The sequence below is a fragment of the Notolepis coatsorum genome (assembly GCF_963971535.1).
Source record: "Notolepis coatsorum genome assembly, chromosome: 5".
In the NCBI taxonomy this organism is placed as follows: domain Eukaryota; kingdom Metazoa; phylum Chordata; class Actinopteri; order Aulopiformes; family Paralepididae; genus Notolepis; species Notolepis coatsorum.
Genome location: NC_140169.1, coordinates 54,642,425 through 54,786,603, shown reverse-complemented (window position 1 = coordinate 54,786,603; position 144,179 = coordinate 54,642,425). Strand labels below are relative to the sequence as shown.

Genomic DNA, 144,179 nt, shown 5'->3' with positions numbered 1-144,179 from the left:
ATCAGGAACCCTTTAAACATTGGGAACCCTTTAAACAAAAAAAAATACACAAAAACAAAAACAAAAAAATGTTCAATGAGCCATTACTCTGCTTCCAGTAATAGTACCGTTTTGTGTATGGCTCTCTCTAAATAATGTGGCTGAGATGTGCGTGCGCCTTTGTTGTCTAGTGTTGTGTCACTGACTAACAACTTAACTCTTCTGACCCTATTGTCAGCAGCAGGGAAGACTTCTATTCAATGAGCCATTACTCTGCTTCCAGTAATAGTACCGTTTTGTGTATGGCTCTCTCTAAATAATGTGGCTGAGATGTGCGTGCGCCTTTGTTGTCTAGTGTTGTGTCACTGACTAACAACTTAACTCTTCTGACCCTATTGTCAGCAGCCGGGAAGACTTCTACTACCTTCGCTAACTTCCACTGATTTCTTGGCAAGTTCTCATCTTGCAGCAGGACAATGTCATTAACTTTGGCATTTCTTCTGTCCTTGGTCCATTTTCTTCTTTGTTGCAGATTAAGCAGGTACTCCTTTCTCCACCTAGTCCAGAACTCATTTGACAGGAACTGAACTCTCCTCCATCTTTTCTGAAGATAGAGGTCTTCTTTCACAAACTCTCCTGGAGGGGGCATGATGACTGAAGACTTCATCGTCAGTATATGGTTCGGAGTCAGGGGTTCTGGGCCTGATGGATCGTTGAGATGTACAGTGGATAACGGTCTACTATTCACAATAGCCATCACCTCATACAAGTACGTTCTCAGTGACGAGCTGTCTAGTCGGCTTGCAGATTGGTCAAGGATAGACATGAGGACACTCCTTACGGTACGGATCTGTCTCTCCCAGACACCGCCCATGTGACTGGCTGCAGGAGGATTCATGACGAAGCTGCATCCCAGGTCTTTCATGCGTTCTTCAGTTAGTCCTCTCATCAACTCTTGGAACTCGTTGCGCGCACCTACGAAGTTGGTGCCTTGATCGCTTTGGAGTTGTCTTACGTTGCCTCTCACGGCGATAAAGCAGCGCAACGCGTTCAGAAAGGCGTCAGTAGTAAGGTCGTCTAGTGCCTCGATGTGAATGGCTCTTGAGCACATGCAGGTAAATATGAGCCCATATTTCTTCAGCTCTTTCCTTCCTTCTTTGACATAAAATGGTCCGAAACAGTCCATGCCACTGTACGTAAATGGAGGCGTACTCTCCATCCTCTCTAGCGGCAGGTCGGCCATTTTTTGTTCCTGATTCGATTTTCTGTACTTCCTGCACTTGATGCATTTGAAGATGAGAGATGACACTTCGCTACTACATCCGAGAATCCAGATTCCATTGGCGCGTACTTCATTGATTGTCATTCCGCGACCCTGATGACACACCTTCTCGTGGTAGTGCTTGACTAGAAGACGAGAGACGTGATGTCCTTTTGGAAGAATGGCTGGGTGTCTGACATGTGGATGGAGTGCGGCTTGGGTCAATCTTCCTCCCACCCTCAGTGTACCAAGGCTGTCCACGAAGGGGCTTAATGTGTGCAGGTAGGTTGACTTGTTCTCAGGAACCTCTTTCTCTCGGCTTAGAGCCTTTATCTCTTCACTGAACGCTTCTCTTTGAACTACTTGGATTACGAATTGTTCAGCTTCTTGTCTTTCTTCAAGAGTGGTACTTTCAACCAATCTTGTCTTTAGACCACTTGCTTCTTTTGCACGACGCTTGAGTCTTGCTATGGCCTTTACTGCCCTTCTCCAATCTGAGAACTTCTCCAGGCGATCTGACAGCGATCTCTCCTCCGTAGCTCTGGTCGTAAGAACCTGTGCTCTTTTGAGTTCTGGATCTTCACTGTCGACGTCTTCAGCCTTAGTCTCTTCTTCCTTTGGGAGTTCTCTTTGCCATAAGAAACTGGGCCCCGTGAACCAGTTTGACTCCACAAGCCCTTTGGCAGGGAGCCCGCGAGACGCGTGGTCAGCTGGGTTATCTTCAGAGGCAACATATCGCCACTGTCTTGCTTCTGTACTTGCTTTGATCCGCTGGATCCGATTAGCTACAAATACATGGAACCGCCTTGCATCGTTATTAATGTACCCAAGGACGACCTTTGAGTCGGTCCAAAAATACTCCCGTACGTCTTCCAGTTCCATCTCTCGTTTGAGCAGATCGCTTGTCCTTGTGGCTACTACTGCGGCCGAAAGTTCCAATCTTGGGATTGTTGTTACTTTAATTGGTGCGACTCTCGCCTTTCCCATAACAAGAGTGCAGTGGACTTCTTCAGTCTTGGAAACAGTTCTGAGATAAGAACATTCTCCGTAGCCAGATGAACTAGCATCAGCGAAATGGTGGAGTTCATACTGCTGAACTTCTTTGGCTATAGATGGAGCATAGCACCGTGGTATTTCCACCGAAGACAGATTGTGGAGGTCTTGTAGCCAGGCTTCCCAATGTGGCTTGAGCTCATCAGGAGCTGGCTCGTCCCAACCTATTTTGTCTTGGCACATCCTTTGTAGGATCATCCTTCCTGTTAGGATGAAAGGTGCGAGGAATCCAAGGGGGTCGAAGATCGAGGCTACAGTAGACAGCACTCCTCTTCTGGTGAAAGGATTCATCTTGAGTGCAACTCGAAACTGGAACTTGTCTGAACTGATGCACCATTGGACCCCGAGAGCTCGTTCCATCTTGTGTTCTCCGAGCGCCATGTCCAGGTCGGTTACTCCTTCAGCACACTCTTCCTTTGGGATTGATTCGATCACCTTCTTGTTGTTACTTATGAACTTGTGTAAGCGGAGCTTCCCGGTTCTGCAGAGCTCTCTTGCTTCTTGGACAAGCTGGATCGCTTCGGTTTCACTGTCCACACTTGTCAGTCCATCATCGACGTAAAAGTTCCGTTGAATGAACTTCACTGTTGATTCGCTGAACTTTGTTCTTCCTTCTGCTGCCAGGTGCTTGAGTCCGAAGTTGGCGCATCCTGGCGAAGATGCAGCACCAAACAAGTGGACCTTCATGCGATACACCGATGGTGGATCTGTCATCTTGCCTTTGTCCCACCACAGGAATCGAAGGTAGTCTTGGTCTTGTGGTGCGACATGAAACTGGTGAAACATACGCTCCACATCACACATGATGGCCACCTGTCCCTTTCTGAAACGACACAAGACCCCAACGAGTGCATTTGTGAGGTCTGGTCCAGTCAGCAGGTGCTCGTTTAGCGACGTGTTGCGAAACTTGGCGGAGCAATCGAATACCACTCGAATCTTCCCGGGCTTTTGGGGGTGGTAAACCCCATGGTGAGGGATATACCATGCTATTTGACTTTCCATTTCAGTCTCTGTGACCCTTTCAGCGTCGCCTCTTGCAATTATGTCCTCCATGAAAGTCACATAATCCTTGCAGTATTTCTCATCCCTTTTTAGACGCTTCTCCAGGCATTTCAGTCGATGTTCTGCACATGCTCTGTTGTTTGGCAGACTTGGCCTTTCTTCCTTGAAAGGCAACGGCATCTCGTAGTGTCCGTCCGGCTTCTGCTTGATGCTTCCCTTCAGTTTTGCGAGGAACTGGAGGTCTTCTTGTGATATTGAAACTTCTTCACATGTCCTTTCAGCGAAGTCTAACTCGAACACCTTGATTATGTCTGATGGAGAGATCATTTCTTTCACTTGAGTTCGGTAGGCGAATTGGACTTCAGACTTGAGCTCTAAGTGAGCCATGGTGGTAGGTGTGACTTGTTTTGTGATGATGCGATGAGTGACACCTATTTCATCTTCGTAGTCAGTGGCAGGGCTGTTGTAGCCAACGATGCTCCAACCCAGTGCAGACTTGAGCGCGAAAGGCTGATCTTCGCTGCCATGGACAACATCTCTGGGAACAGTTATAGCCGATTAATAACCCTACCTCACAGTCGAGTATTGGGGACATCTCATCTGCAAGATGCTCCAAGTGTGGCCAGGACTTTGCCGTTTCTCTTGTGGGTATATGAGATCTGTTTGCTGGTATGTATTCCCTAGTGTAACTTACTGGGAGCTTGATCTTGATTTCAGACCCGATACCTCGCACTTGTAGACCTGTCACCTTTGCACTGGACACAACCTTTGTTCTTGATGTGATGGTAGATATCTTGAGCTTTACTGGATCTTGTGTGATGTTCAGTTTGTCAGCTACATCTTTCAGAATGAAAGTAGTGTCGCTCTGAGTGTCGAGCAGAGCATACACTAGTACTTCTTTGTCTGGTTCAGTCGGTGTGGAGATATAGACTGGAACGATTGGTGAGGTGTGGGTGCCACTCGTCTTGTACGATTCTAAGAGCGGTAGCTTCATCTGCCTCTTGTGTCGTCTCTGGTTTGGACCCCTTGTCTTTGTCTTTTCTTTTTGGCTGGTCTTCCTTCTCACGGGTTTGATGTAAGGATGTTGGGTGAGGTCTTTCACATGTGTCGCATTTGCTTCTAGATTTGCAGACCTTGGCTTGATGGCCAGTTTCAAGGCAGCCAAAACAGAGTCTCTCCTGGTGTACAAACGTGACTCTCTCTTCCATAGGTTTTTCGATGAACCTGTAACACTTATGGAGAGTGTGGTTTGCCTTCTTACAGAACAGACACTTGTTGTCTGTCTTTTCACTCGAGCTTGTAGTGAAGGTTTTGGCACCAATGTTGCGGTTTCGATATTCCTTAGAATTGTCTTGCTCGCTTGGCTTTGTTTTCTCTTCTTTTGGGTTCATAGCTTGCCATGAAGTGATAGGGTGACAGGCAATACGAGCCTCTTTTCTGAGAAATGACACGAAGACCTTGAAGTCAGGGAACGCCTTGGTTTCGTCCTGGATTGGTACGACTGTGCGGTTCCACCGTGAGCTGCACCAGTCAGGTAGTTTTACCGCTATCCTTTGGTTCTCGACACAGTCATTGAGAACTTGTAATCCTTGTACATAAGGCATAGCTCATTCAATGCTGCTGAGAAAGTCTGCAAATTCACGCAGATCTTGATTATCCTTGGGGCCAATTTTGCGCCATGCGTGGATCTTGTCCCTATATGCTTGACCGATTAGGAAGGGATCGCCAAATCTGTCTTCCAGCACATTCCAGGCGGAAAGGTAAGCGGATTCTGTTCCGGCCAGGAAATGCCCTTCAATAGCCTTCTTGACAGCACCGCCGACGTACTTGCGTAAGAAAAACAGCTTTTCTGGAACCGGCAGATTCTTCCTATCAATTAGAGTGGAGAACGAAAGCTTCCAATCATTATACTTTAGCGGATCTCCCATGTAGACCGCAGGCTCTGGGATTGGAATACGATTAGCTGTTATGGCTTCGGCTAAGGTTCTCACAAGATCATTCGAAATGTTGTGAGATGTGACTGTTTGTGGCACAGACACTGGGGTAAAGATAGGTGCAGGTGAGGTCGAGTTATTGGTAACTGTGGCCTGGTAGGGCTGTGAGGCTTGAGCTTGACTTGTCGGATTGGGGTTGGGTTGATACACTGGAGGCGCATGAGGACGTAGTTCTTCTTGTGGGGGGAGAGCTAGCGAATGTGCTGAAGGATAGTGTAGAAGAGGTACCCACAGATGATCTTCCTCATCGTCATTATGAACGCTTTCAGTGTAAACCTTTAGCTTTGCCTTAGCTGCGTTGAGTTTCTTGAGTTCCTCTAACCATCCCACTTCTCTCTTTTTTGCTTCTAGCTTTGTTTTCCTAGCAGCACTTTCCGTGCTGAATAGAACTCTTTTCTTGGCGTTCTCTGCATCGTTTTCAGCCGACAGCCTTTCATCTTCCTGCTCCAGTCTTCGGATTTCTTCTTCTTGCTCATTCTGTTCTTTCATAATTTTTAGTACCTCTGTAGTTGCGGCTGCTTCCGCTGCAGCTCGTCTTGCGTCGTGTGACACGTGTGAAGACTGTGTAGACCGTCTGGTCCTTGAGAAGGAGGGTTGGGAACTTGTAGATTCGAACACTGATTCAGCATCAGGCCAGGTTGAGAATTCGGAACCACCGTCGTTGAGGAACCGCTGGGCCTTTTTATTAGCAGTCCTGGTGATCGATTGACATGCATCATTCCTTCTACGGGTTTCTGAGTCTGGATGATCGGGATGTAAAGTGTCTCTAATTTTTAGATAAATACCATCAATCTCAATTTGGGCTGAATTTACTCTGGCTATGATCTCCCTTAGGTCAGAGTCGTCCTTATACTTGATGGATCTTTTCAGTTTATTTATGTTGAGTTTCCACCTCTCATATGCCCTTTTGAAATTCACCTTTAGATCCGTCACCTTATCGTCTACAAGAGCCTGTCCCTTTTCAGAACGTGTCCGAGTGCGTTAACTTTTCCTAGGCTGTGTAGAATCTGCCTTAGCTAGAGGAGGCAAGTCTGATGAGGTAAATACGACTGGCTCGCTGGAAGCGTCTAGCTGGTCTGACTCAATCTGAGATTCATTTGAGGTTGTGGTAGATACGTCGCCATCGTCTAGCTCGTCTGCCTCAACCTGTGCTTCAGTTACGGTAGTGGTAGATACGACAGGCTCACTATAGTCTAGTTCGTCTGCCTCAATCTGTGTTTCAGTTTGCTCTATTTCACCCCTTTGTGACATGTTTACTGTAAACGACCCTCTATGTAGCGTCATTCAGCTTGTGTGTGATAGGGAACCTTTATTTTGAAGCACCGCCAAACCGGAAGTAGCTAACCGGAAGCAGATACCGCGAGCATGAGCGCAGCTTGACGGTCCAAATGAACGTTATATTACGGCTACAAGGAAAGAGAGTTCTCCGTGAATATCTTCTTTATTCTTTTGTTATATGGAAATGGTCTACAAGGTAACTGCTGTGCACTTTCTATGGTTTTAATGTTGGTTTGAATTCACTTTTGTTTGTGTTTTGACAACTTAAAGTTATTCCTGCTACTGTAAAAATACGTTGTTTTCTAGCTAACTTGGTCATTGCAAATTGTTAGCTTGTCTACACATTTAATAAGGTCCAGAGTACCAGCATTTTAAGAGTTTTTGTTTGATTGTAGATCTGGAAAAGAAGACTTTCATGTGGGTTATGGTTAAGCCCCTGTTGGAGAGAGAGAGGACAAGGTACTGGGATGTCTATTTGTCCTACTTATTGATATGGGCTGTTTACTTTATATTTGTATTCATTTAATGTATTGGCTATGTCACTGTTATTGGAAGCCATTTGTGTCAAGTGTTATGTTAGCTTATGGAACAATGTGAATGTGGCACTAATGTATATAATGTATATATATCTGAGTATCTTTTCTTTGTCTTTCTCTGTCATTTCACTTCAGCTCTTAAGTTGTGAATTGAAATAAACATTCATGAAACACCAGTAAAGGAGTCCATCCATCACTCTCCCAGGGATGCTACAGTAAGAGCTTACTCTATGGTGAAGTGGAACATCGGATATTCGTCTCCCGGACCCTGCACTGAACTTCACCCTCACTTGAGTTGTTAAGAGAAGGAACCGTTTCATTACCTTACTATAGACCTGATAATTAATTACCTTTTTTGTTTTAAAAATGCACACTTCATGTAGAGCTTCCTTTGTTATTGTGTGTATTCTAGTCATTGCTTTGGCATGAACACTGATGTAAATGCCCTAGATAACACATTCAATGCTGGTTATTGGCCCTAATTTACCATTCAAAGTGTATGCTGTGCTATTTCTCTGTCCATGTCTATGCTGCTCTGTATGAAGGCGCAACCACATTCACTTTATTCTAACGTTGAAAGGTGCAATAATTAGCTCATCATGGCATCCTTAGAAGGGAAAGGAGGGTTATATAAGGAAACTAGCTCCCCAGATGAGGTCAAAGGCTTAGGAGAAGAGCATCATACAGAGGTAGGCCTAGGGTTGGAAGAGTCTGAAAACCCACAGAAGGAAGCTAGTGAAGAGGAAAAAGGTCCCACTGATATCCCTGAGGAAGAGGATGACCTAACTGAAGGTCTCCGACGCTCCCACCGTACACCGCGCCCAACAGAAAGGATGCGTGCGCGACATTTGCAAGGCAAGACACGAGATGAAGACATACATGTCAGAGGAGGAGCTCTGGACTCTCATCGACAAACTAAATATGTCTAAGACGGACGTTTGTATGATGTATGTCGAAATCAGAGGTCTCACCGCGCCCCCCAATGACATAAGACGACGAGTGGATACGTGCGAGACAGTAACCAGGGAATTAGTCAACATCGCTCATGATAGAACCATTTCACGATTTCAATGTCCAACGGGAAAGGAGCCGACTTCATGAACTGCGTCGCCATGACTACGCAAGGTCGGTCTATGGAGCTGCCTCTGACGTCTCTGCATTAACTCAGAGCAGCAGGTCTGTACAAGGCTCGTCTATAATAACAACGAAGCGTGTGGAGGCAGCGGCTGAACTAGCCGAAAAGGAAGCCACCTATCAGATGATGCAAGTAGAGGAAAAACAAAGGGAAGTTATACGCGAACTAGAGGAACAACAACGAAAGGCTCTGGAGGTACAACGGCGTGAGTTGGAGCGACTGCAGGCCAAGAAGGAAGTGTTCGCAGCCCAAGCCAAACTAAAGGTCTACGACGATCAGATCAGACATGAAGCTGCCGAACACATCAATGAAAGCAATGCAGAGATGAGGAACGCACCTGCTGCCACACTCTTTCCATCTCATGCTGCACCAACCTCTCATTCTGACATCACTGCTCTCGCACAGGTCTTCCATGACAGCATAGCCTTGAGTAGGCTTCCGGCACCAGAGCCATTCGTTTTCAATGGTGATCCTATACAGTTCATCGAATGGAAGACAACGTTTACCTCACTCATCGACCAAAGAGTAATAACCCCAGCTGAAAAACTCTACTACTTGAAGAAGTATGTTGGTGGCCCAGCACGCCAGGCTCTAGATGGCACGTTCTATCGTAACGACAAGGAAGCCTACAAAGACGCCTGGGATAAGCTGAATCATCGCTTTGGCCAGCCATTTGCCATTCAGAGATCATTCAGAGAGAAGCTATCCAACTGGCCGAGGATTCAGCCTAAGGATGCAGAGGGACTCAGGAGTTTCTCTGATTTTCTCAATGCCTGTCGGGATGCCATTCCTCATGTCAAGGGTCTTGACATACTCAACGACTGTGAGGAGAACCGAAAGCTTATTTACAAACTGCCAGACTGGGCAGCCGCTCAGTGGAACCGTCAAGTCACAAAACGCTTGAATGAACTTCAAGAATTTCCAACTTTCGAGGACTTCACAAGATTCATGTCAACTGAAGCGGAGATTGCCTGCAATCCAATCACGTCTTTCCAAGCTCTACACTCATCAGCCACTAGTGCCGATAAAGGAAATGTCAGAGACTCTAAGCGAAACAACACCAGCGTTCTTGCCACTCAAGCAGACACTGACAATGAGAACCGGAAGTTTAGGACTATGGCTCCATGCATTCAGTGTGAAGATGACGGACACCAGCTCCATGCATGTGAAAGATTCACAGAGATGTCACTGGATAAGCGACGCAACTTCATAAAGGAGAAGAGACTATGCTATGGATGTCTAAAGCCAGGACACAATGCAAAAGACTGTCGCCATCGTCACTCCTGTGACACCTGCAAGAGAAAACATCCTACAGCCCTCCATAATAACAACTATCAAAGAGAAGAAAGGCCTGCACCTGATACAGAATCAGATCAAGACCCTGAGGCAAGATCCCTCAGTGTAGCAGTTGGAGGCTCATCCAGCACTTCAATGATTCTACCAGTATGGGTTTCCTCCAAAGGTAACCCAACTATGGAGAGACTTGTCTACGCTCTTCTCGACACTCAAAGCGATACTACATTTATCGACCAAGAGGTGAGTGACGGTCTTAATGCAGACAAGCATCCAGTTAAACTGAAGCTGACAACCATGAGCGGAAAGGACACAATTCTCACAAGTGAGAGAGTCTGCGGCCTTCGTGTAAGAGGATATAGCTCTGCCACTCAAGTCGATCTTCCAGTGGCCTACACTAAGGACTGCATACCCGTAAACCGTGCACACATCCCCACTTGTAAGACGGCTAAGAAATGGAGTCATCTAGCAGGAATAGCAGACGAAATTCAAACACTAAAAGACTGCGAAGTGGGTCTTCTCATAGGTTATAATTGCTCGAGAGCCATGGCTCCAAGGCAAGTCATCCTCGGAGCAGATGAGGAACCATACGCTGTACGGACAGATCTAGGGTGGAGTATCGTGGGGCCCTCAGCTCAAAGCCAGGATTCGTTGAGCACCAGTCGCATGTGCCACAGAACCACAGTTAAAGAGCTACCCCCGGCCACACCGGCCGATGTTATCCGCATTCTAGAGTCAGACTTTAAGGACGGCAGTGAAGACGGAAAACCAGTGTCTCAAGATGACATCACGTTTCTGAAAGGGATGGATGAAGGAATACGGAAAACCAAACAAGGCCATTACGAAATGCCCCTGCCCTTCAAAAACAGACTCCCCAACAATAAGAACTCAGCCTTGATTCACCTTAAAAGGAAACTGCAGCGCGACGAAGGGTACAAGAAGAAATACGTCAAGTTCATGGAAGAGGTTATTGGAAAGGGGGGCGCAGAACCAGTCGAAGATGGTGGGAGAGAAGGCGAAAGGTGGTACATTCCCCATCACGGCGTCGTTCACGCAAAGAAACCCGACAAACTTCACATTGTGTTTGACTGCTCAGCAAGTTACAAAGGAACAAGCCTCAATGACCACCTCCTTTCTGGGCCCGACATGTTGAACAACTTGAGTGGAGTGCTCATCCGATTTCGCCAGCACCCAGTTGCTCTGATGTGCGACGTTGAAAAATGTCACGTTCAGGAAGCTGATCGAGACTACTTGCGCTTTCTCTGGTGGAAGCAAGGAGACCTGAACTCACCGCCCAGGGAGTTCCGCATGAAGGTGCATCTGTTCGGTGCGGCCTCCTCGCCAGGGTGTGCCAACTACAAACTAAAGCACTTAGCTAAGGAGAAGGCACACACCTACCCGCACAGATCACGATTCGTCATGAGAGACTTTTACGTGGACGACGGGGTCACAAGTGTTGAAAACACGAGTGCAATTCAGTTAGCCAAAGAAGCACGCAAACTCTGTGCCACAGGTGGCCTCCGTCTACATAAGTTTGTGTCAAACAACAGAGATGTCCTCGAGAGTATCCTGCTCTCTGAACGAGCAACCAACGTAAAGTGCATGCGCCTCACCTTTGATGAGCTGCCACTTGAAAGAGCTCTCGGGATTCAATGGGACACAGAGTCTGACAACTTCTGTCTCAACGTCAACCTTAAAGAACAGCCTCCTACACGCCGCGGCATCCTGTCAACAGTAGCCTCCCTGTACGACCCCCTCGGGTTTGTGGCACCGGTCCTGCTCAAAGAGGAATTTGGCTCTCCTGGTGCTGAGGAGTTCTTCTGGACTGATTCGAAAGTAGTCTTGGGATACATGAGGGAAGTCAGAAGTGCTTTGCACTTAGCACAATGACCAAGGAGCAAAGCACTATAGTTGATCACTTGTCTACGTTTTCTTCTTGGTCACTCGCTACTCGAGCTATCGCACGCATTCAGAGACGCGTCCACAAGAATAAATCTAACTCACTAACCTCTCGAATAATCAGAGATCATATAGAATTAGCGGCAGTGGCTAGTCCGTAATGAACTAGAATGGAGAAGTAAGATGACTCCTTCCATCCACTAGTCTGGGGGTCCACCTTGGGCAAGTGGTAGCACCCCCTAAGCCTCCCTACCTGGGGACACAGGCCAACTAGGTTATTCCTTATTATGGAATCAGTCGGATTTACAGTGTGATATAAATCACTCCTGATTGGTGGGAGTGTAAACGACCCTCTATGTAGCGTCATTCAGCTTGTGTGTGATAGGGAACCTTTATTTTGAAGCACCGCCAAACCGGAAGTAGCTAACCGGAAGCAGATACCGCGAGCATGAGCGCAGCTTGACGGTCCAAATGAACGTTATATTACGGCTACAAGGAAAGAGAGTTCTCCGTGAATATCTTCTTTATTCTTTTGTTATATGGAAATGGTCTACAAGGTAACTGCTGTGCACTTTCTATGGTTTTAATGTTGGTTTGAATTCACTTTTGTTTGTGTTTTGACAACTTAAAGTTATTCCTGCTACTGTAAAAATACGTTGTTTTCTAGCTAACTTGGTCATTGCAAATTGTTAGCTTGTCTACACATTTAATAAGGTCCAGAGTACCAGCATTTTAAGAGTTTTTGTTTGATTGTAGATCTGGAAAAGAAGACTTTCATGTGGGTTATGGTTAAGCCCCTGTTGGAGAGAGAGAGGACAAGGTACTGGGATGTCTATTTGTCCTACTTATTGATATGGGCTGTTTACTTTATATTTGTATTCATTTAATGTATTGGCTATGTCACTGTTATTGGAAGCCATTTGTGTCAAGTGTTATGTTAGCTTATGGAACAATGTGAATGTGGCACTAATGTATATAATGTATATATATCTGAGTATCTTTTCTTTGTCTTTCTCTGTCATTTCACTTCAGCTCTTAAGTTGTGAATTGAAATAAACATTCATGAAACACCAGTAAAGGAGTCCATCCATCACTCTCCCAGGGATGCTACATTTACTGTATAGTAATAATGTAGTAATAAAGTTGAAAATAAATCTACCTTTTCTTCAGTGTGTAAGTATGACTTGTTGTCACTGTGTGGAAAATAAATCAATTATGTATTCATTAAATATTTATGAACCATATCTTGGAATAAGAAATGATCTGTAAATAGAGGGGTAGGCTAATATGAATTCAGTCTATGAAATGTGTAAGCTTAATCATATAAAGTGTCAACAAAGGTCTTAAGTATTCAAAATAGAATGCTTAATTTAGTTGAAGAATGTAGGCTAATTCTAGCTTATAATGGTAGTGTCTGGTTAGGTGCGAGGGATAGTGGAGGTACTTCTCAAGGTGGGGTCCGGGAGGGGGGGGTTCGAGCTGAGCATATGTGTGTAGGTTTTTTAGATAACAGGTATTAGGGGTATATCTTATATAAGACAACTAACTAAAATGTGATCTCATTGGATGTGCCATGACAATTAATGCTTGTATATCTTATCGTGTGTTGTCATGTTTGTTTATATGTTTGTTTAAAAAATAATAAAAAATAAAATACAAAAAAAAATAATCTAGGCTAATTCAAAAACCTTTCTTCAATGTGAAATACAAATTACGAAAAATAAAAAATAAACCATAGGCCTAGGTTTATATTATAGTATCTTACTATACTGGGAAAACTGGTAAAATGTGTAGGCTAATTTGAAATTCAAAAAACGAAATGAAAAAGTAAGCCAAGTAGTGTGAGGTTCGCCTCTCCCTGGACCTTTAATTCCCTGTCTCCTCACTTCTCCAGCCCCCACCCTCGCGCTCGTTTAGCCTCGTCTGCTCTTCAGCAGCCCACACCCTTGGACTATCTGTCATTATCTGTTTGATTGGTTCGTGCCGAACACACTCTTCTAGTTCAAGTATCAATTACCTTCACGCACCTGATGTGTATTCTAATTAGCGCCCCTGTGGGCTTTAAGTACCTCGCTCTTCCCCTCTGTCCTGGTCGGGTCGTTCCGTATCATATCTCTATCACCAAACTCCTTCGGGAGGTTCTCTGTCTGTAGGCTCCTACGGGAGTTTCTGTTTCTGTCTGTATGCTGTTTTATCTCCGGCGTGAGACGAGGTGCAAGCTTTGGCCACCTGTCGCCATTTGCCTGGAGGGAGACATTGTACTGCGCTCTCTAATCCTCTACGGGAGGTATTCCAGTGTTCCACTCCAGACCTCCGCGCCAGATGCGCTCAAGCCTTCGCCACCTGTCGCCGTTTGCCTGGAGGGAGACACTGTACTGCGCTCTCTAATCCTCTACGGGAGGTATTCCAGTGTTCCACTCAGACCTCCGCGCAGCAGACGCGCACCACTCAGACCTCCGCGCCAGATGCGCTCTCCGTACCGGCGCGTACTCCAAGCAGACGCGCACCACTCAGACCTCCGCGCCAGATGCGCTCTCCGTACCGGCGCGTACTCCAAGCAGACGCGCACCACTCAGACCTCCGCGCCAGATGCGCTCTCCGTACCGGCGTGTACTCCAAGCAGACGCGCACCACTCAGACCTCCGCGCCAGATGCGCTCTCCGTACCGGCGCGTACTCCAAGCAGACGCGCACCACTCAGACCTCCGCGCCAGATGCGCTTTCCGTACCGGCGCGTACTCCAAGCAGACGCGCACCACTCAGACCTCCGCGCCAGATGCGCTCTCCAAGCCGGCGCGCTCTCCTCCAGACGTCTAGCCTGCGCGCGCCTACTCCATCCCTGTAAGCAGCTCTGACCCTCGCCCTGTTCCAAGGCCCGAACCCTGTTTTCTCTGTCCCTGTCCCCAGCCCGCCTCCGCGGGCCTCTGTCCCTGTTTCCCCTCTCGTCCTCCTAGTCCTCTCTGTCCAGTCCTTCTAGTCCTCCTAGTCCTCCCTGTCCAGTCCTTCTAGTCCTCCTAGTCCTCCCTGTCCCCAGCCCGCCTCCGCGGGCCTCTGTCCCTGTTTCCCCTCTCTAGTCCTCCTAGTCCTCCCTGTCCAGTCCTTCTAGTCCTCCTAGTCCTCCCTGTCCAGTCCTTCTAGTCCTCCTAGTCCTCCCTGTCCCCAGCCCGCCTCCGCGGGCCTCTGTCCCTGTTTCCCCTCTCTAGTCCTCCTAGTCCTCCCTGTCCAGTCCTTCTTGTCCTCCTAGTCCTCCCTGTCCAGTCCTCCTAGTCCTCCCTGTTCCTGCCCTGTTCCCTTGCCCTGGCCCTGTCCGTTAGCCTTTCCCTTAGCCTTCCCCTTAGCCAGCTCGCCTCTTAAAGGCACTGGCCTTTTTCCCAATTCTTGTTTTCCTGTGATTTGTGTTCTCCCTTAAAGGGACAGTGCCGTTTTCTGTTGTTTTCAATAAATGCCCAGTTCTTGGCTTACTCTCATACCTGTCTTGTGTTGTGCGATTGGGGTCGGTTACAAACCATAACAAGTAGGCTATTATGAAAATGCAAGTATTAAGTTCGAATATACCCTTTATGATTGGCCTTTTCTAAATTAACCTTATAAAGCTAGACTTCATGAATGAAATCAAACTATTCTTAAATGGCCAAAAAGTATTAAACTGTATATAAACAACCTTATACAGTCTCAAGAATGTGCGCACTTGCAATGCAATTGTACTTTGTAGCCTACAACAATACTTGGATGAGAAGTCAATACCTGAGAAGTGTAGTCAGTCAAACTTGGTGAATGGCATTTGCCTATATGCAGTCCAATGTAGGGAAACGTCTGCTGCGTTTAAGAAGGATGCCGTGAAGTCTTACTGTTACGTGGAAAGTTCGGTAGCAGAGTCCTGTACCCGCGCCGATCTCGAGCCGTCTTCTTCAACGAGCTCGCTTGATTAGCCGTGTGCACACTGCTGCAGCTCCTTCCCGCACAAAGGTTCACCAGACACAACGATACATCTTCAACTGCAGACAATCCTCTACCCGACGATACATCTTCAACTGCAGACAATCCTCTACCCGACGTGATTCACTTCTCATTTGGAGTCTTCAACTTCACAGTCCAGTGTTCTACTGTGCCGCCCATTGATACACGACGAGGACTCCGAGTTCTTTAATTACAGATGGCTGTTTATTGATGCATATTCTTGAATACAGGCTAGCTGGAGCTAGTTAGCATCATAGCATCGGGTTCATCACCACCGTAGAACTACAATGCAGAAAATAACAACAGTCAATACTCATACAATACAGTCAATAGAATTACAAAAACAAAACGACAAGAGTGAATAAGCTTTACTGACCACTTTGGCCTGCTTGCAGCTCAATGGGAGGGGGGTTAACTTCAAAGACTCTAGCACTTTAATCCTTTATCTTTGACAAATAAAGTGCACAATCTGCTGCGCTATCTTCTCCTACCAGTCTGGCACGTTCCCCCAGATCTGATCAAACTACCGCCCGTCAGAGCGTGAGACAGGACGTGATACGTCACATGAGATTAAATGAAATATAAAAATAAACATGCGCCCTCTATAGGCGACAGCTGCATTTACAGTAACGTTATTATGTTTCGCGTTTTTAACAACCAACTACCAGATTCACTTGTGTATAAACAAAGCCCATACAGTTATGAAATGCGCTGAACTAGAAAGCGTAACGTTATTATGTTTCGCGTTCCATTGATTAACGCCATTACCTGCTGTGCTGTAGGAAGCAGAGGTACAGTAAGTTACAGTAGGTGTAGGTTACATGTTTAATCAAAGCCCATACAATTTTTTAGATGAATGATTGTGGATATAATATAGAAAACACATCATTATGATATTGTCAGAGGGAGAGGCATGACTTCGCGACAGCCATATTAGACACTCACTGTACATCAGTGTGGAACTGTAACGTTATATGTTATTTCGCCCGTGGAGGCTGCTGAGCCTGAAGCGCCAGCGGGGCGACGCGGTGGTTTATCCCCGGCTTCCGTGCGCCGCCGCCGGCTTGATACAGCTTCAGCAGCAGCAGCGGCGGTGCTCTGTTGTAGGAAGCCCTTCAATGACAGCGGCGCGCTCTCATATTTTGCGAATGCATAAACTATATCTTAAATTATGGCTATGTGTCTAATATGGCTGTCGCTTATCAATGACTTCGCGACAGCCATATTAGACACATCGCCATAATTTAATATATAGTTTATGCATTCGCAAATATGAGAGCTCTGTCATTGAAGTGGGTGGTGGCAGCATTACTAACAGTAGCGATTTTTATTGTTTTGTCATGACCAAACATAATCCCAACATAGATAGGAGGTGTACTGTATGTCAAATGTCGGTCATGTGGTGGAAGAGTTTAGTACAGTCACACAACAGAACACCGCTGTAGTACAGTCACACAACAGAACACCGCTGGTTCGACCAGCGCTTCTGCCGCGCCGCAAGGGCGTGTGCTAGTGGATTGATTGATTGGCCGTGTGGCCAATCAGAGAAACGCTGAACGAAAAGCTGAACACAAGTTGGTTGCCTTTAATATTCACGCCACCCGCTGCCCCCTTATTCAATTCCCTAACCACCTCCTCCAATGTCAGACCTTCCATACCCAAATGTTGAACCGCTATCCTAACAATCATCTTTGTTCTATCGGTTCTACCCTCAATCTTTGCCGCGGTATTAATTACCCCTGCCACGAAGCCCACAATACTCAATTTCTCCTCCCACACCCTCTCTCTATCCTCCTGCCCTACCCCTTCTGCCAACAGCCCTTCTACAAACCCCTGCACCCTAACTTGACTTCCTTGTCCTACCCTCCTAGCCGCCTCTGCATACGATAACTTACCCTCCCTTCTAACACTCTGAACCACTACCTCAGCCCTCTTCATCACCAACCATCGGGTTCTTTTCAACCAGAGCCGTATAATTACGGCTTTGTTTTCAACCAAGGGAGCGTAGCGTGTGGCTGCAGCCCCAGATGCGTTAACAGTGTTTTCGCGACAGCGCCACCTACCGGACTGGATGACCAGGGGCCGCGTTACCATGGACGACAATCACAGTGTTTGAGTACCTGAATGTGAACTTGAAGTTTTATTTGTTTAACGTTAAAAACCATTCAAGTTTCAAGTTTCTTTAATAGTTGTCATAGTAAAATACAGAATACTTTTCCATGAAATGCTTTTTTCTGTATGAGCTCCTGAGAGTGTGCTAGATAAAAGATAAAAAGTATAAAATAGAAAAAGTCAAGAGTACGTAAACAAAGTGTTTAGTCAATCAATATACATATATTAGTGCTGTCAAGCGATTAAAATATTATCTGATTAATCGCATGATTGTCCATAGTTAACTCACGATTAATCGCAAATTAATCGCTTTTCTTTTCTAAATCTACCATAAACAGATATTTTTCAAGTTTTAATACTCTTATCAACATGAGTCAACACATGCTTGCTTTATGCAGCCATTTAACACAAAAGGATGACCCTCATGCATTGCAAATTTGCATCAAATTTAAAACAGTGATGCACAAAATAACTTAAGAAAATAATAATTTAATAAAGTGTGCAAGAAATAATAGGGAAAAGAAAACGTTAGGAACTTGTTACATTCACCCACACAAGGGCTGATGACTCACCCCCCCCCTCTCTCTCTCTCTCACACACTCTCCCAGCTCTCTCTCTCTTGCCCATTCTTCATCTCTCATCCCCCCTAAAGCGTCTCTCCCTCGGACGCCTTCAACGTATTACGTGCAGATCGAACGGCAGCCTCAGGAAAGAGCATCGGCGGCGGGGTCTGCATCCTCACGAACAATTCCTGGGTTAATCCCGAAGGGGTGCATGTTCTCTCGAGCTCGTGTTCCCCGGACATGGAACATCTTTCTATCCTGTGCCGTCCGTTCCATCTCCCCCGGGAGTTTACCGCGGTCATCATGACCGCCGTATATATTCCCCCACAGGCGAATACTGGCAAAGCGCTGGGAGAACTACATGATCACCTCAACAGACACCAGATCAAACATCCGGACGCGGCGATGATAGTGGTCGCCAAACCAGAAACCGTGGGTGGACAGTACTATTAGAGCAGCTCTGAACTCTTGCACCACCGCTTACAACCTGGGTAGAGAGTCAGGAAACATGGAGGAGTATAAGGCTTCAGTCTATACTCTGCGCAAGGCTGTTAAACTTGCTAAGAGGACATATGCTGACAAACTGGAGACACAAATGGCAAAAAACGACACAAGAGGATTATGGCAGGGACTGAAGACAATAACTGACTACAAAGTCAGCGCCCCCTCAATGGGGAGCGACGACGCCTCCCTCACGGACAAGCTCAACTCTTTCTACGCTCGGTTTTGTTGTAGACAGTGGCGCTGCTGGCTCGCCGGCTAGTGACGTCACTGGCGCGCCGGCTGTTGTGGAGGGGGGGGGGGGGCAACCGCGGGGGGGCGGGGACGCTCTCTCGTTGTCAGAACACAGTGTGAGAAGAGCATTTATGCAGGTGAACACCAGGAAGGCTGCTGGCCCAGATGGTATAACAGGACGCATACTTAAGTCCTGTGCCAACCAGCTGGCCCCGGTGTTCACCGCCATATTTAATAAATCCCTGGCGGAGTCAGTGGTCCCTGCCTGCTTCAAGATGTCTACCATCATCCCTGTACCGAAGAAACCCTCCCCAACATGTCCAAATGACTACAGACCGGTGGCACTCACCTCTGTGGTCATGAAATGTTTCGAGAGGCTGGTCAAGGACCACATTTGTGCCTCCCTCCCCAGTGATATGGACCCTATGCAATTTGCATACAGGACAAACAGGTCCACTGACGACGCGGTCTCCCAGGTACTGCACAGCACCCTCTCTCACCTTGACCGTCAGAAGGGGGGCTATGTGAGACTGTTGTTCATTGACTACAGCTCAGCGTTCAACACCATAGTCCCCACCAGACTGGTGGACAAGCTGATCGAGCTGGGTCTGAGCTCCGCCCTGAGCGCCTGGGTACTGGACTTTCTGAGTGAAAGACCCCAGGCGGTCAGGGTGGGGGGTCAGACCTCCAACACCATCACCCTGAGCATCGGGTCCCCCCAGGGCTGTGTTCTGAGCCCCCTACTGTACTCACTCTACACACATGATTGTGTGGCCAAGTTCAGCTCCAACTCCATAGTGAAGTTCGCAGACGACACGGTGGTGGTGGGGCTGATCTCGGACAACGACGAGAAGGCCTACCGGGAGGAGGTTGAGGTACTGGAACGCTGGTGCCAGGACAACAGCCTGCTCCTGAACATTGGTAAAACCAAGGAGCTGATCGTGGATTATAGGAGAGGACAGCAGGAGACGCACACACCACTGAGGATTAACGGTGCTACCGTGGACAGGGTGAGCAGCTTTAAGTACCTGGGGGTCCACATCTCAGAGGATCTGACATGGTCAACACACATAGACACAGTAGTAAAGAAGGCGAAACAGCGCCTCTACCACCTGAGACAGTTAAGGAAGTTCAGAGTATCGGGGAAGATACTCCAGTCCTTCTACTCAGGAGCTGTAGAGAGCATCTTGACCGGAAACATCACTGCCTGGTATGGAAACAGCACGGCACAGGACAAGAAGGCCCTACAGAGAGTGATGCGCTCAGCCGAGCGTACCACGGGTATTGCACTACCTCCCCTGCAGGTTCTATACAACAAGAGGTGCAAATCCAGAGCCTGCAGAATAATGAAAGACCCCCACCACCCCAATAACAGCCTGTTTCAGCTGCGGAGGTCAGGCAGACACCTGCGAACCCCAGCTACTAGGACAGAGAGGCTTAGGCTCAGCTTCTTCCCCCAGGCCATCAGAGTCTTGAACAATGAACATTGAGTACCACAGAACACTGAACTATCCACACATAAGCACACAGGCGCACACACACGACACACACGCTGTGCACGCTCACACACTAGCAGCCACTTTAACACTTTAACATGAGCGGGCACACACTCATGCCGCACACACCCACACTTATTGCCAAAAGGAAAGGCCACTTTAAATTAGTATTAGCAACAGTAACAGTGTATTGCACTACCAAAGCTACCTAGCATGTCCTATATGCCCTGTAAATAACTATGTACAGACAGGGCCGCCTGGGAGAAATGCGAGGCCCTGTCCAAGATTTAAACGCGAGGCCCCCCCCCCCAAAATGTAAAAAAAAAATATATATATATATATATATTTTTTTTCATACAGTCAACATATTCTTAAATAATAGCGCTGCCCGAGGCTGGGCATGATACAGTCAACATATAGCAAGAGAGAGAGCGAGAAAGAGCTCCCGTTCTACAGTCAATATACAGTGTACAGAGAGAGAGAGAGAGAGAGAGAGAGAGAGAGAGAGAGAGAGACACATTGGAAAGAAATTGAAATGCTATTTGGCCCTAAACAGAGAGTACACAGTGGCAGAATACCTGAGCACTGTGACTGAAGATCCTTGACTAGGTACAGACTCAGCGAGCACAGCCTAGCCATCGAGAAAGGCAGCCATAGGCAGACTGTGTGTGTTAGAAAGAGAGAGAGAGTGTTGTGAAGGGCCAGATTAAACCGAATATATATATTTATTTATATATATATATTTAATTGTATTTGTATATTCTCTAATATTCCCTGATATCCCTTGTATATTCCTTGTACAATATGCATTGAATATCCATTCTAGCCTACTGAACATCCCATAATAGTCTCCATTCTACTATTGGTCGAGACCTTGGTGCCAGGCTGCCATACCCCTCAGACCCAGTTCAAACGTACCGCTCGACATGTACGAACAAGTCCTAGTTCCGCGTAGGAATTTGGCTACCGCACCACTAATGGGACTATTTGTTCATAGTGCGTATATATACTGCGCTACTAAAGTAGGACTTTCTTTTCAGTCCAGTTTCTTACCCTCCAATAGAGTCACAGACGTAAAGCCTCCCCGCGATGCCACGTGTGGGAGTAAGGCCAAGTTCGCCTACCATCGGTATTGAGACATCGTGTATATTAATATTTGAATAGTCATATTTGGCACTATATTGTCGAGTTGGACGTAGTCTATTAAGCTAATAATAGTCTGTTAATATATAGTGCTTCGTGCGGTGAGAATACTACCGTAGTCAGTACCCCATCGTTTCGGGCAGAGAACTGGCTGCTTACCCAGGGTGGTTGACCCTATGTGAAGCTGCACCCGAGGAGCCCCAGAGCCGACGAGCGAGTGGACCTGTATACCGGATTATTCTACCGACGACAGCCCGCCTTCCCAGGCACGGATTATGCTTTGGATACTTTGATTATTCTATGGATAAAGACCCCCGACACTACCGTGTGTTGGAACCCCCCCCCCCTGGAGAGGACACAAGGTGAGGAGACGCTCTGCAAGACGAGGTCTCTCCACATCTCTCCCCCGTGGACCGGAGAGAGCCGGCCCACAAAGAGTCCACCTGCTTTCATCTGTGGTCCAAGGATCGCCGGCGCATTGAACGGCACTACAGTGGGTTCTCCTGGGATACCCTTGGCCGGACGAGGCAGCTGGATTCTACCCCCCCCCCCCCCCCCTCCTACTCCTGTCGGCTTACAAGCGACCGGATTAACCCCCTCTAGTGTATCCAGCCTATAATCATTAAAGTATCATTGCTGTTATTCCTTAACTATTCCAGGTCGTATATTTACCACCTGCGCCTTCAGAGATTGGACATTATCTATTGATATACCGACGAATACTCCTTGCCATAAAAGTGCATACTATTTCAATTCATAAATGTAATTAAGTGATTGAGTGCTTAGTCTACACACCATCGCTGTGTAGGCAATAAAGACCTGTTTCTAATTCGTACATTTGTGTTGGATCCGTTTCATCTACGTGAGAGTGTTCATGATAATATATTTATGCCGTGTACTGGGTGGCCGAATATTAAGTACAAAGGTAGTGGTAGTAAGTATCATATCTAGTAATACAGTCAGGGAATTGTACCCCTCAGTTACAGAGAGCATGTGTGTTTGTCGTGTGTGTGTGTTAGAGAGAGAGCATGTATGAGAGAGATAAGCAAAGATGAGCCCCTAAAAGGATATTCAACTTTTAATGGAAGAACAAAACAGAAGGAAAAGATAACTTCACAAAGGCAACATGAATATACATAGATCCAAAAGGACAAAGATCAACACTTAAATCCAAAGAGAAGAGGGTCTATACCAGAGAAAACAGCTAAACAGCATTCAGCTAAATAGGCTAGCCAGGTACTGACACCAGGCCACACACAGCTTTGGCCAACGGCCCAACGCTACCCAAGCTACACAAACGACCAAGACAATTCACACACAGCACATGTCGTATCTCCAAATGTTGTGAAGTAACATATGTTTTTCCTGGAAAAAAACATCGTTATTAACAAAACATTCGGGAGGGGAAGGAAGGAAGAGTGGGGTAATGTCATGACATCTTACCTGCACGAGGAACGCAGGGCGAAAGGCCGCAACACAGGTCTCCACGTTGACGAAAGGCCTCTCGCTGGCGGGACAAAAAGAAGCTATGGCCGGAGCCTTGTCATGTTGCAGGCCCAACTACATCTTCTGTCAAAGATGATGTCGTAGTCAGAGTGCCAGAACCCCCTGCTATTCTCACGGCTAATGTCAATGGTCGTAGCACAAGCTAACAGCTAACTCTAGGCTAACTGATAGCATCAAACTAACGTTCCCAGCCGAGCGCAGCCGGCAGCTAATGTTGTAGCTAAACAGCTAACTGGCTAACAGTTAGCTCAACCTGGCTATCGCTAACCATTAGCTAACGCAGAAGCAAGCTATGCGGCTACCACTGAAAAACTGTACAACATGAGAAAAGCAATAGAGGTGCTGACACCAGGCCACACACCGTTAGCTACTAGTACTACAACAGCTAGTCGGCCAGTTTGGCTCGAGAGAGAGAGAGAGATATCCACGGCGGGAATAGAACAGAGTGCATTAAAAACTCACCAAACGTCCAAGAGGATGGAGACAACCGCGTGGAGTTGACGAAGTTCATCTGCCGAACGACCATCCTCTTGGCATAACAATGCTGCACGCGCTGTCTCTAGGTTAGCTAACGCTAGTTAGCCTTTAGCTAAGCTAGCTACTAGCCGACATCATCATGGCTATATCCCGACTGAACCACACTTAATATTATAACGTAGCTAAAGCTAACTAGCTGTCCCTGTCTTTAGCCGGGATGGCTAGCCTGACTGAACTGTCTAACATGCAACAACTTTCATCTTCAGTCCATCTGCCGAACGATGTCCTCTTCATCTTGGCTGGCATAACCTAGGCTCCAATGCTGCACGTGCGAAATAGTCAGACGCTAGTGATGGGTCGGTCATGAGCGACTCGTTCATAAGAGCCGATTCATTGCCGTGAGCGTGAGTCGAATCGCTCACGTCTGGCAATGAGTCGGTTCACGCCCCCCCCCCCGGCACGCACACAGACACACACAATGAACTCAACAGACGCTACCTTACCTGGCTGTAACCCCTCCCCTCATTGAAACCAATTCTGCTGCCTGCAGAGCCTCAGAGCCAGGAACGTGTCTAATGTGAAATATATAAGCATATAAGCAAAACTAGATTTTAGGTCTGTGATGAAAAAGGGCCTCGCGGGAAGGGGGGCCTCGCAAAAAAAAAATAATAATAATAATAATAATAATAAATAATTTTTTTTTTATTTTTTTTTGTGCGAGGCCCCGTGCGACCGCACTGCTCGCACACCCCCTGAGGCGGCCCTGTGTACAGATACCGAGATGTCACACCATGTTACCTGTTATTGCACAATGTTTTTTGTATTGGATTCTATTATATGTTGTACCACTGTATTGCACATCGTTGCGGGCAAGACCACCCGCATTTCATTGTATACTCGTATGCCGTGACAAATAAAACTCTTGACTTGACTATCTCTCTCTCTCTCTCTCCCAGCTCTCTCTCTTGCCCCTTCCTCATCTCTCATCCCCCCCCCTCTCTCTCTCACACACTTTGAGTCAGAAACAAACATAGTATCAATGAGAGTATCAATAATACACCTGAGTGAAGTCTAGTTAAAAAAATAATTATTTATTTATTTTAAACGTTAACCATACGTTAAAAAAATAGTGGCGTTAACAGAATTGTGCGTTAACGCGTTAATGCAGCGTTAACTTTGACAGCCTTAACATATTGTGACGAACCTGATAGGATGCAGGTTCAAATACAAACAAAAGCGAAGGTCCACACAAGAGCAATATCAATCAATACGAATATTTATTGATTTAGGCAGTAATCCAGAGGGTTAAGCAGTAGAATAGTCGGGTTCCGTTCCGGGTCGATATACGAAATCAGGCTTGCCTACAGAAGGGGGGATTGTCCAGCACAATCGTCGTCCGGTCCAAACAAGGTCAGTACACAGGGGGGGTTCTTTAGCCGTTCCAGGGGTCGTCAACAAGGCACACCTATCACGCTATCTCCTCTCCTCTACTTCCTCTCACCGTCACAAACTCTGAACACTAATAACTCTCTCTCTCTCAACTCCAACACTCACACCAAACTCCGCTCAACTAATCTCTGTCCCTCCCCTGGTTCATGTACTGGGTGAGATGCTTGTAATCTGTCCCTCCCCTGGTTAATGTACTGGGTGAGATGCTTGTGATCTCTGTCCCTCCCCTGGTTCATGTACTGGGTGAGATGCTTGTGATCTCTGTCCCTCCCCTGGTTCATGTACTGGGTGAGATGCTTGTGAGGCACGTGGGGTGTGTCTCTACTAATTATGTGCAGGTGTATTATATCAGCGCCATCAGCTAGTGTGTGTGTGTGTGCATGTGTGTGTGTGCATGTGTGTTTGTGTGCAGCATGTGCCTAATGCTGTGCAGGTGCTACATCAGTCCTAACCCTCTCCCCACGTGACGGATAGATCTGCCTTCCCTCACATATCCCAAGGAGGGGAGAGTAGACCCGTTACAATATACAATACAGAGCAAAACAAGAGTAACAGTGAGGTACAATGCAGCAATGGGATCAGGTACAACTCAGGGTAAGGTGCAATGATGTATGAATTGTAGTGCAAATCTCTTTGCTAATAAATATAAAGTGTGTTAAAGTGTTTAAAGTGAGTATGAATTGAAAATGGGGGACACTGATGTAAACAAGACGAAAGTCTTTCTCTGGGCCCCGCACATGGGCTATGGCGTCCTCCGTGGACCTGTTGGGGTGATATGCAAATTGCAGGGGGTCCAGGTTGATGGGGAGGAACAGATGTAGCCCTTCACTAGCTTCTCAAAGCACTTCATGGCTATGGAGGTGAGAGCTACAGGGCGATAGTCGTTGAGGCAAGCGGGCGTGGATTTTCTGGGTACAGGGATAATGGTGGACTTCTTCAGACAGGTGGGGATGACAGCCTGTTCTAAGGACAGGTTGAATATGTCAGTGAATACCGGGGCCAGTTGGTCTGCACAGACTTTTAGGACGCGGCCGGGGATACCGTCCGGTCCTGCTGCCTTCCTGATATTCACTTTCTTAAAGGTCCTGCTCACCTCATGTTCTGTTATCCTGAACACTGAGTCTCCATCGGCAGTGGCTCTCCTTTCTATTTCAGTGGTCTGTAGGCTGATGTTGTTATTCACAGCCTCAATTCACAGTGTCCTTACCTTCTCAATGACTGTGTGGTACGGAAACACCACCATCCATGATAGGGGACATTTAGAACGAACTGTACGCACAGCGTCAAAAATCATCGGCTGTGAGCTCCCCTCTGTGGCCTCCATTTATGCCACACAAATCGGGCGGAAAGGGGAAAAGGTGATCAGGGACCCTTCTCACCCTGCTTACGCCCTCTTTAACCCCCTTCCCTCTGGCAGAAGACTCCAAAATCTCAGGTGCAGGACATCCCGTTTTAAAAACAGTACATATCCCGAGGCTGTCCGTCACCTGAACTCAAGTACAAATGTACAGGCACTTTGCACAACAAGGGCTAGCACCAGCCAACATGCACTTTAAGGCAATATGCACTTTAAACTGGAACACTGAGCAATTTATCTTAGGTACTGTAGCATTTTTTCTTTTAAATTGTTTGTGTAAAACTTTTTATTGTGGGGATTGTATTCTTGTGTTTTTATATTGTATGTTTTTAACATTGTCTGTACTGTATGTGACACCAAGACAAATCCCAATCAACAGTGTTGAAATGGCAATAAAGTTTCTATCTATCTATAAGGACAGTCAGGCTAGTAGGCAAGCATACAGGGGCTGGGCAACTGGACTACGATGTGACTTGCTAATGGTTATGGTCACAGACCTGATTTTGTAACAGCCATGATTTGAGTGTGTGTGAAGGACCTGAGTGTATTAGTACTGAAGATGTGTGATGGGATGGTGTTCCAGAACTCTGCAGCTCTGATCGAGAAGGCTGATTTGCTAAATGCGCTTTTTATCCCTGGGATGATACAATTTCCCTCTAGTACTGTTCTGGTGAACCTGATGCTTTCTGTTAAGAACTGTGAGAGAGGTGGTGGGGCAAGACCGTGTTGGACTTTATATATCAGGCTGGCATCTTTTAGTTTCAGCATGTTTTCCCAGCTTAGCAGGGCATATTTTTGAAGGATGGTGGCGAAAGAAGGGTTTATTGTCCAACACCTTCAAGGCCTGTTTATGAACTGAATGAATTGGTGTCAATGTGGTTTTGCAGGTTTGAGACCAGCTGGTTATGCAGTATGTCAGATGGGACATAATTACTGAATTGAAGTAGAGTTTGGCTGTTTCCATGTTGAGGCAGTCTCGGATGTATTTAAAGTTGGCTATGTTCAATTTTACGGCCTGTGTGACTTTTTTTTAAATTTAACTCAGGAGAACCAACAGGACTCTGCCCTTCTCACTCGTTGTATGAACCCCTCATTAATTATTGTAATGTCAACTTGTAAACTTGAAAGTTTACACAAAAAAAAAATACTACAAGTAGTGTCATGATTCGGGTTTAATACGCCCTCATGTCCTTTGTTCCATCGATTTGGTCTCCTGAGGCTTGCTGATTTGAATGTACACAAACGCATCAATTATGTATCAAGTTGTAAATAACATGAATCACAGACTGTCTGAGCTTGTCCCAGTCTGCAGTCCACTGCACATCAATAACACAAGAAATAGGCATCTTATCTTTGGCAAGAGAAAACTCAAATGTGCAGCCTAAGCATTGCATGCAGGGGCCCGTAGATCTGGAACGAGCTCGACGAGAGTCGGAAACTGTCAAAATCCATCTCAACCTTAAATCACTGAAAGAGGAATTGCTCAAAACATATCTAAATAGAATCCAAACTTAGGAATATAAATTTTCTGTATTTAGGAATATTAATTTTCTGTATTTATGAATCTATGTTGTATGTATGTTAGTAGGTAGGTGTGTAAGCCTAACCACGTATGTTTTTGTTTGTTTATATTTGTGATCAGGCTCCCTCCAAAAGCTTTAAATAATAATAATAATAATACATCTATTTTATATAGCGCTTTTCCAGGTGCTCAAAGACACTTAATATAAAATAGCTTCTTGGGAGACGTGGCACACGCAGACAATCTCGACGATGATGTTCTCACATGACGATATGTATGTGATATATCGTGTGTGTGAATAAATTCATTAATTCAAAGTAGTTTGTTTGTATTTAATATGATCATTGAGAGAAAGTTTGTTTGTATTTAATATGATCATTGAGTCGTTTGTGTATCTATTTAATGAATATTGAGATAAGTAGTTTGTATCTATTTAATATGACCATTGAGTTTGTATCCATTTTATGATCATTGAGTAGTTTGTATCTAATATGATCATTGAGAGGTAGTTTGTGTCTATTTAATATGATCATTGAGAGAAATAGTTTGTATCTATTTAATATGATCATTGAGAGAAATAGTTTGTATCTATTTTATACACAAGTATGTAAATGGTACATTTATATAGCACTTTTATCCAAAGCGCTTTACAATTTGTTCCTCACATTCACACCGACGGCGGAGGCGACCTGCACATCGGGAGCAATTAGGGTAAGTGTCTCGCTAAAGGAGGAGCGGGAATCGAACCGGGAACCTTCCAATGACCAGACAACCGCTCTACTTCCTGAGCCACTGTCTCAAGTATGTTGAGAAAGGAGGGTTGAATTTGCAGACTAAAGCACATATCAGTGTTGTTTATTTCAACGTGGTACAAACGGTTCATTAGCTATTACCCTAATGACCACTACAGATGAATGTGTAGTTGTTGACTCTTTGAGACTTGAAAGACTCCATACTCTCCCCAAGCCCAAAATGTTAATTAATTATGCCATAATAAGTATAAAGCTAGTCAACTTAATGTCCCTGATTACAGTTCCACTTTGGACCAATCCACCAGCTGCCAATCAGGCTGCGTGAGCAGAGAAGGAAGTTGTGAATCAATGCAGAATCATTTACATTTGATATACTAACTATTACTCTGTTGGCTTTAAAATGGCGCTCACCACCTACAAGGCTTTAAAGGGTGAAGGTCCAAGCTACATTAGTGAGCTCATCATGACCCCTACTGCCCCAGCAGGGCTCTCCGCTCCTCAGACCAAGGGGTGCTCGACTGCTCGTTGTCCCCCGGACCAAATTTAAGACCAAAGGTGACCGGGCTTTTTCAGCCGTAGCACCTAAACTGTGAAATCAGGTCTGCCGATAGTGTGGAGTCCTTTAAACGGAGTCTTAAAACCTTTCGATATAGTCAGGCCTATAATTGATCATGTATTTGGTGTAACATTTGTGTATGTGGTTGTTTTTAATTAAGTTATTGTAAAGTTTTTTTTTTTTTACAAGTTTTCAATTGATATTATATGTGATGTAACGTGTAACATAAATATTGTGGTTATGTTATTTTGATTAACCTTTTACTGCCTGTAAAGTGCTATACAAATGTACCTTACCGTTTGGAAATGGCATTACATTTGTAAAGAATGCATTAGGACTTGTTTAGGACTGGAAACCCAACGTTTCAGACTTGTGACTTGCTTGAGACTTGCCAGTCTTGACTCGGGACTTGAGTGTAAACACTTGGTCCCACCTCTGGTATGTATTCACATAAACTTCACATCCAGCTATGAGTAGGTAAACGTTATGTTCATTCTGTTATTTTAAACCTGTAATTATGGGAAACTATTCTAGCAATAAAGACAGATACTTGGGTGAAATATACCAAATAAAACAAAGGTTGAAAGAAAATATATTTTAATCAGTCAATCACAAATATCATGAACGCTCAGCTGAACAACAATAACTGGATTCTGTCAATACACTGTAAACATCTAATTTATTACATTTTCAAAAGATATAAGTAGTAAATCATTTTACATATGCACATCAATATTCTCACTTTCCTGTGTGTGTGGGGGGGGGGGGGGCACTGACACAGGAAGGTACTCTACCTAACACAGGAAGCTACTATATCTGACACAGGAAGCTACTCCATCTGACACAGGAAGCTACTCTGCCTAACACAGGAAGCTACTATATCTGACACAGGAAGCTACTATATCTGACACAGGAAGCTACTCTATCTGACACAGGAAGCTACTCTACCTACTCCATCTGACACAGGAAGCTACTCTACCTAACACAGGAAGCTACTATATCTGACACAGGAAGCTACCGGTACTCTACCTACTCTATCTGACACAGGAAGCTACTATATCTGACACAGGAAGCTACTCCATCTGACACAGGGTCACAGAGGAGCCTTCATCCGAAACCTGAAACACAGGGTAGAGGGGCTCAGTGAATGTGCAGAGGAAGGTGTGTAGGTGGGTCAGTGTGTCAGAGGAGACTGTGTAGAAGGACAGAGTGCCAACAGGACAGTCCAGATACACTCCTACTCTGGTGGAGCCAGAGGGGGGGGCAGGTATGTCAGTTCCTCCGTCATTGTGCCAGGCAGTGTATCTCTTATCATGACATTCCAGACACCAGGATTTATCATTAAATCCAAGAAAACAGTCAGCAGCCGCTCCTTTCCTTCCGATGCCTCGATATGTAACTCCTATACCAATCCTTCCTTTCCTGTCTACCTCCCAGTAACAGCGTCCAGTCAGACCCTCTCTACACAACACCTGTGGATAGAAGTTAAATCTCTCTGGGTGATCAGGATACGACTGATGCTGTTGTGCCCTTGTTACCGTTCTGTTCCTCTCAGACAGAGAGAGGCTGTTGTGTGCTGTGTTTGGGTCCAGTGTGAGTTCACAGGCATCTGATGGAGAGAACATGACACGATTTATCACACAATACATCATAATAATCTTCATTCACATTAGAATGTTTAAAGTTCCATCAACCGTTTCTGACACGAGGATTATGTAGAAGAAAGAACATTTGTATGTGGTTGAGTCTACATGGTCCTCGTTTCAAAAACAGTTAATGCATCAACTGAATAAACCTGTTCTATTTATTGTATAATTGATCAGCTGAGCTCTTCTGTTATTAATGAAATGCCTCCATATCCTGAAGGGAAGCTCAGTCTGTAAATGTGCAGAACAACAAGCTCAACTTACACTTCCTGAGCCCTGGTTTCAACCAACACTCTCCACCATGGTCAACACTGTAGGAGACATAGACACAAGAGACCTTGAGACACACAAAAACACACAGAACCATCCATTAACCCCTAAAGTACCACATCCTACCTGAGAGTCTCCAGTCTCCAGTGTGGATCCTCCAGACCAGCAGAGAGCAGCTTCACTCCTGAGTCTCCTGGGTGATTGTAGCTCAGATCCAGCTCTCTCAGGTGGGAGGGGTTGGAGCTCAGAGCTGAGACCAGAGAAGCACAGCCTTCCTCTGTGACCAGACAGCCAGACAGCCTACACACACACGTTCAGATACACAGGTAATAATATTTAACCAACACACCAAATGTACAAATTTCTTTTTATGTTTTTAAAATATGTTTGAACACATTCAGCGCCAAGGACGAGTTAACTCGTTTTTGGCCGACATGCGTTGAGCGCCAAGGACGAGTAAACTTGTTTTTGGAACCTTTATTCTTTTGTTAGATTTTTTTTATTCATTACAGGTTCATGGACCTCGGTGTTACCATAGGAAATCATTCTGAGATCACTAGAGTGCAATACCGGCCGCATCCTGCTAGGTGGCAGTATCACCCTCAAGTTCTCAAGTTTCTTTATTAGTTGTCATACAGAAGTACAGAATTATTTTATACAAAATGCTTCTTTCTGTTACGCTCCAGACTGTGCTAGACAAAAATAGATAAGTATAAAATTAAATTAAATAAGTATAGCAAGTATAAAATAGAAGTCACGTACGTAGGCACAAGTGTTCAGTATGTACATATGTACAATGTTCAATGCAGAGTAGAAGTAACTGAGTTACCATACAATATACTATACAATATACTAATATACAATATACTATATAATGCAAAGCAGAAATGGGATGAGGTACAATTTAGGTACAATTTACAGTAAGGTGTAATGAGGTACTGTACGGGTTGTAGTGCAAATTCTTTACCAATAAATATAAAGTGTGTTTAGGTGTTCTAAAGTGTGTAAAGTGGGTGCTGCAGTGAGTTGTTTGTTTAAAGTGAGTGTGTACGTGTGGACGTGTGTGCTGTGAGTGCATTTGATGGTTGTTACATAGTGTTATTGTTTGTTGAGCATCCTGATGGCCTGGGGATAGAAGCTTCTTCTGAGTCTTTCTGTGCTTGCCATGAGACTTTGGTATCGCTTGCCTGACTGTAGCAGTTCAAAGAGGCAGTTGTTTGGGTGGCTGGAGTCTTTGATAATTCTCTTAGCCTTACACATGCACCGCTTGTTGTAAATGTTCTGGAGAGTGGGAAGCCCCCCTCCAATTGTGCGTTCGGCTGAACGGGCCACTCTCTGTAGTCTGCTACGGTCTTGTGCGGTGCTATTCCCAAACCAGGAGGTGATATTGCCAGTGAGGATGCTCTCTATTGTACATGAGTAGAAGTTCTTAAGGATCTTCTGACTGACTTGGAACTTCCTTAGGCGCCTGAGGAAGTAGAGGCGTTGTCGTGCCTTCTTCACAACACTGTCAATGTGTGTGGTCCATGTCAAGTCCATATGTGGACTGCGAGGTACTTAAAACTGTTCACTCTCTCAACCGGTGCCCCGTCGATGCTGAGGGGGCTGTAGTCCCTGACCCCCGACCTCCTAAAGTCCACAATCATCTCCTTTGTTTTGCTGACGTTCAGGGAGAGGCTGTTCTCTTGACACCATCCCGCTAGGACCTTGACCTCTTCCAGGTAGGCCCTCTCGTCGTTTGCAGAGATCAGGCCCACCACTACTGTGTCGTCAGTAAATTTGATGATTGTGTTGTTGTTCCGCTGTGCCACACAGTCATGCGTGTACAGGGAGTAGAGGAGGGGACTCAGAACACAGCCCTGGGGGGCCCCTATGTTGAGAGTGATGGATGAGGAGGTGCAGTTGCCTGCTCTCACCAACTGGGGTCTGCCCGTCAGGAAGTCCAAGACCCACTGGCAGAGGTCATAGTTCAAGCCCACCCTTTGAAACCTTATTTCACACAGTGTGTTACATCTAATTTCCTCCGGTCAGATAATTTTGGTACAGGCAAGTCTAGCGGTTCACTCGATCACATTGGAACGGGTCCAGGACACTCGATGCATGCGTTGTGCCGGATTATGTCGGGGACCAATACTGGACCAATACTGGAAATCGCGATCAGACAATTGGAATATTCTTTTTGGAATACCCCCGATCAAAGGTAAGGACTATCTGACGTCAATTCCACCTTGATCCTACAATGATTTCATGTCGATCCAGCTGATCAGCGTGTGAGGTGTTCAAAGCGAATGCCGTTACTGGCGATCAAAGAATCAAAAAACGCCCCCCCCCCCCCCCCCCTTTCATGCAGAAACATAATACCTATTATATACATTTGATTTGGAAATAGTAGCGTGTCCAGGCGAGAAATGCCAACGCGTATAGCAGAATTCACATAGCGCCCTAGTGCCCAGGAATTAGCCCGGATCACTCCTAAACTATACAATATTCACCACGGGATAACGCGCAAACGTATACATGAAAAATCTCTTTTGCATGTTCGACGGGAGAAAGTCACTGTCAAATGACCATAGTATTGTCTCCATAGCTATAATATAGAATATAGATATAGCTCTTGAAACATAGTGACACACTAGGCTATGGAAAGCTGTAGGGGTGGGAATCACCAGAGGCCTCACAATACTATCACGATACTTGAGTCACGATACGATAGTATTGCGATACTAAATATATTGTGATATGCTGAGTATTGCGATATTAATATTGCGATATATTGCGATTTATTACCTTTTTTCAACTGCAAAGTAAAACTTTGTCAACATGTTTTATCTAATAAAATAAAGTTCAGTCTGTTCATCTCACTTCAATAATTTTCATTGCAGAAAATGGTATTTTCTCAAGCAGACAGATGTAAACACTGTAATCTGTGTTGCATGTACCTGACAAACTGAACCGTTTGTATTAGTGTCATATTCCAACTTAACTGAATGCACACGTGTGCGTGGACTACTGTACAATTACAGGTATTGAAATGAACAATGCAACTTCCTTATACAAAAAAAAATATATAAAAAATAATTTTTTTTTATAAATAATTAAATATCGATACTTGGCGTCCCTGTATCGATACAGTATCGCCACGCAAAGTATTGCGATATTACTATGTATCGATATTTCCCCCCACCCCGAGAAAGCTGGCACATTAGCTACAGGGATAAGGGTAATGGCTGGCGCTGAAAGTGTTAAATGGTTGTCTGTTGAACTGGTCCAGGAACACTGACCTGAGAGTCTGCAGTCTACAGTGTGGACTCCCCAGTCCAGCAGAGAGCAGCTTCACTCCTGAATCCTGCAGGTCGTTGTTACTCAGGTCCAGCTCTCTCAGGCTGGAGGACTTGGAGCTGAGAACTGAGGCCAGAGCTTCACAGCATCTCTCCGAGAGGTTACAGTCACCAAGTCTGGATATGCAATAGATACAATTAATTATATTGAAAAGTGGTATATTGTTTATTAATACATAATAATAATAAAAAGCATTAAGAGAATACAATGTATTAAGATATAAATGTACCCACAGAGATATAGTAGAGGCTTTGACCACTGGCAGCAGCCTCAGAAGAGCCTCCTCTGAAGCAGAGTATGTCTTCAGCTCAAACACGTCCAGCTTCTCTTTCTGACACAGGGTCACAGAGGAGCCTTTACACAAAACTATAAACCCAGGGTAGAGGGGCTCAGTGAATGTGCAGTGGAAGGTGTGTAGGCGGGTCAGTGTGTCAGAGGAGACTGTGTAGAAGGACAGAGTGCCAGCAGGACAGTCCAGATACACTCCTATTCTGGTGGAGCGAGAGGGGGGGGCACGTATGTCTGTTCTTCTCTCATTGTGGCAGGCAGTGTATCTCTTATCATGATGAATGTATCCATCATCATTATATTCCAGAGACCAGGACTTATCATTAACTCCAAGAAAAGAGCCAGAAGCCTTTCCTTTCCTTCCGATGCCTCGATATGTAACTCCTATACTAACCTCTCCTTTCCACTCTACCTCCCAGTAACAGCGTCCAGTCAGACCCTCTCTACACAACACCTGTGGATAGAAGTCAAATCTCTCTGGGTGATCAGGATACAACTGACTCTGTTGTTCCCATGATACTGGTCTGTTCCTCTCAGACAGAGAGAGGTGGCTGTTTGCCGTGTTTGGGTCCAGTGTGAGTTCACAGGCATCTGATGGAGAGAACATGACACGATTGATCACACAATACATCATAATAATCTTCATTCACATTAGAATGTTTAAAGTTCCATCAACCGTTTCTGACACGAGGATCATGTAGAAGATCATTTGTATGGTTGAGTCTACATGGTCCTCGTTTCAAAAACAGTTAATGCAGCTTTAACTTCATCAACTGAATAAACCTGTTCTATTTATTGTATAATTGATCAGCTGAGCTCTTCTGTTATTAATGAAATGCCTCCATATCCTGAAGAAAAGCTCAGTCTGTAAATGTGCAGAACAACAAAGTCAACTTACATTTCCTGAGCCCTGGTTTCAACCAACACTCTCCACCATGGTCAACACTGTAGGTAGACACAAGAGACCTTGAGACACACAAACACACACAGAACCATCCATTAACCCCTAAAGTACCACATCCTACCTGAGAGTCTCCAGTCTCCAGTGTGGATCCTCCAGACCAGCAGAGAGCAGCTTCACTCCTGAGTCTCCTGGGTGATTGTAGCTCAGATCCAGCTCTCTCAGTTGGGAGGGGTTGGAGCTCAGAGCTGAGACCAGAGAAGCACAGCCTTCCTCTGTGACCAGACAGCCTGACAGCCTACACACACACACATTCAGATACACAGGTAATAATATTTAACCAACACACCAAATGTACATATTTCTTTTTAATCTGATGTTTTTAAAATATGTTTTTAAATGGTTGTCTGTTGAACTGGTCCAGGAACACTAACCTGAGAGTCTGCAGTCTACAGTGTGGACTCCCCAGTCCAGCAGAGAGCAGCTTCACTCCTGAATCCTGCAGGTCGTTGTTACTCAGGTCCAGCTCTCTCAGGCTGGAGGACTTGGAGCTGAGAGCTGAGGCCAGAGCTTCACAGCATCCCTCTGAGAGGTTACAGTCACCAAGTCTGGATATGCAATAGATACAATTAATTATATTGAAAAGTGATATATTATTTCTTAATACATAATAAAAAGCATTAAGAGAATACAATGTATTAACACATTGGACGCCAGACCCGAGATAAGTCGGGTTTTGGTCGTTATTTCTTTTATTCGCTATTTCCATTCATAATCCATCCCTCCAGCCTGATGTTATCATTGGGAATGGGTCCGAGATCGCAAGCGTCCAATACCGCCGCCTAACGCCTTTCGGCCGGTATTGCACATCCTTGGAATCTCTCTGGCTCAGCCTGTACGTCGATTTAAAAAGTCCGGTCCGGGTTTTCCTAGTCGGTCAGTAGTAACGTTTATAACATGGATTGGGGAGAATCAAGCACCGCCGATTCATGTTATTTGGTGGATTATGTTGGCAATACGATAGACATCAATACTTGGAATGGCGATCAGATAATTGGAATATTCTTTTTGCAGTACATCCTAGTCAAGGTAAGTGCTATATGGTATCAATCTTGCGTTGATCCGAGCATGCCTTCGTTGTGATCCGTGTCCTGTAACGTTACTCCACAACGTATGCCGTTAGTGACGATCGAAGCATAGAACCCCCCCCACCTTTTCATGCATGCATGATGAAACATACAGGGTATCTGCAGGTTTAGCCCAGTCAGATTTAAGACTTTTTAATACTTTTTAATGCCACTCAGAATGAAATTTAATACCAATTTCACAATAACAAAATGGCAAAAATCACACAACGACACCAATTAGTTTAAGTTTAGGGACACATTGGTCCAAAGATGTTTATTAAAACATAAAGGAGTAACTGGATTGGATGAAACGAAGGAGTGACAAACATAAATATCTCTCCGTTTCTCTTTATGTCAGAAGTCACCTCGCTGGCAGACTGCCGTCCCTCTCTCATGTCAGAAGTCACCTCGCTGGCAGACTGCCGTCCCTCTCTCTCTCCTGTCTCTCTCTGTCTCTCTCTCATGTCAGAAGTCACCTCACTGGCAGACTGCCGTCCCTCTCTTTCTATGTCTCTCTCTTCAGGGGTTTTGCTGCCACTTCCTCCATTAGAACAGATTAGATTAGATTCAAATGTATTGCCATTCAAAAGCACTTAGTAGTTGTACAGTACAACGAAAAGAAGCTTGGCCTTCAACCAGAGTGCAACTGTAACAGTAAAGTGCAAAAGTAATATACAATGTACAGGTGATTAAACTGGGTATATAGCATATATTCATTAGTACTACTATTGAGTAATAGTGCTAAGCAGATGCATGTACAGAGCTGTATTAGAGTAGTATTAATTAATGTGTACAGTGATACAGGTATAAAGACACTAAGACACCCACCCACCCTCTCCTAATGGACAGTCTCCTCCCCACCGTATGTATTTTTTCCCACCCACCCACCCCCTCCTAATGTACAGTCTCCTCCCCATCATATGTATATATTTTCTGTTAGGATCTCTGGGTAACAGTACTGTATATTTGCATATCGTATATGTCACAAATGTAACAGTACTATATATACCTGTATGTCATGTATGTCCCTATGTCATAAATGTCATGATGTCACATACAGTATGTTCAGTTGTGTATGTCATAAATGTCACTATGAATTGAAAATGGGGGACCCTGATGTAAACAAGACAAACGTCTTTCTCTGGTCTGCATCCCCTTAACAATTGTGTATTGAGCCGTACTGTATTGTACCCATTCTGCAATCTGTTAATAAAGTTCTCATTCATTGAAGTCGTACTAGCCAGCCAGCAGCGTAACTAAGAGTAAGTAAGATACATGTACAGATATAGATATAGTATTAATAGGTTGAATGAATGAATGAAAACTTTATTTAACAATATTGCAGAATGGGTACAATACAGCAGAGGTGTGGACTCGAGTCACATGACTTGGACTCGAGTCAGACTCGAGTCACGAATTTGATGACTTTAGACTTGACTTGACCAAAACAAAAAAGACTTTGACTTGGACTTTAAAACCAATGACTTGTGACTTCACTTGGACTTGAGCCTTTTGACTTGAAAAGACTTGATACCTCCCCCCATGCCCAACGATTAAAAATTAACGTTATTAAATGTATATATATATTAATTCATTTTGCGCGAATCCACACTTCATTTCCCAGATCCACTTTGTTTTGAAAAAATCCGACCAATCACGTTGCGCGAGCGATCCACAATCAGGAAATAAAACACAGCTGAGTTCACTCATTCAGAATGGCGCATCCAGTTGGAAACGTAAAATGCTACCCAGGATTGTTGCGTTTGGATATAAAAACTATTCCGTGATAAACAAAAAACGAATTGCAGTATGCAAAACGTGCGGTTCGAGGATCACAGACGGAGACGCAACAACGTCCAACTTCGTTCGACACTTAAAGCTTCACAAAGATCGGTAAGTGAATGAGAACTTTATTTAACAGATTGCAGAATGGGTACAATACAGTACAGCTCAATACACACAATTTGTTAAGGGGATGCAGACCAGAGAAATACTTTCGTCTTGTTTACATCAGGGTCCCCCATTTTCAATTCATCATGACATTTATGATAAGTAACTTGGCTTGCTAGCTAGTAGCTACAGTTAAATCAATGAGCCATCGACAACGTAACATGGCAAACATGCTAACGTCATCACACTCTTCATAAATGTATCACACTTTTTTTAGACTCTTTTTGTATCACAAACAGTACTGTATTTGTAAATCTGGTATGTCATAAATGTAGCAGTACTGTCTATCTGTATGTTGTGTATGTCATAAATGTAATGATGAATTGAAAATGGGGGACCCTGATGTAAACAAGACTAAAGTCTTTCTCTGGTCTGCATCCCCTTAACAATTGTATGTATTGAGCTGTACTGTATTGTACCCATTCTGCAATCTATTAATACAATTTTCACAACGGCTGCTGTAGTCTTGTCTTATAAAATACAAACAATCAGCAATGTCTCGCTTGATGAATGGCCAGCAGTAGCCTAATTAATATTAATAAAAGTATTAAAAGTATTATCATTTTAATAATTGTACAATTTTGTCAGATTATCATTGAATGAAGCATTTAAACTAGTATGTTCTGGACATGTTTAGAATCAAGGAAGCCAGTGTAGACAATGTATGCACTTCAGTATCACATTACAAGAGAGAGATCACAGGTTACATGTACACATTCTGACATCTGTTTAATATGCTTACCTCTTACAGATTTGAAGAATACCAGATGAACAAGAGCATCCCAGATGAACCACAACAGCCTTCAATCTCCCAGTTCATGGGGATCCGTGTAGGGCAGTATAGCATGAATCATCCACAGCAGAAAGCCATCACCAATGCAATACTGTCCGACTTGGTTATTGATTGCAACTTGCCCCTGTCTATTGTGGAAAACAAGAGTTTTCGGCACTTTCTGACAGTAGTTGACAGTAAGTACAGCCCAGTGTGTCGCAGAACATTGACATCAAAAGTGGAGAACGTCGCTGCAGAGAGACGTTCAAAACTTAAAACTCAGTTGAGCAACACAGACCATGTTTCAGTCACAGTGGACATTTGGTCCGACCGAAAGATGAGGGGGTTCCTTGGGGTCACTGTGCACTGGACCGAGAAAGATGCAGAGAGGATACAGCTAAAGTCCAATCTCTTGGCCTGCGACCGCTTCAAAGGCTCACACACAGCCGAAAGAATCTGTGAGCAATTTGAGGCTATATGTGATGAGTACAACATCAAAGACAAATTGGACTATATTATTAGTGACAATGCCGCCAACATGCGGAAAGCATTCACAGTGTGCTTCCCCACTGAACAAGAAGATGAAGTACATGACGACGATCATCTTGATGACCCAGAGCTCTGGAATGACCTAACCCTGGAGGATCAGCAAACCGTAGATGCAGCTATGGCAAAAAAACAACGCTTGCAGTGTTTTGCCCACACTCTCCAGCTGGTTGTGGGAGATGGTTTGAAAGAAACTAAAGTGATGACTCCTTCTCTTTCAAAGTTATCAAAACTCAGCTCACTGCTGCACACAAGCACAACATTCAAAGATGTGTTTGAGGCTGAGTTTGGGGAAAGAGGCATCCCTGCTGCTGTCAACACAAGATGGAACTCAACACTGAGACAAGTGAAGGCAGTTCTCCAATGTGATCATCTAAAGCTCTGTCGTGTTGTAGAACAGGCTGGCCACAAGGAGTTGTTGTTCACAGCACGGGAGTGGAATCTGTTGAAGGAGGCGGTGGACATCCTGAAGCCGTTTGGAGAAGCAACAGATTTGACACAGGGGGAGAAGATAGTCACAATCAGTGCGGTTGTTCCATCTATCCTGTCCCTGAATCACCACCTTGAGAAGCTGAAGCCTAAAGCCTGTTTCCTGAGCGGCCTGGTCAGAAGTCTCCAGGCATCCCTGAACAAAAGATTTCTTGGAATCTTCATCAATGTGAAAATGGCCAGGACACAAGATGGAATCACTGCCCCCTTTTCAGATCCAGTCTACCTCAAAGCAGCGGCCTTGGATCCAGCCTTTTCTCTGATGTGGGTGGAGCACCATGTGCTGGTCAATCATGAGGTCAAAGCAGAGGTGGCACAAACAGTGAAAGGTAAGTGTTATTGAGTTTAATGTAACTTTTTTCCCCTCATAATTTGATTATGAATTATGATATTATAAACTAAAGGACTGCAACAATAATACTTTTAAGTTTAACCCACTGCATCACCAACACTCTTAATAGTAATAAGGGCTCTTTTGTTTCTGCTATGCTTTTACATGTTTTGCCAGAACTGATCCTGCGTGATGCTGCAGAGACTGAGCCACCTGTGCCTCGTGTTGATGAGGATGAGGGAGAGCGAGAGGACCAGACCCGTGGACAAGTGGGAGGCCTGTTTGCTGCATACCATAAGAGGCAGAAGAAGGATGTTGGGACCACTCCAGCACTACAGCTAAGTCACTACTTTGACATATCCGAAGGACAGAACGCCCTCTTGTTCTGGGCAATGAACATGAGGACTCTTCCTTCACTGTTCCGAGTGGCCATCAGGGTCTTGGCAGTGCCTGCCTCCAGTGCTCCGGTGGAGCAGGTTTTCAGCCATGGTGGCATCATACTGCGGCCCCATCGTGCACAAATGAGTGACAGACTTTTGGCCAATTTGGTCTTTTGCAAATGCAATGCTAGGTCCTAGGATAACAGAAAAAGCACAACCCTTCCCCCACACACACACACCCACACACACACACACACACACACAGGCCTGTAATGTGTGTGAGGTTAAGACAGACTGTGTTACATACAGTGTTTACAGTGTTTACCTGAGTTTATCATCAGCAAACCTCATCATCATGACTCCATGTCACACGGCATACGTATGGCTTTAATTGTTTGCCTATATTTTTTTTTTATTGTTTTGCTGTGGGTATTTCATTTATACCCTTTTGGTTTGCTGTGGTTATTTTATGTTGCATGGTTTTGTATATAGTGTTTTAAATAGAGTTAATTGCTGTGCGTGGCTTTATTTGCATGCAGTTTGAAATGTACACACACAGTCTCCATGAATCAGGTTATCTGGGATCTGCATGCTTTTTCTCATACAATTGGAGGCCTACTTGAAGGTCAGTAGCAGTTTTTTTGATGTGCCTTATAATAAATGTAACTTTATGGCAGGAATTTGTTTTAGGTGTCTAGAGTATATCATTAGAGAAAGAGGGACAGAGAAAATAGGAGTTGGTTAGTGTGGTATGGGGGGGGGGGGGGTTCATTGATACCTTTTGAATGAAAATACATTTTATTTGGAAAATAAGATAAAATGCTGCTTCTTTGTTTGCACTACTTGTTTTTTTTATTAAGTTCAGTCACACTTGTTTTAACAGACCTTTTTACTAAATGATTGTAATTACTAATTACAATAATTTAGTCAAAGGTCTGTTAAAACAAGTATGACTGAACTTAATAAAAAAAACAAGTAGTGCAAACAAAGAAGCAGCATTTTATCTTTTCCACACACACACACAGGCCTGTAATGTGTCTGAGGTTAAGACAGACTGTGTTACATACAGTGTTTACCTGAGTTTATCATCAGCAAACCTCATCATAATGACTCCATGTCACACGGCATACGTATGGCTTTAATTGTTTGCCTATATTTATTTTTTTATTGTTTTGCTGTGGGTATTTCATTTATACCCTTTTGGTTTGCTGTGGTTATTTTATGTTGCATGGTTTTGTATATAGTGTTTTAAATAGAGTTCATTGCTGTGCGTGGCTTTATTTGCATGCAGTTTGAAATGTACACACACAGTCTCCATGAATCAGGTTATCTGGGATCTGCATGCTTTTTCTCATACAATTGGAGGCCTACTTGAAGGTCAGTAGCAGTTTTTTTGATGTGCCTTATAATAAATGTAACTTTATGGCAGGAATTTGTTTTAGGTGTCTAGAGTATATCATTAGAGAAAGAGGGACAGAGAAAATAGGAGTTGGTTAGTGTGGTATGGGGGGGGGGTTCATTGATACCTTTTGAATGAAAATACATTTTATTTGGAAAATAAGATAAAATGCTGCTTCTTTGTTTGCACTACTTGTTTTTTTTATTAAGTTCAGTCACACTTGTTTTAACAGACCTTTTTACTAAATGATTGTAATTACTAATTACAATAATTTAGTCAAAGGTCTGTTAAAACAAGTATGACTGAACTTAATAAAAAAAACAAGTAGTGCAAACAAAGAAGCAGCATTTTATCTTTTCCACACACACACACAGGCCTGTAATGTGTGTGAGGTTAAGACAGACTGTGTTACATACAGTGTTTACCTGAGTTTATCATCAGCAAACCTCATCATAATGACTCCATGTCACACGGCATACGTATGGCTTTAATTGTTTGCCTATATTTATTTTTTTATTGTTTTGCTGTGGGTATTTCATTTATACCCTTTTGGTTTGCTGTGGTTATTTTATGTTGCATGGTTTTGTATATAGTGTTTTAAATAGAGTTAATTGCTGTGCGTGGCTTTATTTGCATGCAGTTTGAAATGTACACACACAGTCTCCATGAATCAGGTTATCTGGGATCTGCATGCTTTTTCTCATACATTTCAGGCCGGTGTTGAAATTGGAGGCCTACTTGAAGGTCAGTAGCAGTTTTTTGATGTGCCTTATAATAAATGTAACTTTATGGCAGGAATTTGTTTTAGGTGTCTAGAGTATATCATTAGAGAAAGAGGGACAGAGAAAATAGGAGTTGGTTAGTGTGGTATGGGGGGGGGGGGGTTCATTGATACATTTTGAATGAAAATACATTTTATTAGGAAAATAAGATAAAATGCTGCTTCTTTGTTTGCACTACTTGTTTTTTTTATTAAGTTCAGTCACACTTGTTTTAACAGACCTTTGACTAAATGATTGTAATTAGCCTATATGACAGTTTTATTTTGTTGTCATATTGATGTTCTCATTTTTTATAAAAGACAAGCGAATCTTTCTAATCTTCTAGTCAAAACTGATTTTCCCACTCATTTTATGTCCAACATCCCAGATGGTAATTTCCCCTGTCAAGCCTGTGTACAATGTCAAGGCATGATCAAAGATAAATTCTACACACACCCAATAACGGCCAAACGTATACCCGTTAAAGGACGTATTACGTGTAATTCCTCAAATCTGGTGTATCTGCTGAAATGTCTGTGTAATTTTTCTTATGTGGGTAAAACAACAAGAGATTTTAAATCGAGAATCAGTGAACATAAATGTTCAGTTAGAAATTCAGATGTCAAGTCTTCGGTAGCTAGACATTTTTCTAAATGCAAACATGCCGTTAATGATCTCAAATACATGGGACTCGAGTTAGTCCACAGGCCCTCTAGAGGGGGAGACAGGCACAAGTTATTATTACAACGTGAATGTTATTATATTCATTTGTTCAATTGCATTGAACCAAGGGGAATGAATGAAGAGAACGTGTTAACCTGTTTCCTTTAAGTGCCTTGCACCATCATTATTATTTTTTCATGATTAATTATGATTGTTTTTATGTATGAGGTATGGTTTTCCAAGGTTGCTCATATGAGAATTTTTGTTTTGTAAATACGGTAAGGGGCTTATCTATTTAGCCCTAGAAACTAGGGGCAAGATGTATTTTGTTTCTGGTAATTTTGTAATTTTGGTATATATGTATATTTTGTATTTAGGAATAGACTTTAGTTGACCAGCAATCCCAGGCACACCTGTGTTTTGATGTCATTTCCTGCCTACCCCGGTATATAACCACCATTTTGTCACATTGAACACTGCTAGTAGTAACAAATCAGTTCTGTAGCTGAGGGGTACAATTCCCTGACTGTATCGTTAGATATGATATTTAATACCACTACCTCATGTACTTTAACTTCTGGCCACCCAGTACAAGATATAAGTATGATGAACACTTTCCCACCTGATGAAACGAACCAACACAAATGGACCAAATCGAATATTTAATACAGCAAAGGGTGTATACAACATTCACTTAATTACATTTATGATTTGAAATGTTGAGTATGCACTTTTATGGCAAATGAGTATTCGTAGGTAAATCAACATTGAATGTCCAATCTCTGATTGCGCAGGGAGTAAGTATACAACCTGGAATATTTAGGAAACGATAGCGATGGTACTTTAAATGATTATAGCTGGATACACTAAGGGGGGGGGGGGGGTCCCGCTGGTTGTAAGACAGTAGGAGGGGGGGGGTTAGAGAAGCCGCTGGCGGTATCCCATCTGGCCGACGGTGTCTTGGGAGAATCCAAAGTCTTAGACCCAGTGCCCACAGAACCTCGGGCCGCAGACGAATACAGCTGGACCCTCTGTGGAACGGTATCTGCCGGTCCACAACGGAGAGACGTGGTGCGACCTCACGTGTAGAGCGCCGCCTCACCTGTAGTCCTCTCCGGGGGGTAATTCCAACACTCGACAGTGTTGGCCTTTATCCATGGAATAACCAAAGCACACAAAGCATAATCCAAGAGCCGTGGAAGGCTCGCCGTCGTCGGGTAGAGTAATCCAATATACAGGTCCAGTCGCTCTTGACCCGGAGCTCCTCGGATGCAATCACCACTAGGGGTCTGACCAGCCTGGATAAGCGTCCAGATAACGTCAGGAACGATGGGGGTACTGATAACTGTAGAACTCGAACCGAACGATGCACCATACATAAATAGACTATTATTAGCTTAATAGAATACGTCCAACTCGACGGTATGGTGCCAAACTATGACCATTCAACTATTAATCTACACGATATCTCAATGCCTATTCTGGGCCAAGTAGGCCCTACTACACCGCACGTGCTTCGTGGGGAGGCTTTTGCGTCTGTCACTTTGTTGGAGGGTAAAGAACTGGACTAAAAGAAAGTTCTACTTTACGAGCGCCATATATATATGCGCTATGAACAAATAGTACCACACGTATTTCGCCCGGCATATTACTGCGCGGAACCGGGGGTTGCCTCGACATGTTAGGCGGCACGATTGAACTTGGACCTAGGGGTATGGCAACCTGGCACCAGGTTCTCGTCCAATGGTAGAATGAAACTATTATGGGCTGTTTAGTAGAAACGGGATATTCAATGCATATTGTACAAGGAATATACAGGGGATATCAAACGATATACAAATACAATTAAATATATATATATAAATAAATATACATATTCGGTTTAATCTGATCCTTCACAACAGCCGCCCCCTAATTAGCTAAGCAGAGACAGATTAACCGCACTGTCTTCCACTCAAGGTCCGCTGTAAGGTCAGTCAACTCACAAAGTCATAGGGTCATGGTCATCATCGATAGTATCTGGGAGTCGGGGCAGTTCTATGAGCCTCGCCACGGGCCGTGTGTAGGTGCGCCCTTGGACGAGTACTTCAGCTGCTCGGACCTTGCCATCGGCACCGGTGATCACTTTGCTTACGCGGCCAGCCGGCCACATAGCTCTGGGGAGTGACTGGTCAACTATCATGACGACTGTTCCTTCTGTCAAATTGTCTCTCTCTTTTACCCACTTCTGGCGGGTCTGTAGAGACGGTAGGTAGTGAAGTAGGAAGCTGCTCCAAAACTTGTCAGCTAGTACTTGGCTGTACCTCCACATTCTTCGGCCGTTCGCTTCTTCGGGCCTGTACATTGTCTGGGGTAGCGCGGGGTCCAGCCGCCCCATTAGGAGTGTGTTGGGGGTGACTGGGTCGACATCTGCTACATCACTGGAGACGTAACCGAGGGGCTTTGAGTTCAATACTCCCTCGATCTCCGTGAGGACTGTCATTAGGACTTCCTCTGCCACAGTCTGGGCTCAGAGTACGGCATACAGGGCTGTCTTTATAGAACGTACTTCTCGTTCCCAGGTTCCACCGAAGTGGGGTGCGTTCGGGGGATTAAACTGGAAGTCAACCTGGGCTGGAGCGAGCTGGGTCTTAAGTTCTGGGCCCATAGCTTGGAAGCTCTCTCTCAGCTCTCTTTCTCCGCCTTTGAAGTTGGTCCCGTGATCAGACAACAATGTAGACGGTTGTCCTTTCCGTGATATGAATCTCCGGAAGGCCATAAGGAATGAGTCTGTGCTCATGGTCGGAAGGAGCTCGATATGTATCGCTCTGGTGGTCATGCATTTGAATACAATACCCCACCGCTTCTCGGTGCCTCTTCCTCTCTTTATATACAACGGGCCAAAACAGTCCATGCCTGTGGAGTGGAATGGCTTGTCGCCGATTCGGAGGCGACAGGGGGGTAGGTCAGCCATCCGTGGTATGCTGGGCTGCGCGCGCCACTTACGGCAGTCTAGACAGGTTCGCTGGAAGCGCCGTACTGCTTCTCTCCCATGTAATATCCAATAACGACGTCTGATCTCCGCGAAGACTCTCTCTGCTCCTGCGTGGTGCACATCCTCGTCGTATTTCTTTATGATCAGCTCTGTGACCTTGTGTCGGCTGTTCAAGACGATCGGGTGCTTAATGTCATCTGGTAGATCGGGGGCTCTCCGCAGGCGACCACCCACTCTGATGAGATTATGTGCGTCACTCTCTGGTGCCAGGTGAATCAGTCTGCTGTCTGATGGGACGGGGTTTCCTCCCTGTAGACAGTCTAGCTCATCGGGGAACGAGTCTCTCTGGGCTCGTTGTAGTAGAAGAAGTTCTGCTTCTTCGTAGTCAGCTGCTGACATGTCAGTGGTGGACTGAATCTCTGGGTGGTGCCGCAGGAATGTCCTTTGTTGCGCACTCTCTAGGGTAATGCAGTCATCTATGTTCGGGTCTGTGGAGGCGACAGTGCTCAGTCCACAGAACATAGGCTTCTTGTTCTCAGCCTCCTCGCTACTTGCTTCCCTCGGGGTGGGCGTAGGCCAATCTCCTTCCGGGAGCTGGAGGAATGCTGGTCCGTCACTGTAGATGTTGCGACGGGTTAGGTCATCCAGGGACATTCCCCGGGTGATGACGTCAGCTGGGTTGTGTTTGGTATCCACATACCTCCAGCTTGCTTCTTCTGTTAGTTCCTGAATCTCGGTGACTCTGACTCCCACGAAGACTTTGTATCTGCATGAATCAGACTTAATCCATGTGCGTACTGTCGTGGAATCTGACCACAAGATTGTTCTATGCACCGGAATGGTGAGTTCACGTTGGATTAACGTGGCTAGATGCGCTCCTGCAAGGGCTGCGCAGAGCTCTAGACGTGGGATAGATTGTTGCTTACGTGGGGCTATCCTTGAGCGGGCCAGTATGAAAGCAGTGTGTATCTCTCCTCCCATCTCTTGGGCACGCAAATAAGCAACCGATCCGTAGGCTACTTCGGAGGCATCGCTGAAGACGTGTAGCTCAATCTCGCATGTCTCTGGCCTCACTGTGGATGGGAAGTAGCTGCGGCGTATATTGACACCTGGGAGTGAGCGGAGTTCCGTCTCCCACTCTCTCCATGTTGAGGCAAGGTGTGCGGGTATTGGGTCGTCCCAGCCCTGGTCCTTGTCCCATAGTGCTCGTACAATCATCTTTGCCCTGGTGGTGTAAGGTAGAATACATCCCAGCGGGTCATATTGTCTGGCGAGTGTTCTGTACACACTCCGTCTGGTGGTCGGTATCGCCGCCGACCTTCCTTGCTCTGTAGCCAAGGGTTTGTGTCTATAGTGGAGTGAGTCTGTTTTGAAGCGCCAGACTAATCCTAGTGTCATTTCTTGGGCTTCTCCTGGGATTGTCGCCATCCAGGTCTCGCTGCTGGCAGCCTTGTCTGCGGAGGAGAGGCTGCGCAATACGTGCGGGTCACTGCTGGCCCACTGCCTGAGATCAAAGCCTCCTTTGATTAGGGAGGCGCGTAACTTGATTAGGAGAGCCTCGGCTTCTTCTTGAGTCGAGACGCTTTGTAGACAGTTGTCTACGTAGAAACTGTTCTTCACACTGTGTTGGACCTCTTCATCTGCTGCTGGGTCCTCTGTGACGTGTCTCTGTAGTGCAAATGTAGCACAGCACGGGCTGCATGTGGTTCCGAAGGGGAGTACTTCCCACTGGTAGATGGATGGGTTCTCATCTCCGATCTTCTCTCTCCATAGGAACCGTAGCAGAGGCTTGTCCTCCTCTACTAGTCTCACTTGCAAGAACATCCCTTTGATATCCCCGCTTATAGCCACCTTGTCCTGGCGGAAGCGCAGTAGCACGCCTAGTAGGGAGGGGCCGAGTGTGGGGCCGGGCAAGAGCTCTTTATTCAGATTTTGGGATCCGATCTGGTAGCTGCAGTTAAACACAATGCGATCCTTGCCATTGTGATGGACCTTGTGATGCGGCACGTACCATGATTCGGTCGTCTGATCGGCCTCTTTAATGTCAATCTTTGTTACGTGTCCCGCTGTGATTAGCTTCTCAATCTCAGCTCGGTACACACTCTGTTGAGCGGGGTCTTTGGCTAGGCGCCGCTCTGTGTTCAGTAGATAGCGCTCCGTGGCGTCTTTCTTTGCGTGAAAGGGGGGCATTCCCTCTCGCCTCAGGAGTGGAGTTGCGTATCTCATCACTCCGCCGACTGTGACTCTCTTTGTCCCCTGCTCGAGTAGGTGGATGGCGTAAATGTCTTCTTTAGAGCGAATGTCTTTCTTTTCGTTCTTAAAGGGCATTGTCTCTAGGGTCCATAGCCTCTCGACATGCTGCAGGAGAGTGGTGTCTTCTTCTGTCGTTCTGGAGTGGAAGCAGCTAGTGGCTGCGGTTCGGTTGAGAGATTTAGCGAGGGGGCCTTGCAATGTCCATCCTAGGCGGGTCTCGACTGCTGCAGGACAGCCCCGGGGACCTGTATGGACCCGGTCAATCGGGACTATGAGTTCTGCATGGTCGGAGCCTATCAACAGGGTCGGGGTAGCGCCGTCTATGAGCGGGATAGGTAATTGGCGCAGGTGCACATATTTATCCATCAACTTGGTGACAGGGTAGGTGTACTGCGAGAGTCCTATTTCTTGGCTGGTGAAAGCATTTGTGATCTTGTACCGTCGCTCTGGCTGCCCGTTGGCTGCGATAGTGAAGGAGACATTCTCGCCCTTTATCGTCTTTAAATCTCTTCTTATTGTCCGAATCGTCATTTCGTTCTTGCTCCCCCGCAGTCCCAGTTGAGTCGCAGCGGAGGCGAGCAGAAGGGTCTTCTCTGACCCGTCATCAAGGACGGCGTAAGTGTCCATGACTTTATCCTGGTAGCTCAATGTCACACGGACTACCTTTAAGAGCACTTGAGCTCCGTTGCTGCTGGCGGGGTCAATGTACATGACACTTGCCTTGGTGCCGCTCCGTGGTGCAGGTATAGGCCGTCTTCCGTTACTATCGTGTAGTATATCTAGATGGGCTCCATCGCACCGGCTGCACCTTTTCTTTAGGCGGCATTCGGCTGCCATGTGGGGCCGCGCACATCGATAACAGCACCGGTTGGACTTTATCCATTGGCTCACTTCTTCTGCATTCATCTTTGTGAATGAGTCACATTGTGACAGCCAGTGTTCTTTCTCACAGTAGGGACACGCTATCTTCCACTTCTCCTTTCTCGAGGGGGTGCTGTGACTCTTACTGCTCGGTACTGACTCTGATTGGTGCATGACAGTCACCGATCTTCTTCCATCACTTATTCTCCTGGGTCCCTCTCTGGAGCTTGGCGTGCTCCGCCCGAAGGTGTCCAGTCGTAAGCTGCTGACCTCTCTCGCCAGGAAGTCGGCCAGATCAAGGAGGGATGGCTCGGGGCCGTCGGGATCTCGGTAGTCCCTCTGCCGCCGAAAGCGCTCCCGTCTTGCGGGTGGCAGCTTCTCCAAAATCCTCTCAACGTTAGAGTTGGCGTACAGCTCATGCCTGCCCTTCTCCCGTTGAGCTCCCAGCATCCCCACCAGGGACTGCACTTTGATTGACAGGTCGTCTAGTGAGCGATTGTCTGTGGCTGGGGGTAGGCGGTCAATATGCCTTATCTCCTGGATTACGTAATCCCATATACGTCCATATCTTTGATCCAGCGCTGCAAGGGCCGCTGTGTATGGGGTCGAGGAGGTAGCATAGGCTAGCGCTATATTGTGCGCTCGCGGTACTTTCAGGTGCTTCAATAATATTGCATACTTGTGGCGTTCATCAGCGACATCCACCATCATTGTCTCTAAGCACATCCGGAGCTCCGTGTACTGTGCTCGACTCTCATAGGCGAAGTCTGGGAATGACGGCGTGGCGTTGTATGACGCTGTGGATGGCTGATACATCGGCGAGCGTTGGGGGAGAGACCTCCTGGGCGAGTCCCCTCTTGCGCCTCGCTGTGGGCTGGTACTGGCAGGGTACCATGGCCCGCTGGTCCAGGTACTGTTCCTCGGGGCTGGTCGTGCGTCGTGCTCACCCGTAAATAGAGTCGGGGGTCTGTAGCGCAGCGCCGCGGGGGTATAGCCTGGACTGTATGGGACCTCCTGGTCCGGTGGAGTACTGTGCTGTCGTCGGGCTTGGTTCTCCTCTTCTCCCTCTTCTTCTTCTATCAAATCTTCCAGATCTTGTAATCGTTTATTTAGCTTCTCCGCAGTGTAGGCCGCTCCTTCCTTGTAGCTGGGTCTCGCTTGGACCGGTATGGGAAGGGGGTCTGCGGGGGGTCTAGACTCGGTCTGTTGGTCAAGTTCAGGGTCGCTTGCTCGTTGCGGTGACGCTGCTCTTGACTGCTGTCTCGACGAGTTCCTTGAGCCCCTGGCGGAGGGAGAGGGAGTTGTCCTTTTGATCAGCTGCTCTATTAGTTGCGCTTGTAGTCTGTCGCGCTCTGCGTCTCTTTGGGCACCGGCAGCGGCGCGCTGGGCGGCGGCGCGCTCTGTTTCTCTTTGGGCACCGGCAGCGGCGCGCTGGGCGTCGGCCCGGTCTCTTGCCATATTCTCTTCCATCTGGAAGCGTCTCATCTCCAGACTTGTGCGCTGTTCTTCGCTCCGTTGCTGTGCTTGGAGGTGTTCGCGCTCGCTGGTCGCCTGGGCTTGGAGACGTTCGCGCTCGCTAAGCGTCTGTGCTTGGAGCCGATCGCGTTCGGTAGAGGCTGTCAGGCTGACGAGGAACGCCTGTTGTAGTATCCTCTCCGCTTCGCTGGGGGAAGGCGGTAGTGGAGGTGAGCCGCTCCTGCGTGAACCGCTCCTGGGGGTACTTGTTGGGGAGTCCTGGAGCTCTAGTTCCTCGGCGCTCTCCTCTTCTTCTTCCGTGCAGAGTTCTCTCTCTGTAGGGTTGTCTTCCTCCCGGGGCGTGTCGGGGACTACTTCTTTAGTAGTGGCGGGGGGTAAAGGCATGTCAATTCCCTCCTGGTCCCCACCGTGGGCTTGGTCAGTTACATTAGGACCTACTAGGGCCTCTGTGGTCGGGGAAACCTGGTCGTTAAGGTCGGACATAATTTTACTTTCTACTTCTACCACGTTTACCGTTTGTCGAAGGCTAGGTAGTTGACTGACAGTGTAAGCCTCTAAGTACTGAGGTGTCTGTCGTCTGCGCCGCGGGCGTTCTAGGTTAGGAGGATCGTTTCGTGGAGTGTTCATCATAGGCCATTTCGATATTAATAACACTATATTAATATTACACTAGTTACCATCCGGCTCGAAGGACCAATTGTAGCTGAGGGGTACAATTCCCTGACTGTATTGTTAGATATGATATTTAATACCACTACCTCATGTACTTTAACTTCTGGCCACCCAGTACAAGATATAAGTATGATGAACACTTTCCCACCTGATGAAACGAACCAACACAAATGGACCAAATCGAATATTTAATACAGCAAAGGGTGTATACAACATTCACTTAATTACATTTATGATTTGAAATGTTGAGTATGCACTTTTATGGCAAATGAGTATTCGTAGGTAAATCAACATTGAATGTCCAATCTCTGATTGCGCAGGGAGTAAGTATACAACCTGGAATATTTAGGAAACGATAGCGATGGTACTTTAAATGATTATAGCTGGATACACTAAGGGGGGGGGGGTCCCGCTGGTTGTAAGACAGTAGGAGGGGGGGGTTAGAGAAGCCGCTGGCGGTATCCCATCTGGCCGACGGTGTCTTGGGAGAATCCAAAGTCTTAGACCCAGTGCCCACAGAACCTCGGGCCGCAGACGAATACAGCTGGACCCTCTGTGGAACGGTATCTGCCGGTCCACAACGGAGAGACGTGGTGCGACCTCACGTGTAGAGCGCCGCCTCACCTGTAGTCCTCTCCGGGGGGTAATTCCAACACTCGACAGTGTTGGCCTTTATCCATGGAATAACCAAAGCACACAAAGCATAATCCAAGAGCCGTGGAAGGCTCGCCGTCGTCGGGTAGAGTAATCCAATATACAGGTCCAGTCGCTCTTGACCCGGAGCTCCTCGGATGCAATCACCACTAGGGGTCTGACCAGCCTGGATAAGCGTCCAGATAACGTCAGGAACGATGGGGGTACTGATAACTGTAGAACTCGAACCGAACGATGCACCATACATAAATAGACTATTATTAGCTTAATAGAATACGTCCAACTCGACGGTATGGTGCCAAACTATGACCATTCAACTATTAATCTACACGATATCTCAATGACTATTCTGGGCCAAGTAGGCCCTACTACACCGCACGTGCTTCGTGGGGAGGCTTTTGCGTCTGTCACTTTGTTGGAGGGTAAAGAACTGGACTAAAAGAAAGTTCTACTTTACGAGCGCCATATATATATGCGCTATGAACAAATAGTACCACACGTATTTCGCCCGGCATATTACTGCGCGGAACCGGGGGTTGCCTCGACATGTTAGGCGGCACGATTGAACTTGGACCTAGGGGTATGGCAACCTGGCGCCAGGTTCTCGTCCAATGGTAGAATGAAACTATTATGGGCTGTTTAGTAGAAACGGGGATATTCAATGCATATTGTACAAGGAATATACAGGGGATATCAAACGATATACAAATACAATTAAATATATATATATAAATAAATATACATATTCGGTTTAATCTGATCCTTCACAACAAGTTCCGAAACATGTATGTTGCAGGCTGCCATTAAAACTTTTGAATCTGAGAGTGCTGGTCCAGCTTCCTGCTTTCTTCAACTGTTCTCATGGCTACCCATGTATTTCCATGGAAGTTTATTTGGAAAGTAATAAAATACAAATAAAAAAATAACATTCATGCATTACATTGTGTAAATGTAATATATTATTACTCTGGTAATTAAAATTGTACTACATTTGGTGAAGCTTGCATTATGACTTGTTTAGGACTCGAAACTCAAAGGTTAGGACTTGGGACTCGACTTGGGACTTGTCAGTCTTGACTTGGGACTTGACTCGGGACTTGCCTGTCTGGACTTGGGACTTGACTCGGGACTTGAGTACCAAGACTTGAGACTGACTTGAGACTTGCAAAACAATGACTTGGTCCCACCTCTGCAATACAGTACAGCTCAATACACACAATTGTTAAGGGGATGCAGACCAGAGAAAGACGTTTGTCTCGTTTACATCAGGGTCCCCCATTTTCAATTCATAGTGACATACATGACATATACACAACATACATGACAAGTTGCCGGTAGTCCTACTGTACCTGAGATGGCGCAGCTGAGGTGGAGGCTGCAGGGGCCGAAAAGAAACGCGAAATACTAGTTTGCAGGCGGGTTTTGTTAATAGAGGTATGCTTAGAGCTCAGCATGTGCGACTTGACTGCTTTCACTCCCACCGTCCCCAGTTTAAAATCTTGTTTTGCTGCGTTTGCAGCAGGCTTCGCTGCTAACGTTACGTTAGCCCCTTTCGTGACTGTGATGCACGGCCAAAGCATATTGGCGTGCATCACAGTCACGAAAAGGGGCTACATTAGCTATAGACTCCGTTGCTGAAATAGTTCCATGATGCAAACACTGGGTTGTCGAGCCAGTTCTCGTAAAATGTGCACTTCCCCATAACTAAACGCAACGTTAGTGCTTGCTAACGTTAGCTATAGACTCCGTTGCTGAAATAGTTCCCGACAAACATACCTCTGTTGGTTCCGCCCCATTCCGGTGAACACCGGTCTGCGTAAATAAAAAGTCTGACTTTATCTCCCGTTAACCGTTTTTCCCCAGATTTCATAATGAAACATAAGATGCCATGGCATTTTATCTTTCCTGTCTATGGCATTTTTTAAGACCTCTGAAAGATGGATTTAAGACATTTTAAGACAAATTAAGGCCTTAATAGTTGATAAACACATTTAAGACTTTTTAAGGATCCGCGGACACCCTGAACATAATACCGATAATATAGCGTTGATTTCAGATTGATTGTTGATCCAGGTGAGGAATGGCACGGTTTCTAGTGAAATGCACTAAATGCTGCTTAGCAGCGTTTCCTGGGATTACACAGAATTACTCTAAAACTATACTCATATTCACCACGGTATAAAACAGGAATGTATGGATAAAAAAAAATATTTATTTTTCACAAATTGAACAATAGATACTCAATGTCAAATGGGCAATCGTTTTATATCCATAGCTATGATATTTTATATAGTTTTAGCCCTGCAAACACCGGCATGTAGCCCCATTCATTAAAGCGCTGGCATACACGGCCATACGGCCCACAGAGACATCTGGCGCTGAATGTGTTAAGATTAGGGCTGTCAGTTTATCGCGTTAATTAGATTAATTAATTACACAGCAAATTATCGAATTATGAAAATTAACTCAAAATTAATCACAAATCTTTTTATTTATTTTTTTATAATATATATTTTTTTTATCTCATTCATTCCATAAGAATGTAGAATACACATTTACAGACTTTTTTTTTTAATATGGTCCATTTGCATGTTCTTGGTATCTGATTCTAGGGACATCTATGAATCTCAGGGAATGTATTCCCAGTGTCAGAAATACTGTGGGCTAGATCCACAAAGAATGGATTGCACGGTGCAAGTTGCCCCCTTACTTACAATTCATTATGAATTGAAAATGGGGGACCCTGATGTAAACAAGACGAAAGTCTTTCTCTGGTCTGCATCCCCTTAACAATTGTGTGTATTGAGCCGTACTGTATTGTACCCATTCTGCAATCTGTTAACACTTTGATTGCCACTCACGAGTTTTCTCGGATTTATAATAGTTACGTTGAAAGCCACTCACGAGATTTCTCGGATTTATTTGTATTTTATTTTTTGCGATCTGAAATCATATTGCATCACGCGAGCCTACCCTAGTATACCCAAGAGCCGCCGGCGATCAGATGTGGAAAAAAGCACCCCCTATCGTCTCCCAGATGACATCAGGGATTTTGGAATGGACTCAATGAAAATGGATAGGGAAAAAAATCCTGTACTCCACATTTTCCAGTCCACTGATCAAGCCGGGGTTACCAGAGTTCATTATGGATCCTCTGAGCGCCGCTGATCATGAATTCTACTGTATACACGTTAGATCTATACACTTATCGATTTTTTCGAATGGTGATCAGGAATTGGAATATACCAGTTGGATACCATCTGATGTCAGGTAAGGAATCTATGTTATCAGTGTTAGGATAATCAGACTCATTTTGATGAAGATATAAGCTGTTTTGTGAAATGTCCTCCATCGGTTTCACTGTAAAATCCATGAGGAAATGAACACGGCTATTATCCGTGCGCGGCTCGAATGGGCGTGCATGTACGTATAATATTGATCATCTAGCGTTTATTTGAAAACGATTCATAAATAGGCCGACAAATATCAACGTTCTGGAATATTCTAGTAAAAGACGATTATCACAGAATGGCCCAGAATGGGCTGTTTTTTACCTCAAAACGAGTGCTTTTCAAAATGCTCTCAAACGGAAATGAAGCGATAAAAAACCAATCTGCCTTGACAGCACTGACTGGAAAATTATTCTTTGATAAGCGACGGGCAGATTAGACACTTAAAACATAGATTAGGCGATATTAACGTTAACATTAAAGTGGATGGTGGCATTCAAGCGCTAACTCTGGCGCCACCTTGTGGCACTGAAAGTGTTAATAAAATTTTCATTCAATCAATCTGCGCGGTGATTGATTTTTTTGTGATAAAATTTAATCTGCGCTGTGATTGATTGAACATTTTATTTTGAGTAAATTGTAATGAACCAAATGAGAATATCAATTTTTTTTTAATCTTTGACTGTGAATAACACCATGCTCAAATTGACCAGACCTGAAAAATCTAAGCAAATTAATAGATGGAAGATGATTAAACAGAAGGTTTTGTAGATACAGTACTGAATTCTGCCATCGGGACACATGCAATTTGAAATATGATTATAGAGTATAGAATATCAGGCATAAAATGGTTATGCGATTAAAATGCGATTAATTCGATTAATTAATTACAAATCCTGTAATTACCGGTAATTCGATTAATCTTTTTAATCGCCTGACAGCACTAGTTAAGATATAAATGTACCCACAGAGATATATTAGTCTTTGACTATCCATTAACCCCTAAAGTACCACATCCTACCTGAGAGTCTCCAGTCTCCAGTGTAGATCCTCCAGACCAGCAGAGAGCAGCTTCACTCCAGAGTCTCCTGTGTGATTGTAGCTCAGATCCAGCTCTCTCAGGTGGGAGGGGTTAGAGTTCAGCGCTGAGACCAGAGAAGCACAGCCTCCCCCTGTGACCAGACAGCCTGACAGCCTACACACAGATATACACACACATTTATATATATATATTACACACACATTTTTATATATATATTAGAGGTGGGCATAGATAATTTTTTTTAATCTAGATTAATCTTAATTATATTGAAAAGTGGTATATTATTTCTTAATATATAATAATAATAATAAAAAGCATTAAGAGAATACAATGTATTAAGATATAAATGTACCCACAGAGATATATTAGAGGCTTTGACCACTGGCAGTAGCCCGACAGCCTACACACACACACACATATATATAATATATATATTACACACAGACACATTATATATATATATATATATATATATATATATATATATATATTACACACACACAAAGTGAAAACCACACAAACACACAGGTACTAGTATTTAACCAACACACCAAATGTACATATTTCTTATTCATCTGATGTTTTTTTTTAATATGTTTTTAAATGGTTGTCTGTTGAACTGGTCCAGGAAGCGTCTATATTAATCCCAGCCGAAGAGTGCAAGAGCGCTTCCGCATTCTTCCCCATTCGCCGGTAAGCAATGCGCATTTCCTTTTCCTTCGCCCAGGTGCTCGCCGCGCATGAGGTCCTGGCTTGGTTCAGACCCCCATTCAACACGGTTAATCACAGATGCCAGAACGCGCAGTGCTGGTCAATCACATTAACGCTGGTCAATCACATTAATCACAGAACACACCATATTAAAGCGCTAATACGGTATATATATATACGCGATGGACGCAGCAGGCGGCGTTTGCATACTTAATATATGTGTCTACCTCTTCTTGCTGTCATTACATCCATGTATGTGCATCTTCTGTGTTTGTTTCCTTATTTGATCAATTGCAGACCTGTATGAAAAGTACCTGTGGTACATTGAGCCTCTACAGTTGCAGAGAGTGCTGGGCACTCAGTTACCGGGGCGCGCGCGGTCTCCTCACCGGGGAAATAACACAAACAATTATGCTGAAGCAGCGATGCGGTTATGTGGTCCTCGTTTGGATAATATGTAACGTTACAATGTACAGCGAAATAACGTTATGGCGTTATGTGGTCCTCGTTTGGATAATATGTAAAGTGCAGTTGACAGCTGCGTTGTGTTAACATTGCAATGTACAGGGAAATAACGTTATGGCGTTGCGAGTGAATCTGGTCCGCGTCGCGATAATATATGTAGGGATGCCCCGATCACGTTTTTTGCCACCGATACCGATCACCGATCGTCGTGAGCCATATCGGCCGATACCGATCCGATACCGATCGTTTTTGATTAAAAAGAAATTAAATTTTTTTTTTATTATTTTTTAATAAAATATATATATTATATAATTAGACTTGTACTTGTATTATCTGCGAGACATCGCCACCACGCAACAAGCTCCACTGTCTGTGTGTACTCTAGTAGCCTCCAGCTACGGCCAGGATTCTCCGGAGCTGCACCTGGACCTATACTCGAGTAGCCTCGAGCAGAGCTACGGCCAGGATTCTCCGGCGCTGCACCTGGACCCTATTGGCATAACGTTACTTAACTGTGCTCAGCAAGCCCTCAGCTCGAATACGCATCGAATCAGTGTTATAAGACATTGATATCAGGAGCTATCTGTAGCTACTGCTAGCCGGATATATAACGTTAATACAACGCCTCAGTGAATTATTTAGTTCAATGGGACATTTCGTTTTGAACGGTGAACTAACTTGCGCTAACGTGAGCTAACAGGTAGCATACACGTCTCTACTAGACTTTGTGGAGCGTTTGTTGATGTCAGGAGCTATCGGTAGCTGGCCGACTAGATGTTATAAGACATTGATAAGACATTGATATCAGGAGCTATCTGTAGCTACTGCTAGCCGGCTAGATGACGTTAAGACAACTATTTAGTTCAATCGGACATTTCGTTTTGAACGGTGAACTAACGTCAGCTAACGCAAGCTAACGGAGATATCAACATGGACCACTAGACTTCTGGGGCATTTGTTGATATCCGGAGCTATCAGTAGCTAGCCGGCTAAATACCGTTAGACAATGCCTACTAAAAGTGAATAGTTGACTGGGTAATTTTGTTTAAACAGTAACGATAGCTAGGTAGCTAACGTTAGCTCAGGTCGAATGCACTATCTAGACTCAGCAGAGGAGGTCCGCCTCCTCTGTGTTTACAAACTCTACACGGGTACGGGCGGGGCTAGGGAGGAGGAGCAGTTTGCAGGTCCTGTGCGTCTGAGACAAGCGAGTGAGATATCCACTTGATCAGTTTCCGCGATCGGCGAATATGACTAATTATCGGAATTCCCCGATCGCATATTTATACTGATTATCGGCCGATAACGATCGGTGGCCGATCGATCGGGGCATCCCTATATACATGTATTCCATTTCGGCGTCTGAGCGGGGAAAAAGAAAATGCGCATTTGGAGGGCGTTACCGGGGCCAATCAGGGCAAAATGCGGAAGCGCTCTTGCACTCTTCGGCTGGGATTAATATAGACCAGGAACACTAACCTGAGAGTCTGCAGTCTACAGTGTGGACTCCCCAGTCCAGCAGAGAGCAGCTTCACTCCTGAATCCTGCAGGGTGTTGTTACTCAGGTCCAGCTCTCTCAGGCTGGAGGACTTGGAGCTGAGAACTGATGATAACGCCTTACAGCATTTCACTGTGAGGCTGTTTTGTTTCAACCTGAAGAAGATTAATAGAACAGTAGAGAATATAATATAATATGGCTACAAATACTGAGATGGCGCGACCCAGGTCAGTCGCCGTCGGTTTTGCTCCGCAAAGATTGTGCATACTTTGTTATGTTTATTTTTAATACCTTTTTTATGAAAACTACACTGGCGGGGACGTCATACCAGTCACTTATGGACCTAAACTCCGGACTGAAAGGAGTTTAGCGACACTTTGTCAAGATTGGCCATCGGAGATCAGGCGGGACAAAGGCAAAGAAGGGGACAAAGGCGGCGGTGGGACAAGGAAAAACACAGGGGAAGGAGGAGCGGAATCAGAATTAGGCTAAAAAGTTCTGCTTACCGACCGGCGATTCTATACATTTTACTGGCAAATGTACGTTCACTGGAAAATAAGATGGACGATCTTCGGGCGAGGGTTCGATTCCAGCGAGAGGTGAGAGACTGTAACATCATGTGCTTCACGGAGACATGGCTGAAACCAGCGACTCCGGATCACCGCGTCTCTCCTTCGGACTCCTTCTCCGTCTTCCGAGCGGATCGTACAGTAGCCTCCGCTAAGAGCTCTGGAGGGGGTGTCTGTCTCCTCACATACAGTGGCTGGGTAAGCCCAAAGGAGATTAAGATACTCTCCAGTTCATGCTCCCCGGACCTGGAACATCTGTCCATTCAATGTCGACCGGTTCATCTCCCCCGAGAATTCACCGCCATTATCATGACGACGGTGTACATCCCTCCACAAGAGAATACCGCCAGGGTCCTGGCGGAGCTACAGGGGCATCTCAACATCCACCAGATCAAACATCCGGACGCAGCCATGATAGTAGCCGGCGATTTCAATCAGGCGAAGAAAGTGATGCCAACCTTTTTTCAGCACATCGCTTGCTCCACCAGGGGAGGAAATACGCTGGATCATTGCTACACCCCGTTCAGAGCCGGGTACAAGGCAATACCGGCTCCGCCATTAGCGGGAGCCACAAGCACATCGGATCACGACTCCATCTTGCTCATTCCTGCTTACAGGCAGAGATCACGTGACGCTGTCGTGTCACGTGAGGTAAAGATGTGGTCCGACGAAACAGAGGCAGCGCTACAGGACGCACTTGATGACGTCGACTGGGGTATGTTTCAGTCTAGCTCCAGCGGCGTCAGCAAGTTCACGGATGCCGTCAGCTTTATAGCAACACTAGCTGATAATATCGTCCCCACAAAGAAGGTGCAGGTTTTCCCAAACCAGAAACCGTGGGTTGACAGTACTATCCGAGCGGCTCTGAAAACTCACACCACTGCTTACAACCTGGGCAGAGAGTCAGGAAACATGGAGTAGTATAAGGCTACATTCTATACTCTGCGCAAGGTTGTAAAGCTTGCTAAGAGGTCATACGCTGACAAGATGGAGGCACAAATGGCACAGAATGACACAAGAGGCTTATGGCGAGGGCTACGGACGATAACTGACTACAAAGTCAGCGATCCCTCAATGGGGAGTGCCGACGCCTCTCTCGCGGACCAGCTCAACTACTTTTACGCTCGGTTTGGTGCAGACAGTAGCGACGCTAGCTCACGGGCTAACGACGCCACTGACACGCCGGCCGTCGTGGAGGGGAGGGGCATCCGCGGGGGGGGGGGGGGGGGGGGCGGGGGCACTCCCTCATTGACGGAACACAGTGTGAGAAGAGCATTTATGCGGGTGAACACCAGAAAGGCAGCTGGCCCAGATGGGATAACAGGACGTATACTTAAGTCCTGTGCTAACCAGCTAGCCCCAGTGTTCACCACCATATTTAATCCATCCCTGGCGGAATCCGTGGTCCCTGCCTGTTTCAAGGTGTCTACTATAATCCCGGTACCAAAGAAATCCTCCCCCACAGGTCTTAATGACTACAGACCGGTGGCACTCACCTCTGTGGCCATGAAATGTTTTGAGAGGCTGGTCAAGGATTACATTTGTGCCTCCCTCCCCAGCGATATGGATCCTATGCAATTTGCATACAGGCCAAACAGGTCCACTGACGATGCGGTCTCCCAAGTACTGCACAGCACCCTCTCTCACCTAGACTGTCAGAAGGGGGGCTATGTGAGACTGTTGTTCATTGACTATAGCTCAGCGTTCAACACCATAGTCCCCACCAGACTGGTGGACAAGCTGATCGAGTTGGGTCTGAGCTCCGCTCTGAGCGCCTGGATTCTGGACTTTGAGTGAAAGGCCCCAGGCGGTCAGGGTGGGGGGTCAGACCTCCAACACCATCACCCTGAGTATCGGGTTCCCCCAGGGCTGTGTCCTGAGCCCCCTGCTGTATTCACTATACACTAGGGGTGTAAAGGTACGCGTATCCGTACCGAACAGTTTCAGTGTGTACCATACCGTACCGAACGGCTGTGTACATTTACATTTACATTTAGTCATTTAGCTGACGCTTTTATCCAAAGCGACTTACAAGTTCTGTGCGACAAGACAGCAAGAAGGGTATAACTCTATCAGCTGAGTAACAATGTTCATCAAAGTGTTGCGTGTTACAGTGTAGGTTAGTTTATTAGGACAAGTGCATGACATTAAGGTTAGTCGGGGTTAGATTTTTTTTTTTTTTTTATCATTTCAGATAATGGTTGAAGAAGTGAGTCTTTAGTCGACGGCGAAAGATTGGACGGGATTCGGCTGTCCTAACTGGGATGGGTAGTTCATTCCACCATTGTGGGGCAAGGACTGAGAATAGGCGGCTTCTCTTTGATGACCCTCCGGGAGCTTGGATAGGAGTAGATCTGAGGCGGCCAGAAGATGCAGAGCGTAGGGGTCTTGAGGGTGTGTAGTTAGAGACCATTGACCGGAGGTAGGCGGGAGCGGTTCCCTTTGCCGCACGGTATGCTAGGTCGAGGGCCTTGAAGCGGATACGTGCAGCAATGGGGAGCCAGTGCAGGTCCCTAAGAAGTGGGGTGACATGGGCGGACTTCGGTAGGTTTGAGATCAGGCGGGAGTTGAAGAGGCTTGGTGGCAGTGGCCGGGAGGCCAGCTAGCAGTGCGTTGCAGTAGTCGAGGCGGGAGATGACTGTTGATTGGACGAGGAGTTGGGTGGCTTCTTTTGTCAGGAAGGGGCGTATCCTTCTGACGTTGCTCAGGATGTGTAGTGTACCGAACGAATACAACGGTATGTTAACCACTAACGACCCCCCACCGGGGGCTGTTTTTTTTTACAAATAATTATTATTATTTAAAAATAAATGTACAAGTCGATTATTAATTTCAATATAGAATATTCATTGACAACCCTACAAGTACAATTAGTTACTGCACACTACATCACCCCTGAGTGGAACATGGAAAGCCAAACTTTCCCCACTTCAAAACGAGGTACGTACCGTACCGTGGTTTTTGTGTACCATTACACCCCTACTATACACACATGATTGTGTGGCCAAGTTCAGCTCCAACTCCATAGTGAAGTTTGCGGACGACACAGTGGTGGTGGGGCTGATCTCTGACAACGACGAGAAGGCCTACCGGGAGGAGGTTGAGGTACTGGTACGCTGGTGCCAGGACAACAGCCTGCTCCTGAACATTGGTAAAACCAAGGAGCTGATCGTGGATTTTAGGAGAACACAGCAGGGGGGACACACACCACTGGGCTACCGTGGACAGGGTGAGCAGCTTCAAGTACCTGGGGGTCCACATCTCAGAGGATCTGACATGGACAACACACATAGACTCAGTCGTAAAGAAGGCGAGGCAGCGCCTCTACCACCTGAGACAGTTAAGGAAGTTCAGAGTATCAGGGAAGATACTCCAGTCCTTCTACTCCGGAGCTGTAGAGAGCATCTTGACTGGAAACATCACTGCCTGGTATGGAAACAGCACGGCACAGGACAAGAAGGCCCTACAGAGAGTGGTACGCTCAGCTGAGCGTACTACGGGTATTGCACTACCACCCCTGCAGGTCTTATATAACAAGAGGTGCAAATCCAGAGCCTGCAGAATAATGAAAGACCCTCACCACCTGTTCAAGCTGCTGCGGTCAGGCAAACGCCTGCGAACACCAGCAACTAGGACAGAGAGACTTCGGCTCAGCTTCTTCCCCCAGGCCATCAGAGTCTTGAACACTGAACTCTCCACACACAAGCACACATGAGCACACACACAACACACACACTGTATACGCTCACACACTAGCAGTCACTTTACACAATGAAAGGTCACTTTAAAAACAAGAACGGGAGTGGTTCTTGTATAGTAAACAGATGGATAGCAAGCTAGCATAAGGACACATAGTATAACTGTAGATGTATAGTATAGCATTGTATAATAGTGTACATAAGACCCAGTGCCCCATCCGTAGCTAACAGTGTATTGCACTATCACAGGACCTAGCATGTCTTAGGTTATGTGTCCACTAAAAGCCTTTTTTTCAAGGCGGACCGCTTTGAAAAGCCAAAAAAAGCATCTTCAGAGCGGTTTCATAGCGTTTTTTTAGGGCGCCGAGGGCGTTTATTTTTGCGTCATCTGCGTCACGATCAACGCGTCATCATTAGTAGGAGGTCTGCACATGGACACACTTGATTCAGCGCCACATGCTAACGTTACGCCCTGCTGAACGGCTCTGCATTTTTTTGGTTTGAGGTAAGTAGCTAAAACGATCTCGACTTCCGTCGGAATTTAAAACTGGATAGCCCGCTTCTTGTTGACTGCAAAGATGAATGCCAGAAACCGAGCCATTGCTGTTGCTGCTTTTGCGGGTATTGATGAAGACCTCCCTGTCGCGAGAAGGCGTGTGTGGGTGCACGCCATTAATCGTGGTAGGAGGCAGCTTGGTGAATATTACCGGCTTGTACAAGAGCTGCGCCTGGACGATGCCCGGTTCAAGGCCTACTTCAGGCTGAACAAGGAGCAATTTGAGGCGGTACTCTTGAAGATCGGGCCAAGCATAGACCAACTACAGGGAGACCATCAGCCGTGCTGAACGGCTCTGCATTTGTTTGAGGTGAGTAGCTAACTAACTTAAAAGTAGCACCAACGTGGCTGGCTAGCTAACCTTACTAACTTAAAACTAGCACCAACATGGCTAGCTAGCTAACGTTACCAACTTAAAACTAGCACCAACGTGGCTGGCTAGCTAACCTTACTAACTTAAAACTAGCACCAACATGGCTAGCTAGCTAACGTTACATGTACTTGCAAGTCGAGTTGTGTCTCAATGGCAGGTGGATTACAATAGATTGATTGATAACATTATTAACAGATTGCAGAATGGGTACAATACAGTACAGCTCAATACACACAATTGTTAAGGGGATGCAGACCAGAGAAATACTTTCGTCTCGTTTACATCAGGGTCCCCCATTTTGCAATTCATAGTGATATTGATCAGGGTTCTCCTGAGCTAGCCAACATTACTAAACTATATAACTAACGTGGCTAGCTAGCTATTTGTCTGTCTCTGTCTAGATAGATGCAGTAGCTATTTATAGTATATTGATAGGTCTGTGTCTGTCATATCAATTCAATATTGCCAGAGATAACTTAAACAGTACTGTATATTTGTATATCTTGTATGTCACAAATGCCTGGATGAAACAGTACTGTATATCTGTATGTAATAAAAGTCTTGATGAATTGAAAATGGGGGACCCCGATGTAAACAAGACGAAAGTCTTTCTCTGATCTGCATCCTCTTAACAGTTGTTTTGTATTGAGCCGTACTGTATTGTACCCATGCTGCAATCTGTTTATAAAGTTATCAAAATATACCAGATGACATTTTTTTTTAAAACAGCAGGAGTATTTTTAAGTTTAAAAAGATGTTTACAAACAGGGTTCTAGAATCTTATAGTAAAATTTTACCTACAATCTGTTCAATCTTTCTCTACTATGAAACTGGTATTGCAGATGAATTTTTGATTTTCCTATGTTGGCTTATGTTCTTTTCAGTAACGGTTTTTGTTGATTTTTTAAACATTCGAAATAAAATAATTCATTAATTCATTCATATCAATCAATCTATTTATTTATCCTGTGTACTGGTATACATGGCATTAAGACGCACTCCGACTTGACTAGTTTATTATGCAATTACACGTGCAAACACAGTTCTCTTCTCTAATGTATCTTTTTTATGTTGCAGGTATCTGTCAACTGGAGACTCATTCCGCTCTATCGCCTTCAGCTACAGAGTGGGGTTCTGCACTGTAGCCCGGATTGTGCGGAGTGTGTGTGAGGCAGGGCTCTACGCTAACCTTTTTCCCAATGAGCACATGTGCTCCTAAATGAAAATATTTAGGAGCACAGTGAAAATATTTCAAGTAACAGAGTTTATATTTTTTTTCAAAAATAAATGTATATTTGTACTGTGCGTGCATGTGTGTAAATTAGCTCTTGCTACAACCCTGCATGTTTACATTTTGTATTTTGTACTTGATGTTCATTAACATGTGCTGTCCCTATCAAATAAACTATCAAATCAAACTACTGCTACAAAAGTAACAGTCACTTAACTTTAGCTTTTGCCCCTTTTATGCATACAATGCCTATGTTTTGGCTGTGTTGCTCTTCTAGAAAAATAATCCTTTCAGGGTTGCCTATTGAAATACTGTACACCTCCAGTACAGAAACATTGTTTATGAGTTTGCGTGTCAGGTAGACCATTGATTGACAGTCGAGTCTGCCAATTACATCACACCGCTTGCACTCCGGCCGTCCGGGGCTGCAGCTGGACCCTATTGCCCACCTCTGCTGTTGATAACGCTAGCCAAGTTAGCTGTACACACATACACAGTGGGCCAGTTACTTTGGTGTAGGGGTGTAACAATGCATCGATCCTAAGGGGAAAATTCAACTGCATCGATTTGAAAATGTTAGAATCGATTATCGCAATTTGAATGTGTACACAGTGTTATGTTGTCATCATGTCCGTTACAGTCAACACAACGACATACGCTACTGCATCAACGTTATGATTAACAAAGCAAGGCATTCGTTTTGTTGCATTAACGTTATATTACTATCGCTAAATCTAGGTGTTCTAAAATCTATTGCTATTGGTAAGACTATAATAAGTTAGTGTCTCGGAAAACGCTCGCATATCGCAATCAGAGCCCTGATCGCAATGGCAGACTTTCAGGAAGTAAATAAGCTAAATGAGAGCTTCAGATTGATCATTTGCTTTATTTCCCATGAAACCAGTCACGTCACTCTACTGTGATTGGACCGTTGGCTTGAGTGCAATGTGGGACTTGTAGTTTTTTAACGATTCTCAGCGGAGAAATAAAAAGAACGACTGAGGCTGTAATCCCCACTCGCTCACCGTGCGAGTAATTGATTTTTCAGGTTCGCACACATATTTTTAGGGGCATATGCGAGCAATATGGTTGCACTGTAGAGCCCTGGTGTGAGGCCATATGGGAGTGTATGGTCTCTGACTACATGCCCGTACCAGGGGCTGAAGCCTGGAGGAAAATTGCGGGGGACTATGAGAGGCTCTGGTCATTCCCCAACTGCCTTGGTGCCATTGGTGGGAAGCACATAGCAATACAAGCCCCAGCATCCAGTGGAAGCCAATATTTTAATTATAAGGGGACCTTCTCTATTGTGCTTCTGGCAGTGGTGGATGCCCACTACCGGTTCACGGTGGTGGACGTGGGTTCCTACGGCAAGAGCAGCGATGGAGGCACGCTGGCTTCTTCAGCCTTTGGCACTGCTCTGCGGCGTGGGAACCTCGACCTCCCAGAGGATCGACCCCTGCCTGGAGCAGACCACCTCGGACCCCAGCCACACGTCTTCCTAGGAGATGATGCGTTTCCTCTTCGGAGGAACCTCTTGAGGCCCTACCCTGGCCAACATCTGGAGAACGAGAGGAGGATCTTCAACTTCTGCCTATCGCATGCGAGACGGATGGTGGAGTGCTCCTTCGGGATCCTTGCCGCCCAGTGGAGGCTCTACAGGAGGGTTCTCGGAGTGTCCCCAGAGGTTGCTGAGCGTGTGGTGAAGGCCACCTGTATCCTCCACAACTTCCTGCGCTGGAATTGTGACGGAGAGGATGTTCCCCAGAATCCCCACACTACAACTGTGCCAGCAGAGTCGCAGGGTGCAGTGCAGAACATCCCGAGGGTCGGCAGCAACAATGCTTCCAGAGAAGCAGCTGCAGTGAGAGAGACCTTCACAGGCTACTTCTCCTCTCCAGACGGCCGAGTGCCTTGGCAGGACAGCGTCCTCTGATAGAACCTCCCAAAATTAAATTAACCTCTAATAAAAACGTAACTAAATATATAAAAACACAACATAAGTATACTTAGGTAAGTATTAGCACTACAGCACATTACTACACCACACGTCTCTCCAAATAGCCTACCGTATGTCGAATCACCTAGATATTACTTGGACCTTCACCTAGAAATTACATAGACTATAACTTAACTACCCTAAATTTAAATTAAGCACCTAATTAGTTTACTCCACTAGGGAACAATGCTCCTGTTGGACCAAGAAACGTTTAGCAATAGAGTAACTATTAATTAATGATACTTCCTTATATATTTGCCCATCACTATGAAGGGTCTGATTGGTGTTAGTATGGTGATGGGTATTCCTATATTCGACGTCGACTAAAGACGCACTTCTTCAACCATTATCTCAACAAAAAAATATATATATATATATATAATATATAATAATATAAAAAAAACTATCGTACAGAACTTGTAAGTCGCTTTGGATAAAAGCGTATCAAAATGACTAAATGTAAATATACACTCACTAATCCTCCTCTTCTACTCCTCTCTACAGATACTGCAAAAAGCACACCCCTAAAACTTAACCTTAACCCTCCTACACTCTCTCTCCCTCTCCTACACTCTCAATCTTAAAGGAAAACTCCAACATTTTGGGAAATTAGCTTATTTAACATCTTCCCTGGAGTTAGACAAGAAGATACATACCTTTTTTGTCTCTGTGCGTGCATTTAGCTTTGGGAACAGTCGCTCCGTTAGCGTAGCTTAGCTTCATCACTGGAAATGGGGGAGGACAATAGCCTGACGTTCCCTTACAGTGTATACAGTCACCAAATACACTCCAAATACAACTCCAAAACGTTCATGTAAACATGTTGTGTGACCTGTGTATTTACCACGTGGAGAAATACAAAATTATTGAATTAGACAATTACGTTTTCTAAGCAAATATACTCGGAACAATTTTTTGCCTAAGCACTCGTCTCTGCGCGCAGTCTGTGATTTCTACGTGAGTTAGTTTAGGTTCGTGTTACCGTGAGATAATGTACAAAATAAACGTTTTCCGCTGCTATAAACGTCGCACTTTTATTTTGAAAACCCCAGAAAGGAAGTCATTATATTTGCTTTGTTGACCGTCCGGTTCTGTGTTAGCTCCGGTTAGCTACGTGCAGTAGTTAGTATTATATTATCAATACCAGCCATTGGATTACTGTTTTCTAAATTGGGGAGGCTTTTAATCGTCAAGGTAAGAGGATTTTAAGTCATGGTATCCATAAACTTCAATCGGTTCGGATCCTTTGAATTAATGAGAATGTCCACAAACACGGCTTCACGTCGAAATCACAGACTGCGCGCAGAAACGAGTGCTTAGGCAAAAAATTGTTCAGAGTATATTTGCTTAGAAAACGTAATTGTCTAATTCAATTATTTTTTATTTCTCCACGTGGTAAATACACAGGTCACAACATGTTTACATGAACGTTTTGAAGTTGTATTTGGAGTGTATTTGGTGACTGTATACACTGTAAGGGAACGTCAGGCTATTGTCCTCCCCCACTTCCAGTGATGAAGCTAAGCTACGCTAACAGAGCGACTGTTCCCAAAGCTAAATGCATGCACAGAGACAAAAAATGTATGCATCTTCTTGTCTAACTCCAGGGAAGATGTTAAATAAGCTAATTTCCCAAAATGTTGGAGTTTTCCTTTAACCCTAACCTAAGCCTAACCTCAACACTAACCTTTAACCTAATATATATATATATATATATATATATATATATATATATACACACTCACACACACTAAAAATGGAACCTGCTCTCAGTGACGAGTCCCATTACATATGCAAGACCTTCCAAAAATTATTAATAGCCTACTGCAACCTACACAAGAAGGAGAGCAATGCCAGACAACAACTGGATAAAATCGCACAGACTCACATTAGTTAACACATCGGCACCGACCCTAACTACCTCTGAACGTATATACGGCAACAGCAGAAATAGGCTCCTAAACGAAATAAGAATCTTAAATTCAGACTACGCAAAGGCCCACGCAACCGCCCTTGAGGAGCTCCAATATTTCAACACACTGCACTGGTTAGAGGCCTCAGATGTGGCCATAGCATGGTCCAGACACAGACTAGCAGCCATGGCTCCAGGGGTACTTCAAAACTTTACACAACTAGTCCCAACACTAAAATCAACACACACCGAAACCTAAACCAGACACGGAAGCCCCAAAGAGAAAGCGGCCATCCACACCAAACCCCAATACTAACACGGACGCAAATACACACACGCCAAAAAAGAACCCCAAACACCAGATCACCCCCCTGCCAACACAGGGCTTCCTGAGACCAAACACTTGCCACTTAAAACACACCAACCCAGCCCCCTAACCGATAACATAGGACCAGGGAACAAAATAAACTTTTTGACTTACCAGCCATTTGGCTGGTAGATTTTAAAAACTACCAGCCAGGCAGATTTTTTACCAGCCAAAAATTATAAATAGCTTTTTAGTATATCGCCATGTGTTATTATTACTATATAATACTCTCATATGCTATTTTCAATTAATATCATAAACAACATAAGGAATATTAGCATCATTTTGAGTGGACTGAAGGAATGAGTCAGCGTTAATAGTTTAGTTTAGCCACGTTGATATATTGAGCTTTAAACTTCAAGTAAATTTTTTTGGAACTCACAACACGCAACCTAAAACCCCTTCCTCTCCCAAACCGTTTCTACAATTGTTTTATGTTGCATGATTATGAATTCATTTATTATTATTTTTTTTTTTATATTTGAATATCAACATTATCTGTCCATCCTCAGTAATCCTCAGTTTACTATAATATACTCCTGACTTCATCGTCTTTCCAAACGCGCACACACACAGAGAAAGGGAGAGTGCCCCCCCCCCCCTTTCCCCAGTCCCCACTTTCTGCTGTTCTCTATGGCTCGGCCTCTGATCAGGATTAGCTTGTTAGCTTACGCTAACGCAGTGTTTCTCAAAGTGGGGGGCGCGCCCCCCAGGGGGGGCTCAGAGGCATGACAGGGGGGGCCTTGAGATTTAAAAAAAAAAAAAAAAGAAAAAAAATTATTTTTATTTTTTTGATTACAGAAAGTAATTAAATTAAAGTGCTATCTGTTGCAGTTGCACTGTTCTCCATGAAAATACCATTTCTCAAAATCTGAAAATCATTATTTAATAAAACACAGAAAAGGATCACCAAGTTACTCTGGATAAAAAAAACCTTTACAGACAACATTGAGACAAAGCTTCCTGACACATCTCCATCCAAACTCTTGGAAGAACTCTTTGAAATCTCATCTGATACCACCTAGAGAGATAGTTTCAGAGTGTGGTGCTGAGTACCAAGTATCTCATCTCATGGCCCACAAAATATCTCATGATGCAGCAGTTAAGGTGTGGATACCATTCAGCACCACATACAGTATCTGTGTGAAGCTGGCTTTTCATCCATGACAGCTCTGAAAACAAAATATAGGGCCAATTTGAAAGGTCACGATATTGGTGTTATTTCAATAAATTTAAACATGGCCCATTTCATGACTATTTTGTTGGGGCGAGGGGGGCCCAAAATATTTTGGTCCGCCAAAGGGGGGCCCGACAGAAAAAGTTTGAGAAGCACTGCGCTAACGTAACGTTAATTTCGGGCGATGTGGGCATAAAGGAATGGCGATGATGCAAAGCATGTTAGATGCATTTGACCCGTTGTGAGAGAAAAAAACACCACAGACTTATTTTGGGTCGCAAAATAGGCGCACTGCTGTGTAGCCCTGCTCTGCTTAATGCCAGCAGACATTAGCACGGACTGGGCGGATATGACTCGCCGAGTTGCCACGGGATTTTCAAAATAAGAGTATCGATATGAACCGAACGTTGTTAGCTGCCGGAGCCATAGATATTATGGCTGGAGCTGTGCTTGGGGCGGAAATGAGACCCGCCACAGGATTTTCAAAATAAGAGTATCGATATGAACTATTTTGTTACCGGCCAGGTGGCGGGCAGACCTCGTTACTCGCCAAACCTTAAATCTGCCCGCCATTGGCGCTTGGCGGGTACTTATTTTGTTCCCTGCATAGGACCAAAATACACAAGACACCTACACCGCGGGGATAAAACCAACTGGACCCTAACGCCAACCAGACCCTTCATAGTGATGGGTGATTCTAACTTGGCCAACCTACCCACCATCCACAACAAAAGGGTCCAGGTCGACTGCTACCCGGGAGCAAATCTCAAGCATGCGGCCTACATACTTAAGAATAAAACAGAACCCACAGGCGACGTCGAGGTGGTCATACTGGCATTTGGCATTAACAACAAACAGCAGAACACTGCAAGACTAGAAGAGAGTTTTAGAGAACTAATTACAAGCGCGCGAATGGCCTTCCCCTGTGCTAGCCTCCTCTCAGCACTTATTAACACAGACACAAACATGGGACATTCCCATAAACAAAATATTAACACCCTAAACCAAAAAATTTAGGGTATGGTGGACTCTACAAATAGAACCTCCCGAAATTTAAAAATTAAATAAAATAACCTTTACCCTAACCCACATGTCCAAAACACAAAGACGCTATGGTTTGGAAAAGCCTTATGGACCCAACTCGGTAGATAAGGGAACGGGTACATAACAATACGCGACCTCTAATAAAAACGTATAATATAATAATAAATAAAAAAAGATGAGATGGAAAAATGATGTCACTGGATAACCACTAAGTTTAACACGGCTGGAAATGCCAGAAAACAGTGGTGGTAACTGACTCCATCTACTCATCTCAAAACCTTAGTCGGTGTACCTGGCGCTCATATAAACAGAAGCGGCACCCCACGGTCGCATAAATAATAATAATAATCAATTTGGCCTTTACAACCCCCACCCTCTCTCTCTCTCCAACTGCTACTCTGATCCAGGGTTCCTGTCCTTCATCAGGGTTGTAACGTCAAGTATAAACAGCTATAACTGAATCCTGAAAAGAAATTGTGTCTACATCTCCCTGATTATGACTTGGGGTTTGCCGCCTTGTGTTGCGTTTGTTTTCGTGCCGCTAATTGAGCTAATGCTAGCCAGCTGGTTATGCTATATAGCATATTTCCATTAGCATTGGCTCGGTTTGCCGCATGGGCCGGACATGGCACGGAGTAGCAAATAGCAACTCATACATATAGGTCACCTAACGGCAGTATATAATGAATAATACATATGACCTTTACCTCTGCTAATATGCTGTAGCATCTTTTCAGTTATGTGTATATTTTAGATGCCAGCATGTTATGTTATATGTTATGAAGTATGTATTCTGCTAATTCCCTGTATACTCTGCTTATCTGTTGCAGAATACCACTCGCTCACTCACTACCAATCACTAATCTCTCTTTCATCCAGCCTTACAACATGGATGAAACCCACTCTGGAATACCATCACTCTGAAACACTCCTTCATTTTGAGAGATCTCTCATTCAACAACAAATCCTAATTAAAATACAAAAGGACTGTTCTCTGTCTCTTGTGTCCACTCTCTGACCGGGGTTGTGCTGAAGTGGCTCCAGCAAGCAACAGTACAAAACGTTATAATAATAATTTAGGACCTGCTCCGAGGTCATCAATCGGCACACATGCGATGCATGCATGCAATTCGTATCTGCGATTAACCCATCCCATCGTCCTTCCCCCCCAAGGGCAGCCGGGAGCAGACAGGCGTCAACGTGAGCCGTGCCAGGGGACCAATCCAAGTGCTCCTGTCAGTCTTCGTCAAGGACGCCACAGCGTTAGCGATCTATTGTTGTGCATGTTTTTCCATTGGGTTTATCTTATCGGGGGGGGAAACCCTTGCGAGCACGGGGAGAACATGCAAACTCCACACAGAAAGGCCTGGGAGATACCCCACCTGGGTAACTGACATCATGGAAACCTGGTCCCCAAGCGGGAATCGAACCCTGGACCTTCTTGCTGTGAGGCGACAGTGTTAACCACTACACCACCGTGCCGCTATAATATCTTCAATAGATATAGTATCTAAACTATCTAAAGTATCTAAACTATCTACTCTACAGAGTTGTAAAAATGATTATATGCAGGTACTGTATGTACAGACGTGGATATATATATATACCGTATTTCCTCTAATAGTGACCTGTATTCAATTAAAAACCGACTATTAATGTCCGGGTGCGCTGTTGAGCTAAGCAATTATAAGCCGACCTCTTAATACAAACCGGGTTACTAATATACGCGTGAGCGAACCTCTCCTTACTTCCGTATGGAACACGGTCGCGCGCAGCATGTAACACAACAACAACAACAACAGAGCTAGCATGGCTACCGGTACTAAACAGAGACGAAAGTTTGACGTTAAGTTTAAAGAGGAAGTTTTGAGGTATGCATAACTGGAGGAGGGACAAAAAAGTGAGCGAGGAGATGGAGACACTACTTTCCGAGTGGAAACGTTATGAGAGCTAACGTTGCTACCTACTGTTCCCGGAGCTGCTAACTGGCTAACGTTATGAGAACTAACGTTGCTACCTACTGTTCCCGGAGCTGCTAACTGGCTAACGTTATGAGAACTAACGTTGCTACCTACTGTTCCCGGAGCTGCTAACTGGCTAACGTTATGAGAGCTAACGTTGCTACCTACTGTTCCCGGAGCTCTAACTGGCTAACGTTATGAGAGCTAACGTTGCTACCTACTGTTCCCGGAGCTGCTAACTGGCTAACGTTATGAGAGCTAACGTTGCTACCTACTGTTCCCGGAGCTGCTAACTGGCTAACGTTATGAGAGCTAACGTTGCTACCTACTGTTCCCGGAGCTGCTAACTGGCTAACGTTATGAGAGCTAACGTTGCTACCTACTGTTCTACCTACTGTTTCAATAAATGAACCCAGTACATTTTACTGGGTTCAAACTGACACAAAATGTTGATTTATTCATTATGATCCGTTTGAACATTTGAAATATAGGCCTCTCTCTTATACATGCCTCCTCCTAATAAAAGCCTGGTACCCGCTACAGTTGAAACAAATACAAGCCCGGGTCACTATTAGAGGAATTACGGTATATGGTAAGAGTAAATACAGCATTATTGTACATGTATCATACAGAGTTGTATGGGTTATATGCAGGTGTATAAGTACGTGGTAATCTCTTGGATTTTGCTGAGGTTGGTCTGTCTTAGCTTGGCTCATCAAGGTCGTGATTTACATACAATACACTTGAATTGCAACTGACAAGATGTGAGGAGGATTTGACTTGAGGCATGGATTCTAACATCAGAAGCAGACAGAGTCAAGCAAGAGATGAGCTACTTGGATGAAAGGTGCCCTGCTTCTTAGCAAACCAGCTGCTACACACATCCCTACCTAATACATCTAGTGATGATGATAATCAAATAAAATATCTAAACTTATTTATTTTGTGCATAGTTTTGTTCATATTAAAAAATAAAAGGGTAAAATGCAGTGTGGCAATACATTTTGTATTGTTGAACTGTTCCACTGCATGCCAGCAGGCAAGTAAGGCTGAGCCTGAACGTTTGAACGTTCGAACGTTCGTTCGTTAAGCTGACATTCGGACTTTAATTAATGGGTTCGAACGTTCGGTGAAAAAAAATAAAGCAGGCGCAACGACGGTGAGGCGATGTGAAGCGGCGCGTCCCCCGAGTCGCTCGGCTCAACCAGTATGGTCTCTGCCGGGCTGTTGCTGGATACTCAACCAGAGCTCTAGTCTCAACCAATGCAATAGAACAATTTTGATTGAATGACAGGGGATTCTGCCAATTACGTCACACCGCTTGCACCCGCCTCTGCTGTTACCACCAATCGGCAAGCGTTTATTATTTTTTTTACTTCTGGCAATGCCACCATTGATCTGCTTGCGAGAAGCATTAACGTAGCGTTAGCTCCCCGCCGAGGAAGTAAAAGTCGTAACAAGGTTTCCATAGGTGAACCTGCGGAAGGATCATTAATGAATACCAGCCTTTTTCGGCCACGGAGCGCGAGCTTCATGGCGGGAGGTGGTTGCGTTGGAAACAACTCTGGCCGAGGCGGCAGGCGTGTTGGGAGCCCGGCGGGACCCCCGCGCCGGTGTCTCTCTGTCTCTCTGTCTCTCTGCCGTCCCCCGTTCCGAGGTAGACGGTGGAAGGAGCCGAGGCGCGCGCCTCTCTCCTTCCCGTCGACCAAGAGTGAATACCTGTTATTGAACGTGTAACACTAACTATATAACGTTAATGCCACAAAACGAATGCCTTTGTTTAACTAGCCCCTTACTTTGATGCAGTACTCAGTAGCTTGTTTATTTTCTTCTGAGTGCTTTGTTTAATTACATGTTTACATGAACAGCCACCACTGTAAACAACATGTTTTTTCACCAATAGATTATGCAATGCCGCCCTCCATAGGATCTATAATACAAAAAAAAAAAAAAAAATTATATATAAAAAAAAATGTAATACAAATTTTTTTATTAAAGATTTTACAAAAAACGAACGTTCGAACGTTCGTTCGATAAACCCTGGCGAACGTTCGAACCCTAAAAACAGGGTTCGGGCTCAGCCTTACAGGCAAGTAACAAGTAAAAACAGACCCGTAATTTAAAATAATTTATTGGAATATATAAAACAAGTGAAAGAACACTGAGTAAAAAGCAATCTTATTTGAAATATGTACAGAACATGTTAAATAAATAAATGTTTAGGACACAATAACTAATTTTAAATAATTTATTAGAATACATATTTATTTTTATTTTTTTGTGGCCTGCAACAGGGCCGTTTTAAAACCAGAGACAGTGGACAGACTTGTCTTTCTTGCCTGCAACTTAAAGTAATGGCTTTGCTTGTCCAAATGACAATACTGACCAAATTGAGATTTATTTTTCTCTTGTCCATTTATTTTGTTTGCTTTCTAATTTAAAATACAGTTTGAATACAGTCTGTACACAGTAGGCTATGTGTGCTAGCAGAGCTAGACTCCAGTCACGAGTCACGGTGCACATGTGCGGTGGTTTGTCCACCAAAAAAGCGCCAAAAGATAGAAAAGAAACTAGCAGAGCCAGAACTGTTCAACTCCCCTGGAGCCACAGCCAGCAGAGAAGCCGGTTTACTTTAGCTTTTAAACCAGCTGCAGCCTGAGAACTGGAGTGTGAGGGGATGTAACACTAAAGATGGCGGCAACGACAAAGAATTGCTGCAAAATAAACATAAATATGTTGTTTAAAAAAAAATAAAAAATTATTTACTTATAACAATTTCAATAATTATCGATATCGAGTTATATGATAACATTATCATATCGTTATCACGATATGATTTTTTGCCATATCGCCCAGCCCTATGTCATAGATGACATGATTGTCCGACACCGCAACAATCAGCCTCTCAGCCATTTCTTATGTCTTTATTTGGAATGATAAACGCAGCCGATGGCGAAATAATTTGATGTAGATGGCGGCGTCGAACTTAGACCTCAATCTGCTTGAGCTTGCGCCTGCCGCGGCTCCGCCCACCTGCTCGATGTTGATTGGTTGGGGGAAAAGAAGTTACCTAGATGAGCGCGCTCCTTTCCAAAAGTTGAACTAGTTTCAACTTTAGGCGCTGGGAGCGCTCCGCCAAAAAACGCTGCCGCCGAGAGCTCATAAAACGCGAGGCGCGGCGCTGGGAAGAGGAGCGCGCCTGTCGCTTCTCCAGCATAGAAATGAATGACAGAAAGGAGCTGACAACTCATAAAACGTCCCTGGTGGACACAAGCCCTTACCATGCTTTTGTAAAACTCATGTACATATACCTGATATGTCTTTATTCTTATTACTTGTATTATTGCACAAATGTCGCATTCTCATCCTATTGGATTCTTATTATTGTATTATTGCACAATCGTTGCGAGCAAGACCCCCCGCATTTCACTGTATACTTGTATGCCGTGACAAATAAAACTCTTGACTTGACTTGAATATGACCGAGGAAGAACACAGACCAGAGAGAACAGCATAAATCTTCCATATAATATAATCATATAAGATCAACATGGAATAAAACCGTTTAAACTGACCTGAGAGTCTGCAGTCTACAGTGTGGACTCCCCAGTCCAGCAGAGAGCAGCTTCACTCCTGAATCCTGCAGGTCGTTGTTACTCAGGTCCAGCTCTCTCAGGCTGGAGGACTTGGAGCTGAGAACTGAGGCCAGAGCTTCACAGCATCTCTCTGAGAGGCTACAGTCACCAAGTCTGGATATGCAATAGAGATACAATTAATTATATTGAAAAGTGGTATATTATTTCTCAATATATAATTATAATAAAAAGCATAGTATACACAAAATTATCAATTAAGCAATGCGAACTGAAATTTGGCCCCATTATTTCTCATGCGATCCGGATATGGCGTGAAACACAAAAAAAATAATATTCTAACTCACATAAATGGCATAATCATACTCCCTTATTCAATAACAATGCACTCCTGATTGGAAAACGACCTATAAGATTCCCTAGATGAGAAAAGCAGGGCATACACACATTAGGAGATGTTTTCAACAAACAGGGCTTTTGTAGTTATGAGGAAATACACAAAAAATGTAATCTCACCGGTTCCACATATTATTTTTACGCACAGTTATTGTTATGTTTGAAAGCTCACGGTGTTCCATTAAGGATACCAATTGTACACCACAGATACCACAAATTCTTCTATGAAAGAGACATCGAGAGGTTTTGTATCAGATTTTTATCATCAATTACTAACGTCCTCGTATGAAACCCTCCACTTAGAATCAGTCTGGAGGAGGGATATACCAGACCTAGAAGAAGATTTTGATTGGCAAGAAGCCTGGGCAAATGTTCGACTTGCATCAAGGAACCCGGACCATCAACAAATCAATCTTAACTATATTCATAGGACATACTTGACTCCTATAAGACTGAACAGAATGGGTCTTAAACAAGACTCCAAATGCTCCTTATGTACAAATGGGGACGAGGGTACATTTATGCACATGTACTGGGACTGCCCACCAGTTAAGATATTCTAGAAAGAAGTGACCCAGCAACTATCAAATCTCTTAACTCTTGGTACGTCCCGAATGTATTAGGCAGGGATTAGGCTCGTGCCTTATAGACGGGGTGCGGGGGCCTACCACAAGTATAATAAAATATGTTGAGTTCAAGTCTGCATCCCGAAGAAGAGGGGTGGGGTTTTTTTGGGCTTCAAAATTATATATAGCGCTAGTTTCGCTCTGCAGGCTCTGTATTTGGCTTTTTCACATAGGGGCAGGAATTGGACTGCGCTGTGGGATTGTAAATGAGGGCTGTTAGTAGAGGGAGATAGCTGTGTTTAAGGGTGATCCTGAGAGAGGATTTGTTTTGGGGTTTTAAAGGGCCCTTTGGAACGCTGTGAATAGGTGATCCTGCCGTAAAGAGTCAGTATGTTCCACAGGGGTTGATTATCTTTAGAACTAGGGTATAAGGGTACTTTCTCATGGGGTCATGGACAGGGGAGGCAGTGCTCTGAGGGTTAATTCCATTTTTGTTTAGTTGAAAGGCAGGGAGCAGTCTGTAGGATTAGATATGGGGAGGATGCTAACACTTTGTGTTTTTTCTCTTCTCCTATTGGGATTTTGGGCTCTGTGTTTTTCCGTGTGCGTCACCGGCCGTCCCGTCTCCTATCCGCTGGTCTCGCCGGCGACCATCAACTCCGGTGCGAGGAGAGCCACCCGCCGCAGCGGCCACACATGAGGCTGGATGAGGGTGTACGCTGAAGAGCGTGCGGAGGTGCAGGACGGGACGGGCCCTCAGCGCATTGACTGGACGCACGGCGGGGAGACATCGACCTGAGGCTCGGGACAGGATAATGGCAGGCAATGTATAGCGCACACTCACATGCACGCACGGTATGTAAAGGGTTGGCTCATTGGAACCATACAAGTCTCTGTCCTATAACCATCTCCAATTTGTATTAGTAGCTCCAAAGTGATCATAAAGTGTATAGGGTTAGGTGAACCCTGAAGAAGGCCATGTAGGCCGAAACATGTTGGACTTTTAAAAGATTTTTCTAAATAATGTAAGCCACTTATTAAGGGCGTTTTAAAAAACTGTAGAGCTGCCTTGGATCTCAACCTTTCTTATATAAGGGTTAGGTATACCTTTGAGACTGCGATTTAAATACATTTCAATATATACCCTGCTTTGAATCAACATAAAAAAAAAAAAAAGCAGCCATAAAGGCACAAATATGGGTATTACATAGAAATCTTTTCCTCTGTCTGTGTAGGCACACACACACACATGTTTACATGCACGCACGCTGTGATAGGGGATAAACAATTCGCTATTTTATCTGCATCGTTTGTATGTGTTGACATTGCCATGGGTGAATTTACGTCAGTTAGTATCTTGTTATTGGCAGTAGAGCTGGACTGTTTTTTGCTCATCATCACATTGTACCAGCCACCAAAATACTCATCAATATTTACATAGATTGACACTTGTGTCTGTGATCAATACATAGAACTTATCCATACTTAAGTGTCGAATGTGTTGTCGTTATACAGCACAAATACAGTACAGTGGGAATACATGTGGCAAACATAGTGAGTCTATAGAGAGCGGTCTATAGTGAGAGTTTATAGAGATGACACTGGGTCTAAAAGGACTTATGTGCGCTATCATACAATAAATAAATCGATTAATTGCCGCAAGGTTTGAAATTAATGCAATGATTTTGAGCTTGCCTAAAGCAACGCCAGCCACGTATAGTTTAACTACATTTCTCAATAGTGGTGTTCACTTTTAACCGAGTAGCGTTATGGGTAGTAGGGGTGGACGGTATGGTCTAAAATGTATATCACGGTATAATTTGAAGCATAGACGGTAACGGTATATATCACGGTATCAGTGTTTCTGTTCGAATAATTTTTTTTGCCTGATAGGCAGGCTATATAAAGAATGACATCCTCAAGGCATGTAGATTTATAATATTTTAACTTAAAACTAGGCTACTTTTGCGTATAAAGTCATTATATTCCAAATAAAATAAGTCCCGAGTCGAGACTCCTGCTCCCATTGCAAACAGCGGGGCTGGATTTTGCTAGAAGCATATGTAGCTGCAGAGCGAATTGAATTGAATAAGAATTGAGACAAAGGTGCCACTCATCCTCAGCTTTAAGAATTGACAATTGTGTCAACAAATTGACACATGTGTCAACAAATTGACACATGTGTCAACAAATTGACACACAAAATGCTTAGAGACTGCGCAAGGGTGGGGGGGCGCTGTTTGACGGGCCTGTGACCAGACCTGAAAGAGCCACTGGCTCTGCGGCTCTGCAGCTGCATGCTATTCGCAAATCCACTGCTGCACGCCTTCCTCCCGGCTCCCGCTGCTGCCGTCGTTATCATAACACTACACACATATCTAATGTTTACAGCAAACTGTAGTTGATCACCAGGTATGTTTTATTAACGTAGAATAATTCATATAAGAAAAACGATAGGGAAATATCTTACCTTTCTCCACTGGTTAAAAATGCCAGGAACTGAAATTGAAACTTGCTGTGCGCCGCGGTGATATGTGTTTATTATGAAATGACAATTGCGTGTTGACACGCCCACTGCGCGAAGCCTCCTAAATAACTTTTTCCAGTTTGCACATATCTATTATCTATGACTAATTCTATCTATTTTTAGGGGCAAATGCGATTGAAATAGTCGCGCTGTGGTTACATGACGTCATTGCTATTTTAGAGCTGCTCTACCGGTTAAACGGTATAGTCAAAATCCATACCGTAGAGCAAATTAATACCGTTTATACCGTATACCGTTTATACCGTCCACCCCTAATGGGTAGTGTAACGTATGTTGTTTTACTTGCTACTGCCGGAGAAATTGGGCTGCTAAATGAGGATTAGAGATCAGTAACGTTTGGTGGTGTTCGTTCAGTTGGTAACAACATTGGCTAAATAGTTAACAAAATGAATACAACGTATAGCGGGGTTACGACACAGAATAACGTTAAAACAATTGCATGCATCATTGTTTACAATAAACGGGTGGGCACTGATCAAAGGACTGACACGGGGACAAGTTAAACATGAATCAATTTATTATAACAGGTAGATTGCCTACACACCACAGGGCTACTGTTCTGGGATATACGGGGTGCCGCTTCCTTGGTGTTTTCATCGTTGATTGCCTGTAGTAGTTGCATCTAACGTTAGGAGCTAACGTTAAATCGAACCTAAAGTTAGTTGTTTACCAACAATGGCAACATTTGTTTTATCATTAGCGTATCATTGGTTCAAAAACACAGAACCGGACGAGACGAGTGGTTCGCGCAAAATAAAAGTCTAAGAACACGGCGTTGTCCTCCACGAGTACTCTAGTACAGCGGAGATCTGCCAGGGGTTCCGCGAGAGGCCTGATGGGAATGTTTCTTTAAGAATATAGAATGACAACTATTTAACTAAACAAATAGTCTGTCTAGGGCTTCATGTGTATACAATAATTGCCTAATCTAATAACATGAACCAAAAATGAAAACGATCAAAATGTCTTCACACGTTTCGTAAAGTTATTATAGGAACTTTATCAACTTAACGTCCGCGGCAGGCGTCATTGCTTTTACCAACAGGGTTTCCAACGCATTTCCACTGAGCAGTCGCATTCGTGTGACGTCACTCCGGGGTCCTATCTCCGTTACAGAGCTGGCTCGCGGCTCTGGTTCGTTATCGTTTACAAGGAAATACAAAGCGGCTGTCGTGATAATCACTAAATGCATTCAGTGCTGGATCTAATCAAATAGATATATCGAGACACGTTATGGGAAGTTCATGAGGGGAGCAGACCAAGTGTGTGTATTAGCTGCTGTGTTATTCTCGAAGTCAATTTCCTGTCTTTTTTAACTTTCTGTCAGCTTGGGGGGGGGGGGGACATGCACTTAGAATCACCAGTAGGGCTTTCGAAATAGTGATATGCCATGTTGGCCTCAATATTTTCAAAACAAATTATATGAAAGGGTTATGAAATTAACAGGAATGTGATAAAATAGGTAATAAAGACGGAGCTCGATGCATACATTTGGTGGTAGAAATCCGTTTTTGTTTCCCCAATACCAAGATGGCGGCGGTCGTGTGACGTCATAGTGTCTTCGAGAATGACAGGGAGCCAGACAGAGGGCATGTGTCCAGTTTCATTTTGCTCAAACTCATTCAATCATGGATAGAAGGTCCGTTTGCTATACAGTGGTCATTTGAGACAGCTGATGGGAGCAAGAGGAGGGGGCCTATTAAGAAACCAAATATGATTTATGATTCTGGGGTTGTTAGAATCATAGGGGGGGGGGGGGGGAAGAGTTTATTTCGATGTATATTTGGTTTATAAATAACGTGAGATTATGACAATCACAATGATAATCTAAAAACTGTAAACATTGTAGACATCAGAATATTGTGCACACATATTTAAGTAGTGCATTCTCAGGTGGTATTTGAAAGACACACTTTACTATTCAATTTACTTATGTTCAGTGGGCAGTTATTCCAATGATTGATGGCACGATAAACGAGAGTTTTTTAAAGCATTTGATTTTGGACGTGGGGACAGAATCTGTCCATCATCAGCTGACCTAGTAAAATAGGAATGAACCTGATTGAAAGGTTAGCCAAGTAAATCGATTAATTACATATAGAAAGACAATTATTTAGTTCAAAGTTCCAAAGTTCACAATGACCTCAGCCCTTACCTAACATAATATGTACTGTGTTTTGCATTTACACGGGTCAAAGGTTTTTGGCATGGCATTCCCTAGACACGTCAGACCAATGGAGAGCTAGTTTGCATTAAGGCCAAGAGTTCCCAGAAGTTGCTTTTCCCTTTGTATAGTGAAGACATGCTCTCTTATTCACATTTCTTCTGAAACAGGAATACGGCGCTGCCTTCTTTAATCCATGTATAGGCTAGATGTCTTAATCCTTCAATACTTTTTGCTGTCATTTATGACATCAGCCAGCTGCCTAAAATAAAGTCCCCTCAACAGAAATGGGATGTGCACACAAAGGAGGTGCACACTGTCAGTGCACCCACAGAGGACGTGCGCCCAGACAAACATACAACCAGGTTATCGTTTTGTTTGTAGTGTATAGTGTTTGTTAGTTCTTTTGAAGGTATCGTTGGCATTTGCTATTAGTGGAACGGACCTTGTGGACATTCATTCCTTTCACCAGACGGTATACAACAGTGGCCACAGACGCGTCAACTATAGTTTTAGCCGGTAACAGCCTCCTCAAGGGCTTATAGTTTTATTATTTTTGTCAAGACAAGTTGGCCCTTATACAAGTCAACAAAGAGGGCAGCACAATGTTTCTTCTTATCTAATGCTGAAATAATGTCATTTGTGACCAAAGTGATGGCAGATGTTGTACTAAGTTTGGCTCTAAAACCAGATTTTTGAGAGAGTTGTTTACTTACTAGTGTTTCCGGAATTTAGCTAAGCAAGGTAGCCTGGGGATAGGACGATAATTATCTAAGTTATCCTTATCACCTCCCTTATGTAAAGGAATCACCCGTGCAGATTTCCATACTAGAGGAAATCTACCTGATGAGATGGAGAGGTTCAAAATATAAGTAATCTGTTCAGCAATAACGTGACTTGTAGTCTTAGTGGGATGGGGTACTCAGCCACACTGACTGTGCGGGTTACAAAGGTCACCTGTTTTATTTCTCATTTCTTACATCCATCATACTTTTGTCACTCATGACATGCAGGAGGGCAATAGCTGGCCTCAGACTAGGGCCTGTGTTTAGCTTACCATTGGAGGACATGCCGGTGGATATGCGAGATTTTCTTGATGAGAAGCACACAATAGCCAGTCAAAACAATATTGTTGTCAACTATGGTTGCATCCCAGTATCCTTGTCATTATGGACCATGAGTCACATTTGTTATGGGATCCGTTTTATTTTCCTTGTAGGCAGCCATAATAGTGATTTCAGCCAATCCTCGGGGTGATGTTGTCTTGCCCCTCCATTTAAAACCAGGGTATTACTCTATCTTTAATGCAGATTTTTTTAGAAGGAGTATGTTTGTCAACTAGTAAATTAAATGTATTTACAAAGGAGTCCAGGGGAATGAACATCAATTTCAGTGTTACAATAAGTATCGGAAAGAACAAGGTCATCTAAAAAATGATTCGTTAACCTGTTTCACCCCAGGTGAAATCTGCATAAAATGTATACCTAGGTAAATGGAATATTGCTCCACTTCTACAAGGGCTATTTGCATATTCTTGGTATCTAGGAACATCTATGGACCTCAATGAATGTATTCTCAGTGTCAGAAATATTGTGTCTATTACTAGGCTTGCTTAAATTCTGATGAAACAAAGGAAAATATGAATTATGATTTTTCTTTTCATCTTTGACAGTGAATAAAACCATGATAATAATGACCAAACTTAAAAAACTGCCACTGAGCTCATTCAGTACCATCTTGAGATCATGTGTACAAAAGATCTAAGGAAATTAATAAAGGGAAGATGATACAATTGAAGGTTTTGTATATACAGTACTGAATTCTCCCATCCGGACCAATGCAATTTGAAATATTATTATAGAATATAGAATATATGCTTATACATTACCTTATTATAGCCAATTCGCACATTTATATATATATTAGTGCTGTCAAACGATTAAAATATTTAACTCGATTAATCGCATGATTGTCCATAGTTAACTCGCGATTAATCGCAAATTAATTGCATTTTTTTTTAACCTTAAACAGATCTTTTTCAAGTTCCAAGTTTTAATACTCTTATCAACATGCGAGTCAACAAATGCTTGCTTTGTGCAGCCATTTAACACAAAAGGATGACCCTCATGCATTGCAAATTTGCATCAAATTCAAAACAGAGTGATGCACAAAATAACTTAAAAGAAAATAATAATTTAAAACAATGAATAAAGTGTGCATGAAATAATAGGGGAAAGAAAACGTTAGGAACTTGTTACATTCACACACACAAGGGCTGATTAATCACACACCCCCCTCTCTCCCTCACACACACACTCTCCCAGCTCTTTTTCTCTTTTGCCCCTTCCTCATCTCTCTCACCCCCCTCTCTCTCTATATATCACTCACACACACACACACACACACACACACACACACACACACTTCAGAAACAAACATAGTATCAATGAGAGCATCAATAATACACCCGAGTGAAGTCTAGTAAAAAAAAAAAAAAAAAAAAAAAATTTTTTTTTAGTTAATCTTGAGTTAAAAAAATGTGTGACATTAATAGAATCGGGAGTTAACGCGATATTACCGCGATATATTTGACAGCCTTAATATATATACATATAGTATCTTTCAAATGGCCAAGTTCAATTTGGATATAGTATCACCAGGCATGCATAATAACATATACAGATATTTAATGTAATCGACTGTACTTTTTTATTTCTCCCACAGTGTAACCATTGTGTAACTAATTTCAGATCTAATTATTCCTACATGATTACAATAGTGTGGAGAAACTGACTGCGTTTCAATATTTGTCAAAAACGTTACCTTTTGTAGCTTATTATCGCGAATCATAACAATTATTGATATGATTCATTCAGAACGCTGAACTTTGAAACGCCATAGCGGACCACAGGAAGTGTAGTTTGGAGAAATTCCGACTCTGGCAGATAGCTGGCGAGTCGCTCTTCAAAATGGCCACAAAAAAACTACAATTCCCATGGTTCAACATTTCCATTTCCGCTTCCGGGTAAAAAACGCGAGTGAAAAATAAAAACTTAAAATGATATAAACTCACTTTTAACCTATTGCTAAACTATTGCCAACCTAACGTTTTACATTCTACATGTATTTGTGACATAGTAGTGATAATAATACTTGAAAACGTTTGATTTTAAAAACTTTAATTTATTGCATCACTCATAAAAATATTAATATATGATAATAATGTCAAAAAGGGGTCGGTACCGTCCCCGTGGGGTGGAACAGGTTAATAAAAGATTTAAAATTCCTCCTTAAAACTGTGGGGCAATGGTCACTTATGCCTAGGTAGAAAACCCCACAAGCTGAGATCCTGTCATATTTATTGAAAAGGGAAAAAACAATCAAATCAATAAGGCTAGACCTAGAGTAATTTTTAAGGTTTGGTCTGGTGGGCTCAGTAATGAACTGGGAAAGACTGAGGTTTACCACTGACTTCTTTGAGGTGCTTTGCAGCACCACTCAACCAGTCAATATTAAAATCATGTAGATTTAGAGTGGGGAGTCAGAATCAGATTTCTTCAGCCAGGACAAGTACAGTAGGGCTCAATACACACGGTGATCGAAATGTGTTGGCCTTAGCAAAGGGCGATAGAAGGAGTGGTTCAGAGGCAGGATGTTTAGCACACTGCCAGCGCGAGTGGGTTTTTATTTTTTGTCTTTTATTTTTTGTTTGTTTGGTTTGTCCAGTTCTATTCATATCTGATTTAGCGTAGTATGGAATTTTGCCATAACAATGACTGAATGGAGTGTATTTATGGAGTGATAAAAAGAGATATCCAAAATCCCCTTTGGCTCTAATATGTCGAGCTATAATTTTGAAAAAGGGCTTTATCCAAGGTTCAGATTTCTGTCCTGGAATTATATGCAAATTAGTGCATATTTAAGTAGATTGGGCCTCATGTGCATATTTGAACATGCAATTGTGATAAAAAAAAAGGGAGAGAAAGGGAGATTACAGCCAGCCACTCATATCTCTCTTTTGTCTTTTTTCTCCCACGTACACCTATGTATACCCCTCTCCTTTGTAGTTTCTCAGGGGGGGGTCCTCCGTCTCTGTGCCAAACAAGTGACCGCCGGGCCCTACTGACCACTGCCTCAGTGAGAGGAAGCTGTTCCCGGAGAAGCATATACCTATCAGCCTGCTCTAGCCTGCAGCTGGCCTACTACTCTAGCCTGCAGCGGGCCTACTACTCTAGCCTGCAGCTGGCCTACTGCTCTGGCCTGCAGCTGGACACGACGACGCAGCTATGAGCTACATCAGACACTGCCCAACAGCTGACCACAGCTGGGCCAGCACTGGCCGAATCATTGGTCGAAGATAAAGAACTAAGAGACAGTTCAATCCTAACTGCGATTCATCAACAAGCACTGGCCGAATCATTGGTCGAAGATAAAGAACTAAGAGACAGTTCAATCCTAACTGTCCAGGTGGTTGACGTAGGGGAGGCCTCACACAATGAAGGGCATCGAGGTCAGGGTCCAGACAAAGCAGCAAAATGTTATCCTCTACATCAAGACAGTTAGCCTGTTTTCAGTTTTCAGTTGTGAAAACGAACCAGGGGCAGTGCGAGAGAACAGAACCATCGGCAACGACGAGGGAACCATCGGACTGGGTCGGCCCGGGGGTGTTTGGTGCGAGGAGAGGGGGGACCTGCCTGAGATTCAACAACTGATTAAGAGGCAAGTCTGACCCACATCACATTACATTATCTCGGAAATATTGAGTAACAATGTACTGAACTTTGTTAAAGAATGGAGGTGTTTGTTTGCAAATTGTAGTTTTGTTTTGTTTTGGCTATCTCCCGGCCTCTGTGAGAATGCAGTCACGTGTATTCTGTTTTCGCTATGAGTTTTGTGAGAATGTTTTTTGTCTTTTAGTAATGCACCCAGTGTTATATTTCGTGAGCGCAGTCTATCTTGCAAGGTACTGCCCTGTTTTTTCTTTTGTGATTTCAATTTTTCAGCTTGGTGGTGGGTGAAGTATGGCCATGAGCGCCCAGAGCCGGGACACTGTGTTGTGAAATCCCGACCATCGAGACAGGGGTTTTGCTGGAGACAACCTGTTTACCTGTCATCCGTCATCATTCATTGATCGTGGATTTCGTTCTCCCTCTAGTGACTGTTTTTTAGATAATAAAAATAGTTTTTGCTGGGTTATTATAATCTGTGTTTGAATGATAATATTTTTTGTTGTCTTTATGAAATGATAATGATTGTGATTAATAATTATCAAGAGGAGGGAACTGTCGTGGAAATATTATCATGTCATTATGGATCTGTGTTGTTTTATCATGTCATACAGCTTGAGTTTCAGTCCGACCAGATTTACTGGTTAATGTGTGTATGTCTCTTTAAGATTACTCTATCATTTTCTCAGTCATAACGAAGTTGCTGTTTCTACCAGCCATAGAGCCATAACCCAAGGTCATGGGAACTGTAAGATGGAGCGCTGTTTTCCTTCCAGGCTTAGCCATAACATAGTCGTATTATTAATTTCTCTAACCAGCCATTTTGTTTTCTTCTACGTCATTTCATGTATTCAATTGTATGTCTGACCAAGCCTCTGGGTCAGTCCCCTGTCAGACGCTAGTGGGTAAACATGTCTGTCTCTGGCGGGTGACTGGCCTGGCAGCGTGGCCACGCTGTCATGAACTTTCTTTATTGAATAAACCTTATTATTATAAATAATGACTCAGAATGATTAATGTAAACGGCTCATCGTTTGTCTCTTTAATAATTCCCATTACAGTTTCAACCGGAAAAAATGTGCCGGAAGGTCTTGATTCTTACATATCTCGATGTGATTTATCTAGAAATATCTACAGCAAGAATTTTGGGTCTCAATGAATCCAAAATGACAATGTGGTTAGAAGTGGTGGAGAGAATAAAAGCTAGCATATAATGGTAATGCCTGGTTAGGAGCGGATGATAATGGATAGTTTATCCAATGGGGGGTCCGGGGGGGGGGGGGGGGTAGCGAGCAGGAGCATATGTATGTAGGGTATTAGATAGCAGGTATTAGGTGTATATCTTGTATAAGACATTTATCTAAATGGTGATTTCATTGATGTGCACTGTTAATTAATGCTTGTATATCTAATTTTATGTTGTCATGTTTGTATATGTGTTTGTTTAAAAAATAATAAAATAAAATACAAATAAAAAGCATTAAGAGAATACAATGTATTAAGATATAAATGTACCCACAGAGATATATTAGAGGCTTTGACCACTGGCAGTGGCCTGACAGCCTACCCACACATATATATATATATATATATATATATATATATATATATATATATATATAAACTAAAAGGAGAATACCTTCAAGGGAAAGAAGGGACCGCACACTCCACAGGACTGGTTTTTCTTTTTTATTGTTGCACAACGCGTTTCGCTATCGCTTCCTCAGGTGCCTGAGCAGCACCTGAGGAAGCGATAGCGAAACGCGTTGTGCAACAATAAAAAAGCAAAAACCAGTCCTGTGGAGTGTGCGGTCCCTTCTTTCCCTTGAAGGTATTCTCCTTTTAGTTTATATATCTCTCTTGCGCTGACCTGCACCTCCAGTCGGGGTCCAACCAGATGTGCACAAGTCTTATTTAGTTTAATATATATATATATATATATTATACACACTCACATATATACACACATATCAGGGCTCGAAATTGCAACCGTTTTGGGCACATATGCTCCCGAAATTTAATCTGTGCGACCTCAAAATATAATTGGGAGCATTTGTGCGAGTGCAAATAATTCTTCTGGTGCGACCTCCTCCCCCCATCCCCGAACATCCCTTTCTCTGTACATTCGCTAGTTTCTACACTCAGTATGCGCCTTGTGAGTTGACAGTGACCATTCTAACCAAGACTTCAATCACTCCCTTTCGTGGCACTCCACAGAGACAGAGAGCTAATGTGTTAACTAGGCTAATTAGCATTAGCCCTTCACCAAGTGGTTTTCCCGGAAAGTAACGTTAGCTACAGCTTCGTTAGCTACATATCTAGTAAGCTATACAAAAAGAAAGTTTAATGTGATTGATCTAGTGAGCTAGAATCGGAATATTCCACCCATAAATAGCCAATGTCAAGTATAAATAACGTAACGTTTTGACGTTAGCCAGCTAGCTAGTAGTACGGTGATATGTTGCCAATTGATTTTGGTCGAATAACATTAGCGAGATTGGCCTACGTTCCGTTACATCATAATCATGAAAGTGTAGTGCCGAAGGATAATATAGGATAGACAAGGCTAAACATGTATTAAACATCAACTCAACGCCAACACTGTTGACGTTGAGCTAGTTTGCCCGACAGGAACATAAACAAACAATATGGTCCGTGCGGAACCCTTATCCCCAACACATAGTTCTGTGTGTGATGAATTGTTTAAATGTATGTTTAATCCAGTAAGAATAGTACTAGGCTATATTAGTGTTGTCAAAAATATCGAAATATCGATACATATCGATACTGAATATTTAAAACGGTTTCGATACTTCCCGGAATACCGATACTTTCTGCAGTATCGATACCAGCTGGCTTGCTCGCAGTGTTCTACCGCAAGTTGTTGACACGCTGTTCAGAGCACGCTTGCCCCTCCGCCTCCTCCAGCCCTCCCCCTCACAGAGCCGTCTTCAGTTTGTAAACAAACATTTTAGCTGAAGATGGCAAATGCAGAGCCTCCGCAACTTGTGCTTGTGGATAAAGAAAACAGCAGAAGTGCTGTTTGGAAGTACTTCGGGTTTGAAGTAAACGACGAAGGAAAAGCTAAAGCGTTGTTACAGAGCAGTGCCAACGATAGCTATTAGCTAACGTTAGCTTATGCTAGCTAGCTGGCCACCTTTATAATTACTTCATGGAAACGGAGTAACGTTAAGTCGAGTTCATACTAACTACACTAGTACACGTATGAACTCGACATAACGTTACCCCGTTTCGGGAAAAGCTAAAGATGCCACGATGCCCATTTGCAAGCGTTGTTACAGAGCAGTGCCAACGATACAACTATTAGCTAACGTTAGCTTATGCTAGCTAGCTGGCCACCTTTATAATTACTTCATGGAAACGGAGTAACGTTAAGTCGAGTTCATACTAACTACACTAGTACACATATGAACTCGACATAACGTTACCCCATTTCCATGAAGTGTTTAAGTAGCAGCAATCCTCTTTCTCTCTCTCGCCGTCATGAAAATTGTTGTAGTTGTTTTAACCAAATCAAAAGCAGCAGCACTATTGCATAACTGAGTCATGTTTGCTATGTATTTTTCTTTAGGGGAGTTTGTTTCACAGTTTTAGCATGATGTTTTATAGATGGCTAGGTTAAGCAGGTTTTTGTTTTTAAGAGGGGTTTGATTTAGATTAGATAATTTAGTTATTTTTAAATGTCTGATCTAAAGATAAACAAAGGGTTTTAAAAGTGTTATATTTATCTTCTCTTATAGTACCAGAGAGAAGCTGAGGAGAATCAACCAGCAACAAAAGCCAAATTTGTTAAAAAAAAAAATATATATATATATATTTTTTTTTTGTATCGAAAATATCGATACTTTTCAAGGTATCGTATCGAAGTCGAAATTCCAGTATCGTGACAACACTAGGCTATATAACACACATCTGTGCAAGTAGATTACATTAACAAAACGTATTGCCCTTTTGACATGTAGCCTCCATATTCATGATCATGAAAGTTTATTTGGAAGTATTTTTTATTCTGTACTTAGTTTGAAAGTGGTCAGACAGTTCCCTCTGTGTGTAATACAGACAGTCTTCACACATTCTTAAATAACGCTTACAGAAAAGCTGATGTGTGTGTTTGTGCACTGTAATAAAAGATGTTTTTAAAAGATGTACATATTTCTTTTTAATCTGATGTTTTTTAAATATGTTTTTAAATGGTCGTCTGTTGAACTGGTCCAGGAACACTAACCTGAGAGTCTGCAGTCTACAGTGTGGACGCCCCAGTCCAGCAGAGAGCAGCTTCACTCCTGGATCCTGCAGGTCGTTGTTACTCAGGTCCAGCTCTCTCAGGCTGGAGGACTTGGAGCTGAGAACTGAGGCCAGAGCTTCACAGCATCTCTCTGAGAGGTTACAGTCACCAAGTCTGGATATGAAATAGATAGAATTAATTGTTGAAAAGTGGTGTATTATTTCTTAATAATAATAATAATAATAATAATAATAATAATAATAATAATAATAATAATAATAATAATAATAATAAAAAGCATTAAGAGAATACAATGTATTAACATATAAATGTACCCACAGAGATATATTAGAGGCGTTGACCACTGGCAGCAGCCTCAGAAGAGCCTTCTCTGAAGCAGAGTATTTCTTCAGCTCAAACACATCCAGCTCCTCTTCTGATGTGAGCAACACAAAGACCAGAGCTGACCACTGAGCAGGGGAGAGTTCTTCAGTGGAGAGCCTTCCTGAGCTCAGGTATTGTTGGATCTCTTTCACCAGAGAGTGGTCATTCAGCTCATTGGTCTCCAGTGAGAGACCCAGCAGGAAGCGGAGGAACAGGTCCAGGTGTCCATTCTCCCTCTCCCCCAAGGCCTTGTCCACAGCAGATGTGTGTTTTACCAGCTTCGACCACCAGGAGGTTGACTCTGGTTCAGACAGTAGATTGACACCACTGTTCATGAATGAGAGAAAGACATGAAGAGCAGCTAGAAACTGCTGAATGCTCAGATGGACAAAGCTGAACACCTTCTCCTGGTGCAGCCCACTCTCTTCTCTGAAGATCTTTGTGAACACTCCTGAGTACACCGAGGCTGCTCTGACATCAATGCCACACTCTGTCAGGTCTGCTTCATAGAAGATCATGTGGCCTTTCTCCAGCTGTTCAAAAGCCAGTTTTCCCAGAGACAGAATGATCTGAGTCGGAGTGCTCTCTTCATTCCAGTGTGGATCTGTCTCAACTCTCCCATGGTACTTCTTATTCCCCTGTATGGACTTAAACACCAGGAAGTGGACGTACATCTCAGTCAGGGTCTTTGGCAGCTCTCTTCTCTCATCTGTTCTCAGTATGTTCTCCAGAACTGTAGCAGTGATCCAACAGAAGACTGGGATGTGGCACATGATGTGGAGGCTCCTTGATGTCTTGATGTGCGAGATGATTTTGCTGGCCAGCTTCTCATCATCTCTGAATCTCTTCCTGAAGTACTCCTCCTTCTGTGGGTCAGTGAACCCCCGTACCTCTGTTACCACGTCAACACACTCCGGAGGAACCTGATTGGCTGCTGCAGGTCGGGAAGTTATCCAGATGAGAGCAGAGGGAAGCAGATGACCCTTGATTAGGTTTGTCAGCAGCACATCCACTGAGGTTGGCTTTGTGACATCAGTCCAGACCTCATTGTGGTGGAAGTCTAGAGGAAGTCGACACTCATCCAGACCATCAAAGATGAACGCAACTGTGAATTCATCGTAGCTGCAGATTCCTGCTTGTTTGGTTTCCAAGGAGAAGTGATGAAGAAGTTCCACCAAGCTGTATTGTTTCCCCTTCAGTGGGTTCAGCTCTCTGAACGTGAATGGAAACATGAAGTGTACATGCTGGTGGGCTTTTCCTTCAGCCCAGTCCAGAGTGACCTTCTGTGTTAAGACTGTTTTACCAATGCCAGCCACTCCCTTTGTCATCACTGTTCTGTTTGCTTTATCCTGTCCAGATAAGGCTGTAAAGATGTCTTTACTTTTAATCAGCGTTTCTGGTCTCACTGGTTTCCTGGATGCTGCTTGGATCTGTGTGACCTCATGTTCAGTGTTGACCTCTCCACTCCCTCCCCTTGAGATGTCGAGCTCTGCGTACATCTGATTCAGAAGGGTTGGGTTTCCTTCTTTAGCGATTCCCTCAAACAAACACTGGAACCTCGTCTTCAACCTAGATTTGAGTTTACGACGACACTTCACACGAAGTGTTTCTGAATGAAGATAGAAAACAGGACATCAATTAATGAATTCTATGGTAGATTTGAGTGCTAAGCATTTTATACCTACATTAACTAATCTAGTTTTATCAGAATAACCACTGGAAATGTCCATGTCTAACTGGGGAATATATACATTTACCAAGAATGTTTTGAATGTATACGACTGTATTCGGTAGTTAATTGAGCGTTAATTTATCGTCATCATTAGGGCACAAGTATCTTGTGTTTCATTATAATGTACAGTGATACAGGTGTAAAGTAGGGCCCTATGGAATCCACGATCGCAGAATCGCGGAGGATTTCACAGAATTCTGAATGATCGCGGAATGGTGTGGAATTTGCTTAAATTATACATAAATCGGTTTTCATATAAATCAATCTTCACTACGACTCTAAAACGGTGACACTGCACGGTCTACTGCATGGAGTGATGAAATGACAGCTACCAAATCCATTCCGGGACAACGGAACGCAGTAAATGAGTCTCTTTCTTTCTCTCTCTCAGAACGCAGTGCTCGCTCCGTAATAGTCAGACTTGCGTCTCTCTCTCTCTCAAGTAGCCAAACGTTAGTCCAAATATCCAGTTTGTTTTTATAGTGTGTGTGTGTGCAGATGAGGTCAGAGGAGTTTGATAGTATTTACTGAGGATGGCCAGATAATGTTGATATTTAAACTTAAAAAAGAACAATATTTAAACTTAAAAAATTATTATACAGAGAGAAGCTTCAGCAAGTACAAAACGCTGCTGACCCGACAAGAGAATCCCTCACTTGAGGAAAACACAAAGCGCCGAACCATTATGCATCACAATGGTGATGTCAGCCAGAGATGGGGAGAAGCATGAACCCTTAAAGGAGATCTCTTTCAAAGAGATTACATTCGTTTTATTCTGATTTATTTTAAACAAATTATTATTTTGTATTATTTAGTTATTGCACTGCACTGGCAGTTGAACTGCATTGAACTGAACAAAAAAAGTAATTTAACTGCACTGGCACTGTTGTACGGCAGATGTACCGTTATTAAAGTTACCGGTAGTTAACACTTTGGCTGCCATGGGTTAAATTCATTACCAACCGTAGGTTGCCGGCTCTATTTAACATGGAGAAAGTCCCCTTCTTTGCAGGGCTATAACTTTTTAAATTCTATTGCTACATTGCCATTATTAGGGCCCATTCAAAGTCCTATATGTATTGTTCATTGTGTAGCAACGTTAAACTTTTTCATTCACATATTCATAGTAAAGTATGGTCTAATGTATAAGTATGTTTACATCTCTTTCTGCAGCTTTCTCCAGAACGTGATATATAGCCCCAAATGCATTATATTGATGATGAAATACAGTTTGATGGCAATCAGCGCGATATAAAAAATTCCAACTAGACGTACTTCTAGAAGTTACTACACGTCATCTGATGTTGACCGGATGGGCGAGGGGGCGTTTATAATTCCGTGGGCAGCGTTATACCAATCATCTAATGTGGGTCAAATGTTGATAATAGCAGTTAGTATCGAAGACGGTAACGTTACACGCTAAAACTCACCCCAGTCTCCGCGCGCCGTTGGGCGATCATCGTAGAGTAGAAATTTTATCATTATGGGATGGCGATTTACCCGGTCCATCTCCAGCTTGTATAATGGTATATACGTCCAAATCATGTTGTTTATAGAGTTATTGGCAATCGATCGTTATGTAGTGTGACGAGCCAGAGTCCCGGGACATGTACCGAGTGCCCGGAAGTAATACGACCGTCCAGCAAAACCTCTACTGCGCTTCCCGTTAAGCGATTGCGCCGATCGGCCACCAGATGGCGCTCCTGAACCGCCAGAGAGCTCAGTGGGTCCTCCTGGTGGATCTCAGGCCAGCGGAGGGGAAATATGAATCCGGTCCCAGATTTTTGAAATATTGATATCAAAGACGCTTTAAAGCGTCTTCGGCAACTTGAGCATGGCCGGGAATGACGTGTTTTAAGCGTTTTTAGGCAGTCAAAGTGTTAAAAACATAATTTTGTATTGTTTTTTTGTGGTTAAACTTAAATCCAAAGGAAAAAATACAAGTTAAATACAAGTTAAACTAGCGAAGAAGCGTTTCTTACTGCTCTCCAGAGACATATATTAAACTAGTGAAGACAGTCTCTTACTGCTCTCCAGAGACATATCATAAAATATATTTCAGTTAGTTAGATAGTAAATTATATTGACCCATTTGTTTACACTGCTTGTGTTATTTTTACTACCTGTACCGCCCCCCCCCCCTTCCCCCATGCTGCTATGATGCCTCTCAGTATATTTTTACTGTATTTATTTACTGTATATTTTATTCCATTTTTATTCTATTTTACTCTACTCTTATCCTAGGCAACTTGATTTGATTTGTTTTATTATTCTAATTTGTGACCTGTTCTGTCTAAATGTTTAAATGTTGAGCGATTTGCAGTGTCAAATTTCCCACGGGATAATAAAAGTATTTCTATTCTATTAAACTAGTGAAGACAGTCTCTTAGTGCTCTCCAGAGACATATCATTAGGGCTAACCTTTGATTATTTTTTGGAATTCGAAGCTTCGGGGGCCGAGATTCGATTTTAATTCGAAGCTTCAAAAAAAAATATATATATATATATTTAATTAAAAGAAATAAAAATGTTCTTCTTATGTTGTGGGACTTGTACAGCACTTTGTTCAACTTTGTCAGTGCTGTAAAGTTTAAACCTTTTTAAATCTTAGACAAACAAAACACTTTGCTTTCATGAAATATTGTAAGCCGTCATTTGAGGCTTTATAAAAGCAGCACAATGAACACAAATCTGTCAGTGCAGAGTCCGACCTCATCTTAACACTTTCGTCGCCAGGCTTAAATTCATAATTTACCATCCCACGCCAGCTCTACTTGTCTATGGAGAAGTTCCCCTTCTTTGCAGGGCTATAACTTTTTAAATTGTATTGCTAAATTGACATTACTATGGCCCATTCAACATCAAGTATCTATTGTTCAGGGTGTAGCAACGTTATACTTTTTCATTCACATATTCATACTAAAATACGGTCTAAAGTATAAGTATGTTTTTATCGTTTTCTGCAGCTTTCTTCAGAACGTGATTTATAGCCCCACATGCATTATATTGATGATTGGATACAGTTTGATAGCAATCTGCGTGAGATAAATTTCAAATGGACGTGCTTCTAGAAGTTACTACTTCAGGGCTGTACACTGCGACGAGATGATCGCAAATTGCCCCCTAATTTGGCCGGAGCGAGTGGAAAATAATATCTGGGGGCAAGCTTGCGAGTAATGATTTCAACCCTTCATTCGCATTTCACTCCTAAATTAATCCATACAAATTGGATAAAACATTAGCCTACAACCAGGGCATAATGTTGCGGTTGTAATTTCATTCGACAGACCAGCGCGGACCTTTAATAACATGCCATTTAATTGACACAAGCAATGGGCTAACGTTAGCTGCTATCCACGGTATCCATTAGGACTATGCTAAGCTAACCCTGGACACCGGTCAAAGCGGACGATCAAAAAGTGCGAACCTAGAACAAAACCCGAGGGGGGGGGGGGGGGGGGGGGGGGCGCTGGCTCTCTCGTTCGTTCTCGCCCCCTCTCTCTCTCTCTCACTCTGATTGATTGAAAACTTTATTAACAGATTGCAGAATGGGTACAATACAGTACAGCTCTCTCTACATTCAATGATTTAAAGTAGCCAAACGTTACAGACAGTATAAATACTAACTGGATAGTTGATGATATAAACATTTAATTTCATTATCTTGAAATATTCTAAAATCATTATGTCTGCTATAAGCCATTATCCCTTTGTGTGTGATTATTATTTTCTCACAGTAGTGTGTGTATATATATATATATATATGTGTGTGTGTTTGGCTAAAGTGGATAGAAAACACAGTACTGTGCAAAAAAAAGGCACCAAAGAGTTTTTATATAAATGGTCTTAGATGTAAATAAATAAAAATTATTAGTGTGTCAGTAGACTACTCTTAGTACATTTTCATTAAATTATTTTTTAAAGCATCTTCATGGTTTAATAATGCAAAGATATGTTGCAGGGACTTATTATAATCATCATATTGGTGTGACTGTATGCATCAAAGGGTTAAATCAAGCATTTTTAACACTTTAAGTGCCGGAAACGTGTTTAGGCGTCTTTCCTAGCTATGCTCAAGTTGCCTAGGACGCCGTAACTCGTCTTTGATATCAATATTTCAAAAATCTGTGATCGGAATCATATTTCCCCTCTGCAGCCTTCACACACAGTTCTGAGCTCCTCTCAATCCTCTAGCGGTTCAAGAGCGCCATCTGGTGGCCGATCGGCAGAAGCGCCAAACAGGAAGTCATGTGGATGAAGTGGTGATAATAATAATACAATAATAACTTTATTTGTATAGCACTTTTCATACAGAGGTTGCAGTTCAAAGTGCTTCACAACAGTAAAAAATACAGGCATAAGCGAGCATAAAAAGATAGACAGGTAGAATCACAGTGTTTCACATTAGGATCTAGCATCCCAATAGGCTCTCCGCTTACAGTTTTCAGTAACACAAATAGTAAAAATAGTTTAAAATGATTCAGTTTAAAAATAGTAAAATAAAAATAAAATAAAATAAAAATTATAAAATAGAACGGACATAAAAAATACAGGCATGAGCGAGCATAGCAAGATATGGCAAGTGACAACAATGCATAAAGTTTACAGACAATCCATGCTGATTGATCTGCCATAAGCAAGTGAAAGTTTACAGACAATCGATGCTGATTGATCTGCCATAAGCAAGTGAAGATTACAGTCTGTTCTAACAAACCAAACTGCCATGTATTAAAGTTTACAGACAATCCATGCTGATTGATCTACCATAAGCATAAGATTACAGTCTGTTCTAACAAACCAAACTGCTACAGCCAGGACACAGTTAACCTGGTTCTACTAACAGCCAGGACACAGTTAACCTGGTTCTACTACAGCCAGGACACAGTTAACCTGGTTCTACAATGCTACAGCCAGGACACAGTTAACCTGGTTCTACTAACAGCCAGGACACAGTTAACCTGGTTCTACTACAGCCAGGACACAGTTAACCTGGTTCTACAATGCTACTACAGCCAGGACACGGTTAACCTGGTTCTACTACAGCCAGGACACGGTTAACCTGGTTCTACTACAGCCAGGACACGGTTAACCCGATATTACTTCCGGGCACTCGCTATAGGTCCCGGGACTCGAGCTCGACACAATACATAGCGATCCGTTGCCAATAACTCAACAAACAACATGATTTGGACGTATATACTATTATACAACCTGGAAATGGACCGGGTATTTCAACATCCCATAATGGAAAACTGTCTACCCCACGCTGATCGCCCAACGGCCCGAGGAGACTGGGGTGAGTTTTAGCGTGTAATATTACCGTGTTCGATACTAACTGATCTGATGAACATATGACCCACATTAGATGAATGGTATAACGCTGCCCACGGAATTATAAACGCCCCCTCGCCCATCCGGTCAACATCAGATGACGTGTAGTAACTTCCAGAAGTACGTCCAGTTGGAATTTTTTATATCGCGCAGATTGCTATCAAACTGTATTTCATCATCAATATAATGCATTTGGGGCTATAAATCACGTTCTGGAGAAAGCTGCAGAAAGAGATGAAAACATACTTATACCTTAGACCATATTTTAGTATGAATATGTGAATGAAAAAGTTTAACGTTGCTACACCATGAACAATACATATAGGACTTTGAATGGGCCCTAATAATGGCAATCTAGCAATAGAATTTAAAAAGTTATAGCCCTGCAAAGAAGGGGAACTTCTCCATGTTAAATAGAGCTGGCAACGGATGGTATATCATGAATTTAGCCTTAGGCAATCAAAGTGTTAAGTGCTTTAGAGGAAATGTCAAAATATCACGATATATATTGTGTATCGTGATATGGCCAAAAAATATCACGATATCATTTAGAGGCCATATCGCCCAGCCCTACTATAATGGTAAAATAGTTATTAAAAAATGTGCCCCTAAGAAATATTCTTTGCCCCTAAATTTCTCATTTAGGGACAAGTGTGCCCCTAGTGAAAAAGCTTAGCGTACAGCCCTGTACTTATCATCTGATGATGACCGGATAGGGGGGGGGGGGTCGTTTATAATTCCGTGGCCAACGTTAGATGATTCATCTAGTGTGGGTGATATATGATCATTAGAGCAGTTAGTATCGAACACGTTAAAAAATAACGCTGAATCTTACCGTAGCTTCCTCATAGCGTTGGGCGATGAGCGTGGAACAGAAATATTCCTATTATGGGATGTAGAAATATGCGATCCATTTCCAGGTTGTATAATAGTATATACGTCCAAATCATGTTGTTTATCGAGTTATTGGTAACGGATTGCTATCCGTTGTGTCTAGCTCGAGTCCTGGGACTATTACCGAGTGATCGGACCAAATTGGAATGAGCACCAGCTTCCATTTCCTGTTTCCGCTCTGGGCGATCCGCCGATCGGCCACCAGATGGCGCTCTTGAACCGTTGGAGAGTTGAGAGGGGATCAACAGTAGATCTCAAGTCTCCGGGGGAGAAATATGATTTCGATCACAGATTTTTGAAATATTGATATCAAAGAAGTGGTACGGCGTCTTTGGCAGAATGAGCATGGCGGGGAAAGACGTGGTACGGCGTTTTTGGCGATTAAAGTGTTAACAATTGTGTGTTGTTGTTGTTGTTGTGTGCTGTACTGTATTGTACCAATTCTGCAATCTGTTAATAAAATGTTCAATCAATCAATCAAAACTCTGCTCCACTCCACACCTAAAGTTCTGAGCGCACTCCGAGTTTTAGCCACGGACATTTCAGAGAGAGATGAGATCTCTCTGAAAGGAGAGAGCATATGGATCAGCGGCATATATATATATATCAGTATACTGTGCGCCGCGATTGGTTCTTGACAAGCGTGCAGCCAGTCGTTCAGTATTGACAAAGCCTACTTTTGACCGATTTATTTCGCACTATACAGTACGTATACGTATAAATATAAGTACAAGTATAAGTCTTTATTTGTCATCAGATTAACACACACACACACACACACACATGCGATGAGCGACCCACAGGAACACACACACATGAACTGAGTTGCAAGTCGTCTGTGTCATTTTGAGATTGCAAAGCGCTTCCTGTTGAATATATCAGACAGGGATCAGATGGCGAAACTCGGCTGTTTTACACCAGCCTCATTCGCCTTATAAGGAGATGGTGGGCGTGTCTGTATGCAAATGAATTTAGCGCGAACGCGCTTTTGAGTTTAAGAATGAGTGGGATTCACCATGCAAATCTCCTGGGTACGCACAGATTTCGACGTTAACACTTTCTATGCCACGAGGTGGTGCCAGAGTTAGCGCTTGAATGCCACTGTAACTGAGGGGTTACAAAACCCTGACTGTATTAAAGATTGTGATAGATTAAACCACTGCTAGTTATGTACTTTAATTACTGGCCAGACAGTACATCAAATATAGATGGTGAACACCCACAAGAACACGGCATTGACAAAGAAATAGTATTTGAGGGTAATTTATTATTATTAGGCAACATTAGGTTACAGAATGAGAATTAGGGTCGCGCTTGTATGGCGAAGAATATACGTAAAGTCAGTCAATAGCATGAGTCACTAAGAATAGCAGGAATCCTACGATGGGTCTAAGTTGACACCACCTGTCGTATAGTAGCAACTATATAGGGCAACACTGGTACCGCCTGGAGACAATGGGTTCCCTCCGGGGGTGTAAGGCCTGGAGGGTAGAGGAATGTTCGGATACTCCGTCTGATTCAATGAGGAATAAAGAGACTCCAGGTACAGGAGTCGGTCCTTGTAAACTCCCTTGATCAGCAGCAAAGCAATAATTGTAATCCAAATGCTAGATAGCATTGATGACAGCTAGCCAGCCTCTGTCCATGAGGCCAGCCCGAGTTGTAATCCTCACGAGGTTGAATCCCAAACGATAGTGGAAATCAACGATGCTCTTCTCCGGGTACCACGTTCCAAATCAATATAATCCAACCAGTAATGGTTCTGCAATCGCCGACGCCGATTCTCCTGTGTACATGTCCAACGGTTCTCCGCCTAGGACTCCTCGGGTGTGGGCGACGTATTTAGGCCACACACCCTGGCTAAGTACACTAGCTAAAGACACGATGAACCGCTGGGTAATGCTACACACGAACGAATTGTGGCCGCACGATATACAATAACTGAACGACTATTTACTTCACATTAGATTATGTCGAACTCTACGTTACTGCATTAAACTCTGACACTTTACCATTCTATTCGCACGTGGTTCTCAATGCTCTGTTAGACGCAAGGTTGCTCACTTCACTGCACGTTGACTGGTGGTGAAGGTGGGGTAAGGTACTGAACGAGGCACGGTGTGCGCACCTTGCGCTGCATTTATACTTAAGTGACAATCTAGTCCCAAACCGCAGTCTTTGTCTGGTATCAATACGCTGACTCCGGGCATGTTCTGACATGCCTGCACTTGTCTTTGAACCTGCCGTTGGGGGCTTGCGCGCTGGCGCCTGGGGGCGCTGTCCAATAGGAGAGCGAATATTACTATGGTTTGAACGCAGGTAAAGGGATATTCCGTGTATATATATAAATAATATACAAAGTATATCAAACAATAAAGGTAGATTCTCAGTTTAATCTGGCCCTTCACAACAGCCGCCTCCTAATTAGTCCGCACCTAATTAGTTTAAGGGAGACAGATTAATAGTCCAGTCAACTGCTCAATGTCTGTTGTGGGGAGTAGGGCAATCTACAAAGTCAGTGGGTCATGATCGTCATCAGGGGAGTCAGGGAGCCTCGGCAACTCTATCAGCCTCGCCACGGGTCGGGTGTGACAGTGAGGCAGGTCGGCCATCCTGGGTATACTGGGCTGTGCTCGCCACTTGCGACAGTCTAGACGAGTCCGCTGGAAGCGACGTACTGCTTCTCTTCCGTTCAGTATCCAATAGCGACGTCGGATCTCAGCGAAGACTCTCTCTGCCCCAGCGTGGTGCACATCCTCGTCGTATTTCTTTATGATGAGCTCAGTGACCTTGTGTCGGCTGTTGAGGACTATAGGAAACTTGACGTCATCCGTTAAGTCCGGGGCCCGTCTCAGGCGACCACCCACCCTGATGAGGCCATGGGTGTCGCGCTCGGGGGCCAAGTGGAGCAGTCTGCTGTCTGACGGGATTGGCTTTGTTCCCTGCAGGCAGTCTAGCTCGTCGGGGAACGAGTCTCTTTGGGCTCGCTGTAGCAGAAGGAGTTCTGCCTCTGCGTAGTTCGATGCGTCAATGTCGGTAGTGGGGGGAACCTCAGGGTGGTGCCACAGGAATGTCTTTCGCTGCGCACTCTCAAAGGTGAGGCAGTCGTCTATGTTAGGGTCAGTGGGGACTGGGGTGTGCGTCAACCCACAGAACATAGATTTCTTGATCTCTGCCTCCTCTTGACTAGCCTCCCGAGGGGTGGGGGTAGGCCACTCTTCCTCCGGGAGCTTGAGGAACTCAGGACCGTCACTGTATATATTGTGACGTGTGAGGTCATCTAGGGACATCCCCCGTGTGATGACATCGGCTGGGTTCTGTTTCGTGTCCACGTACCTCCAGCACGCTGATCCTACCAGGTCTTGAATCTCTGTGATTCTGACTCCCACGAAGACCTTGTATCTACAAGAATCGGACTGGATCCATGTGAGTACGGTCATGGAGTCTGACCACAAGATTGTTCTTTGCACCGGGATGGTGAGTTCACGTTGGATTAACGTGGCGAGTTGCGCGCCTACCAGAGCTGCGCAGAGCTCTAGACGCGGGATCGATTGTTGCTTGCGGGGGGCTATCCTTGAGCGAGCCAGGATGAAGGCTGTGTGTATTTCTCCTCCCTCCTCTCGGGCCCGCAAGTAAGCCACCGAACCGTAGGCCACTTCCGAGGCGTCACTGAAGACGTGCAGGTCCATCTGGCACGTCTCCAGCCGCACTGTGGGTGGGAAGTAGCGTATGTTCACATTTTGGAGCGAGCCGAGTTCTCTCTCCCACTCTCTCCAGGTGGAAGCTAGGTGGTCGGGTATGGGGTCGTCCCAGCCCTGTTCCTTGTCCCACAGCTCTCGTACAATCATTTTCGCCCGAGTGGTGTAAGGTAGGATACACCCCAGCGGGTCGTATTGACTTGCGAGTGTTCTGTATACGCTCCGTCTGGTGGTCGGTAGAGGGGTCGACCTTCCCTGCTCCGTGGTCAGGGGTGTGTATTTGTAATGGAGCGAGTCTGTTTTGAAGCGCCAGACTAGGCCCAATGTCATTTCCTGTGCTTCACCCGGGGTGGTCGCCATCCAGGTCCCGCCGCTCGCTGCCTTTGTCTCTGGGGAGAGGCTGCGAAGTACTTGAGGGTCACTGCTGGCCCACTGCCGGAGATCAAAGCCGCCTTTGATCAGTGAGGCGCGGAGCTTGAGCAGGAGGGCTTCGGCTTCTTCTGGCGTCGAGACGCTTTGCAGACAGTTGTCCACGTAGAAACTCCTCTCTACACTGACCTCCTCGTCAGCTTCAGGGTCTTCTGTCACATGTTTTTGCAGTGCGAACGTAGCACAGCATGGGCTGCATGTGGTTCCGAAGGGGAGGACCTCCCATTGGTAGATGGATGGTTGCTCATCTTTGATCCTCTCTCTCCATAGGAACCGCAGCAAGGGCTTGTCCTCCTCCACTAGTCGCACCTGCAGGAACATCCCTTTGATGTCGCCGCTGATGGCCACCTTGTCTTGGCGGAAACGTAGTAGTACGCCGAGGAGAGAGGGGCCGAGTGTCGGGCCGGGCAAGAGTTCTTTATTCAGATTCTGTAGTCCGATCTGGTAGCTGCAGTTGAATACAATGCGATCCTTGCCGTTGTGGTGGACCTTGTGGTGGGGCACGTACCAGGATTCAATCGTCTGGTCGGCCTCTTGAATGTCAATTTTCTTTATGTGTTCCGCTGTGATCAGCTTGTCGATCTCAGCGCGGTACACAGTGGCTTGAGTGGGGTCTTTGGCTAGACGCAGCTCGGTGTTCAGTAGATATCGCTCTGTCGCTTCTTTTGAGGCGTGGAGGGTGGGCATACCCTCTCGCCTCAAGAGTGGAGTTGCGTATCTCATCACTCCGTTGACCTCGACTCTTTGTCTTCTGCTCGAGGAGGGCTATGGCATAAGTGTCTTCCTTTGAGCGAACAAGTTTCTTTTCATTCTTAAAGGGCATCGCGTCTAATGTCCATAGCCTCTCGACATGCTGCAAGAGGGTGGTGTCTTCTTCGTTCATCCTCGTGTAGAGACAGCGAGTGGCTGTCGGTCGGTTGGAAGACCCGGAGAGGGGGCCTTGTAGTGTCCAACCCAGGCGGGTCTCGACCGCTGCTGGACAGCCTCTGGGCCCGATGTGGACCCGGTCCGTTGGGACGATGAGGTGTGCGTGGTCGGATCCTATGAGCAGGGTCGGGGTGGCGTCGTCGATGAGCGGTATAGGTAGTTGACGTAGGTGCACGTATTTCTCCATCAGCTTTGGGATGGGGTAGGTGTACTGTGACAGGCCTATGTCGTGGCTGGTGAAGGCGTTAGTGATGCTATACTGCTTCTCGGGCTGCCCGACCGCTGCTATCGTGAAGGAGACATTTTCACCCTTTATGGTCTTCAGGTCTCTTTTTTTTTTTTTTGATATTTTTGCACAAATCTTTCCATTATTTACAGTATACCTTTTCACAGCATAATATGCAACATCCGAGATTCGCCTTTTTCATTTTTGTAACAACATACAAAACATGTAATAGACTCATACAAACACATTAATAACTGACATGGAAATTAAAAAAGCACTTACAAAAAAAAAAAACATACTATACATTGTGCATATACATCCCTGATATATATATATATATATATATACGTCATACGTTACATGTAGACCGATCTACCTGCGAGCAGGTATGTGCTGCATCTTTTTTTTTTTTTTTTTACGTTTCAGCTACGTATGTGTGTGTCTCCTATATACTTGTGTACCCCTATGTGTCAGTGAAAGCCTATATCTCAACTATGTGTATATGTAGGTGTGTGTATGCCTATTTCCTATACATGAGTATGTGCTTGTATGTGTGCCCCTGACGTGTATACCTTATCCTTGTGTATATGCGTGCGTGCATGTAAACCTATTATGTACACATATGAATATGTGTATCCTAGATACTTGTATGTGGCTATATCTGCGCACATGTGAGTGTGATAGAGACAATAATATATTATAGAGCACAAGTATCATCAGATCAAATCCCCTTTTTCATATTCATCCTTGATAATATTGTAATCCCATTTTACTCATTTGTCCTCAGATCGTTCAGTCAGGTGTAGAAAACTGTCCCATATCTCAGCGAAAATATCCTCTCTCCCTGCGACTCTATACGTCACCCTTTCATATGATGCTGTCCGAAACATTAGTTCCATCCATTCTTTAAAAGTAATATCAACAGGTGATTTCCAATGTCGTAATGCAATTCTACATCCTGATATCATGGCCATTCTATACCACATTCCCCGGTATTTAGGCAGCTTAATCCCTTTCGGTACTATACCCAAAACACATGCCATTGGGGCGTTATTTATCTTCACATTCAGGACCTTACTTAGGAATATCACAATTTGATCCCACATTTTCCGGACCTTCTCACATTCGTACAACATGTGCAGTAAGGTGCCCGTCTCCTTCTCACATCTCCAGCAGATGTCACTGTCCCTTAATTTCAGTCTGGCCAGTTTACTAGGCGTCCAATAGCTTCTGTTCAGCACTTTGTAAAAAATAAGTTGTGATTGCGCCTCCCTAGAGAATTTACTCCATTTGGACACCAGTTTCTCCCACATTTCCTCAGTAATATCCTCATGTACATCGTTCTCCCAGCTCAATCTCAGACCCGCCAATTTGGGTGCATTGTATTCTCTTATAACATCATAAAATCTTGACGCACCGCCTTTCCTGCGCCATCCTTTATAGAATATTTCTTGAATTGCAGTAATTGGGCCGCACTTTGGTCCTCCTATTGATGACGATATACAATGTCTAATCTGTAGGAATTTATAAAAGTTTTTATTATCTATATCAAAATCCTCCTTAATATCCTCAAAAGGCAAAACCCCATCCTCCCCGGCTATATCACCTAGTACATGTATCCCCCTTTTAACCCAATCGTCCCATATGACTGATTTCTTCCCAATCTTTAGTTTCTTATTATACCATATAGAGGCTCTCGTAGTTAAGTATGGGCTATCACCAGTCATTTTGTGCGATTGATTCCAAGTTTCCCTGATAAATGCCATCAAAGGGTTTTTAAGAGGTATAGGTCTGTCTGATTGTGTCAGGAAGGATTCCAGAGATGAGGGATATATCATTTCCTCCTCCATCCTGACCCAAGCAGGTGCCTCCTCAGACGAGTGATTCAGTTTGGAGAGCTGGGAGAGCGAGAATGCATAGTGATACCAGTCTAGTTTAGGCAGGGATAAACCGCCATTTTCCTTTGCTGCATACATTTTGGCCCGTCCAAATAGCGGCCTTTTGCCCCCCCACAGATATACATTAATGACTTTGTCATACTGTTTGAGTAACTGGGTCGGGAGAGTCAGCGGCAACATATATAGGATATAATTTAATTTGGGAGCTAGTATCATTTTCACTAGGTTTATCTTTCCCAGGAGGGACATATTCATTTTGGCCCAATTCTGGGTCAGAGCACTAATGTGTTCGATTATAGGGGCAATATTGGCTTGCATCAACTCTTTCAGACCTGGGATCAGCTTTATTCCTAGGTATATCAACCCTGACGGCATCCATCTGTATTGCCACCCCCTTCTGATATCAGGGGGACAACATTTAGAGAGAGGCATTGCTTCCGACTTGCTCCAGTTGATTGTGTACCCAGATATTTCGGAGAAGGACTCGATAACATTTCCAATGATCCCAACTGCTGTTCGGGGGTTGCTGGATACCAATAAGATATCGTCCGCATATAAAAATAATTTATGTTCTACCTGCCCCGCTATTATCCCTTTGATGTCCTGATTAGTCCTCAGTGCGATAGCAAGTGGCTCGAGGAAAAGCGCAAACATTTGGGGAGAAAGCGGAGAACCTTGCCTCGTCCCCCGCCCTAGGTTAAAGGGCGAGGATACGATCCCGTTGGTCAATACTGATGCCATCGGATTTGTGTATAACAGTTTTACCCACCCAGTAAACGATGGACCGAACCCGAAGCGCTCTAGCGTGTGAAATAAGAATGCAAATTCCACCTTATCAAAGGCCTTTTCGGCATCCAATGAGAAGGCCACTGTAGGTTCTATATCATTCCTTACCTTCCACATTATGTGTAGGAGTCTGCGGATATTATCAGCTGAGTTTCTCCCCTTCACAAAGCCCACTTGATCTGAATGCACCAAAGTTGGTAGTACATCTTCTATTCTATTCGCAAGTATCTTTGCCAATACTTTTTCTTCCAAGTTGCTCAGGGATATAGGCCTATAGCTTCCACAGCATTGAGGGTCTTTGCCCTTTTTCTGTAGTAATGTAATAGTGGCAGATCTCAAGCTAGTGGGCAATCCCCCCTTTATCAGTGAGTCCTCATATACTTTTAATAATCTCGGAGCGATTATATCACTGAATTGTTTGTAGAAATCGGGAGTAAACCCGTCGTCTCCTGGTGCTTTACCCAATTTAAGGCTGTTGATTGCCGCGTGTATTTCTTCTATCGAGACCCCCCCCTCCATTGATTTTACCTGTTGTTTCGATAATGACGGTAATTTGATTTTGTCGAAGAACGCGTCCATTTTTAGCTGATCCACCGCCTTCTGTGGGGTATATAAGTCCTGGTAGAAGCACCTGAAGACATTATTAATTTCCTTTTTGTCCGTAATAATCTTGTCATCTTTATTACGAATCGAGGATATAATATTCTGATTATGCATTTGTTTAACCCGATTCGCTAATATTTTACCCGCTCTCTCCCCTTGTTCATAATATCTTTGGTTGGTCCTAAATAACGCATATTCAGCCTTCTTTTGATATATGTTGTTCAATTCGTATTTAGATTTGCTTAGGTTCCTCCACGTTTCTGGGTCTGGTCTTTGGCTGTGCTGTTTCGAAAGTATTTTAATTTCCTCATCTAACGCTGTCATTTTTTGTTTCTCCGCCCTTTTTAGTATCGCACCGTATTGTATGAGTCGTCCTCTCATGTAAGCTTTACATGTGTCCCACATTATGCCACTATCATCTATTGACCCTTCATTAAGTTCCCAAAATTCCTTAAATATAGTTCTAATGTACGTACACGATCCTTCATCATTTAACATCAGGTTATTGAATCGCCATCTCCGAGATCGTTGCCCTTCTTCCATGGATGTGATCACTAAATCAACCGGAGCATGGTCAGATATTACAATGTTCCCTATCCCAGTACTTGCAACCTGTTCTACCAGTGCGCTAGAGATCAGGAAATAATCTATTCTAGAGTATGAGGAATGTGGGTGAGAGTAAAACGTGTAGTCTCTTTCTTGTGGGTTCATAACCCTCCAAACATCCACTAGACCCAACTCCTCTATCAGAACACCAACCGCCAGTCTCCCTGTGTTGTCAGCGGTTTTGGGTTGGTATGATCTGTCTATCAAGGTGTTTCCAACCAAGTTGAAGTCCCCCCCTATGATTACGTTGCTATTCCCTATTTTCCTGATCACCTCACATACCTCATGGAAAAAGTCTGAGGACGACCCGTTGGGCGCATATATATTAGCTAAAGTAGTCCTCTGTCCCTCTAAATCAGCATCCAGTATAACCCATCTTCCCTCATCATGTGAGAAACTATTGTGTACCTTTAGGTCTAAGTTTTTTCTCACCAATATTGCCACCCCCCTCTTCCTAGAAGAGAACGTGCTATAGTATATTTGTCCCACCCAATCCCTTTTAAGCTTGGCCGACTCCTCCTCATCCAGGTGTGATTCCTGAATTAGTGCAATATCTGCCTTTTTTTGTTTCAAGAACGTCAATATCTTCTTTCTCTTAATGGGATGATGACATCCGTCTATATTCCACGATATTATTTTAATCAGCCCCATATTTCTCGTAATGCATCTCCCCTGTGCAATCCATGACGTAGTCTAGTGCCTGAGACTGTGAAGATATATATACAATAGTATAGCATACAATGAAATAAAAAAGAACATATAAAAACATAAATACACTCTCCCCCCCCACATTTACCCAAGCTACGTTCGATATGACCCCAGATAGAACAGTCGTACCGAGGGTGAAATCGATACTCACCCATGCACCTTGGTCCCCCTCGACTAACAGAGGAGTGCATACGGCACAAGGCAGATTGCCCAAAACTGTGCCCCTATTATCTTGTATACCCTGACGTAACGTATGGCTCATACTGTAATCTATATACAGTGCGATCAATTCAACTGAACTTGACAAAACGGTAACGTTTCCAACCATTAACATTTGTATATCTTTCAGATATATCTTGGTACATTGTAACTTCTATGACATAGCCATAATGGCCTGTGGTTCATTTCGTTATACTTTTCCTGTATCCATCCGGGATATTTCCCCTCCCATACTTTTATCATATTCTTCTATCCATTGCCCTCTATTTTCATTTCACATTTTTTTTTTCTATTATTCTTCTTTCTCTTTTGTCTTTTCCTCTATATACATATTGACATTTTTTGATGTTATTTACTCTATGACGATGCCCCCGTGACTTATCTGTATTCATGCGCTTCATGAACTTTATCTCAATTGTCCGCCTCCGACTGTCCCGTCTGAATCCCTGTAGTTTCTCCCGGTATCCGTGATGACCATTGCCCTGCTGTGTGGGGCGTTCAGTCCCCGTCGTCTGCCTGTCGTCCCCCGGTCCCCGTTTTCTTCCCATTGTCTGCCAGGTAGACAGCCGTATTATCTCCTCTCGGTCCGGGTCGGTAGTCGGGTTCACCACGGTGATCTTGAATCCACGCTTTGCCATATCCGCCGTCGCCTCCGCCGCGCTCTGGTACAGGCGGGTGCCATCCTCGTAGAATACCCTCATCTTCGCTGGATACGGTGTCTGGAACTTGAGATTCTTCTCCTTCATTATTCTCTTGGCCTCTGCATATTCTCCTCGCTTCTTCAGTATTTCAGTGGGGAAGTCATGGTCGACATAGAAGCGATCGTTGCCACATGAGACGTTCTTCTTCTGCCATGTTCGGCGTATTATCTCTTCCTTCATTTTGTAACTCCCAAACTTAACCACGATTGACCGTGGCTTCAGCTGTGGGTTGTTAGGCCTTGGGGCCAGTGCCCGGTGTGCTCTTTCGATACGAAGGTCCATGTCATGAGGCAGACCGAGGGCGTCTTTAAACAAGCCGTCTAGAAATCCATGCATGTCTTTCCCCTCTTTTTCCTCCGGGATACCATACACCCGCAGGTTCTCTCTCCTCGTCCTGCCCTCCTGGTCGAGTAGTTTAGCCTCCACGTCGGCCTGCCTCTGCATTAGCTTTTTTATTAAAACCGTCGCCGCATCAAGCACATTTTCATTTTCTCCAATTCTCCCCTCAGTTTCATCGAGCCTGTCGTTCATTTTGTTCATGTCATTTCTTATCTCCCGAAATTGACGCTCATTGTCTTTTCTGAAGTCTTTGAGCTCGTTGTATATGTTCAACAGCGTGGCTTCTTGTTCACAGTCATCGTCGCCATCTTTTCCTCCCGTTACTTCGTCATTCTCTGCCATTCCGTCGTCCTTTTCAGTTGTAATCGTGGTCGCCCTACGTCTCGTGATAGCCCCTTCTGTCATCCCTATTAAATATATACCCTGCTGTTTTTACTAAATGTTTCTCGGGGCTACATCATTTTGCTGTCGGGGAGCTCGCGAGTTAAGCAGCCATGTTCTTCCGCGGTCAGACCGGACTCTTCAGGTCTCTTCTAATGGTACGGATTGTCATTGTTTCTTCGCTCCCCCGCAGACCCAGCCGGGCTGCGGCGGATGCGAGGAGGAGAGTCTTTTCTGACCCATCGTCTAGGACGGCGTAAGTGTCCATGACCTTGTCCTCGTAGCTTAAGATCACTCGGACCACCTTCAAGAGCACTCGGGAGCTCCCGCTCTTCGCAGGGTCTATGTACATGACGTTCACTCTCGAGCTGCTTGGGGGTACGGGTTTCTTGTTGCTGTCGTGTAGGACCTCCAAGTGGGCGCCGTCGCACTTGCTGCATCTTTTCTTTAGGCGGCACTCAGCTGCCATATGGCTGCGCGCGCAGCGGAGGTTGGCTTTGATCCACTGACTCACCTAGTCAGCGGTCAGCTTCTTGAAGGTGTCACATTGAGACAGCCAATGTTCATTTTCAGAGTACTGGCATACAATCTTCCACTTCCCCTTGGTCTGGGGGGTGCTGTGGTTCTTGTGCTGCGGCACTGATTCGGCCTGGTGCATAACTGTCACTGACCGGCGGTTATCGTTGGACCTCCGAGGTCCATCTCTTGGGCTAGATCCACTCCACACGAATGTGTCCAGTCGTAGGCTACTAACTTCCCTTGCGAGGAAAGCGGCCAGGTCTAGGAGGGATGGCTCTGGGCCGTTGGGATCACGGTGGTCTCTCTGCCGCCGAAAACGCTCTTGGCGGGCTGGAGGGAGCTTCTCCAGTATTCGCTCCACATTAGAATTTGCATACAGTTCATATCTCCCCTTCTCCTTTTGGGACCCCAGCATCCCCACGAGGGATTTTACCTTGATAGAGAGGTCATCCAGTGCTCTATTGTCTTTGGCTGGGGGGAGATGGTCGATATCCCGTATTTCTTGGATCACGTAATCCCATATGCGTCCATAACGCTGGTCGAGGGCCACCAGAGCCGCGGAGTATGGGGTGCTTGAGTTGGAATATGCCAGCGCTATGTTATGCGCTCTGGGCACCTTGAGATGCTTGAGGAGGATGGCATATTTATACGACTCGTCGGGGACATCGGACATCATAGTCTCCAAACACATGCGTAATTCCGTGTACTGTGCTCTGTCCTCGCGCGTAAAGTCTGGGAACGTCGGTGTGCCAAGGTACAATGCCATGGATGGCTGGTACATTGGTGAGCGTAGGGGAAGAGGCCTCCTGGGCGAGTCTCCCCGTACGTGTAGTCGTGGGTTAGTACTTGGTGGGTACCAGAGGCCGGGTCCCCAGGTGCTGTTCCTCGGTGCTGACTGTACGTCAAACTCACCCGTGAGTTGGGTCGGGGGTTTGTAGTGCAGTGACTCGGGGCTGTACTGGGCCTCCTGGTCCAGAGTACGTTCGTGCTGGTGGGCTTGATATTCCTCCTCTTCTAGGTCCTGGAGTCTTCTAGTTAGTCTCTTGGCGACGTAGGCCGGTTCTTCCCGTTGGCTGGGTCTCGTATGGACCGGTCGGGGAGGGGGCTCGGAGACGTAGACAGGTTCCTCCTGTTGGCCGGGTCCCGGGTCGCTTTGTCGGGTAGGGGAAGGTGCCCTAGACCCTTGTCGTGATGATCTCCGGGAGCTCCGTGCGGAGAGAGGGGGTGTCACCCTGGCGATCAATTGTTCTATCATCTGCGCCTGCAGCCGGTCGCGCTCTGCTTCGTGCTGCGCATTGGCGGCATCGCGCTGTGCATTGGCGCGGTCTCGTTCGATGTTCTCTTCCGTCTGAAGGCGCCTCTCCTCCAGTCTTATGCGGTCGTCCTCACTCCTTTGTTGCGCCTGGAGGCGCTCTCGTTCAGTTGCAGAGTGTTCGCGCTCACTAAGGGCTTGCGCTTGGAGTTGCGCGTGAAGGCGCTCTCTTTCCGCTGCAGAGTGTTCGCGCTCGCTTAATTGTTGCGCCTGGAGGCGCTCTCGTTGTTCGCGCTCGCTCATCTGTTGAGCCTGGAGGCGCTCTCGTTCCACGGCAGAGTGTTTGCGCTCACTTAATTGTTGCGCCCGGAGGCGCTCTCGTTCCGCTGCGGAGTGTTCGCGCTCACTAAGGGCTTGCGCTTGGAGTTGCGCGTGGAGGCGCTCTCTTTCCGTGGCAGAGTGTTCGCGCTCACTAAGCGTCTTTGCTTGAAGCCGGTCGCGCTCACCCTGGAGTCGGTCTCTTTCGGTTGAGGCTGTCAGCGTGGCGATCAAGGCTTGCGCCAGTCTCTGGTCCGCCTCGCTGGGGGATGACACTGACGGAGGTGATCGGGTGCCGACAGGGCTTGTTGGAGATCTGTTCTCCTGGCGCGCTCCGAGGTCTATCTCCTGGGCGCGGTACTCTTCTCTTGGTTGTGTGTCGGGTTCTATCCCTGGAGCGCTTTCTTTATCCTGGAGCGCTCCGGGGTCTATCCCGGTGACGCTGTCTGGAGGTATAGTCACGTCATGTCCCACTTGGTCCCCCCCGTGAGCTAAGTCAGTTTCGTTTGAACCCACTGGGGTCTCTACTGGCAGGGTCGCCAAGTCGATAGGATTGGACATGCTTAAACTATCTGATTTATCCGTATTTAACGTCTGTTTAGATAAGCTAGGGGGTAGAACGAAAGCGAATTCCTCCAGATATGGAGGTAGCTGACGTTTGCGCTGCGGGCGTTCTAGCTTAGGGGAGCCGCTTGGAGAGTGTTCACCGCTGGCCATGTCAATATTAATATTATATTAAATATTACACTGATACCCTCCGGCTCGAAGGACCAATTGTAACTGAGGGGTTACAAAACCCTGACTGTATTAAAGATTGTGATAGATTAAACCACTGCTAGTTATGTACTTTAATTACTGGCCAGACAGTACATCAAATATAGATGGTGAACACCTACAAGAACACGGCATTGACAAAGAAATAGTATTTGAGGGTAATTTATTATTATTAGGCAACATTAGGGTACAGAATGAGAATTAGGGTCGCGCTTGTATGGCGAAGAATATACGTAAAGTCAGTCAATAGCATGAGTCACTAAGAATAGCAGGAATCCTACGATGGGTCTAAGTTGACACCACCTGTCGTATAGTAGCAACTATATAGGGCAACACTGGTACCGCCTGGAGACAATGGGTTCCCTCCGGGGGTGTAAGGCCTGGAGGGTAGAGGAATGTTCGGATACTCCGTCTGATTCAATGAGGAATAAAGAGACTCCAGGTACAGGAGTCGGTCCTTGTAAACTCCCTTGATCAGCAGCAAAGCAATAATTGTAATCCAAATGCTAGATAGGCCCGAGTTGTAATCCTCACGAGGTTGAATCCCAAACGATAGTGGAAATCAACGATGCTCTTCTCCGGGTACCACGTTCCAAATCAATATAATCCAACCAGTAATGGTTCTGCAATCGCCGACGCCGATTCTCCTGTGTACATGTCCAACGGTTCTCCGCCTAGGACTCCTCGGGTGTGGGCGACGTATTTAGGCCACACACCCTGGCTAAGTACACTAGCTAAAGACACGATGAACCGCTGGGTAATGCTACACACGAACGAATTGTGGCCGCACGATATACAATAACTGAACGACTATTTACTTCACATTAGATTATGTCGAACTCGACGTTACTGCATTAAACTCTGACACTTTACCATTCTATTCGCACGTGGTTCTCAATGCTCTGTTAGACGCAAGGTTGCTCACTTCACTGCACGTTGACTCGTGGTGAAGGTGGGGTAAGGTACTGAACGAGGCACGGTGTGCGCACCTTGCGCTGCATTTATACTTAAGTGACAATCTAGTCCCAAACCGCAGTCTTTGTCTGGTATCAATACGCTGACTCCGGGCATGTTCTGACATGCCTGCACTTGTCTTTGAACCTGCCGTTGGGGGCTTGCGCGCTGGCGCCTGGGGGCGCTGTCCAATAGGAGAGCGAATATTACTCTGGTTTGAACGCAGGTAAAGGGATATTCCGTGTATATATATAAATAATATACAAAGTATATCAAACAATAAAGGTAGATTCTCAGTTTAATCTGGCCCTTCACAACAGCCACCATCCACTTTAATGTTATCGTTAACACTTTAACTGCCGGGAACGTGTTTAGGCGTCTTTCCTAGCCATGCTCAAGTTGCCGAGGACGCCGTAATTCGTCTTTGATATCAATATTTAAAAAATCGGTGATCGAAATCATATTTTTCCTCCAGAGCCTTGACACACAGTGCTGATCTCCTCTCAACCCTCTAGCGGTTCAAGAGCGCCATCTGGTGGCCGATCCGCAGATCGAAACCGGATGTCAACCTTTGAACCGGCAGGACTCACTCCATATGGGGTGCGGGCACTCGCTAATGTTAGAGAGACTCTGTCTTCACACAGTGAACATCGATCGGTGGAAATAACTCGAAAAAACAACATGATTTGGACGTATATACTATTATACAACCTGGAAATAGATCGGGGATTTCAACATCCCATAATCGAAAACTGTCTACTCCACGCTGATCGCCCAACGGCCCGAGGAGACTGGGGTGAGTTTTAGCGTGTAGTATTACCGTGTTCGATATAAACTGCTATGATGAACATATGACCCACATTAGATGAATGGTATAACGTTGCCCACGGAATTATAAACGATCCCCCGCCCATCCGGTCATCATCAGATGATACGTATAAACTTCTAGAAGCACGTCCATTTGAAATTTTTCATCTGGCACCGATCGCTACCAAACTGTATTTGATCATCAATATAATGCATTTGGGGCTATAAATCACGTTCTGGAGAAAGCTGCAGAAAGAGATGAAAACATACTTATACTTTAGACCATATTTTAGTATGAATATGTGAATGAAAAAGTTTAACGTTGCTACACCATGAACAATACATATAGGACATTGAATGGGCCCTAATAATGGCAATCTAGCAATAGAATTTAAAAAGTTATAGCCCTGCAAAGAAGGGGAACTTCTCCATGTTAAATAGAGCTGGCAAGGGATGGTATATCATGAATTTAACCTTGGGCAATCAAAGTGTTAATATCGCCTAATCTATGTTTTAAATTATGGCTATGTGTCTAATCTGCCCGTCGCTTATCAAAGAATCCTTTTCCAGTCAGTGCTGTCAAGGCAGATTGGTTTTTTATCGCTTCATTTCCGTTTGAGAGCATTTTGAAAAGCACCCGTTTTGAGGTAAAAAACAGTCCATTCTGGGTCATTCTATGATAATCGTCTTTTACTGGAATATTCCAGAACGTTGATATTTGTCGGCCTATTTATGAATCGTTTTCAAATAAACGCTAGATGATCAATATTATACATACACGCACGCCCATTCGAGCCGCGCACGGATAATCGCCGTGTTCATTTCCTCTTGGATTTTTTCAGTAAAACCGATAGGACATTTCACAAAACAGCCTATATCTTCAACAAAATTAGTCTGATTATCCTAACACTGATAACATAGATTCCTTACCTGACATCAGATGGTATCCAACTGGTATATTCCAATTCCTGATCACCATTCGAAAAAATCGATAAGTGTATAGATCCAACGTGTGTACAGTGTAACGCATGATTCCGCGGGGCTCAGAGCCCCCTGAATGAACCCTGGTACTCCGGCTGCATGGGTGGACTGGAAAATGTGGAGTACAGGATTTTTTTCCCCATCCATTTTCATTGAGTCCATTCCAAAATCCCTTATGTCATCTGGGAGACGATAGGGGGCGCTTTTTTCCACATCTGATCGCCGGAGGCTCTCGGGTAGACTAGGGTAGGCTCGCGTGATGCAATATGATTTCAGATCACTAAAAAAAATAAAAAAATAAGAGAAATCTCGTGAGTGGCTTTCAACGAGATATTAATAATTCCGAGAAAACTCGTGAGTGGCATAGAAAGTGTTAAGAACGGCTTGATGAATGTGGCGTGGGCTTTTCTTATTGTTCTCTTAACAGACAGGTAAGCAAGAATATAAGAAAAATAATAAGAGAGTATTGTTGAATGAGGCCCATTGAGCATACATTTGTCAAATGTGCAACCCTAGTTTCACCTAGTGGTATGAGACGTATTCTTCGTATGCCTGGATGTACCGTAATGCCCATACCGTAAATTCATGTGACGAATACACGTACCGTTACACCCCTACTACTAATACACTATATCAACAACATCTGAGGAAAGTGTCAATTCAATCACAGATGTGAAACTGAATATGTCATGAGATCTGACCTCTCTTGTGACTGGTGTCCATCTTTGAAGTTGGTTTATCCATGGACCAGTCACTCTTTATGAACACACAGCTGGGTACAGGGGAGACTGGTCTCTCCTGATGGAACCTGAACAAAGACAGACGATCATAGATAGAACATAGATACACACTATGGGCACTTTGCGCTCGTCTGCAACCATACAAACTGTGAACTCTGACTCCATTGCCTACACCCTAGGCTGTGTTACTCATTAAACATTTTGAAATATTAAATTGCAAATATAATCAATTGTTGATTTTTCTGGTAAATTAATGGTTTAGATTAATCAACTAATCTATGCTTATTTTATGTCTGCACGTTATGCATTGCTCTTGATCTGCCAATTTTATGCCTGTCTTTTTTTACTGCTGTGAAGCACTTTGAGCTGCAACTCTTGTATGAAAGGTTCTAAACAAATAAAGTTTAATTATTAAGTAGGGATGCTCGATATTGGCTTTTTTACCGATAGCGATATTCCGATATTGTCCAACTCTTAATTTCGATACCGATACCGATATCAACCGATACCGATATATGCAGGGTTTCCGCCCAAAAAAACTGAATAATTTCAGGTAATTAATAATTTCACTGGATGCATTCAAAAGGCTTTCTAAATGTAAGCATTATCTGTGCAAAATATGATAATTAAAAAAGTAAAAATTAACATTACATATCTCTTGTTGTTGAATTAAACCAACATGCATACTTTTGACAATAAATAAAATAAGAATTGGTTCTTACTTGCTTGCCTGGGTAAATAAAGGTTAAATAAATGTAAAAAAAAAAAAAAAAAAAAACATTTTTTTTTAATACCGATATTTTCCGATATCACATTTTACTGCCGATATCGGCCGATAATATCGGTCGGCCGATAATATCGGACATCCCTATTATTAAGGCATTTGTTTGCTTCATTAAAGTGTGTGAATTTATAAGTGTTCTCTAGTGCCCTTTGTCCGCTTTACGTGGTGGTAAGTTAACCTAACTAAGTGGTTGTAGCTACGGCTGTGGGGGTGCTGGAGACATGATCCAATAGAGAAAGTGCCGATCGACTTGAGATTGGTATCTCCGTGTTCAGGAGATTATTATGAAAGTATATTGGATCATCTATGGTAGCTAGTACAACCACTTACGTCAAGGCTCTCAAGGTACCCATGTACTAAATGTCTAAATACTTCCCAAAGGTCAGTGAATACCACACCCACAACACCAGAGGGAGTTCCACAAATCACGTGCAACCCAGATTCGGCACAAACAAGGGACTAAACACGTTTCACAATTATGCCAACAATGTGGAACGCCCTACCCGTCCCACAGCCGTAAAAAGATGTGAATCCCTACCCACATTCAAAACCGCTCTTAAAGAGCACCTACGGGAGACTGCAATTTGAAACTGGCCACCATCCAAACCCCCTGTACTGTACTGTATATTTGCATATTATCGTATATGTCACAAATGTAACAGTACTATTATGTCATGTATGTCCCTATGTCATGATGTCATGTATGTTGTGTATGTCATAAATGTCACTATGAATTGAAAATGGGGGACCCTGATGTAAACAAGACAAAAGTCTTTCTCCGGTCTGCATCCCCTTAACAATTGTATGTATTGAGCCGTACTGTATTGTACCCATTCTGCAATCTGTTAATAAAGTTTCATGTCCCCCCCCCCCCCCCCCCCGTGACCTCCATGTGACCCGGAAGTGCAGTGCATGCAGAACATGGTATTTTCTCAAGCAGACAGATGTAAACACTGTAATCTGTGTTGCATGTACCTGACAAACTGAACTGTTTGTATTACAGTCATATTCCGACTTAACTGAATGCACGTGTGTGTGTGTGGACTACTGTACTATTACAGGTAGAGTTGTTCCGATACCAGTATCGGAAATGCCTCCGATACTGCCTAAAATGCTGGTATCGGTATCGGCGAGTACGCCGAAAGGGTAGCCTCCGATAACATATGACGTAATTTATCAACAACACTGTGACTGCGGTCTGCTGAATGAGCATTATAAAACAAACATGTTTTTAATCGACCGTGAATTAAAGTGTCAATGCCATTTGTCATTTTAACAGCAGATACTTTCTTAAATGCCATCGTCCCGAGAGAGGGGTGTTGACTGGGAGCTCTGATGGGTTCGCTTGCTGGTGTTATTAGCATTTGCTGAAGAGCAGCTAACCGAAAGCTAGTTTTAGCTTTTTTTTTTAATTTCTTTTTTTAAAGATTTACTTTTTGGCGTTTTATCGCTTTATTGCTACTGGGCAGTCCAGTAGAGAGATACAGAGGAGGAATGGGAGACAGAGTGGGGGGAAGACATGGGGAAGACATTCGGCAAATAACGACGGGTCGGCCGTGTCGCGGCTGAGCGCACCGCTATGTGATTCGCCACTGGGGCTCCCCAGCTAGTTTTAGCTTTAACGTTACCTTGGCTAAAGTTGGGGCTATTCATAATCCAGCAATAATGGCTGCAGACCTGCAAGCAAAGTACAGCGAGTTGGCACAGGAGTATTCCAAGGTAAATCACTTTTTCACCAGTAACGTTATATTGTCTTGTTTCCATCTAAAGTTAGCTCACGTTAACCTAGCTCACGCTAACGTCGTCACTGATCGACCTCTCGCACACAATTAATGACATGTTGCAGACAGCCATATCGGTGACAATGTTTAGCTTTTAGTGCCAAATGATAAGAGTCTGAGGCGGAGTCTCAAAAGAGAATGTTGAATATTTATTGTGCAAAAATCACAACAGAGCCTCTACTACTAGCTAACTGAAGTTACCGGAGCCTTCTGGAGTGCAACAACATATAACGTCCGTGCGGAATCAATGTCCCAACCAGGGTTTCCGTTAGAAAAAATTGTTGCCGGCCTCAGTGTCCGGTAGATTTCAATCTACCGGTCAAATGACAGAAATTCCGGTCAGAGTTTATTGAGCTTAAAAACAATTGATAGGCAAAAGAATGACAACAAAACAAAAGAATGACATCATCAAGGCATGTAGATTTATAATATTTTTACTTAAAACTAGGCTACTTTTGCGTATAAAGTCATTATATTCCAAATAAAATAAGTCCCGAGACTCGTGCTGCTGCCGACTTTAAATCAAATAGGTGTCTGTGGGCAGTCGCCCGACATTAATAAACAGTCTGTTATAATCACATTTTTATGAGCTAACGAATTCCGTTATATTGGACATTTGTATTAATTATATCAAGCGAAGAACTGAGAAATTTGGCAGAGAGAGACGGCAACATTATCGTGGGTTTGCGTGACGACTCTCTCCACCTCGCAACGACTTATTTGCAAAGAGTATGGCGCTGCAGAGCAGCTGATTCAGCTGTTATTGGCTATTTTCTGGGGACCGCACAGCAGCGCCCCCCACCCAACATTGAATTGAAAATGGCTGAATTGGAGTACTGCTGGAATACTGCATTGTGCTGCTGCTGCTCCGGCTCTGCAGCTTCACAAAAGTTTGCACACCCAGCACTAAGCTCTCGCTGACAACGTCGTTGTCATTATTAGAAGCAACGAGGAAACAAATGTAATGATTGTTTCGTTCATCGCATAGGCTATTTAATTTTATTTAATACTAATACTAATCTATACAATCACCTGTTGTTTAATAAATACCATTACTTTATAGTTATTACTAAAAAAACAGTATATATAAAACAGTAGCTGTATAATAAAAAAAATTAAAAAAAAAGTTTTATAATTTTATATAATATTTCCTTTTTTTTAATGTATGCACTGGTATCGGATCAGTATCGGTATCGGCCGATACCCAAAGTTTAGGTATCGGAATCGGATCTGGAAGGAAAAATGGTATCAGAACATCTCTAATTACAGGTATTGAAATGAACAATGCAACTCCCTTATACGATTTTTTTTATGAATAATTAAATATCGATATTTCGGGAAATGAGTATTGAAACTGTTTTAAATATTCAGAATCGATATGTATCGATTTTTCGATATTTTTGACAACACTAGTACAAAGCAATAACAGCAACCAAACGAAACCCCAAACTGTCCACATTGTCACCTGCATTGTTCTGCACCGTAGTAGAGTACAGGGGAGCGTTCTCCTAACCTACTGGTTACAACTAGCCGCACTTCGGGCTAATAATTCCCCACAGTAAACCAGGAAACCGTTCTCTCAAGGACTGTGCATTTGTTTCGGTTTGCAGGGTCGACAACAGCTCTCTATTCTGAATGTTGTTGACTAACGTTCCACACACATGAAGTTCGACCTCTCTCTGTCGTTCCCGCGGAGACTCTGACCACCGAGAAATCCCACAATGCATCACTCTTCTTATTCTTCTTCTGCTTTATATTTCCCGGAAGCGCGTATATTTTCCCTAACGGAGTTGCACTTCCGCGTTCGGTTTGCGTGATCCGATTGGCCACTGACGTACGCTCTCTCTACGCCCAAACAGCGCGTTACGCTAGTTCTGCTAACAGCCTGCAGCCTCATCTCTCTATATTAACGTGATTCCATCAACACAACATGAATGTTCAAAACACGACAAGACAGTTTGCATCACTTCCCACGGTTCTCGGCACTTATTCTACCGGTAGTGCGGTAGTTGTTGCCACGGTATTGGGTCTTTGGGTGAATACTTCATTGGCGGGGAAGAAGAACACTGATAGCGGTGTGTGGACCGTCCCGCGAAACAAGTCTCTGGGGGCGGTGGCCTGGGGCTCGCAAGCCTGGAGGGGGGGGGGTCCTGTTACAGCCACAGCAAGGGCCTTTCTCTCCCATCTGTCAGCAGGTCCCCACAGCCTTATATGGTCTCTTCCTATTCCCGCCTCACCAGCAGTCTCCCTAGCTGAGCCGGCCTACACGCGTGTATGCTTTACCCAACGCAGTTGTGTGTTTCCGGGATCCCGTGATTGGCCACTGACGCACACGCGTACGCCCCCCTCGCTATGAGTGACGCCCCTCGCTATGAGTGAACAGCTGTTTCCGTGCTACACGACTGCAGTCTTGTTGACAGAGCTCTCATATTTGCGAATGCATAAACTATATCTTAAATTATGGCTATGTGTCTAATATGGCCGTCGCTTATCAATGACTTGTTTGCAGTCAACATTGTCGAAAAGGTTTTTTTTTTTTTTTTTTTTTTATCGGTTCATTTTTACGGATTGTTTTTTATGAATCACAGGACAATAACAGAAATAATAATAACAATAATGACAGTCCAGTAATTAAATCAGAATGAAAGTAGACTAAATGACATAAAAATAATAAATACAATACATGGGCTCTCGCTCGCTCTTCCCCCCCAACCCCATGTCAGAGACGAAGCCTCTCGACGTCTCCTTGTCATAAAAGAATTTGTGAAACCTGTGGTGCTCAAGTGGAACATCTAATGGGACTCCGTGAGCCTTCAAAGCTGCTCTTATTTGTAAATAGAAGAAAAAAGTGGAACTGGTGAAGTCAAATTTGTTGGATATATCTCGAAGACTGCGGAGAGCATAGTCATTGAAGATATCCCCCAATGTGTGTATGCCTTTCAAATGTTAAATGTTGAATGATAAATGATTAAATGATGCACTGAAATCTACGCTCTCTCATCCTGCTTTCCGCAACTCCTATACTTCCTGAGTAACTTGCCCAACACGGCTTAATGGTTGTTTAAATATTTTACATGTTTTGATGTCCACTCCACATTACAAATAAGAGCAGCTTTGAAGGCTCACGGAGTTCCATTAGATGTTCCACTTGAGCACCACAGGTTTCACAAATTCTTTTATGACAAGGAGACGTCGAGAGGCTTCGTCTCTGACATGGGGTTGGGGGGGAAGAGCGAGCGAGAGCCCATGTATTGTATTTATTATTTTTATGTCATTTAGTCTACTTTGATATGAACCGATTAAAAAACAATCCGTTTCGACAATGTTGACTGCAAACAAGTCATTGATAAGCGACGGCCATATTAAGACACATAGCCATAATTTAAGATATAGTTTATGCATTCGCAAATATGAGAGCTCCGTCAACAAGACTGCAGTCGTGTAGCGCGGAAACAGCTGTTCACTCATAGCGAGGGGCGTCACTCATAGCGAGGGGGGCGTACGCGTGTGCGTCAGTGGCCAATGACGGGAACCCGGAAACACAACTGCGTTGGGTAAAGCATACACACGGCCTACACACCTGTGGGCAGGGAGCGAAATTAACTTTTTGACTCACCGGCCAGTGGCGGGTAGATGGGTTAGAATCTACCCGCCAAGCAGATTTCTTACCTGCCGACTTTTTTTTGATAAAAAAAAAATTATTATTTTATATAACATTTTTTTTTAATAAAATATATATATTATATAATCATACTTGTAGTTGTATTATCTGCGAGACATCGCCACCTCGCTGTCTGCAAACAGCTCCACTGTCTGTGTGTATACTCAAGTGGCCTCCAGCTCCAGCAAGGATTCTCCGGCGCTGCAGCTGGACCCTAAACTCTTACATTCAGCATGAAAGGATTCTCCTGCGCTGCACCTGGACCCAAGTCAGCAGCCCAGCCCTCATGCGATGTAACTGGACACTTGCTGGAGCAGTTGTTTATGTCGGGAGCTATCAGTAGCTAGCCAGCAGGATAACGTTACACAATGCCTCATGTATTAAACTAAAAGTGAATAGTTGACTGGGTCATTTTGTAACAGTAGCTAACATCAGCTCACGGAGGTCCCCGGTGACTGTCCTCTGTTTACATGCATCATACAGAAACAGGTAGGGGAGGTTTAGCAGCAGCAATGCAGTGCTGAGACAGCGAGTGAGAACTCCGCTCAGAATTGGATCATGATTTTCGGTTTTCACATGACTATTTGATTGGCCGCCACACGGCGGGCAGACCTCTCAGTGGGAGGCGCCAAACGTAAAAACTGAGCGCCAATGGCGGGTGGCGCTCTCTAGTTTCGCCCCCTGCCTGTGGGCTATCACCCCATCACAGAGCCAGGATAAGAGGCCTGCACACCTGTGAGCTACCACCCCATCACGGAGCCAGGATAAGAGGCCTGCACCCCTGTGGGCTACCACCCCATCACGGAGCCAGGATAAGAGGCCTGCACCCCTGGGCCCTCATTTATCAATGGTGCGTACGCACAGATATGTGCGTAACCCGTGCGTACGATCATTTCTAAGCAAAGTGTGTGACTTATCAATTTGAACGTGTGCTTGACTTTGTGCGTATATCTACGCACAGCTCGGAGCATGCGTACCTGGCGCCCGGTGGTAGAATATTATTATTGCAACGCGGAAATAAGCTTCCGTGCATTACTTCCAACACTGGTGCGTGTTCTGTATGAACCGTAATTCATTATAGTTCATTGTAAAATAGCGACAGTAGTGTAATTATAATGGGCTCACGCTCGAACAAGAGGTTGGCCTGCTTGTTTGGCACGGGGGGGCAGACGCAGAACACCCACCTCCAAACGCGATTAAATAGTTTCAAATAAAAAGCGAAATACTATTATTTTGTGTGTCATGTTTCCAAATAAGATTGGTCACAACGAAATGCTTTCTACTTCAATTTGTTGGTTAGAATAGATGACCTCCGTTGAAACTTCACCGAGACTAACAGTCTATTTGTGAGCTCCCGCACAGATGTGATAATAATAATAATAGCTTCATTTTATATAAATCAAATCAAATCAGATTTATTTATAAGGCCCGACAACACACGTTAATGTCCCCATGGGCCGTACAGGTCTTCTTTAAACAAGTCAAGAAGAAAACATAACAATAAGTCAAGAACAGAACAAGAGCACCATAAGGTCCAAAAAATTTAAGATAAATGCAAATAAATGAAAGAATGCAAGCACTCTTTCAAGAATATAGCGCCTTTCAAGAGACCCAAGGTCGCTTTACATAGATAGGGGGGGGAAATAACAAAGTAACAAACAGTGGACAGACACAACATATAAATATGATGGAATTCAAGTTCGTGTTTTTATTGATCACATAGGCTACATGGCACGGTCCATCGTGATATTGGAGATGGATCGAGCAATAGACTGTTACTGTCTGTACCACCCATGTAGCTGTCAAAGCTCCATCACAAATGCAGTTATGTGAATAGAAATATGCTCTCGTATTATTGTTTATATAGGATATACCGAATACCGACATCAAAATAGATTGTATGCCTCTACAAATCATATGCAGGTAGGAAATTGACGGAAAAAATCGTCGCGATTTGGAATGAAATTGATGGAGAACTTTAATCCCTGGGTATTAATCGAACGAAACGAAGAAAAAGCAGTCATATTCCAGCATGGTTATTAATGACACCAATGGCAAACAGTGGTTAACGGTCTTTATTAGTGTTTGCGCTGCCCAGCAATCACTGTGTACATGTCTGTCAGCCTGTCGCGTATTTCTCCCAGGCGTTCGCTCGGCTTAGTAAATTTTTCCACATTTCATGGGGGTGTTTCATGACCATATATGGTTAATTATGGGCGGTTCTATATGCAAATACGTAAAACCGTGCATGAGCGCGGATCATAGAACAAGTGGCATTTATCAAGACGGAGTGTGCGTAGAACCTGTGTACGCACGTGTGATAAATCCCGATTTTTCTGTGCGTACACACATTCTAAATTCTGTGCTTAACACATTGCCCGCCGGGGGTTATGCCCATCTCATGCCCCTCTCTGCCAGCGCTGTAAGCCTATGGAGATGTTTACCTTCTTTGCAGGGCTATAACTTTTTAAATTTTATTGCTATATTGACATTACTATGGCCCATTCAACACCGATTATCTATCGTTCAGGATGTGGGAACGTTATACTTTTTCATTCATACATTGTTGTGTTAATAGCTTCTAGAATATAAGTATGTTTTTAATCTTTTCTGCTGTAATTCCAAAAACGCTAGTTATAGGCCCAAACGCATTATATAGATTATCGATTGCCGTTTCCCCCCCCATACACGCTACACCAAAAAACTCAAATGTATATGATCGGTATACATTATGCCTCATCATGCGCGGAGGAAAGGGGGGGGGGGGGGTCGTTTATAATTCCCCGATCATCAGTAAATGCTTTATGTAGGTTGGGTGGATATATTGATCAGATGGTTTGCAAACAAGGAAACGCACAATCGGGTTGAAAATAACGTTATATTCCTCTTACCGTGGGCCAATGAGACTGGCGGTGAAAGATCCCAATTATACGACGCCGATCGCCTAGGTCCATTTCCGGTTTGTATGTCGCAATAAACGCCGAAATCATATCGATTATTAAGTTTAGAAAGCGATCCATTATGTACATAGTGTCTGTCGGGAGTCCCGTAACGAGATGCGACTGCCGGATGAGTTTCATCGATGCACTGATGGGCACATTCTGTTGGCGAGTGTAACTCGCCAGACCATCCACCAGGCGGCGGTATTGAGCCGTCGTTGCAGTCACATCTAAGGTCCAGCTGCAGCACCGGAGGTGGGTATATGAATTATGAATGCCATGGCGAAAAAATTAAATATTGATCTAAAAAACGCTGTACAGCGATCCTGGCGGTCAACGCATGGCGGCCAATAACGCTGGAAAGCGATTTTGGCGACCAATGTGTTAAGAACGAAAATAGAACACTTTCTAAGAATCGTTGATAAATGAGGGCCCAGGTGTTGTTCTCACCTCCCGTGGTAGTAGGACTCTTCTCTGGACCTCTAGATCCTTATATGCAATAATTGTGATATTCCTAGTGTAACCCGAGTACTCTGTACCCTGCGTGGTATTGACCTCTGTCCTCCTGTGTGTAGGACCTCACCCCTCCGGCCTGCTTCCCCAACTACAGCCCTCACCAGCCTGCACCTCCCCGGGACAGCATGGACACACGTCACCTACAGCCCTCACCAGCCTGCACCTCCCCGGGACATTTTAAAATTGATGCAGTTGAATCATCACATTAGAATTAGTGCCGTCAGGCACATTTACCAAGAATGTTTTGAATGTATACGACTGAATTCGGTCGTTAATTGAGCGTTAATTTATCATCATCATTAGGGCACAAGTATCTTGTGTTTTATTATAATGTACAGTGATACAGGTGTAAAGTAGGGCCCTATGGAATCCGCGATCGCAGAATCGCGGAGGATTTCACAGAATTCTGAATTATCGCGGAATGGTGTGGAATTTGCTTAAATTATACATAAATCGGTTTTCATATAAATCAATCTTCACTACGACTCTAAAACGGTGATGCTGCACGGTCTATTGCATGGAGTGATGAAATGACAGCTACCAAATCCATTCCGGGACAACGGAACGCAGTAAATGAGTCTCTTTCTTTCTCCCTCTCAGAACGCAGTGCTCGCTCCGTAATAGTCAGACGTGCGTCTCTCTCTCTCCCTCCCTCTCTCTCAAGTAGCCAAACGTTAGTCCAAATATCCAGTGTTTTTATAGTGTGTGTGCAGATAAGGTCAGAGGAGTTTGATAGTATTTACTGAGGATGGCCAGATAATGTTGATATTTAAACTTAAAAAATTATAATATTTAAACTTAAAAAATTATTATACAGAGAGAAGCTTCAGCAAGTACAAAACGCTGCTGACCCGACAAAAGAGAATCCCTCACTTGAGGAAAACACAAAGCGCCGAACCATTATGCATCACAATGGTGATGTCAGCCAGAGATGTGGAGAAGCATGAACCTTTAAAGGACATCTCTTTCAAAGAGATTACATTAGTTTTATTCTGATTTATTTTAAACAAATTATTATTTTGTAGTGCTGTCAGGCGATTTAAAAAATGCATCTAATTAATTAAAGGATTTGTAATTAATTAATCGAATTAATCACATTTTAATCGCATAACCATTTTATGCCTGATATTCTATAATCATATTTCAAATTGCATGTGTCCGGATGGCAGAATTCAGTACTGTATCTACAAAACCTTCTGTTTAATCATCTTCCATCTATTAATTTGCTTAGATTTTTCAGGTCTGGTCAATTTGAGCATGGTGTTATTCACAGTCAAAGATAACTTTTTTTATTGATATTGTCATTTGGTTCATTACAATTTACTCAAGCCTAGTAACAGACACAGTATTTCTGACACTGGGAATACATTCCCTGAGATTCACAGATGTCCCTAGAATCAGATAACATGCAAATGGACCATATTAAAAAAAGTCTGTAAATGTGTATTCTACGTTCTTATTGAATGAATGAGATAAAAAAAATATATTATATATTTTTTTAAATATATATATATATATATATATTGTAATTCATTTTGAGTAAATTTTCATAACGCGATCATTTGCTGTGTAATTAATTAATCTAATTAACGCGATAAACAGACAGCCCTAATTAGAATCGATGCATTTAGATTAATCGATGCATTGTTACACCCCTAATACATGGTGTTTCCGGTCACCTTCATCGCTGCTTTCACTAGCCTTTCAATCTTCGACTTACACTGTACTGTGAGCGTACCAAACCACGCTGCCATCCCATATCTCATCAGGCTTTCTAGGACAGCTTTATAAAATGTGGTCACGATCAGTTCGAGCCCAGCGCTCCACATTTGCTTTCAGTTTAGCTGGTCGTCCGTACTAATACACATTGGCCGTATTAGGGGGTGGGAAACTGATGGGTGGGGATCGGGCGTTGTGGACAGCGACTCCTACAGGTCGGTTGGTGCGCCTGCGCAGTAGAATCAGGAAGTGTCGGGGGCAGCGTGAGCCTCCCACGCGTTACTCCTCGCCACTGAGAGATCGAGCTGCGCAGGTGAAAAGATGCGACTGCTGTTACCTCAAGTACCGGAGGGGACTTGTGCTATGTATGACTTAGTCCACAACATTGCAGCCGGCTTGTGGGAGGCAAGAAACAGCGTCCGTGACAGGGGAGGGTTGAATTGGATGATACTAAATTTGGATGGGAGAAAAAATATAAAATGGGAGAAAAAGTGGATAATAAAAAGAAAAATGTGGTCACGATCGCTGTGCTCACACCAAACAGTCGGAGACTACGGAGGAAGTGCAGTCGTTGGGCTAGTTTGGAACACAGAACATCAACATGTACATCCCATTTCAGTCGATTATCTACGTGGATTCCTAGGTATTTATATGATGCAACCTGCTCTATATCACAGTCGCCAATTACCACAGGGTCATGGACTCACTTCTCTGGGGTCATATATCATCTCTTTAGTTCTGGTCGTATTGAGAATGAGATGATGTCTCTCACACCAGACCTGAAAGGAATCAATCTCTTTAAAGTAAGTAGATTGATTGAAAATTGTATTAACAGATTCCAGAATGGGTACAATACAGTACAGCTCAATACACACAATTGTTAAGGGGATGCAGACCAGAGAAAGACTTTCGTCTTGTTTACATCAGGGTCCCCCATTTTCAATTCATCATAACATATATATGACATACAGATAAGACAGTACTGCTACATCTATACATTTATGACATATAGGGATGGGTACCGAATTCTGTACTTTAGGTTAGGGCTGGGCAATATGACGATATTATATAAATATCGGGTACAGTTCATTAACGATACACTTTTTAAACGTATCGTGGATATCGTGATGTTTTGCCCAAGAGGATTGTGTCGCGTCAATCTGGTCCACACGTTGAAACTTTTGAACAGCGCCGCCCCACACACACACTACTGCATCAAAGTTACTACTTATGATAACAAAGGCATTCGTTTTGTGGCATTAACGTTATATAGTTACACATTCAATAACATCAGTGTATTTACATAGTAACGTCCGAGGTCGACCTAGATATAGCAAGCATTAGTCGTTCATATCTCAGCCCGTGCTGACTCAGTTGTGCCCATTCTGCGGTCTGTTAATAAAGTTTTCAATCAGACAGATGTATGGAAAGGCTTTTATTATAACATCCGTTGCAGTAAAATCATTATGCCTCCAGTCGTTTAGTCATCCTGCGTAGCTAAAAGCTAAACGTCGGCCGCGGGGAGCTAGTACTGCTACCATTGTTGTTGTCATTGAGCTCTCCAATGGCGGAAGTAAATAAATAATCCGCGCTTACCGATTGGTGCTAAGAACAGCAGGGCGGGTGCAAGCGGTGTGACGTAATTGGCAGACTCGACTGTCAATCAAAATTATTCTGTTTGCCGTCTGATGAATGAAAACGTTATTAACAGATTGCAGCATGGGTACAATACAGTACAGCTCAATACAAGACTGGAGGATGCAGACCAGAGAAAGACTTTCGTCTTGTTTACATCAGGGTCCCCCATTTTCAATTCATCATATTTCATATCTAAATCATATAATATCTCATTGCTAAATATATGCAATATATAATCTAATAATCCAATAATCTAAATCTAATATATAATATAAAAATGCTAAATGCATGGGTATTTTATTTTGTCTTTAATGTTAGCTTGCAAACTCAAATACTGTCTTGGTAAGCCTCATAATGAATTGTTTGGGGAAAAAAAGAAAAACATCGTGATGCGTATCGTGTATCGCCGAAAGGTCAGAAAATATCGTGATATCATATTTAGGCCATATCGCCCAGCCCTACTTTAGGTACTTACCGAAACACGTCGGTACTACAGAGTATCGATTCACGTGAGATACCGTAAAAAAATTAAAAAAAAAAAAACCTTTTTTCTTTTCATGTCAACGTTCACACGCACAATATACGCTTACCTAGGATTTGACTTGATTCAACAACAAAGCAGTCGGGGCAATGGCAAGCCGAAAACGGGCGAAAGTGTAGTTATTTGAAGTTTGGATACTTTTTTCACGCCTGAGGTAGGTAGATTACATTTTTAGAGACTAAAGTACCGAAAAAAGGTACCGTTGGGTACCAGTATCGATTCACAGGTACCGGTAACGGTACCGCAGGGTTCTACAGTGCGACCAAATTGCTTGCATATGCCCCTAAAAATATGTGTGTGCGAACCGTAAAAATCTATTACGTGCACGCTGTGCGAGTACAGATTATAGCCTCTCTCGTCTTTTTTTTGCTCCGCCGCGAGATCGTTAAAAAACTACAAGTCCCACATTGCACTCAAGCCAACGGTCCAATCACAGTAGAGTGACGTGACTGGTTTCATGAGAAAGAAAGCAAATGACCAATCGGAAGCTCTCATTAGGCTTGTTTACTTCCTGAAATGCCACCATTGCGATATGCGAGTTTCCCGAGACATGCAACTTCTAGTCTTACCAATAGCAATATATTTTAGAACACCTAGATTTAGCGATAGCAATAGTAATATAACGTTAATGCAACAAAACGAATGCCTTGCTTTGTTAATCATAACGGTGATGCAGTAGCGTATGCCGTTGTGTTGACTGTAACGGACATGATAAGTAACAACATAACACTGTACACATTCAAATTGCGATAATCGATTCTAACATTTTCAAATCGATGCAGTTGAATTTTCCCCTTAGGATCGATGCATTGTTACACCCCTACACCAAAGTAACTGGCCCACTGTGTATGTGTGTACAGCTAACTTGGCTAGTGTTATGAACAGCAGAGGTGGGCAATAGGGTCCAGCTGCAGCGCCGGACGGCCGGAGTGCAAGCGGTGTGACATCAATGGTCTACCTGACACGCAAACTCATAAACAATGTTTCTGTACTGGAGGTGTACAGTATTTCAATAGGCAACCCTGAAAGGATTATTTCTCTAGAAGAGCAACACAGCCAAAACATAGGCATTGTATGCATAAAAGGGGCAAAAGCTAAAGTTAAGTGGCTGTTACTTTTGTAGCAGTAGTTTGATTTGATAGTTTATTTGATAGGGACAGCACATGTTAATGAACATCAAGTACAAAATACAAAATGTAAACATGCAGGGTTGTAGCAAGAGCTAATTTACACACATGCACGCACAGTACAAATATACATTTATAAAAAAAATAAAAATAAAAAAACGTTTTACTTGAAATATTTTCACTGTGCTCCTAAATATTTGTGTGTGCTCCTAACTTTTTTCATTTAGGAGCACCTGTGCCCCTAGTGAAAAAGGTTAGCGTAGAGCCCTGTACCGTATCGGTTCAAATGTGAACGGTACCCATCCCTAATGACATACTAGATTTACAAATACAGTACTGTTTGTGATACAAAAAGAGTCTAAAAAAGAGAGTATATACATTTGACGAAGAAACTGTACATTGGAGGAGGTTGGTAGGAGGGGTGGAGGGGGGGGTTGGATAGGTGTGGGGAACTGTACATTGGAGGTGGTTGGGTGGGTAGGTGGGGGGTAACTGTACATTGGATTATCAATGAAACTTTACTTGGTCCCAAGAAGAGGGTCTCGTGTATTATTGGGTTAGGACATTTACTGTACATTGGAGGGGGTTGGGTTAGGACATTTACAGGGGCCAGTTTCAAATTGCAGTCTCTCGTAGGTGCTCTTTGAGAGTAGTTTTGAAAGTGGGTAGTGATTCACATTCCTTTACAGCTGTGGGTAGGGCGTTCCACATTGATGTGGCATAATTGCTAAACGTGTTTAGTCCCTTGTTTGAGCCGAATCTGGGTTTCACATAATTTGTGGTCGTGGTATTCACTGATCTTTGGGAAGTATTTTGACATGTACATGGGTACCTTAGTCGTGTAGTGTATCTTGTAGACCAGGCCCATTGCAAGTTGCTGCACTCTGTCGTCAACTCTAAGCCATCCTAGGTTGTCGAAGTGGGCAGGGGGGAGGTGGGTTCTAGGAGTAAGGTCAAGCAGTAGTGTGACCAGTTTGTTTTGTGATGTTTGTAATTTTGTTTTTAGCGCCTTTGAGATGCTTTGGTACCATGAGGTGCAAGTATAGTCGTAGTACCCTTGAATGAGTAATCCTGCCAGAGTCTTCAGGGTATTCTTGTTTACCAGAGAGGAGATCCGGTACAGGAATCTAGTTCGTTGGTTGATTTTTTTTATTACAGTGGATGCCATTTTGTCACAGGAAAGATTTGCCTCTAGGATGGAACCTAGGTATGTATTTCATCTTTCCTTGTGACAATATTGTCACCCACTGTAACTGAGAAGCCGTCGGTCTTGCCGAGTTTGTTATTTGAACCGAAGAGAATGGACTCTGTTTTGCCCATGTGTAATGATAGTTTGTTATCAGCGAGCCAGGTGCAGATTTTGCCTAGTTCAGAGCTGAGGGTAGAGGGGCAGTCGCCAGCCTTCAATAGGCTTAGAATAAGTGTGTCGTCTGAAAATGTCCAGACATGATTGTTAGGCCGACTGCTGCTACACTCATTGGTGTACAGTGTAAATAGGAGAGGGGAGCTCACCGCACCTTGAGGCACCCCGGTGCTGCAGAATTTGACCTCAGAGAGTGTGTCATTCACCTTGACTTGTTGTGTCCTGTTGGTAAGAAGAGAATAGAACCATTTGATTATTGAGGGGATTATCCCCATAAGCTTCTGGACAAGTGAGTACATGATATACATGATCACGCAACATAAAACAATTGTTGTAGAGACGGTTTGGGAGAGAGGTAGGATGGGTTTTAGGTTGTGAGTTCCATTTTTTTTTTTCTGATTTTTCTCCCATCCCAATGTTAGTCGTTATGCCAATTCCCAATCCCCTTCCTGGTCGCTGCGCACTTACCCCCCACAGTCGGTCTGGGAGAGTGGAGGCTATCACGTGCTTCCTCCGACACACGTCTAGCCAATCAACCGCTTCTTTTCACCTGGCAGCGCGGACTCTCACTGAACTGTAGGAGTCGCTGTTTACAACGACCCGGACCCACCCCGCCAGCTACCTATCTCAAACCCTGCCCCTTTTCTTGATCCTCCAATCACAGCTGTCGCTTACCTTGGACTTACCTTGGAAGTCAGAGGTAAGCGACAGCTGTGATTGGAGGATCAAGAAAAGAGGGCAGGGTTTTGAGACAGGTCCATTGTATTAGTGTGAACGGCCAGCCAAGCTGGTGACAACGCCGGAGCTGTGAGCTGGATTCGAACAGTGAGTTCCAATTTCAAGTTTCTTTTACATTTTTTTTTTATATAAATATAAAGTTTGCCAATAGGGATGTATCAGTAGTATTGGCAGTGGTAGTAGTCGTAATACTAATCCACTATATTTTTTTATTTTCTAAAAAATAAACCAGTTCAACACAGGTAACCACTTTTGCTTAATTTCTTTGATGGCTCAAATGTATGCTCTAGTCCAGTGGTTCCCAAACCTCTCCTCGAGACACCCCAGCCGTTCCATGTATTTGTTAAATTCCACCACCAGCACACCTTTATTCAACTAATAAAGGGCTAGTTAAGTTGAATCAGGTGTGCTGGTGGTGGAATTTAACAAATACATTGAACGGCTGGGGTGCTTCGAGGAGAGGATTGGGAAGCACTAGTCTAGTCGATTGTGTTTTGAGCACAAAGTTCATCATAGATCTAGCCTCTTTATTTTGCTCTCAAAGTGCACCAGATTGATGCATTTAACTTTAAAATGTACCAAAAAAAGGTCGATTTATATTTAAAAAAAAAATAGATTCTTTCTCATTTACATGCCTGGAAGAGCTCAAAAATTTAAATGTCAAATGATATTTTAGGGTCCTTTTTGAAGAAACACACTCCTCAATGCAGGGCTGTACAGTGAGAGATATATATCGCACGTGCTACAGCAACATCGGTCTGTGCGATAAATGGATTTACTTCAGTAGCACTGGTGCGATAGGGATTCGGTTCATATCGATACTCTTATTTTTAAAATCCTGTGGCAAGTCTCATCTCTGCAGAAGCGCAGCTCCGGCCATAATATCTATGGCTCCGGCAGCTAACAACGTTTGGTTCATATCGATACTCTTATTTTGAAAATCCTGTGGGAGAGTCGTATCCGCTCGGCTCTACAGCACAGCGCAGTAGCGTCTGGAACACACATTGCAACAGAGCAAGGCTAGTGTGCCTATTTCGCGACCCAAAACAAATCCCTGCTGTTTTATTCCGCAAGGGGGTCAAATACATCTAACATGCTTTGCAATCCTCACCATTCCTTTATGACCACGGCATGTTAAAGATCGAAATTAACGTTACGTTAGTGTGACAGATCGGTTCGGACTCCTCTGCGTTGTGTATTAAAATCTGATGTCCCGAGGGGGAGTCGAACAGGGGAGCTCCCGCTCCGCGGGCGACGACAGACCGCTGCACTAAGAAGTGAATCCACTCCTAAGTACCGTACCTATGCGTCTATTAACCCTGTTATGGGGACGTGAGTTTAACTCGCAGCCCGCTTACTGCCACAGTCACCTGTCAACACCCCTGTTTCTGTGACTGTGGATATACTCACGGACCTCCGTTACATTAGCGTAAGCTAACAACAAGCTGTTCAGAGCCATATAGAGAGAACAGCAGACGAGCAGAGTGAGGACTGGGAAGGAGGGGGCAGGCAGGCATTCTCCCTTCTTTGTGTGTGTGTGTGCGTTTGGAAAGATCAGATGAAGTCAGAGTATATTATATTTATAGTAAATGTACCAGTGGAGGTTTCTCTATGACAACACGTGAAACACAAATTCACTCATAATTCATAATTATTATTAATTTACATATACCTATATATATATATATATATAAAAAAAAAACTATATATATATATATTTTTTTTTAATTATTATTATTATTATTTTTTATTATACATGTTTTCCTCTGTAAAAAAAATGCCAGTGAATTTTTTTTTCTTCAAAAATGGCCAAAATTGACAGCTCTGAGCAGGCCTGCACTGCAGTATTGCCTGCAGTAATTATTCGTGAAGAAAACTTCACAGGTGTGACCCATTGTTAAATAAATAATAAATAACAGCGAATCAAAATAGGCTATTAACTTCATCTAAGAACGGTCTGTGCAGTTAAACTCTTGCCATTGAATGGAGGATTGATTGATTGACAGCCCTTGACATCCAATACACGGAGGTTGAATATGATTGGCAGCCTTGCAAATCCAATCAGAGATTTCTGCATTGCAAAGTCAAAATGGGTCCAGCTGCATGTGAGGAGGATAGGTTTAGCTCGGGCCAATCTCAAGTTTCTCAAGTTTCTTTATTAGTTGTCATACAGAAGTACAGAATACTTTTATACAAAATGTAACATAAAGAAGCATTTTGTATAAAAGTATTCTGTACTTCTGTATGACAACTAATAAAGAAACTTGAGAAACTTGAGATTGGCCCGAGCTAAACCTATCCTCCTCACATGCAGCTGGACCCATTTTGACTATGTGAAAGTTGAGACTATGAGAAAGTTGTTGTTTAGTAGTTAGTAAGCTGTACAGCTATAACAAGTCAGGCTAAATTAAACTTTGCGCCAACATTAGGACCGAAGTATAAACCAGCAACTGAGCAACATGAAGAAGTGGATTTATGCATCTGGATCAGAAAAAACGTTGTGGATGAAAAAGTAAGTAGGCTACAGTGCTTGTATGCTAACAGTAGCTAGGCAGCTTAGCCTACATCACAATGATAATCACCAAGCTAACTTACTGTACACACTGTAGGGCTGGGCAATTAATTGAAACAGAATCGCGATATCGATTCATAGACCTATGCAATCTAATTTCTAAATTATGATTTGATTTGATATTTTTTATTTTCGTGTCTTACATACAGATGTATGCCCAGCCCATATGGGCTTACAAGACACATAACAATAAGTATATAATAATATACTTTACCAATTAAATTACTTAACAAATGACATAGACCAAGATGGCCATAAAAAATACAAGAAAATACAATAAAACGTAATATAACACAAGCTGTACTCAATGTAAATAAACAGAAAAACAAGGTGAATTCAAATACAATTATATAGGATACAGTGTGTTTTGTCTCAGGTTATGACTCTTTTCTTTTATTAAAAAAAACGTTTTTTTTTTTTTTTTTTTTTTTATTTTATCTGGGTTGAACATGATTTGTGGAACTCCCTCTGGTGTTGTGGTCGTGGTATTCACTGACCTTTGGGAAGTATTTCGACATGCACATGGGTATCTTAGTGGTGTAGTGTATCTTGTAGACCAGGCCCATTGCAAGTTGCTGTACTCTGTCGTCTACTCTAAGCCATCCTAGGTTGTCAAAGTGGACAGGGGTGAGGTGGGTTTTAGGAGTAAGGTCAAGCAGTAGTCTGACCAGTTTGTTTTGTGATGTTTGTAATCTTGTTTTTAGTGCCTTTGAGGTGCTTTGGTACCATGAGGTGCAAGCATAGTCGTAGTACCCTTGAATGAGTGCTCCTGATAGAGTCTTCAAGGTATTCTTGTTTACCAGAGAGGAGATCCGGTACAGGAATCTAGTTCGTTGGTTGACTTAGTTTTATTACATTGGATCCCATTTTGTCACAGGAAAGATTTGCCTCTATAGGATGGAACCCAGGTAGGTAATTTCATCTTTCCTTTTAAGATAAGATAAGATATTCCTTTATTGATCCCTTTGGGGAAATTCAGGCATCATAGCAGCATGGGGGAAGGGGGGGGTACAGGTAGTGAAAACAACACAAGCAGTGTAAACAAATAGGTCAATATAATTTACTATCTAACTAACTGAAATATACATTATTCATTATTCACAGTATCCACATAAGGTGCAGTATGCATAAGGTAGTGTTATTGTCCTACTTGGGTTCCTATTAGTTCTAGGTCGATGTCTGGCAGCAGTCGCTGCCCACTGTTGTGGAGCCTGATGGCCACTGGTATGAAGGACTGTCCGAGGCGGTTAGTTGAGTGTCGGGGGGGTATGAGTCTGTGGCTTCCTTGTCACCTTCACCTAATATGTTTTGATCTGGTCAGGTGCGCTGTCACCTAAAATGTTTTGATCTGATCAGGTGCGCTGTCACCTAATATGATTTCATCTGGTCAGGTGCGCTGTCACCTAATATGTTTTCATCTGGTCAGGTCCGCTGTCACCTAATGTTAATATGTTTTCATCTGTGTCCACTGACCACTGACACACAGTGGGGGATGTTTTAAAAATATTATTTAATATAATAATTTGTGCTTCACCTAAAAATTTGGTCAGCAGCCTCCACTGAAATGAACTGAGGGTGGACAGATAATGTTGATATTTAAACATAAAAAATACAATACATAATAAATGTATTCATGATCATCATGCAACATAAAACAATTGCAGGAACGGTTTGAGAGAGGAAGGGGTTTTAGGTTGCATGTTGTGAGTGAAAATATACTTAATTAAAGTTTAAAGCTCAATATATCAAAACGTGGCACTTTACAGTGAACAGGAGGTATATTTGTATTAAAAACAATAGATTGTTTTTCCTTTAAAAGTCTGGAAGAGGTAAAAAAAATTCAAATGATATTTCCGTTGCCTTTTTTGAGTTGATCTAAATGTTACTGATTGTGTTAAATTGGCTTGTGGTTGTGATATCATCTCATATCGATTGCAGGCACCTGCATCGTATCATATCGTGGCAGATATCGGCAAATATCGTATCGTTGTCCAAAGAATCGATATCGTATTGTATCGATGAAACTGGTGATTCCCACCCCTAGTAGAGTGTATACATCCAACACCAAATCCCATAATTCCTTACACGTAATGTGTCTGGCTGTGTGACGCCAACTTGTCAGCAGGAAATGACAACCAAACATGGCACTGCAACTAAACAACACAAATACAATAGGCACATTTGTGACTGTTACAAATATAACACGTTTTATACTTGTGCTACAAGATGTTGGCCTGTGCTACAAAACTTTACGTACAGCGCTGAAACTGACACACTGAAACAGAACAGTACAGCAGATAAGCTGACAACGTATTACATACATGCATGTCATCACTAACATAACACATATATATATATATATAATGATATATCAAGTATATACACACTAAATAGCAATGTAAACAATCTCACGTGAATGAGTGAATGTACGTCTCGACTCGAGGCGGAGACGCGGAGTGAAAGAATTAAAACTAAAATGGCCGCTTCTTCTTCTTCATCTTCTTCAATGGTTTAATGGCAGATCGCAACCACTAAAGGCGCATGCCGCCACATACTGAACAATCCATTTCAACCATATCCTCTTCCTCCTTCTCTTGGGATTTGATGGCGCATACCGCTCGGCAACACTGGATCAAGGCACGTCTTCTTCTTCTTCTTCTTCGTGTAAATTTCGGGCGGACTACGCATCTAGGCGTATTGCCCATAGATATCTATAGAACACTAGATAGTTTAAGGCGGAGTCACCAGCGTCACTGAACCGCCGCCATCTTGCGCAGGTCAGCCTTGAGTGAGAGTGAGTGAGCTGCACAGACAAAAATACTCATAACTCGCTGAAATATTGACGGATTTACAAACGGGTTGGTTTGCTATAAACATCAAAGATGTAGTTATGATACTACATACTTGTAAAAAAAAAAGTGTAAGATGCTTTTTTTTACAAACCGCTTGAATCATAGCCACGTTAATAATGCTTGTAATAAACCAAACCGTTTGTAAATCCGTCAATATTTCAGCGAGTTATGAGTATTTTTGTCTGTGCAGCTCACTCACTCTCACTCAAGGCTGACCTGCGCAAGATGGCGGCGGTTCAGTGACGTCGCTCTCCATTGGCCGGCAGCGCGGGCAAGCTATCTAGTGTTCTATATATATCTATGGTATTGCCGCCCTCCACATGAGAGTGAGATCACTGTAGAAACAAAATTATGGCGGGTCGCGACTACAAAAGCCGCACACCGTCACCTACTGCAGTGCACACACCATTCCACAATAACCTTCTTCTTCACTGGGTATAGTGGCAGATTGCGACCACAAAAGCTGCATACCGCCACCTACTGTACAATCCATTCAACCCCATAACACACAAAACAACAAACCCATCCCTAACATCACCACCCTATCCAAACCTGCCTCCTGTGGGCTGACTCTGACCTACTCGCTCACTCACACCCCCCTTCTCTATCCGGTCAGCGATAGCAGTGAGACACTGCCCTCTAGTGGCCGGCGATAAAACTCTTCACTTCAAAGAAGCAGTAAGAGCGGAGAACTCCCCTCAAACACTCTCTACATGCAGCTAGAAAACACATGTCAGTCACTACCTGACGAGCCTCCATCACCAGGAGGCGTCTATGCCAAATACAACGCAGTTCGGTTTCCGGGTTCCTCTGATTGGCCACTAAGCCCACGTGACCGCCCGCTAGCATGCCCCCCTTATCGCCCGCTGCCCCAATAGGGGATATCTGCAGAGCCACAGAGCCCAGGCGGCGTGTTAACAGCGCAACAGTGCAAAAATGCTTCCGCATTCGGCGTGCTCGCGAGGTGCCCGCGCATGCGCATGAGATCCCGCCTTGGTTCGACACACACATTATTGGTTCAATTTGTTCAATTTGGTTATTAACACGCTTTGGCTTTGGTTCAATTTGAATTTGGTTAATCACCATAGTGCACAGAACCAGAGCATTTAGACCTTTTACTGTGGTTCAACAGTTTTAGTAGCAGTGCACAGAACCAGAGCATTTAGACCTTTTACTGTGGTTCAACAGTTTTAGTAGCAGTGCACAGAACCAGAGCATTTAGACCTTTTACTGTGGTTCAACAGTTTTAGTAGCAGTGCACAGAACCAGAGCATTTAGACCTTTTACTGTGGTTCAACAGTTTTAGTAGCAGTGCACAGAACCAGAGCATTTAGACCTTTTACTGTGGTTCAACAGTTTTAGTAGCAGTGCACAGAACCAGAGCATTTAGACCTTTTACTGTGGTTCAACAGTTTTAGTAGCAGTGCACAGAACCAGAGCATTTAGACCTTTTACTGTGGTTCAACAGTTTTAGTAGCAGTGCACAGAACCAGAGCATTTAGACCTTTTACTGTGGTTCAACAGTTTTAGTAGCAGTGCACAGAACCAGAGCATTTAGACCTTTTACTGTGGTTCAACAGTTTTAGTAGCAGTGCACAGAACCAGAGCATTTAGACCTTTTACTGTGGTTCAACAGTTTTAGTAGCAGTGCACAGAACCAGGGCCGTAGCCAGGGTTTAGAAATTAGGGAGGTCCATTTATTTTTTTTGGCCCAGACCGGCCCACTATAATCGGTCGGACACCACCCAGCCAGGGTTTAGAAATTAGGGAGGTCCATTTTTTTGTATACAAACTTTATTATCTAGAGATCAACTTAAGGTCAGTCACTCACAAAGTCATTTACAGGACGTGGGGGCACTTATTGGTGAGTGGCCTAAAGAGTGCACTAAAGCCCTGTGGTCTCTTATGCATTTATAATTTGGTGAATGGGCAAAATGCATACCAAAATGAGTTATACAACCCAACCTATTCATTCAAAATGCATTATCTATAATAACTGGTACATTCAGGTCCAGAATTGTTGGAATTCCCTGACAAAGATGTGCAAAAAGCTGTACAATTTAAACAATACCATACTGGTAATGAGCAAATAGTTGTTTATTCAATTAATGCATGGAGCTGTTCCATCTTATTTCATTTGGTAATACTAACTACTCAGTCCATACAGATTTCAAGCATCCAAATATCAATGATGAATATTGCATAAGGTTTACACAGTTAATAGATCACCTGTTTGTTTTATATTCATGCTCAGAGGAGTAATAGTTAGATATTTGTATGTGATTTATGGCAATTAAATCAATGGTATGCTTGTTTGTTTGGGTAGTTTGACCCGCCGGCCACTAGGGGGCAGCGTCTCATCAGTAGTGCTGATCAGTTTAGGTGACGGTCACTCAGAGAGTATAACGTGGGCTTATTTTAGCCAACGCTGTGCTGACCAAATAACGTTATCATTCATATTATTATCGACATCACCATGGCCATGGCAGAGATGCACACACAAACTACCTCAGGTTCCACTTCCTCCTCCAGCTCACTGTCCCTCCTCGGCCCTGCTGCCTCTGCCTGGCTGGTAGTGGCTACCTGAGGCTGTTGCACTATTATTGTGGTTGATGATGTTGAAGCAGCAAACATGTCTGTAATTTTATTACATTTTTCAGCATCCACCTCTAGCTTTCTGAATTTTTTCGCCCGCAATTTTTCTGCCCCCCCCTGGCGCTTCTTCTGTTTCTCCATATTTCTCTCTTTTCCGCATCTGTTCACGAGAAACAGGTGAGAGAGGGGGGGGGGGCTTATTAAACGATGTGATTGGGCCGCTTGGGAGGCGGGCCAGCATAATGGGCCGCTGGGACAGGCTAGTGG

The 144,179-nt window shown here is 43.9% G+C and overlaps 1 protein-coding gene across 1 annotated transcript; it reads right to left on the bottom strand.

The window, feature by feature from the left end:
• Nucleotides 1-29,634: 29,634 nt before the first annotated feature.
• Nucleotides 29,635-141,052, bottom strand: LOC311229090 (uncharacterized protein). The gene is made up of 16 exons (XM_084315099.1): nucleotides 140,878-141,052; nucleotides 135,310-135,377; nucleotides 119,048-119,154; nucleotides 93,219-94,872; nucleotides 92,880-93,053; nucleotides 78,215-78,388; nucleotides 59,734-59,907; nucleotides 57,058-57,231; nucleotides 35,933-36,106; nucleotides 35,623-35,796; nucleotides 35,496-35,542; nucleotides 34,543-35,188; nucleotides 34,252-34,425; nucleotides 31,097-31,270; nucleotides 30,965-31,011; nucleotides 29,635-30,663 (listed from the first exon to the last, which is right to left on the bottom strand). The coding sequence occupies exons 3-16, from the start codon at nucleotides 119,088-119,090 to the stop codon at nucleotides 30,128-30,130; spliced, it is 4,365 nt and encodes a 1,454-aa protein (XP_084171225.1). The 5' UTR covers nucleotides 119,091-119,154; nucleotides 135,310-135,377; nucleotides 140,878-141,052; the 3' UTR covers nucleotides 29,635-30,127.
• Nucleotides 141,053-144,179: the final 3,127 nt, after the last annotated feature.

What these genes read in the sequence shown, in the direction of transcription:
- LOC311229090 (XM_084315099.1), bottom strand. Translation starts at nt 119,090, where the DNA reads ATGGATAAACCAACTTCAAAGATGGACACCAGTCACAAGAGAG. An exon ending in AACGCCTCTAATATATCTCT is followed by an intron (nt 93,054 to 93,218) that starts GTGGGTACATTT and finishes TTTCATATCCAG; the next exon opens with ACTTGGTGACTGTAACCTCT. An exon ending in TGTAGACTGCAGACTCTCAG is followed by an intron (nt 59,908 to 78,214) that starts GTCAGTTTAAAC and finishes AATCTTCTTCAG; the next exon opens with GTTGAAACAAAACAGCCTCA.